This window comes from Lytechinus pictus, chromosome 14, assembly GCF_037042905.1.
Source record: "Lytechinus pictus isolate F3 Inbred chromosome 14, Lp3.0, whole genome shotgun sequence".
NCBI classification, from domain to species: Eukaryota; Metazoa; Echinodermata; class Echinoidea; order Temnopleuroida; family Toxopneustidae; genus Lytechinus; species Lytechinus pictus.
In genome coordinates, this window is record NC_087258.1 from 26,294,291 (window position 1) to 26,438,469 (window position 144,179).

General features: G+C 36.8%; 4 protein-coding genes and 2 non-coding genes across 6 annotated transcripts; 3 read left to right on the top strand and 3 right to left on the bottom strand.

Annotated features, from left to right (window-relative positions):
* Positions 1 to 11,170: 11,170 nt before the first annotated feature.
* Positions 11,171 to 32,092, top strand: LOC135156609 (eukaryotic translation initiation factor 5A-like). Its single transcript, XM_064109228.1, has 3 exons — positions 11,171 to 11,276; positions 20,023 to 20,154; positions 29,429 to 32,092. Exons 1-3 carry the CDS (start codon positions 11,241 to 11,243, stop codon positions 29,495 to 29,497), a joined length of 237 nt encoding a protein of 78 aa, XP_063965298.1. The 5' UTR covers positions 11,171 to 11,240; the 3' UTR covers positions 29,498 to 32,092.
* A 3,706-nt stretch (positions 32,093 to 35,798) lies between these two features.
* TRNAP-AGG (transfer RNA proline (anticodon AGG)) lies at positions 35,799 to 35,870 on the bottom strand. Its single transcript has one exon. It is a non-coding gene; the product is annotated as a tRNA-Pro (tRNA).
* A 7,528-nt stretch (positions 35,871 to 43,398) lies between these two features.
* Positions 43,399 to 43,470, bottom strand: TRNAP-CGG (transfer RNA proline (anticodon CGG)). Its single transcript has one exon. It is a non-coding gene; the product is annotated as a tRNA-Pro (tRNA).
* A 1,790-nt stretch (positions 43,471 to 45,260) lies between these two features.
* LOC129276399 (polyhomeotic-like protein 2) lies at positions 45,261 to 59,584 on the top strand. The gene is made up of 5 exons (XM_054912774.2): positions 45,261 to 45,357; positions 51,855 to 53,681; positions 54,858 to 54,936; positions 56,697 to 56,974; positions 57,704 to 59,584. Exons 2-5 carry the CDS (start codon positions 51,870 to 51,872, stop codon positions 58,112 to 58,114), a joined length of 2,580 nt encoding a protein of 859 aa, XP_054768749.2. The 5' UTR covers positions 45,261 to 45,357; positions 51,855 to 51,869; the 3' UTR covers positions 58,115 to 59,584.
* An 8,515-nt stretch (positions 59,585 to 68,099) lies between these two features.
* On the top strand, positions 68,100 to 75,275 carry LOC129275636 (D-beta-hydroxybutyrate dehydrogenase-like). Its single transcript, XM_054912147.2, has 8 exons — positions 68,100 to 68,583; positions 69,095 to 69,241; positions 69,792 to 69,916; positions 70,612 to 70,734; positions 71,296 to 71,399; positions 72,301 to 72,373; positions 72,609 to 72,670; positions 73,551 to 75,275. The coding sequence occupies exons 2-8, from the start codon at positions 69,096 to 69,098 to the stop codon at positions 73,692 to 73,694; spliced, it is 777 nt and encodes a 258-aa protein (XP_054768122.2). The 5' UTR covers positions 68,100 to 68,583; position 69,095; the 3' UTR covers positions 73,695 to 75,275.
* A 4,525-nt stretch (positions 75,276 to 79,800) lies between these two features.
* LOC129276853 (uncharacterized) lies at positions 79,801 to 107,820 on the bottom strand. Its single transcript, XM_064109643.1, has 21 exons — positions 105,374 to 107,820; positions 104,609 to 104,815; positions 103,851 to 104,008; positions 103,033 to 103,067; positions 100,212 to 100,541; positions 99,543 to 99,790; positions 98,862 to 98,990; positions 97,878 to 98,043; positions 97,156 to 97,186; positions 95,263 to 95,540; positions 94,879 to 94,900; positions 93,967 to 94,226; positions 93,143 to 93,448; positions 90,337 to 90,693; positions 89,728 to 89,939; positions 88,953 to 89,087; positions 88,171 to 88,318; positions 87,492 to 87,528; positions 86,072 to 86,219; positions 85,391 to 85,427; positions 79,801 to 84,203 (listed from the first exon to the last, which is right to left on the bottom strand). Exons 1-19 carry the CDS (start codon positions 107,738 to 107,740, stop codon positions 86,198 to 86,200), a joined length of 5,448 nt encoding a protein of 1,815 aa, XP_063965713.1. The 5' UTR covers positions 107,741 to 107,820; the 3' UTR covers positions 79,801 to 84,203; positions 85,391 to 85,427; positions 86,072 to 86,197.
* Between the last annotated feature and the right edge of the window lie 36,359 nt (positions 107,821 to 144,179).

Consider the following 144,179-nt stretch of genomic DNA (forward strand, 5'->3'; position numbering starts at 1 on the left):
TTTTAGACTTGTGTTGTGTTCAGTCATATTGACTTTAAAGACCTAGATCCTTAAATGATATTGCTTGTTTGAATATTAGATTTATCGCATTGTTTTGGCAGTTGTGGTTAACTAGGATGGGGGGGGGGGAACAAGCCCTCCAAAGCTTTCTGAAAATACAGAAATTCTCATTTTACATATGGACACACGAAAGACTACTAGGGTGATGCGTCATTAAAAAAAAGGTTAAGTCAGAAGACCTATTGTTGACTGAGAAATGCGGGTAGAAAATCTTGGTACAATCGACTAAGTTGGAAACCCTATGCCGCTGCTGCTTTGCCAGCACTAAGCTGAAACAAGTGCTATTGTTGCGAAAACAGAATTTCTTTGATTGCTTCACACAATCATGTTTTACTAGAAATAATATAAAGGTGAAGAAAATACTACATGTAGCCTACCTGGTTCCTACTCAACATGAAACTTGGACATAAGAGTAATCAAGTACCAGTGATCTCCTGCACATTACACAAGTGGTACATCTCACCTGCATTACTTGATTCAATATACCATGTGAGTAAAAACAAACTTGACACCTCGCAAATCCCAACTGTAAAGGAAAAATGACCTGAGCGCGTAATCATATATGGCTTTATAAAGTGTATCCCCTCCCAAATAATTTGATATCAATATCATATTCATGTGTCATGCTTGGGTAATTAGTAGGTATTCTTCGCAGTGATGTAAAAATTTGACTTGCGCCAAAAGTAAGGCATGACTCCAATAAATGAATCCAGATGTTAATTATTTGATAATTCTACAAGATTGCACTAAAATCTGTTGCAAAACACCTTTTTAATGATTAACATTAAAATTGTTTCATGAACACCTTTTATAGTTCTCAAGTTAATTTCATTGAAAAGGGGGTTTGCAAAAATGTTTACTAACTCATATCGGATTAATACATCATTGTAGCCATGCCTTACTTTGGCGTAAATCGAACTTTACATCACAGTAAAAATACCTCCTAATTATCCAAGTGTTAAACACATACCGCATAAATATGGTATCAAATTATTTGGGAGAAGATGCTCTTTCAGGCCATAGTGATGATGTGTTCATGAAATATTTTTACCTTTAATTGGGGCTTGTGAGGTGTCAAGTTTTTTTTTATTCACATGGTACATGTACATGTATGCTATAATGAATCGTTCAATGCGTGCGAGACTGCCAGAGGCATTCGACTCGTCTAAATGCTGAATTTTGAAAAAAGCTGTTCAATAATTATTCATAAAAAACACTATTTATATGATAATAAAATACTATGTTCATTTTTCCCTAAATGACCTTGTACTGTGATCCTGTGACCGAAGACTCGTGCAAAATGATCAAGGATACCTGATTTCACTTATGTCCACATTTCATGAACGAGATCCATAAACTTTCAGAGCTATGGTGGCAATTCATCAAACAATTCCAACATGGCCAAATTTCATTGAACTTAAATCAACGTTGACCTGGTCATGTGATGTGAAACCCATGCAGGATGATCACTGATACTTGATTACTCTTATGTCCAAGTTCAAACTACCGTAAGTAACGGACTATAAACCGCACCCGTGGATTAACCGCACCCCCAACTTTGGACTTTAAAAAAAAAAATTTAAAAAAATCCTCACATTATATTTGAGGTACGAAGAAACAAAAACTAAGTTAAAGATTTCAAAGTATCCAAAGAGATTACCGGTATGCGGAAATCTGCTGTTCTTGATCAATTCATCTACAAATGTTTGCAAGAAAGAAAGGTCCCGACAATATTGGCCACTTACACACTCACTCACCTCACAGTCACAGTGCTAGTGTACACACACACAGCACTGCCGTTCTTGTACATTGCAAACTACGATGCGGTACCAGTACATCTTATCAAATAATGATCTGTGTCTTTCCCGCCGTAGGAGGAAGAAACATTCACATTTCTTGCATCACAAACTCACAAACACTTTCAGAATTTGTCTAGCATTCGATGTCTTAGCATGAATTTTGGATACGGGATTACAGGAAGGTTCAAGAAACAAAGAAATTTGCATTTTTTACAGTTTTTACGGATTCGTGCCGTCTCTCTCGTTGCGTGGTGTACATGGTATCTTATGAAAAGCAAATGGGAAAGAAAAAATAAGCTGGCGCGAAACGGGACTTTGGAGGGGATCGAGGGTTAAAATGAATAGCGCCAGCTTAAGTCGCACTATAACCACAATATAAACAACGCAAACTAGCTCAGCTAACTCAACTCTCGTGCTCGCTCAGCTGTGACAAAATATTACCGAGTATGCTTGGCTTCTCTTTGAACTTAGCCAGGGAACTTTGCTGCTTTGAACCAAGAATAAAGTCGAAATTAGTGTCATGAAGGTGGGTGCGTTATAATCGCTTCTCATTACCCGCGGCTCATACCCCTCTAAACGACATTGCCCTGGGCGGCTACGCCCGGCCACTCGATGTGTTGTGAACTGGCAGAGGGGTTCCGACGGGCTGGCTCAGACCCGTCACCGTGGATAAACCGCACCCCCGACTTTTGCTTCTATCCGCCGAGAAAAAGGTGCGGTTAATACTAGACCGTTACTTACGGTAATGACATTTCAAAAACTTAACCTTGGTTAAGATTTCGATGTTCATTGACATTTGATGGTGGTCAAGTGACCTGAAACTTGGACATAAGGTTATTCAAGTATTACTGAACATCCTGATGTTCCAGGTCACATGACCAAGGCCTAGGTCATTTAGGGTCAATGAATTTAGACCATATTGGGGGAATCCACATCAAAATCTTAACCAAAGGCAGGGCGCGACAAACCCGCTTGCCTGGGGCAAGTGAAAATGACGTGCGGGCAAGCATTTCTCTAAGTCAATTGCCCGATCGGGCAAGTGGTTGTTTTGGAAAAAATATCAGTAGACCCTCTAAATTTCAATACATTTTGGATAATTTCTCATATTTTGTCAAACCAGTATAAAAAAAACAGGGGAAACTGATGTAAAATCAGCGCCAATTACCAATAATTTATCGCCAGGTACCTCGTTCGAAAAACCGTGCCATCGCATCTTACGTTCTATGTGTGCAATGACTGCGCATGCGCTACTATCTTGCGCTATCTTGCGCAAAAAAAACCACCACAAGTGGCTAAAATTTCACATTTTTCATATTACCTTGAAATTGTTTTGATTTAGTTGGAAACTACCGAAAAAATGAAGAATATTCAGCTCTTTCTTGACTCAGATTTATAATGATGTTACACTCGATAAATGTTCTTTATTATTGTGGTCCCACATGTAGACTTTCATGGTGTTGACCAAAAACGCCATGTAAGTCTACATGCGGGACTACAATAAAAAAAAACATTGACCGAGTGTAACATCATTAAATGATGAAGTAAAGACAAGAGAGAGGTGTATATTCTTAATTGTCTTGATAGTTTCCAACTAATTTTTTAAAAAATTCAAGGAAATATGGAAAATAAATGACCATTTCATGGATTTAAAGATGCAAAATGTGAAATTTTAGCCACTCCACTTTTGATGATTTTTGTTGTTGTCTCACCTGCATAGCAGTGTGAGACTATATAGGCGCCGCTTTTCCGACGGCGGCGGCAGCGTCAACATCAAATCTTAACCTAAGGTTAAGTTTTTGAAATGACAGCATAACTTAGAAAGTATATGGACCTAGTTCATGAAACTTGGCCATAAGGTTAATCAAGTATTACTGAACATCCTGCCTGAGATTCATGTCACATGACCAAGATCAAAGGTCATTTGGGGTCAATGAACTTAGACCATGTTGGGGGAATCAACATCAAAATCTTAACCTAAGGTTAAGTTTTTGAAATGTCATCATAACTTAGAAAATGTATGGACCTAGTTCATGAAACTTAAACATAAGGTTAATCAAGTATCACTGAACATCCTGCATGAGTTTCACGTCACATGACCAAGGTCAAAGGTCATTTAGGGTCAATGAACTTTGGCCGAATTGGGGGTATCTGTTGAATTACCATCATAACTTTGAAAGTTTATGAATCTGATTCATGAAACTTGGACATAATAGTAATCAAGTATCACTGAACATCCTGTGCAAGTTTCAGGTCACATGATTAAGGTCAAAGGTCATTTAGGGTCAATGAACTTTGGCCAAATTGGGGGTATTTGTTGAATTACCATCATAACTTTGAAAGTATATTGGTCTAGTTCATTAAACTTGGACATAAGAGCAATCAAGTATCACTGAACATCCTGTGTGCATTTCAGGTCACATGACCAAGGTCAAAGGTCAATGAACTTTGGCCGAATGGGGGTATCTGTTGAATTACCATCATAACTTTGAAAGTTTATGGATCTGATTCATGAAACTTGGGAGATAAGAGTAATCAAGTATCACTGCACATCCTGTGCGAGTTTCAGGTCACATGATCAAGGTCAAAGGTCATATAAGGTCAATGAACTTTGGCCAAATTGGGGGTATTTGTTGAATTACCATCATATCTCTAAGTGTATTGGTCTAGTTCATAAAACGTGGACATAAGAGTAACCAAGTATCACTGAACATCTTGTGCGAGTTATAGTAGGTTTCAAAGTCAGCACTGCTGCTATATTGAATCGCGTGGTGCAGGTGAGACCGCCAGAGGCATTCCACTTGTTTTTTTTTACATCATAAAACAATCTTTTTCAGAGTCAATAAAGAGCTGAATATTTTTCACTGGCTTTCTTTATAGTTTCCATCTAAATAAAACAATTCTAAGGAAATATGGTAAACAGATAACCATTTCGTGGATTTAAAATGCAAAATATAAAATTATAGCAACTTTTGGTGAAGGTTTTTTTTTTAACCTTAAACGCCCATTTATAAATAGCGAAAAGTTTTTTTCAAAATAAACATAATGACTCAGGCCTACGTTGCTGAAAATGAACTTTTAAATGTGTGTTCTTTTATACTGTGCATGATTCTCAATCATTATTTTGTATGACCTTTAAAAATCAGAGTAGTGCCGTCATAATACAAAAATTATAAAACAAATTGGGCAAGCAGTTTTTTCTATCGGGCAAGCAAATTTTTTCATCACTTGCCCTGTCGGGCAAGTGACCAAATTTTTTTGTAGAGGCCTGCCAAAGGTTAAGTTTTTGAAATGTCATTTTATGAACCTAGTTCATGAAACTTGGACATAAGGGTAATGCAGAGCTTCCAAGTCTCCCGGGTCCTGCGGGAGAATACTGGATTGCGATCCAATCTCCCGTTCTCCCGACCCCATGCCAAAATCTCCCGGATAATCAGGATTTTTAGCTGTTAAATTGTAAAATTCATACAAACGACTGTTTTACGAGTCTAGCATGTTCAACTCCCTAACACCCACGTGGAACCTCCTTATCACACTTTCATTTTACCCAGTAACTGTTACCAGTTTTTGTATAATCGTACGTTGATTTCCAATGTAAATGAATATAATTTTACTGAACGACTGGTAAAATTAGTCTAACAAGCCATTTTATTTCCGGGTTCTGCAATGTGTGTGATGGAAACACTTCAGCGGCACTTCATGTACATGCCCCGTAGCGCGGCCGTGCCTGGTCTCCGGTCGGCCGCGTTGCGCCAGGGGGCTACAAGAAGGGAATTCCGCGAGCACTGCGAGGCTTTTTATCGTAAGCTTGTGTGCGCTTTATTCAAACTGAAACTGGATCAATGATGGGATTAACAAGTGGATTACTATTACACCCCGACTTTCAGGAATAATTTTATTGACAATCCAGAAGAACAGAAGCAAAGTGGAGATTTTTTCGCCTACTTTCACTTGGGTTGATCGGATTCGAACATTTTTGTTTCGTGAGTGAGCTAGTGTGGCCTGGCGCTGGCTGGCTGAGCTGTGCGAAGCACTCCCCGTCCCGATTCATCCACACTACAATCGCGTCGTCAGTGACCATGGAGATCATGGAGATGGAGTCATCCAAGACCAAGACGACAAAATACTTTTCAAAGTATAAAGATAATTTTCAAGCGGAATGGGACTGTGTGACAATTTTCACAGTGAATCCCTCAGAGACTTTAACCCTAACTAGGCCGGGCTTTTTTGGCTGTTCTGTGGCCGGGGGGGGGGGGGGGGGGGTTGATTCAACCCCCCCCCCCCTGAGATCTCGGCCGCCGATCGTGCGAGCGCCACAAAAATTTGCACGCTGGTAGTGTGCGATGTAATCTACAAGGCTGTATGGTAAAATTTTCCAAAATAATGAGATTTTATTTTATATGAATTAATTATGCTAATTTATGCATAAATCATACTTTTTGCTCTAATTCACTAAATAAAGCTCCTAGAATGCTAATTTTTGGTAAAAATATTCTTTGTAGCATTCTTAACAATGGCAATGGAAAAAAACTTCGGTTTGTATTTCTTTGTTTTTCAACCTTTTGTTTTTCTTTGTTTTTTTCACCAGATTTATTGCACAACCTTTTTGAAGCATAATTATGCTAACATCAATTGCTTTCAGCTGTTTAAAGTAAAAATAATCATATCTTTATGAATAAGATGAGAAAACTCAATTTGCATTGACTTTGTACACAAAAACACGTTTTGGAACAATTTTTGGTCTGACATGCACTTACCAAATGTTGCGTAATTTCGGAACCGCGTACCCGGGCGTCGTAAATTTGGTCTCAAAAGATGCGCGAGACTTAAAAGTATAAACTCTGCGAGTGGCGAGGTCAAAAAATTTCGGGCGTCGTAAATTTGGTCTCAAAAGATGCGCGAGACTTAAAAGTATAAACTCTGCGAGTGGCGAGGTCAAAAAATTTCGCGCGTCAGAATGATCGCAGAAAATGTTGAGGGGGGGTTGATTCAACCCCCCCCCCCCGGCCATTTTAGGGCTAAACAGTCCACATATAAAGCTCATTTACCATGTTTACCACTACTGCAGCCCCTTCCCCCTCTGGCCAATAAAAGGTATTTTCATTAAGTAATTTTCATGTTGAATGCATTCTTTTATGAATTATCTAAAAAATCTACTGTATTGCCTGAAGTGTATATTTAGTCAATGACAATTCATGAATTCTCTCTAATGTGCATTTAATCTATCAGAATTTTTTTTGATGGTTTAGACAGCTGTCAGTTACTATCAAATGTTGTTTCTTAATGTGTTTTGCTACCCAAAACTCCCATCCGTGGGACAACGCTCCGCCGCTCCCTCACAAAATCATACCTCCGCGAAATCTACTGGATTCTATCTTTCCAATGTTGGCAGCTCTGGTAATGAAGTTTTACTGAATTTCATGTAGTTTCTTTTGATATAAAAATCATGGAGAAGGAGGAAAAACGGCCTACTTTCATTTATGATAAACATGTGACTTTGATGGAGATTTCTTCATTCGGGAGGTCACCAAAAAGTAGGTCAACTATTGTGACTTAAAAGACGTGATTCCCGACGAACAATCGAATCATTCGATTGTTTTTTCAGGAAATAATCGAATGGTAAAAATGACATTCGTCCCAGTCCTACTGCTGACCCATCTAAAATACATCTTCTTATAAAAATTGTATCATATTAAAGCTTAGATCTTCAGCTTTATCATGATCTAAAAATCATTTGTGCTCAAACAGAAATTAAGTGTGAGAACAACAACTTTTGTTGCATGAAAAAAAAATATTTTGTTTCATGTGTTAGATCAAAAGTTTTTCCTACATTACAACATTCTTTTAAAAATCCAAACACATGACCTGAAAGAATGATTCTTCTTCTTTACAAAGATACCAAAAACATGAAATTTGGTCAATATTTAGAGCAGCAATGACCGAATAAAAAGAGGTGTTTTGGTTCGCACCAAGCTCATTAACAACAGTCATGAATATCACTGGGATAAAAGAAGCTACTTTTTCAGGGCTTGCCGACTGACTGTGTAAATGTGGGGATCATTTAAAAAGGTCAAAAGTCATTTAAGGTCAATGAACTTTGGCCATGTTTGGGGTATATGTTGAGTTACCATCATAACTCTAAAAGTTTATGGCCCATATGGTGAAGTCGGGTTTAACTTAAACTCAGGTTTAAAGTTGTGGTTTAAGTATGGGAAGCCAAAGATATCAATTTTTTTATTAAGTTGTACGTTTCTTATGTTTACTCTGCTCTTTCCTGATTCATTGATGGTGAAGACAATCATTGATTTATACTTCCTAGATAATTATGAATGATTTAAGAGCCAAATTAGCTGAAATATGATATCTCTACTGTTATTGATTTATGTAACAAGTGGCCATCCATACTTAAAGAAAGGTCACGTCCACCTCAGAAAAATGTTGATTTGAATCAATACAGAAAGATCAGACAAGCACAATGCTAAAAATTTCATCAAATCGGATGTAAAATAAGAAAGTTATGACATTTCAAAGTTTCATTGTTTGAATTATACAATATTTCAATTTTTACGAATTTGACGATTAGGACCTCCTTGCCTGAAGCACAAAATGTTAAAATAATGGAATTCCACGTGTTCAGGGAGGAATGAAACTTCATTTCACATAACAATGGCGAGAAAATAAAAACATTTCATATTTCTTATAATAAAATACAAAAGAAATAGTGAGTGAGTGATGTCATCAGTTCCTCATTTGCATACCGACCAATATGTGCATATAACTGTTTTGTGAAATGAAGTGAAACTTTAAAATGCCATAACTTTCTTATTTTACATCCGATTTTGATGAAATTTTCAGTGTTATGCTTGATGAATTTTTCTCTTTTTATTCAAATCAAGTTTTTGTTGGGGTGGACTTTTCCTTTAGAGCACAACTTTAAACCTGAGTTTAACTTAAACCCGACTTCAGAAAATGGGCCTATGGATCTAGTTCACAATACTTGAACATAAGAGTAATCAAGTATCACTTAAAGGAGAATGAAACCTTTGGAACAAGATAGCTTGTGTGAAAACAGAAAAATCAAAGAAACAGATCAACAAAAGTTTGAGAAAAATCGGACAAATAATGAGAAAGTTATGAGCATTTGAATATTGCGATCACTAATGCTATGGAGATCCTCAAATTGGCAATGTGACAAAGATGTGTGATGTCACTTGTGAACAACTGTCCCCAATACTTAAGTATTCCGCCGCGCGAATTTTTTTGACTGCGCCACTCACAGAATTTATAATTTCAAGTCTCGCGCATCTTTTGAGACCAAATTTATGACGCCCGGGTACGCGGTTCCAAAATTACGCAACATTTCGTAAGTGCATGTAAGACCAAAAATTGTTCCTAAACGTGATTTTGTGTACAAAGTCAATGCAAATTGAGTTTTCTCATCTTATTCTTAAAGATATGATTATTTTTACTTTAAACAGCTGAAATCAATTGATGTTAGCATAATTATGCTTCAAAAAGGTTGTGCAATAAATCTGGTGAAAAGAACTAAGAAAAACAAAAGGTTGAAAAACAAAGAAATACGTAAAACAATAAAATACATAAGAAATTGGTTTCCAAACCGAAGTTTTTGTCTCGCTTGTTGATCAATTATTAGTGAACATCCTTCTCGAGTTTCAGGTCACATGACCAAGGTCAAATGTCATTAAGGGTCAATGAACTTTGGTCAAGTTGGGGGTATTTGTTGAATTACTATCATAACTTTGAAAATTTATGGATCTAGTTCATGAAACTTGGACATAAGGTTAATCAAGTATTAGTGAACATCCTGCCTGAGTTTCAGGTCACATGACCAAGGTCAAAGGTCATTTATGGTCAATGAACTTTGGCCAAGTTGGGGGTATTTGTTGAATTACCATCATAACTTTGAAAATTTATGGATCTAGTTCATGAAACTTGGACATTACATGTAGGTTAATCAAGTACCACCGAATATCCTGTGCGAGTTTCAGGTCACATGACCATGGTCAATGGTCATTTTAAGGTCAATGAACTTTGGCCGTGTTGGGGGTATTTGTTAAATTACCATCCTAACTCTGAATGTTTATGGATCTAGTTCATGAAACTTTGACATTAGGTTAATCAAGTATCACTGAACATCCTGTATGAGTTTCAGGTCACATGACCATGGTCAAAGGTCATTAAAGGTCAATGAACTTTGGCCATGTTGGGGGTATTTGTTGAATTACCATCCTAACTGAAAGTTTATGGATCTAGTTCATAAAACGTGGGATACAAGAGTAATCAAATATCACTGAACATCCCCTGTGAGTTTCAGGTCACAAAACCAAGGTCAAAGGTCAGTTAAGGTCAATAAACTTAGGCCATGTTGGGGTAATTGTTGAATTGCCATCAAAGTTTATGGATAGAGTGAATGAAATGTGGACATGGGTGTAGTTGACAAGTCTTAAGTCACCGTTCAAATGTCATTTATGGTCAATGAACGTGGTATTATGTCATTATATGAATGGTGTTTTTGTGAATGATTATTTTATTGTAGTTTTCAAAGTTAGCACTGCTGCTATATTAAATCGCGTAATGCAGGCAAGACTGCCAGAGGCGTTCCACTTGTTTTCAATTGCGATTGTTAAGAATGCTACAAAAAATATTTTTAACCTAAAATTAGCATTCTAGGAGCTTTATTTAGTGATTTATGCATAAATTAGCATAATTAATTCATATAAAATAAAATCTCATTATTTTAGAAAATTTTACCATACAGCCTTGTAGATTACATCGCACACTACCAGCATGCAAATTTTTGCGGCGCTCGCGCGATCTGCGGTTGAGATCTCAGGGGGGGGGTGAATCAACCCGAGTAAAGTAATTTTTCATTCTTGTTTTTCTTTGTATCGTTTTGCTTACTATTAATGTCATAATTATTTCTATTATATATTGTCTATGTTATTATGTCTTTATATATGTATGTTTTTAATGAAAGTATTAAATAAATGAATTGAATTGAACCCCCCCCCCCCCCCCCCGGCCACAAAACAGCCAAAAAAGCCCGGCCTAGTTAGGGTTAAGGCCAAGACCGAGCATCAAGGCACTACCACACTGCTCAGAAATAGCATTAGGTGTAAAGATATAGTGGTACATTGAGCTGAACATGAATAAATATATTTCCTTACCTCATTTTTGTGATTATAATTTTTGTAGTTATGTCCAAAATAAAGGTTGTGTCCTCTTGATTTATTGGAAATAGACTTTTTCAAACTTTGCTAATGATTTTTTCTTTTACTTTCTCATACCATGCAGGTTCATCTTGTTGCATTAGATATATTCACCAATAAAAAATATGAAGATATTTGCCCATCCACCCATAACATGAATGTTCCACACGTTAACCGTAAAGATTATCAGGTAAGTCATTATCGTCTAACCAGACTGGGTTGGCCATATACTGTAGCAGTAAATATCAGTAATTATTACTCGTTTCAGACATCTGAGCTGGTCATTTGAAAACCATTTTGCCCTTGATTTCATGAATATCGGGAAAGAATAGGTATATGTATTATGCTTGGTCTTTCTACGCATACTGACTTTGCATGCAGAGATGACACACAAAATATACCTTTTCCACTGTCTCGCATGTAGACATCTGATGATGTGTAGAAAGAGATATATATTGATCCGCGCAACAACAATATGAAATTAAATACATTGTTGTGGCTGATATTGATGTTGATGAAACATCAACACTATTAAAATGCCACATTTAAAATCATCTTTTAATTCACTCATATTCCATTCAACCCTAATTTAAATGGGCTATTTCAGATCAGGAATACGGGGGGGGGGGGTCAAATTGACCCCCCCCCCCCTTCAGATCTCGGCCGCTGATTGCAACAAAAGTGAAAATATCCATTAATGATTTTGGGTTAAAAAACACAATTTGCATTGACTTTGTACATGGAATCAAGTCTTAAAGCAAATTTGTGTTTGACATCCGCTGGTAAGGTCAAGGTCATTTTCAGGTCAAGGTTAAAGTTTACATGCAAGGCTCTCTTATGGACACCTAACTCCGCAACCGTAAGTCACTTTTCAACCAAACTGGATGGTAGATGGACTTGGGGGACCTGCATGTTATGCTGCAGTCGGAGGTCACATGGTAAGGTCAAAGGTCATTTTCAGGTCAACGTTAAAGTTTACATGCAAGACTCTCTTACGACACCTAACTCCGCAACTTGTAAGTCACTTTTCAACCAAACTTGGGGGACCTGCGTGTTATGCTGCAGTCGGAGGTCACATGGTAAGGTCAAAGGTTATTTTAGGTTCAACATTAAAGTTTACTTGCAAGACTTAAATGACAGGTTTTATTCGATCCCAGTCATTTCACAATGAAGTTTTGATACAATTCTGTTGCGTGCCCTCACAAATCACGATATTTCTGGTTATTTTCATAAGTGGGCGAGACACAAAATCGCTTTTGCCTTGTTTTTTCTTCCATCTCAGTCAGTCCGCAAGCCCTGAAAAAGTAGCTTCTTTTATCCAAGTGATATTCATGACTAGAGGGTTTTTGCATAGTTAATGAGCTTGGTGCAAACCAAAACACCTCTTTTTATTCGGCCATTGCTGCTCTAGATATTGACCAAATTTCATGTTTTTGGTATCTTTGTAAAGAAGAAGAATCATTCTTTCAGGTCATGTGTTTGGATTTTTAAAAGAATGTTGTAATATAGGAAAAACTTTTGATCTAAAACATGAAACTAAATATTTTTTTTTCATGCAACAAAAGTTGTTGTTTTCACACTTAATTTCTGTTTGGGCACAAATGATTTTTAAATCATGATAAAGCTGAATATCTAAGCTTTAATATGATATAATTCTTATAAGATGTATTTTAGATGGGTCAGCAGCCAGCTTTTCATAGGCCAAGTACATTTTGCAGCTCAAAAACAAGAATACTGTGCTCTGATTGGTCATAGAGACCACACACCCACGCAAATTCCAATGTTCCCCACACTGGGCCTCTGCAAGGTCACACTCACCATGTGGTAATCTCTTCAAATTACCCGCGCCTGTTTGTTTTGAAAACAGTATTCAGCCAATCAGAACTCTGGATTTTATGTTACTCAGAAATTTCAGAAATCTCGTCTTGCATCTTGATGAAAAAATGCTGGCTGCTGACCCATCTAAAAGATGCCACATATCAAGAGTGACATTGTAAGAAAGTATAGAGTTTGAGCTTTCTGATGATATAAATAATGTTGGTGCCTAAAACACAAAATGTTGCACAATTTGCAAGTGAAAACAGAGGAAGAAAATTCTGTTTAATGCATCTTTTCAGGTAAAAATATCACTTATTTATCAAAATATTTCATTCAAGAGAAATGACCAATATAAAAGAGTAACATTTACTCTTGCCCATGGTACAAAAATAATCAATATTACTCAAGGAGAAAGTGGTTAAATTCTTTGAGAAAGAAAGTCTCACAATTCACGAGATTTTGCAGGGACATGAATTCAGCCACGAGAGGACTTGGATAAATCTTGCTCATTTGCTCATTAACACAGGGGCTTGCGGACTGACTGATCTGGTAGAGCTGCATGAGGTTTACCAAACATGTACACAGAACTTTGAACTTTTGACTAGAAAATTATTTATGTGAAATTTATTCATAATAAAAAAAAAATGTTTCTTCTGTATTTGTTGACCAATTTTGATTTTTTTTTCATCCATTTGGTAGAGCTACATGAGGGTCACCAAATTTCCACACAGAATTTTGAGATCTAGACTCGAAAATTATGCTAATTTATGCAAAATTTATTCATAAATCACAAAAAAATGCTTTTTCTCCTTCATTTGTTGATCAATTTCAATTTTGTTTGCTTTATACAAGGCTCCACATTAACTTTTTTAGGTGGTGGCCTGTTCTGATAAAAATTAAAAAAAAAAAAAATTATTTGAAGGTTTTGGTGGCCCGTTCAGGCCACCAAAACCTTCAAATATTTTTTTTTGGTGGCCCGATATTAAAGTTTGGTGGCCCGATAAATATAACGAAAAACATTAATTAAAAATGAATGAAACAAACTTTTGAAATGTTAATTCTGCAGCCACTACCACTAAGTTACTTTCACTTTGTACATCTTGTATGTAAATCTTGTTTGCTGTTATTTTACTTTGCTAATTGATTTGTGGTAATATATAAATTGTTCTATCATTGTAAATATGAAATGATTGAAAGAGAATAAAAGAATTGTATTGTTCCCAGGTTGTGTGGACTTTTTAAAAAAATTCTGTATAGACACGCACTCATAATGGTAAAGTAAATAAATAGTGCATAGCAAACTCAGATAGATGTACAAAACAATGATTTTTCCTTTCTTCCTTTTTGAATCCTAAGACCGAGATTATGCAGGCCCCAAATCCAGTTTATTTTCTCTTTTCCAGCATATTATAGCAGGAGAAAATCACAGAAAAATATGCTGCAAAATTAGAACAATGCATAAAAGGGGGAAACAAACAAAAATGATTTTTTAGAATAGTATATTAAAAAAAGAAAACAAAAATAATAAAATAAATAAGTGAAATAAAACAAAAAGAAAATAAAGAAAGAAAAAACAAAGTCAAAGAACAGGAAAAAAAGAAAAAAAAAGGAAAGAAAAAATTTAGAGAAAAAAAAATGAATAAAACAAAATTAATAAAAAATAGGGAAAATTATTATTATTTTTCAGTAGAAACATATTCTTTAATCAGGCATATTCAATGGGAAGGGGTATAAATGGTTTAACCACTATAAAAAAAATGAAAGAAAAAAAAAGAAAATGGCAAAAGTTATATCTGGAAAAAACAGTGTGAGAAAAGTCCTTCCCCATATTTGCCAAAATGCTAGAAAAATTCACATTTCATATCAATGAAATGCCTTCCAAAACAGTCAGACTGCAGGTCCCAAGAAAGTGGCTTCTTTCATCCAAGTGATATTCATGACTTGAGATGTTTTGCATATTTAATGAGCTTGATGCGGACCAAAACACCTCTTTTCATTCGGTCATTGCTGCTCTAATTGTGCATCGAATTTCATGAATTTGGTACCATTGTAAAGAAGAAGAATCATTCTTTCAGGTCATGTGTTCGGATTTATTCAAAAATTTTGTAATATAGGTTAAAATTTTGATCTAAAATATGCTACAAAATAAATATTTTCACCTGACAAAAGCTGCTATTTTCACACTTTATTTTTGTTTGAGCCCAAATGATTTTTATATCATGATAAAGCTGAATATATATGCTTTGAAATGATATAGGTTTCAAAATAAGAATTGGTTTAATCGGGTCAAGATCACACTTTTCATTTGCCAAGTACATAAAACAGTTTGAAAACAAGAATACTGCACTCTGATTGGTCAAAGAGACCACACAATGGCAAATTCCAACGGTCCCAGTGCCTGGGTTCGTGGGAAGATCACACTTCCCATGTGGTAATCTCCTCAAATACCCCGCGCCTGTTGTTCTGTGAACCTTATCCAGCCAATCAGAACTCTGGATTTCTTGCAAGTACAAAATTTCAGAAATCTCGTCTTGTACCTTGGTGGGAAAAGTGTGATCTTGACCCGATTAAAAGGTGCCGCATATCAAGAGTGGCATTGTGAGAAAGTACAGAAGTTCAGCTTTATGATGATATAGATATCATTGAGGCTCAAAATAAAAAGTTTTGCACAATTTGCAAAAGAAAACAGAGGAAGAAAATTCAGTTTTGAGGCACATTTTCAGGCCAGAAATTTACTTATTTAACAAAACGTTGTATACAAAATAAATGACCAATATGAAAGAGTAACTTTTACTCTACCTGATGGTGCAATAATATTTCATTTAACTTGAGGTTAAAACAGGTAAATTCTTAGAGAAAGAAAATCTCACGAATCATGAGATTTTGCAAGGAGGAGGATTCAGCCGCGAGATGATTTGGATGAATCTGGCCTTTTTGCTCATTAGCATAGGGACCTGCGGTCTGACTGAAAAGTATTTACTTCCCCAAGATTGGTTTAAGAAGTCATTTATAAACAAGAAATAAAGAAACTGTCTGTTTATTTTTGGCTAGAAAAGACACAGCTTCGAAAGAAACCAAGTATCAACATACATACAAATGCACACGTGGGACTGTGATGTACTCACCTATGTGTTTTATGTGTATTAATTATTTGGAAATCGTTCTTTTTTAGTCAAAAGAGAGGTCATAATTCCTCTTTTTAATGCTTGCAAATAATCAGGTTACACCAGATTTTAGTAATATGGACTGTAGAAGGGCATTTCATTGGTGTAAAATGTGACTTTGACGTAGATTTTCAAAGTTCTGTGGAAGATTTCTTAGCAGCAACATTTCGTATCGCAGCTCCCCGAGTCTGAATAGTCTGCTAGCGCACAGCTAGCTGCAGTGGTTTCATGCATGCAAAGCTAACGCCAGACGGCCATCGCGGCCGGCTGGATATTCTCCACTGCTTTGTCATGTTCCTTTCCTCCATGACTATGCAATCTTTGTGTGTATTTGTGTGTAGATTAACAAAAAGGGCGCATGACGAATTGGCTTGCAATTTGAACTGTAGAAAGTTGATAAATGCATGCAAAATCGGGAGAAAAATTGCGCTACTTTGAAAATTATTGGTTGCCCGATTTGGGCCACCAAAACCTAACATTTTTTCAATAATGGTTGCCCGACGTGAATTTCTGGTGGCCCCGGGCCACCGCTAATGTCGAGCCTTGCTTTATATGATAGCACTAGGTGGGGATTCAAAATTTCAACACAGAATTTTGAAACTCATTAAATATGCTAATTTATGCATATTTAATGAGTTTCAAAATTTACAAAAAATATTTATTTGTTGACTGATTTTGAGTTTTTTTGTTCCATCTGAGAGAGAGCTACATGATGTTCACCAAGATTCTAATCGTTCTCAGAAAAAACGTTTAAATCACAATCAGGCTTTACGTTTATATAGTGATCACTGTACGTGATGTTTATGGCTGCTCTCTTTACTTCAGACGTTATGATTTTAAAAGACAATGTCTTCCGTAACGTCGCACGACTTTTACACCATAATTTGTTGCTGGTGATTCTTTAGATTTAGGTGTTTTATTCACATGAATTCATGAAATAGTGCTTTCAAGCAACTTTGATTTTCTGTTCTAGAATTAAAAAAAAACAATCAAAAGATATAAAAACTACAAATTAGACGTTACGACTTTGACGATGGACATTGCCAAAAATGTGTCGCATATATAATTTTAATAATGCTTGAAATTGTCTTTATTTTCATTTGTTTTACCTCGCAATAAACTAGTATTCAAGAATTGAAAAAAATGTTAATTTAGGCATACAGTATCAAGCGATGCACGATGTGACAAGTGTCCTTTTAAGACGTTATTTATTCTTTTTAATATTCCACAATGTCTCATATAAAATCCAGGATTTTTGGAAAGTGGCGGCTAAATTTTTTGACATCGAGGGCTGCGAAACGGGATGAAAGTCGGGGGGGGGGGGGTCGACCATTCAAACAAAAATCAAAATCAGATGTTTTTTTCTGATGGGATAAAGCCATCCCAGCGCCCCCCCCCCCCCCCCCCCCGTTCTGGGACCCCTGGTATCAGCGGCGGTTTGGATTTAGGTGCCCAAATTATGTCAATGTTGTGTGGCCAATGTTGTAATTCGAATTGTGACAGAATTCCATTTTCTTCTCTTTTGACAATAAAATTATAATCTTGCTTTAATCAAATGTATTTTATTTTATTTTATTTTGGATTCTGAAACAAACGTATTGAATAAACATATTTTAATGGTTCGCTACCTAAAAAGATATTTTATACGGTTTCATTTGTTCCTGAATGTACCATGCGGCGGATCCGGATATGACAAGGGGCTCAAACTGATGACTTCCCAACAAAATTTATATTTTTTAATGTTCTAAAACTATTCAAGTTGGTTTTTGGACGTTTTGTGTAAACATTTTATGGACGTCAAAATGTGGTAGGTTTTAGACGTTTTAACACCTTTTTTTTAACGTCAAAATAACTCCCTCCCCCCAAAAAAAACATTTAAAAAACTTTCGGAAGTTCGATGAGATGATGATGGTGATGATAATGATGATTGATGGTGATGATGATGATAATGACAATGAAGGTAACAATTTTGCACAATGGAGATCCGATTAATGGTCGTAATGACAAGAATGATGTGAAATCATTTTAACAAGCTTTCTGCCTTTTTATTGCATCCCCGATTTCCTATCAATTATCTTTCAATTTGTATAAAATATGTGCCAACAAATAATATCACTTTTGTTTAAATTTATTAGATTTTTATTCTCATTGTTATATTCTCGATCTTTGTCTGATGATTATTTTATCACTCAGTACTTTAAATGAATTTGAAATAAATGCTGAATTGATATTGACAACTCATTGTAGCATGAATAATCAGCATTATAGGCCTACGCAATAAAAAAGATGGTTCATTGAGGGCAGAAATTCTGTCAAAGGATGCATTTATAAACGATACAAGACACAAAATTATTTTTTTAAGACACATCACGCGAGACTTTTTACCTTTTATTATTTTCTTCTCCAATTTCATTCAAGGATTTCATCACGAAATTGTTATTTAAAAAAAAGACACATCACGCGAGACTTTTTTCCTTTTATTATTCTCTTTTCCATAATTTCATCACAGCATCAATCAATCAAAACATTCACAACCTAATAATGATAAAAAAATAAAAATAAAAATAATTCTTATCAGGCGCTTTTCCAAAAGTTGAAAAGCGCTATACATCAGCCATTAAAAACAAATTGATTGCATGGATGTAACCACGTTATTTTGATATTGTTCCTATTTTCAATCAAATTTATTTGTTTATTCTATACATTATATTTCATTAGTTACTTTTAGTTCTTTCGTTAGAATTTATCTATTTCAATTTTATGATTATCAATTCTCCCCCCCCCCGTAATGTTACCGTGTCATTAATTTGCGTTGAAACAGTCACATCGTTTGTAAAGCCGAGAAAATTTCCTTTTCTTTTTTTTTGAACATTTGTTCCTTCATTAGCACCGTAACGTCTCAACTGGGGACACGCGAATTGTCTTCGCCACAGCGAAGAATTGCTGCACAAAACTCGATGTTTCTGTCTTTTATTTACTGGTATTTCATCAAATATCAGAGATGTTTGTCATTTAAAGGCACTTTCAAGTCATATTTTGGAATTATGCAATTTATTTCGATATCGCTTAGAGTAACGTCCCAACATACCGGCGTATCGAAGATTGCGCTTGCTACTGAGCTTGGCAGCGCAAACTAGTGCTTCGATCACCTCCAAGTTTCTTCTATGATCGACTTTATGCGTAAAAACAACGAAAATTTTCCTTATTTATTCATTTTTATGCATGTCCACTCGGGGAGAGTAACGTCCCAACATTTTTAGAAATCAGGTGATATTGTGAAATAGACATGCCAGCTTATCTTTTCCTTATCTGAACCAGTTTACCGATGTGTTGGCCTATCTAAAACACATGAAAAACCAAGCCTAGCGAGTACTTTATTTTTCGACCCCTTTGTCCAAGTCTTAACCGGAATGGCCCATATATGTAGTCAAAGTGAGTTCGAGTAGGATTGAGTGTAGATTGAAATCTCATTTACCCACGTACTAGATTGAATTTGAAAAAAGAAAAAATATCGGCAAGTGTGCATCCGGATAATAGAGAGATCCAGATAAGGGGAGGCCGGATAAGAGAGGTCGGACTGTAATTAAAGTGAGTTTGCGTATGAATTTTAGATTTTAGATTGAAATCTCATATCCCTACGTACTAGAGTGAAAAGAAAAAAAAATCTTTGCAAGTGTGTGTCCGGATAAAAGAGATATGGATAAGGGGAGGCCGGAAAAGAGAGGTCGGACTGTATTTTAAAATGATATAAATCTCTTGCCAAAATATGGATTATTGATACATCTATCTCTCTCTTCACCACTTTTGCCGTGCTTTACCATATTTGGTCGACGTACATGTAGTTCAACTGATTTGACTTGCACTGTAGGCAAGGGGAAATTTTTTTATGAAATCTCTTACCAAAACTTGTATAATCAATACATGTACTTTATCTCTCTTCTTGCTTCACTACAGTTTGTTGATATAGAAGATGACTTCTTGGCTCTGATGGACGACAGTGCTGAAATGCGCAATGATATTAAAATTCCTGATAATGAAATAGGCACTGAAATTAGAAAGAAGCACCAGAATGAGGAGATCTTTTTGGTGAGTATATGGGCCATTCTGGTTAACCCTGTAAAATAGCCCAGGCTATTTTGAAATTGCATAGCCCGAGAGGAGAGGGGGGGGGGGGGCTGTTTTTGCCCCCCTCCTGATCTCAGTAAATTGGCACACACGTCACCCATAAAGTTATCCCCACAATTTGATTGTCAATTTCACCAAAATTATTTCAATTGATTTTAATTGATTATGCTAATTAATGCACAAAATCATTATTTGGTTCTAAGTCTTTGAAATATATACTCTTCTTCAGATTACTCTTAGGATTATTATCACATTAAATAATTGCAATATCATATTTTTGCGCCGCTAGAAATCATTGGTAACACAATTTCAGTCATTAATCACATGAAATCTATTGCTTTTAATCGATAAAAAGTATTATAATTAAACATTTATGAATATTGGCTACATAGAGAATTTGCATTTGATTTGTAATGAAATCAACATATTCACTTCAATAATTGTGATCCATCTGCTTTGCTAGTTCATGTTTCATGGACTGCCCTCGAATATTATTCTTTTTTTTTTTTTTTGAATAATATTTTATTTTCTTCCTCTTTCAAATCAATAAGTTTACAATCACAATTCATATAAATAAAGATTCTTTGTATGTATACAATCAATAAACAATCAAACAAATAAATATATCAATATCAATGAGATTACGAATATTTTTTAAATGATTACAAATTAAATTAAACTGCCAAATTTCTCTTCTATAACAATGTGAAAGCAGAGGGGAAAAACCCGTATCAATCGACAAAATAAAAAAAAAACGTACTTTGTAAAAAATGACTTTTTCCCTGAATAGAATAGAAATAATCTCTTTTGCACATATTAATTGTACGAAAAATAAAAAAAAAAGGATAAAATATTATTTTAAAGGTTAATTAGAGGAAGGTTATCCTAAAACGTCCCTACACACTCACTTTACCCCCATACCCCCTCCCCCCTCATCTCTCTCCCCAGACACTCACAAGCTCACTTCAAACCACCACTACTCACAGCTCCCCCTCCCCCCTCTTCCCCGTCACAAAACTCACACATCCATCTACACACGTACACCCACACACAATGCATCCTGCTCTGGTACAATTATCTGTATTTGAACAAATAAACAAAACAGAAACAAAATGAAGCAACCAATACATCCATAGTATTAAGAAAGGTATGCATTGATTTGTTCCCATTTCCTTAAGTGCACCCCCAGCTTCCCCTTTTTAAACGCTATTTGATATTCCGTATCTCTATACTCTTCAACCAAATGTGTCACTTTCTGTACGGTTGGCAATATTCCCTGTTTTCTTGAACTGAAAATGATATACTTAATTAAGAATATAATACAGTTTATTAAAGCTACTCTTGTAGTATTTCCAGATATCCCCATGAAAATTGTTTTCCAAACGTCACTGCCAAGTTCATTCAGTTGAAATATTTTACTCATCTCTTCCCATAATCGCTTAACTTCAGGACAATAAAAAAATAAATGTTGGTAAGACTCAACTTCTTTTTTACAAAAGGAACATAAATTATCTGTCTCAAAACCGAATTTAAAAAGTTCCCTTTTTGTGTACACAGCCCCTTGTAATTGTTTGTATTGAAATTCTCTGTGTTTATTGCATAGCATTGCACATTTCAGTCTCAAAAATACTTCTTTCAGTTCTCCCATTCCCAAATCATATTCGGATTGCCCATCTGTAACATGAAATACATAATCAATTTGAAAATTTTCAATGAAGTGGTCATATATTCGTCTAGATTTTATATCACATAGTTTCTGAACATGCCCACATATCATCAATTGAATTTCAAAGTTGTCTGTATCCATTTCCATAAAATCATTTTGTATCCACTCTTCTGTAATTACTGAAAATATCTTTTGAATTTTGAGCAAGTTTTCAGATGAAAATTTCAGATTATACCAGTATGAAACTGGTCTTAATTTACCTCCAACTATTATATCCGAGACCTTAACTATACCTTTCTGAAATAATTCAATTTCAAAAAAGGTCTTATTATTAAGGCATAGACACTTGTTATTAAAAATAATGGGATTACTTTTCCCTCCAAAATGTCTACACTTATCCAATTCGTGCCATGCCTTCAGCATATCTATGTAAAATAATGGTATACCTTTTAAATTCATTATGCACACAGATTTTTGCGCGATAGCGCCATCTCCCGGCGAACCCAATGTCACTTCCGCTCACACATACAGTTGAGGCCTAAAGTTTACATACACCCATGAATTCAGTGAAATTTGTTTGATTGCCAAACATCATTAAAATTTGTGTACACGGTGCCTATGCGAGATCTTCTTCTTCCCATAGCTTCCCCGCACTCTCTCTTGCGTGATGCTAGTAGCTCTTTGTTCAACAACTGGTCTTTATTATTCTTGTCCTTTGTTACGCGAATAGTTCTCCTTGCTTCACAGCCGGAGTTTTGGGCATCGCCCCTTCTCTTAGGTTTGGAACGTGAATTCCTTCTGCTTTCTTTTCAGATTGCAGCCAGACTTCTTTTTATTCAATCTTTCCTTTTAAAGGTTTTTATACGCCCTTCCTAGACGGGGCGTATTATGGTATCACGCTCGGTGTCCGTCCGAAAAAAAAATATATATATATATGGGCAGGTCCAAGCTATTTAACTTGTGACGTACGGGACATTTATAGACTTTAAAGTTGTGTAACATAAAATATAAATGCACAACAGAGATTCTTTGATGGATTTTGGAAGGCCAGTTGTGCCCTCTTTATTCAGTAAAAAAGTAGTGATCTACAATTCCATTAATGATGTAATATTTTAATATGCGCTGTGACGTACCGGACCAGACAAAAGCTGATTCTTATGAGTGATATATATTTCTATTATAGTATATGATTAAACAAAAAATAAAGAAAACTTTATGACCTTTTAATTATGAAAGATTTAATTAATAACATGTACAAGTATGCTAATATATGCACCCTTGTTATTTATTGCAAATTATAACTTTATTATCAGCCTTTTGCCAATATTCAACCACTGATATAATATTATTTATCTCAATTTACTTTATCTTTGCTCCTTATTGAAAAATGACCCTATAAATTAGAATTACATAGAAATCTTATGGTGTGTCCCGTACATCACACATTTGTCCCGTACGTCACAAAGCTTACTTAGCTGATATAATTAATCATGATATTACTTCAGTAAATTCACTTTAATTTTTTAATGTATAGTAATATAAATTAGAACTCTCCAAAGTGTGAAGAAAACTGTTCAACTTTTTCTTGATTAGAATTTTAAAAAAACATATGCTAAATTGTGACGTACGGGACACTGCCTGTTGGACACCAGATAATTAACTTAATTAATTTTCAAAATAATTTTTTTCTCAAATGTTTGCATTAACTTAGTACTACAAGTCCCCACAGAAATATTTTCAAATATATAATTTGCATTATCTGCAGATCAAAAAATGTGATGTCCCGTACGTCACGCTGAATTAATGATTTCTTGGAATCGTGACCTTGGCATTCATTAACTTAACGTTTTCAGAAGAAAAAAAATATAGGGCAAAAAACTTCAGAGTACAAGCTTTAAAATGACATACAATATGTTAGATTTAGACAAAGATTTAATTTTGGCTTCACAGGGGACAATAGCTTGGACCTGCCCAAATATATATATGGCAAAAAGAAGCTGCTGAAAACTGCTTATCTAATAAAAGAGAGCCAATGGAGTAAATTAGAAAGTCAAAAGGGGCCTAAGCTTTCGATCCTAGCAGAATCTTCGTCGGAGGCAAATATATATACGAGCATCTTGGTTTTCCACCTATTGGCAATAATAAGACATCAGAAATGCGAAACAAATTCACGAGTAATGCAATTTTTGCAATGCCACTAAGTTCTTTTATTATATATATATATATTTTAGTATATATATATATATATATATATATATATATACACACATATATACTTGCCCTTTTGTTTTGCATCTAGATATAAAGAGGCTTATGCTTATTGATATACCCCTTAGGCTCACAGGTCGTTGTGGCCAGGGGCGAGCCTAATTTCACGGCTTTACCGTTCCATTTTTTTTGCTGCATCGGCTGATTTCCTTTTGGCTCGTTTATTCAAACTCCAGTCTAGAATATATCCTAGATTGTTGAAGTACTTGTCCCAAGCACCCTCCAAGGAGGAAACTTGCACGTTTTTGGAGTCACTCTAATGCTCTTTTCGCCTTAGCATTTTCTTTGTTGAGCCTAGGTCAGGCCTTTTTAATCGCGTCAGGTAACATGCTTATTTTGACAAGACATAGTATGTTTGCAGATCTGAACAACTCTGTATTCTCGCACGAATCCTGCCTTTCCCGCTTCTTAAGTGGTGGGCGCAGGCGTGTGGCTATTGATGTAAGGCCAGAGGCGCTCGATACTAAGAAGTATCCACTCGTCTTTGGCACTCTTCTTCAAGGTGTTCTCCTCAACGACTTAAGACGCTCCTTGCGCCCTCAGCCTTGAAAGCAGCGGCCTCCGCATCTACATCTCTGTGGATCTAGTTACTTTCCTTTTTGACATGCCCCCCACGGTTATCCGTGTCAGTCTAGCAAAGTAGTTGGATACATCACAATTTTTAAAGTAAATCATGAAAATGCTTACCTCATTTTTAGCTCATCCGTCCGAAGGGCCAGATGAGCTTATGCCGTGGCGTCCGTCGTCCGTCCACAATTTCAAAATGCTTCTCCTTCGCCATTTCAAGTCCGATTTCAATTCTGTTTGCTTTATATGATAGCACTAGGTTGGGGATTCAAAACTTCTACACAGAATTTTGAAACTTATTAAATATGCTAATTTATGCACATTTTTCAAAATTCACAAAAAATGCTTCTTTATTTGTCGACCGATTTTGAATATTTTGCTTCCATCTGGTAGAGCTTCATGAGGTTCACCAAACTTCTACACAGAATTTTTGAATTTTGACTAGAACACGTTTAATGCTAATTTGTGCGAAATTAATTTATGCATATTTTCAAAAATTCACATAAAATGCTTCTTTATTTGTTGACCGATTTTGATATTTTTTCTTCCCTCTGAGTCTGGTAGAGCTTCATGAGGTTCACCAAACTTCTACACAGAATTTTTAAATCTGGAGTAGCTGCTAGTTTATGCAAAATTCATAAATCATAGAAAATGCCTCTTTATTTGTTGACTGAATTTCAAAATGCTTCTTCTTCGTCATTTCAAGTTTGATTTCAATTCTGTTTGCTTCTACACAGAATTTTGAAACTCATTAAATATACTAATTTATGCGTATTTTTAAAAATTCACTTAAATTGCTTTGTTGACCGATTTGATTTTTTTTCTTCCATCTTGTAGAACTTCATGAGGTTCACCAAATTTTTACACAGAATTTCAAAATTTTGTCTAGAAAATTATTTATGCTAATTTATGCAAAATTTATTCATAAATGACAAGAAATGTTTTTCTTAATTTGTTGATCAATTTCAATTTTGTTTGCTTTATATGATAGCTCCAGGTGGTGATACAAAATTTCAACACAAAATTTTGAAACTCATATGCTAATTTATTTATATATTTTCAAAACTACAAAAAATGTTTGTTGATTGATTTTGATTATTTTTGTTCCATCTGAGAGCTACATGAGGTTCACCAAGGTTCTACACAGAGTTGAGACATTTGGACTAGAAAATTATTTATGCTTAATTGATATAAAATTTATTCATAGATCACAAAAAATGCTTCTACGTCATTTCTTCATCAATTTCAATTCTGTATCAATTTCTGTCACCAATATAATTCACTACAGTTTCGACAGGGCTGAAATGAAAATTGTGTTGAATTTCGTTGCGAGATGCCGGAATAGCTCCACATCAGTCTTATTTACGACTGAGATAATCGGATATATCCATCTACTATCCCACCCTCCGTCCCCTGGCCTTGTGTGGCAACATGTCATATGGCGAGTGCTCAAAGAGGAGGTTTAACGCGTGTGCAAGCATGATATAGGTGTGAGCGGAAGTGACATGGGTTCGCCATTACATAACTTTGGTTCGGGGTTCCCCTGCGTCGCGAATTTGGTCTTCCCTTAATAGACTTTGCTATTATGACACCCAAGAAGAGGGGGGGGGGCTGATTCAGCCTCCCTTATGATCTCGGCTGTCAATCACGTGATCGCGACGAAAATTGGCACGTACGTTACCCATGGCATAATCTACCAAACTATAAGATCGAATTTTGCGAAGTCTCCTTGCTAATTGATTATGCTAATTTATGCATAAAATCAAAAGTTTGTTCTAATTAACTAAATAATACCCCTAAAATGCTAATTTTTGGTACACAGACTCTTTACAGGGAGCTGATCAAATGTACTTTAAAAAGATTTCAACGTCATATTTATTTTCTTATGTATTTCTTGTTTTTCATATTTTTTTCAATGGAAATTGTTTGGGACTTTATTTTGGCCATAAACAAGAAGGAATTGATTGATTTTAGTTAGTGAAAGGAAAAATAATGATACATAAATTAAATTTGAATAAAACACTATTTGCATTGGAATTATACACAAATTCATGTTTTTGAGCAATTTTGGGTCTGCATGCACTTTCAAAATGTTGCTTAATTTCGGAACCGCATACGGGGGGTTGCGCAAGACTTGAAAGTAAACAGTCAGTGAGTGATGTGGTCAAAAAAATTTGCATAGCAGATTTATCACAACAAATGTAGAGGGAGGGGCTGATTCAGCCCTAGGGTTAAAGTTGCACAAGACTTGAAGGAAAAAAGGTCATCAAACGTCACGGCATGATCTTTTCGCGTTACAGATTTATCATGAAAAATGTCGAAAGAGGGCAAAAACACCCCCCCCCCCCCCCCTGCTGGATAGGGTTAAGGGGGAAAAAATCACGAAGGTCAAAACAAGTCTCTCCTGGTCTCCCACCAAAATACATATCAACACAGGATATGTTGAGACGCAGTGTTTTCATTGTTGAGTATTATAACATTGAAGTATTAATTGCTCACAAAAACTATTGAGGATATTTGGACAAACAGAATATATTACTTAATAAAAACCTGATTTTCTGTGAGGGCTGCTGCCATTGATATTACCTAGGTTTCAACCTGGCAGGTCACTTGCAGTGGGCATGCAGGTACCTCTTACCGCCCATATGGAGCCGATGGCTAAAACAGATCAGTTGTGAAGCTCTCATGCAGCGCCCAAGCACCTCAAACCTAGGTCACATGGAATAAAACATTAACCCAAAAACTGCCGGGGGGTGAATCAACCCTCGCCTCAACATTTTCCGCGACCAATCCGCTGCGCGAATTGTTCAACCGCGCCGCTCGCTGACTTTTTACTTTGAAGTCTTATGCATCTTTTGAGACCAAATTTACGAAGCCCAGGTATGTGTTTCGAAAATTACGCAACATTACGTATGTGCATGTCAGACCAAAAATTGCTTGAAAACATAATTTTGTGTATAAAGTAAATATAAATATAAATTTCTTATCTTATTCATAAAGAAATGATTATTTTTACTTTCATAAGCTGAAATTAATGATTTTTAATAGCATTATTATGCTTCAAAAAGGTTCTGTTTTAAATTTGGTGGAAAAAATAAAGAAAAGCAATAGGTAAAAAAAAAAAAAAATACACAAATTCATAAAACAATCAAATACCTAAGAAATTCATTTTCAAAAACCAGGATTTTTTTTTGTTTGTAATTGTTAGCAAATGGTATAAAGAATATTTACAACAAAATTAGCATTCTATGAGCTTTTTATAGTGAATTAGAGCAAAAAGTATGATTTACTCATAGATTTTAGAAAAAATAACCATACAGCCTTGTAGATTACAACCCACACTATCATCATGCCAGTTTTCATGGCGTTCGCGCGATCAGCGGTCAAGATTAGCGGTCAATTATCTTTGAACACACAAAAAACTCACTACATATATTTTAAACATCACTCTGATATTTCTAACACTCAATTTCACCTACAGATTGACGGCAAATCATTAGAACGGAAAACTCACTCTAAATTTTTAGGGGTTATCATAGATGAAGCTTTATCTTGGAATGAGCATCTGCACCATATTACAATGTGTATTTCGAGAAGCATTGGAATTATTTCTAAGTTAAAATTTATTTTGCCTCTTAAAACTTTATTCCTATTGTACAATTCCTTAGTACTCCCGTATATTACTTATTGTAACGTTGTTTGGGCTAATTGTGGCTCAACAAAGCTGACTTCTATTTTCAAATTACAAAAGAGAGTTGTTCGCATTTGTACAGGATCTCATTACTTGGCTCACACTGATCCATTATTTTTCAAACAGAAAACACTAAAAGTTGCCGACTTGTATACTCTTCAAGTAGCTATCATTATGTTTAAGTATATTAATAACCTACTCCCTTCGTCTTTTGATGATATGTTTAAGTTCAATAGTTCTGTCCATACCTACCCAACTCGTACATCTGGAAACTTTCATCTCACAAACCCCAGACTGTTAATTACCTCTAAATCAATTCGACATCATGGTCCAGACATTTGGAATAATCTTGCAGAAAATATTAAATCTTGTTCCACTTTATACTCTTTAAAATCAACTGTTAAAAGAAATATCATTCGATCTTATTCATCCCAACCTTCAAATTAATCCTCATTTACCACTATAAATTAAATAGAAAATATAAATTTGACAGCTATCTTCTGCACCCGCACCTGCACCTGCATTGCACCCACTTGTTCAGTAATTATACCAATCATAGTCACGAACCCTTTTTATGAGGCCGCCATCAATTACAAGCTTAACCGCTCACGATGGCGGTCTCCTGCGTTCATTTAAATTTTGTTAATGTTCCTTTTTTATTATCAAAATTTGAAGTATATGCCCACACCATTTTTTCCTTCAAATTATGTATTATGTTTATATTGTATGCATTATGAATTATTTTGTATATTACAAACAATGTAAATATTTATGATAATGTATTGTGAACGCAGAAATAAAAATAAAACAAACAAAACAAACAAGACCTCATGGGGGGGGGGGGGTTGATTCACCCCCCCCCCCCTGGTCATATAAACACCCAAAAAAGCCAGGTCTGATTAAGGTCTTGATTGCAGGCATCAAGGGGTAAGAAACATGCAAAACTTGCCGGAATCATTCCATTTTCCTTAATACATGTATCCTACTTTAAATTGCTTTTGTTAAGGGGTCATCCTTTCATTTTTTTAATGATTTGTTCTCAGTGCACTGTCCTCAAGGCCATGGGTGAGGAGGCCGTTGTGGGAGTGAAGCAGTCTTCTGAAAATAAATAGCTGGTGGATGGACATCATGTGATCACAGAGTGGCCAGTCGGAGGCTAAGAAGGAGCACCGCCAAGCTTTGTGCACAGGCTCATCCAAGCTTCAATCAACTTTTTCTCTCTCTCTCTTTTTTTTTTGCTTCAAAAATAGAATCCCACATTTCTCTCCATTGTCTGAAAACTTTCCAGTATCATGCTATCTCTGATGATACAAAAACAAAAGAAGAAAAAGCTTATTGTTGGAATCGAGTTCGAGGTCAAACTTTTTTTTTTTAACCTCCCCCCCCCAAAAAAAAAAAAAAAATTAATACAAAAAATATCAAAAAATAAAAATAATAATTTCTCACAACAATACTGTAATTTGTCGTCTAATTCACTCCAACTAATAATGATCAATGATCATGATCATGGTTTATACATATATATGCATATATGTTATTTTGTAAATGATTGAATGTCTTTTAATTCGTGACGATCCTCCCAGCTTTACAAGACATTGTCAGAGCAAGCCGACAGATCATAATTATATTGACCACAAACCTTGTATGTATGCCGCTGTGTTTAATTTAATGCAGTGAAATAGAAATGAAAAAAAATATAGTATAAAAGATGACAATCTAATGCTGGCCTGGAACACCCTTTTATATTTGCATGCCACTTATATATCTCAAACTAGAAGAGGGTTACCCCTAAATGGTTGAGGGTAATCCCCTTCCAGCTTTCGGAAAGCATGGTCTATATCCATTCCTTGATGAGGAAACTTCAAATGAAATTTGAATTAAGAATGTAGTTTTAGAGATAAACTTCAACGAAGACCAATAATGAATACTTATACCTCGGTCACGTTTGCTCTACGGCGAGTCGAAAACAGCCGTTATAACATTTTTTGTACCAGCTAAATATAGCTGGTTTAAATAAAAATGAATAAACGGCTGTTTTGGACTCACCACACGGCCGCCGTAGAGCAAATGTGACCGAGGTATAAATGAAACGTGGTTACTGCATGATGTTTTGTAATTCTCAATGCTGTACAATCAAAATATTTAGATTATGTGGAACCTCTTTAGGGAAACAGTAATACATGAAATTTCACGAACTGTGATTTTTACCAGGCCAACTTCTTGGCACTCTATTTCTGATTATGTCTTTTTAGTTTTTACCGTGATTTTACTAGATGTCAGAATAGCAAAGCGTTTTTCTTGATCCCAAGGAATTTGCAAGGATGGAGGTTCCATTAGAATTTAGGATTTATTTATTTTATTTCTATTTTATTCCTCGGGTATTTCTATCTAAATAATATGTGGAAAGAAAAAAAAATCTATTGTACATTCTTTCTTCCTTTGCCATCGCCTTTTTCTCTCTTTCCCAATTTTTTTTTTTCTGTTTGGGATGGTATGTATGGTATAGTTGTGTGTTACAAATCATTCTTATATCTCACTTCATGTATTGTCCAACATGGAAAAGTAAATTGATGAGCAATTCCAAATGGACTGTGTGAGATGTATTCTTCAGTGATTATTTCTGTCAGAAATTTGAATTGTTTTGATTGAATGTTATTGAGAATTTAATGCAAACAAGCAGATATGAGCCAAAATTAGAAGACTTCACCATGTAACACCCCCCCCCCATATGTGTAAACATATACTACATAACTTGTTTTTCTTTTATTATATTAGAGGACATCCGTTCCAGCCCCCCCCCCCCCCCCCAACAATAAAAGAATCCACTGCTTCAACAATTACAGCTTGCTTTGTAGCATAAGTATGAGTTGGGGAAAGTATTTCCGATATAATTTTTTTTTTTTTTTGGGGGGGGATGGGCAACACAAAAACTTTCCTTTGCATAAAACATCTTCCAATGTAGTTTTGATGTCAATGTGACGTGTTGATGTGTTTAGAAGCAAATGACTCCTCAGGTGTGTATTAAAAGTTGGAATAAATTGAAGAAAAACAATTGTTTCTGTTCAAGACAGATTTATGCGACACATTTTCCATGGTCCCTTCCAGTTTCACTTGGCAGTTCAGCCATGCATTGGCACATGATGCTTATACATGTGTTGTATGATACATATTATTGCCTTTATAGAGCAGAAAGATTATTATTGGTATAAGATATATATGTAAAAGATACTTCTTCAATATTGATGATACTCCAGGAAGTCTTCATTTCCAGTCGAGTTTGACGCTGCTGCCAGTGCCCATTCTTCATAGTCTTAGGAATGTATATCCAAGTAGATTCAGTGTACATATATATATATCAAACATAGACTGCATGTGAAACATACAAAGTTTTTTCGCTGGAAAATAATTGATATTTAGCATGATCAAAAAAGAGCAAAATCTAAGGCAGCAGTATAATAAAAGAGGGTATGTCTTTTTTAAATTTTCATTGTACACCCTTTCTTGTAATCATGTTGAGGGCTTCAAATGTGGAATGGTTTCATGTTCCAAATTTAACACGTTTATTTATGTCACATTGAAAAAAAACATGTTTGCCTATCATGGTTAGATATATACAACTTGTATGTTTTGAAAAATTATCATTCTATGTAATTCAATACTACTTGTATTTGATACACCGCTTTTAGATTAAATTTGTTCAAATTCAACGTAAGAAATTGTACCTTTCTGTATTTTTTGTGTGATTTTCATTGCGAGCATTATAAGCAAATTGCCTTTGTCATCATTTGAACTTGATCTTTATTGTTTGAACCCGAAAGAGTTTCAATGATAATTATGTAGATATTTTGGGGCCCCTATAGAACCAAGGGTTTGTAATTGATTACAAATTCGAAAGATTTTTTTACCGAAAATGTAACAAAAATTCCCCTAGAAATTTGATAAAAATCCAATGTAGAATACAAGATAAATATTTGCTTAAGTTCTCTAAAGACCGGTAGTGATTTGCCTGTTATGGTTGTATGCAAATAAAGGAACTGGTGAGGTCACACACTATTTCCTTTGTATTCTTAATACGAAATATGACTTATTTTAATGATTTCCTCCATCAATGTCAAGTTTGTACTGGTTGATTTGGCATAGAATATAAAGATTATCATGACTTGCTGTGATTTGGTGGAGATCTTTAAAAAGAAATCTGTAAGAATTTAATTTCTAGATGAATATTACATATGGCATATAATACAAAAATAGTCTGTGACATTACCGGCGATGTCGTTTGCATAGTGCATACTAGCCTCTTGTCGAGGCCCTGGCGGCTGCTTCCCGATCGAAGCGAGGGCTTTCCTAATTCGCGAAGCGAATTAGGCCTGGCGCGAGCCAGGGCCTCTTGACATCTGAACTGAATTATATATTCATGAGGAACGTCTTCCTAATGAATATACATGAGTCATGACATTACCCGTCACCGAGTAAACCAATGAAATGTCAGAGCTGTTTCGTCTTGGGTTAAGGTTCGGAATACTATATCATGGTAGTCCACTATTCTGCAGGGGATTCATTTAATTGCGGGACACTAAAGGGGATATAACCAGCAAAATGCTACAAGTAGTGGTACTACTACTACTACTACTATTACTACTGGCCGTAACAGACCCATCACCGCCCCGAAACTTCCCGGGAGATACTGCTCAGCCGCCGCTGGTCAGACTCGAGTCAACTCCCAGCAACTCCACCCCAGCTTCCCTCACTGCACTGCACAGCGGAGATCGATAATCGACGCCCCGGATCGACCGGTGGAATCGCATGAAATATTACATTTTTTCCATATCCTGTGGGTAGATTTACAAAGACATCTCGTCCTTTCAGTGCAGAGTTAATTTCATCGACTTGCAAATCCTTAAATCGGTCAATATTCAGCGTTTTAGAGGCATATTCAGTGCTCTTTGATATTTCGTCGTCACTCTTCGCCAAGAATCCAAGGGTCGCCATTCAAGATGAGCTCATGAATATTTAATATGACGTCATAGCAGCTCGCGTTCTCATTGGATGATTTTCACCGACCAGTTTTTGGTCGGTGAATTGGTAAAAACAATAAAAAACAAAAGAAAGTCGGTGAAATTCGGGTCAGATGTCCAGAGGCCCTGTCTCGCGGCGCTCTAGCTGCTTCGCTCTCTCCCGTGCTTTGCCATGTTCGCTCGGAAAGCAGCTGACAGGGCCTCGACAAGAGGCTAAGTGCATACCGACCAGGGCCACGTTTCCGTTGCATAAAAGATACCATAATTGCAATCTCGCCATGAAATGGTAACTTGCATGGAATCCTTGATTTTGATTGGCTGTTAGGCCATGTTACCATCGGATGGCAAAGTTACCATAAAAGTAACTTCTGCAGTGGGACCCAGGACTTGCATATATTTAGCGAGACTTTCTTATTTTGTATTTGATTGTCATATAATTTTCAATGGTGTGATACGATTTTCTCTTGTTCAAATTTACTTCCATGTTCTGGTGAAATGCTCTTCAAATGCAAATAGAGTATTCAAATAACATGCTTGGTTTTACACGGAAAGTAGTGTACCAGAGAATGAAGGATATGTCTAAAATAAACGGGATGAACTTGCTGCAAGGCCGTACGTACGCAGAATCATTTCTGGGGAGTGGGCAGGAAGCGTAAACAATTTCTAAGGAACTCATAAGCGAGGGACCGAAGCGGCCGAGCTTGTCATTTGGGCATTTTTTAAAGGTGAAAATGGAGGCTCTTGTGCACACGGTGAAATTTGTGAAAATTTTCAGTAAAACAATATAGGTTCTCAAAATTTCGGGGGGAGCAACTGCCTGCCCCCCCCCCCCCCGTTGCATACGGCCATGGTGAGATGGAGAGTGAGTGGAAGATAAGGAGGGAACGGGAAATGAGGAAGGGTAAATATTGGGGGGGGGGTGGGGGGGGGGACAAAGAGGAGAGAGGATGAAAATGCCTTAAAAGGGTAGACAGTGGAAGCCGATAGAGCGAGAAAGGCCGAAAAGACATTGTATGAATTAGGGTGGTAAGAAGAGGGGAGAGGGTGAAATAGAATGGCAGAAGAAAGTTTATAGAGTATTGATGGAGAGAGAGGGTACGAGAAGAGGGAGAGAGATAATGAAGAGAAGAGGGGAAAGAATAAGAGAGAAGGGCAGAAAAAGGGTGGAGAGAGGGTGAAATAGCAGGGCAGAAGAAGACTGACAGAGAGAGTAACTGGTGGAAAGAAAGCGTACGAGAAGAAGGGTGACCGAGGGAGGGGAGGGGGCATTAATAGCGAAGAGAAGGGGGCTAGCAGAGAAAGTGATGGAGATCGAGAGAGAGATCCCGCGGAAAGAGAGACGAGCAGAAAAAAAAAACAAATGAAAAAACTAAACATGCACTGGGGAGCGAATAGCTTGAGGTTATTATTCAAAGGGGAAGTTCACCCTGACAGTTTATTGTAAAAATATAGTGACGAAGGTATGAGGAAAATCCATCAAAAAATAGAAAATTTATTAGAAGTTTAATTGATTTGTCATATGCGAGCAGCTTTCCTACATATCGCATGGTAAAAAAACAATGAAATATCATTTTCACAGAAAATTTAAAATGGTTTTTATTGTACCTATATACACTAATGATTTCACACCCTCGTCATCACGAACCATTAAAAAAAAAAAAAAAAAATTATGCTATTACGTAACATATATGACAGCTGCTCGTTTATGACGTCACAAAAAAAAAATGGAAATTCTAATAACTTTTAATCTTTAATGGATTTTCCTCAAACCTTAACCATGTTTTTGTCATTAATTTTTCTCAAGATAGTTTTCGTCGGGGCGAATTTCCCGTTTAATGACTTAAAGCCTATTTTTGGTATTCAGGTAATTCACTATGAAAACCTAACCAGTTGTAGATATCAAACTCAAACTAGACAAAAGGGAACTCTCAAATACAACGTTATAAGATTAATAAAGACTGCTACCGACACTCTGTATCCCAAGACCATCCCGGCCAGAATGGAACCTTCTTGGTGAGGATGTTGGAAATTCCAAAGACATCGGAGTATTCAAACTGACCAAAATTGACTGTGTTTAGCGCTTGACCCCTAAACCCATTGAACGTACGCGACAACCAGATGCTGGTGTACGTCAACGGACAGATACAGATGGCATAAACTGACCCCACTCCCCTGTTGTTAATGCATAAAGAGAAAAAGAAGCAAAACTTGAAAGACATGAAAGAGGGAAGGAGAGGAGAAAAAAGACTGACTTAATTGGTTGTGATTCAATACTCGACTCTGAACATGCTGTTTGATAATACGAATATCCAAATTGATAAAATTAAATCTGCCTAAAGTCAGACAAATAAAGTTAAAAATGGAATAAATAATATTAATTAAAAAAATATTTGTAAGTGGGCTTGTCCGGGAGTCGAACCCGGGACCTCTCGCACCCTAAGCGAGAATCATGCCACTAGACCAACAAGCCACCGTTCAACACCGATGATCGTTTATTGTAATTAAACGACACACGCGGTAAATGTACGCGATTTCGCGGAAGTGTGTGCGTGGTAGTGCAGTGCATGATGTGTGTGTGTGTGTGTACCGAAATGTATTGGTGTACGGTGTAGAGATCTCCAGTTTTGCTGCGTTATGTATTCGTATTAACTCCATAGTCTGCAGGCAAAGACCCTTTATTTTCGCAATTCGCCTAGCGCACATAATGCAGTCTGACGAGATTCACTATGCACTGTGGCTGCATATACTGTATTTGGCACAGACTGGCGTCTCGTCTTTCCCTTTTGGTTTAAAGTGTCAAAATATATTAGTCCGTGTTTTTAGACTATTATTAACTGGATCCATGCGTGCAAAGGCGAATACTACAATATTTTATGGGCCAGAAGCCCGGAGGGGCCACTTCCATTGACGAGTGGATACCATGCGCGACCACGGGGTCTTGAAAAGCACCCTAAACACGTATTTTCCATATTCTGAAAATGCACCCCTTAACAAGTATTGGCGTGTGAAACCCTACCCTTAAAGGGGAATCCAACCCAAATAAAAACTTGTTTTTATAAGGAAAAGAAAATTCAGACAAGTTGATAGGTGAAAGTTTGAACAATATTGGACAAACAACAAGAAAGTTATGAATTTTTAAAAGTTGTATATATTGGTAATCACTATACCTATGGAGACTTCAAATTGGCCGCATATGGGATGTCATAGTGATGTAAGGCAAGGACTACTCTTCCATGTACTCCAATTCATATTATGGCTAAAATGTCATTTTCCTCAAAAGTTTTGATTCAAATTATATTTTTCTTTCATGAGGACATAAAACAATATACTACCTGGGTTATATTTAGATTACTGCCCCAGGGGATTGGGTACTTACGAGAAAACCACAAATCCCTGATAATAAAGTACATGGCCTATGGGAAAGTTGTCCTTGCCCCTTGTCATAATATACTTACCCAGTTGCCAATTTGAAATCTACATAGTATTAGTGATCTCAATTTTAAAGCAGCTATAACTTTCTTATTGCTTGTCCGATTTTTTTCAAACTTTCACCATTCTGTATAATTTATTTTTCTCCTTCCCAACACATTTTATGGCCAAGGCTGGATTCCCCTTTAACAAGTATTGAAAACTAATACTATTGGCAAGTATGCAGAATTGAGCCCCTTAACAATTAAGTACAGCGATGTATTTTCCATATTCTGAAAATGCACCCCTTAACAAGTATTGGAAACAAAACGGTACTCTTGGCAAGTATTCCCTGAAATGAACCCCTAAACAAGTACAGCGATATTTTATTTTGTCACGGGTCCGTCGGTCGTCGGTTTTACCTTTACACACCATTATTTCTACACCTCGCGCAAATCGGACTCTAAACACGTAGTGTTGGGGCAAAAAAGATATCCTTTATAAAACATTTTGATTTTGTTTTATCATCTCCGCATATTTGACCCTAAACACGTATATTTTTCCGAGCGAAATAGATACCCTTTTTTTCAATATTTTTGTGTTTTTGACACCCTTATCACGTTACGTACGTAACGTGCCTTATCTTGAAAAAGACATCCTTTTTACGTGTTTTTTTGGTCGCGCATGGTATCCACTCGTCAATGTAAGTGCCCCCCCCCCCCCCCCGGGGGGCCAGAAGCAGAAGGGCGGGGAAGCAGAGAACTTGTAGTCTGCAGACACAGACCCTGATTCAGACTAACAAGTTCACGGCAAGTTCATAAAACATGCAATTTCATTTTCAAAACGATAGAGGCGTTCGATCTGTACCAGGCGCGGTTTTTTTTTTGGGGGGGGGGTGGGTTGAGTATTGTTTGCAAGTAATTATAGAAGAAACACCAGTTTGCTAAAATAGAATAAAAATATTGGGAAATATTTGTCCAGGAATGGTCATACCGAATTTTTATATTCATGTTTATGCAAATTTGTCCGTCCGTGACAGAAAGAAAATTCAAAGTTTTATGTTCTATTGCTGGAGCAATAAACTTACACCAAAACATGCTGAGCTATCTCACTAGCAAAAGACCTCAAACGTGTATATGACTTTGTCTAAAACCCAGATCTATAAATATTTAATATGCGAAAGTTGAATTGGAAAATTGTCAGGAACGGACAAAATTTTATCCCGCCGGACGGACATTTGCATTATATGTTGCAATGGTATAATAGCTATATAGGGGATTTCTTATTCAATTATTTTGTAATTGTGTTTTATCATTTTGGGGAGATAATTTATTACATAAATCCAATAAATAGTATTGTAATTCATAAATATACCCCCAATAACCCCTCCCCCAACACACACTCACACACAAGTTTTTTTCATGCCCCACTGACGAAGTCTCGAGTGAGCATTAAATGTTGCACCGTCCGTCCGTCCCCATAATTTGTTTCGGCATGATAATTTTTGAAAAGATTTGACAGATCGGTAGATCACACTAAAGTTCGGATAATTTTCAAACTTGGAGTCCTCAAGTCCAATGTCAAAAGTCACAGCTCATTATATATGTGGATTTGTTTCTGGCTGATGAGTTGATTTAAAGGTCAAGTCCACCTCATAAAAATGTTGATTTGAATCAATAGAGAAAAATCAGACAAGCATAATGCTAAAAATTTCATCAAAATCGGATTTAAAATAAGAAAGTTATGACATTTTAAAGTTTCGCTTATTTTTCACAAAATAGTTATAACAAAATTATGCACAATTTAGTCACGTGCGAACGAGAGAATCGATGATGTCCCTCACTCACTAATTCTTTTGTTTTTTATTGTTCGAATTAAACATTATTCCACTTTTAAGATTCGACAATAAGGACCAACTTGACTGAACCATAAAATGTTAAGCAATGGTAATTCATCATGTTCAGGGAGAAATAAAACTTTGTTTCACAGGACAATGGGGGAGAAAATTAGAATATTTCATATTTCATATAATAAAATACAAAAGAAATAGTGAGTGAGTGTGATGATGTCATCAGTTCCCTCATTTGCATACCGATCAGGATGTGCATATAACTGTTTTGTGAAATTAAGCGAAACTTTAAAATTTCATAACTTTCTTATTTTACATCTGATTTTGATGAAATTTTCAGTGTAATGCTTGTTGGATTTTTCTCTTTTTATTCAAATTTTTGTTGGGGTGGACTTGTCCTTTAGTATTCGACGGAATTAAAAAAAATGTTAGTATGTCTACCCGGGATGTCCACTATAGATGACACTGAAATACAATTAAGCTATATAGCTTCAAGCTCGAACTTGGAGTCTATCGGTAAAAGGTTGCAAAGGTCACAGCTCATTAAATATGCAAAATGGTTTTGGGGTGATAACTTGATGAATATTTAACATAATTTTAAAGAATTCGGTATGTAGGTAGATGACACTAAAGTACAAATCAAGTTCAAGTAGGAGTCTGCAGGTCAAAGGTCACAGCTCCTGCAAAATGATTTCCACACACTCAAGACAATGCTTACTGACTGTATTATAGCTGGGACATCTGTCCTGTGGACACAAAAAAAATCTATTTATTTTTTTATTTTTTCCAAGTTTATTAGTGACATGAGTACTGGGTACTTGGCTGAAATATCCATTTAAATTGGGTTTAATGCCTTTCTGTGACGCCAAATGTCCATCCGTGACACTTGAAATGTCCATCTGTGAGAAAACCTTTTGTCTTTCTAGTAAAAGTTACAGCTTGCTTCAAAATTACATACATAAATATTATTATGTCAGGGAAGTCAACTTATTAGATTAACATCTGCAATGAAAATAAATTGTCAGCATTGTTTCGTTTAGATAGACACAGCAAAAGACCACTGACAAGACAGTGTAGAAACCCATTTCTATCCTGTCCGTCCGTGACATTGAATGGCACTGTCACTATTATACTCCCTGATTAAGGCTAAACTTAAAAATAAAATAGTTTAGAGTCAGGTCTGGAGTAGCCCATAACAGTGGCGTAACTACGGGGGGCATGGGGGGCACGTGCCCCCCCCCCCCAATCGGCTGACCAAAAAAAAAAAAAAAAAAAAAAAAACGGGGAAAAGGAGAAAAAGAGGGAGAAAGGCAGAGAAACGAAGTGGGGAAGAAGACATTATTGTTCATTATAATGTTATATTATATCATAATTATGTTATGTTATATTACATAAGAAACATTTTTTTTCATAACTTTATGAAACATAATTTGCTCAGGGCCTATGTCCTCATTGTTCCTGGTGCTCGCATTGTCTGTTTACCGAGATATATAATCCTGTTATACTAAAACCTCCCGTTTTCAAGTCAATATACACCAAACTGCCAAATATATTTCCTCGCACTTCGAGTTATTGTTTTATGTACAATAGTATGCTTCTTTTTCATGACTACTTAAAGTGATTGCCCCATTTTAAGGTCTTGATATAAAACATTTCCTGTCCGTGCTTACGTTCGCAGTAGTGGATTGGTGAAATATGTCTGCTCTAGAATCAGTCCTTAAATGTCCCTCTGTCTAATCTGAATATCAAAAATTTTCAGCTCGCGCTTCGCGCTCGCATCATTTGGTTAGTGAACTACGTATGGTCTTCGTGAATTTCTACAAACAAGCCTTAAAATGCACCTCTTCAGGTCTGAATTTCCTAAATTTTCAGCTCGCGCTTCGCGCTCGCAAGATTTGATTAGTGAGATGGGTATGTTAATCATGATTACAAGTGCTTTATGTGCATGTTTAGATGTAATTCTAACAAAACCTTAGACCGCAGCTGGACTGCATATTCAGACCTCTTTACTCGAGTGAAATATTTGCATATACCACTCCCTGTCTTTTCACATGGTCTGCAGAGGGGGGGGGGGGCGTGAGCACTTTTTTTTCAATAAACGCGTACAAAAATGTAAACAAATAATATCTATAGTGATTGCGATTTTTTGCTTGGTATAAGTAAGGACCCCCTCCCGCCCCAATGCACTTTCATACTTCATCCGTGGTATACCCCGTTTCATCCCGCTTTTCCCGAATTTAGTAAGGCATCACTTTATTTGACATTCAAATCATTAAGATTAAAATAAAATATAGTAAAAAAGAATGCCCAGGTCATTATCAGAGTAAACAGAACAAACAGGTCATTATGCGAATAAACTAGTAGTTTATAACAACAAAACGGCTTATACAATACCTAATTTTCAAGAATCTGAAATATTCAAACAAGCATCAAAATATTATAAGAGTTCTAGTGCAAAAACAATAATGATAATAATAAACAATAAAAAAATAGGGGGTTGAGAAAGAAGGAGGAAATAATACAAAGAAGCGATGGTATATTATTATTATACAAGAAAGGGGGAGAGAGAGAAAGAGAGAAAAAAAAACATCATTGTGATTCTCAAGGCATGATTGCATTGAAAACAGTGGTGTAATGGGAAAAAATAAAGGGGCCAGATAGGGTGGATGGAGCAAAAGTTCTGAAAAACAAAACATACAAGGGAGCGAAGCGAGCGAGCAAAATTTTTGACCTTTTTCGAATATATTTTTTAAAGATCGATTCTTACATAATATGCAGTAGAAAGAAATTAATATTTCATTTTACTATTTCCCATTCATTTTCTTTTTTTTTCTTCCCCAACCCCCCCCCCCCTTGTCGTTAAATTTAGGGAGCATGCTCCCCCCCCCCCCCCATCTGTACACCAGTGGATAATAATGATAGTAGTGAACATTGATGAAAATACTTATGTTTCCGGATCCACCAACAGCTATACGTGACGATTCGGCATCATTTATTTTACACGTGTGGTTGATTTCAGTTTTTTAATGTTTTTTTGCCCAATTGCTTTAGAAGGGCTGCGGAACCGGGGGTATTACCCCCCCCCCCCCCTACACACACACCCGGACACACACACACATTTTTTAATGGATGACAAAAACGTAAAAAGTAATATTTGTCTGTGATTGAATGCATGGTCGTCCCCACCCCCTTTCCCCCCAAAAAAAAAAAAAAAAAAAAAAAGTTTCGCGGCCCATTTCAAAATGTTTACATTCATGTCACACTCTCTCGTAATAATTATAAGAATCTACTAATGACTGGCACATCCGCTGCCGACTGTTGGTAGGGGAAGGCGGGGTAAGTTGAGCATAATAATGGGCAAGTTGAGCCACCACCCCCAGGCTATAATGAACGAGTCAGACATTACGCCATATCTTGATGACCTATTACATAGCCCTTAACCCCACCACATTGTTCTCAACTCTGAAACAAAAAAATATTTTTCAGAGGGAAAAATACGAATTTCAGTCAAAAAAGTTTTTAAATAAGATTTTAAATAAAAAGTGTCATGCTGGTTCTTGTCCCATATACCTTTTGTACAAATTTTTTTGTGGCTCAACTTACCCCATGGGTGGGGCAAGTTGAGGCATTTGACATCTTTTTTTTTTTTCAAAGGTGACAGTGACTTTCAGTTTGGGGGTAGAATGTTATAAATAGGTAAAAATGTTTCCGAAGAATTAGATTAAAAGGCAAAGTACTCATTTCTACAAGATTATGAATCATGTAAATTCTAAGTTCCACATGAAAAAAATTAGCTCAACTTAACCCCGCCTTCCCCTACCATTTCCTAATAAAAATAACTTTGACTCTCTATGGCTCGTTGGCCATGTTGGTCTATGCATGATTCTCGCTTTGGGAGCGAGAGGCTCCGGGTTCGAATCAAGCCCTATAGATTACTTTTCTGATGATTTTTGTTTTGTAATGATGTATGTCAGTATCAGCTTCAGATATAATATGGATGATAATGGCCTGTAATGAAAACAAATATTTTTGCTTACCCATTGGCGGCGGATTGATCTCTCTTATTTGAATATTTTATGGTTATGAAGGTTGATGAAAATCGACGGAAGTGGGTTTTCTCTATATACACACATTGGTGCAATAAGATTTATCCTTTTCAAAAGAGCGTATTTTGACTTTGAAAGCAAAGTGTAATAATATACAAGAAACTCTGGAGTTGTATAGACATAGGACTATCTATTCTAAACCCCTTGAACACAGCGACAATCAAAATGTGATAGATTCCTCGTCATAAGGGCATATGGTGATATGATTTTTTATCAAAAGAAATTATATTTCTTACAGGATTATAGCCATTTTTAGATATAAATATATCACATGTTGCATAATTATAAATGGATCCAGAATGTCCCTCAAATAGCCTGAATGGGAATCATATATCAGCATATTCCACAGGTCAATGCCCCTCTGAAAATGAATACTTTCAAATTTGAGATCTTGATATATTCAAAATATATCGGTGAACATTCTTCCATCTTATTATTATCAATTTTTATTTGAGTTTGAGTCGTTTATTTGACTATCTCGGAGCAGAACAATATCCAAAATAAACTCGAAAATAAAGATTTTAATAATATCATGATGGATATTATCATGAATCATTGAAAAACTTTGAAAAAAAACTAAACCTCCACAACAGATATCTGATTCCCGCTGAGTGCTGGTCACGCGCGCAAAACAAGGGCTTGTCCGGGAGTCGAACCCGGGACCTCTCGCACCCGAAGCGAGAATCATACCACTAGACCAACAAGCCAACGGATACCAAACAGTTGCCGTGTTATATCGAACTTCGGTCCCTCGACCCCAATACTGAGATTTTATGTTTCGTATGCGCGTTTCCGACTTTTTTTTTGGGGGGGGGGGTTGAATAGGTCTATATCTAAATCTCCCCAAACCTTTGAAATAGGGTCACTTAATTTTGTAACCTGAAAATATCTTTAATTAGGCGTATAGTTTACAAACGAACAATCCTGAAATTGAGGGGCAAATATTGCTTGACAGTTCCTCCCATATAATGACAGGGGTGAATCTGACATTGACGAAAGGGGGTCATGCATGGGGCTGGCTGGAAAATATGCATTTTCTCCAATGGCTGTTTGAAGAGCTTGAAGCTTGGTATTTTATATCATTTTTAAAGGGATTAAAGTCCCAAAGACTGAAGTTTAATCCCCTTTATTTTTTTTAAACACACTAGGTATCTCGATCATTAGGGCATGGAGCTATTAATAACTCTATGATTAGGGGTATGCCTATTGAGTGAAGTAAGAGTTACAGACCTACCTGATAACGGGATGTAGGACCTTATCACGGAGAGGATTCGAGTGCAGCAAGGCGAGTGCTGAAAAGATATACCGAACTCAAACTGTTTGTAGGAATTCGAATATGAGGATACGTATAGGCTACCTCACGTACTAACAAAAAATGCAAGCGCGAAGCGCGAGTTGCTTTTTTGAAAAAGGAATTCCTCAATTCAGATTTACTTTAACAACGAAATACCTTAAAATGAAAAAAAAAATACACCTAACCTTTATTGCCTAAGTTTGCCATACGTTTTATTGTCTATTGCATCGTACGTATTGAAATAGAACCGTTTGTTTGCATCGTCATATTTTAGGTCCTATGTACTGTGTAATAATTTGCTTTACTTTTATTGCCATGGCAGGTCCATGCTTCTGTGGGAACTGGGTCCCCTCTTACAAAGAGTTACGATTGATCTGATCAATCGCAACTATGGATGGCCAGCAACATCAAAATCTATTATGCACGTTTGTTCAAAAATATTTTCTAGCTATGATGTATATTCATGCATTCATTGTTTTCTTGAAAATTCACTGAGCTTCTTTTTGCATACAAAGGACACTGTGAAAATTTTCCGTAGAAAAAATTATGACACTGATGGATTTCCATAGAGTTACAATTGATCGGATCAATCGTAAACTCTTTGTAAGACTGGGCCCTAACCTCTTCGTGGGGTGCAGGTCTGCCAATAAAATCCCATCATTCCTGTCGCCCCTGCCCTGAAAAGGGGCATCGGGAACGGGATCATGGGAGGTACACTTTTCTTTAAGTATTTCGTATACAAAGTGTGAATGGGCCTACCTACAGTAACTATCAATTTTGTTCAGCAGCTGCTCCCCCACCCCCGCTTCAATTTTATTCCATGGTCCTTGGCCCTGCTGGAAATGAGAGCATGAGGTTTTGAAGTTCATTCATAGACCCAAAAATAGAAAGAAAAAATAATAATTATGATAAAAAAGATAAGATAGGATGAAAGGAGAATAAGAAACTAATTTGGTCCAACTTGGACCAAAGTTGAACTAAGCCACGATTGAGGACCTATTCAGAGCGACTGCATGTATTATTTGAAACTGACATCTCTTTTTCACAGATGATGTTTTTGTCTGCTTTTTGATGATCAGTGGAGCATGATGAAGTTTATTTCCTTTGACCGATATTTTGATGATGGAAGAAAAACTCAAGATTCTGTTTAGTCGAAAGCCATGAGCTGGCGCTCTTGCTGCAAAAAGCATGATCAGTGTTTTTATGTTGTGGGCCTGGGGTGAAAGGTTACAGCTTCATTAATAGACGTGAATTCGCTGTTCATAATGCCGTCATAATTCCAGTTCTTGCTATTACTTTGGTAAGTTTGATAAATTTTCTTATGTTATACTATGTACCATATAACGTAAGGGTGTGAGATTCGTTGGGATAGCGTGATTTAGAAATCTATTTGGTTGTAACGGTGGTGTTTTTGTCGCGGCTTCGCGTCTTTCATTTTTTTATCAAGATCAAGGAATATCGCATGCTACATAGCCTACTGGTTCCACCCGGCAACTTTCCCGATGACATGGCTCTGCCGTTATTGATTGGCCTACCCTACCCCGCATCGCGGCAAAATGTGTGGTAGGCTTTTTATGGCTACGCGATATATGGTATGGTAGGCCTAGTCAGCTAGTGGATTGTATTAACTATTATCGAACACTTTTCATGAATTCAATCATATCAAATACATTATTCTCATATTGTCATTTTTGTCATAAAATTTAATGTTGTAACCCGCAAGTGAAAACCCGAACCGTACCGTCCCGTATAATCCAATAATTTGCAAGCGGGACCCGCTGACCCGTCGGGTTTTAACCCGCAAGTAAATTTATCTTTGAAAAATGAAAATTATTTCTGCAATCCCCACACTATACAGGCTCAAATCACGAAAATATATGCCAACTACTAACCTAGCCTAGACTCTAGAGTGAATTTACTTACAATTTGCAAATTCGCCTTTTATTCCGGAGAGAAAATGTTTTTGGGGGTTACTTTGTACCCGAAATGGGTCGGCTCTGATCTCGTAATCGAAAGCATTGCGCAATTAACTCCTCGGATCGGAGCCGCAGCTCAGCGCGCGCTAGCTACGTACATGTAGCCCAGGCTGCCCAGCAAATTTGATGTTCAGTTTCCCGTCGCCCGCCCGCGTTATGAAATTTGGACCGCGTTTAAAAATCAAATTCTGAAAATAATTCATTATTTTACTATTTTGACATAGATCTAGATTCAGAACTGATATAAAACATTAATATAAGCTTTTCAGTCACAATTACTTGTATATCATGTAAATACCTGTAATCCTTTTCTTGTTTTTTTCTTGTGAATGGAATGACACTGCATGCTCAACCACACCTCGAGCGATGTTCGTGCAGGCTCCAGTCAACTTCACTTCTGCTACACTACGCTCTACCTACCCGATGTAGCGGTAGTGAAGTGGAGTGGAGCCTGCACGAACATCGCTCGAGGTTTATGGTCGAGCTACCTCAATAAACCCCATAGTCTAGTAACCTCGCATTGGTGAGTTGTCATACGGCATATCAGACAAAAAAATCATCAAACAAAACTCAATCTGTTTTACAAGGCCGACGGGAGGCTCACGCACGTACGCATTGGCGCTAATGTACTAGCTAGCCAGTCTGAGCTCTGTCTCTCTGCCAGAGCTCTGGGGGACAATTCGCTCTGTAAAGGCCTCAATGATGGTGATTTTCTGTTTCAGACAGAGTTTATATTTCGGGAATATTATTCAAAACTGCCAATAAAGTTAGATGATTTCTTCATTGTCATGTATATTTAAGTTATTAATGAGTTCATTCTCACCAAATTTAGACTCCCCCATAGAGAAATGCAATTTTCGTGGAGATCTGCGTTTTCAAAGAACATCAGGAAAAGTTAGGGTATGTGGGCCTTTATTACATGGCCAAGTACTGGAATTAGATGGAGTAGAAATTAGATATTGAATTCATTTATATCCAAGTTCAACTCACAAACAAACACACCCACATCCAAGATTCTAAGCATGAAAAAAATAACTTTAAAATCATGCAATATTAAACAATAAGTAATAATTAATTTAATAAGTGAACAGGGATTCCTCAAAATACAAAAACGTAGCATTTGAAAAGAGCCCCCGAAATGAAAAAAGTAGCCTCCAAATGGTAGAAATGGAGACCCTGAAATATTACAAAAAAATGAAAATGGAACCCCCGAAAAAAAATGATTGATTTGCTCCCTGGCTTCAAGACAGTTCCACAGAATAAAAGTGCGTTCAAAGGTTACAAAAGGTCAAACTTTCATCTTCTGGAAAATAATGAATAATGAAATCCTCATTATGAGCTGGAAAAAATGGGACGGGAAACTCGACATCGAGTTTCATTGGCCTATGCGATTGCTTTTGACTAGACTCGACTCGACTGTGCTGCGCTGCACTGGCGCGCGCTCCTTCTTCGAAAGAGCAACTCGATGTATTTATGTCGAACTGTCTCAGTCCTGTTCACTGTTCACAAGACAAAAATACGCCAGCATTTTTTAAAAAGGAAATATCTACGTCTCTAAAAGAATCCGCCACGTAAGAAGCACATGATCCTAACTCAATTTTCATTGTTAATGTTTTTATTATGCGTCGTTACTTCTCCCTTTTTTTTCGCATGACGGTCTGCGGGTTTGAGAATGAACTCGGCCTGGCCCGCAACGCGCGATCGGGGGCATACCGGCAGGTTAACCCGTACCGCAACGGGTGCGGGTTACAACATTAATAAAATTCACCAAATGTTCACACGAAATAGAAAGTCTACACAAATGAAATACTACCTACAAAATATGGATCATACAAATTTTGCCTAAATCGTTTTTCTTTTTTAATTTGATGATATCACTCAGCTTCCAGTCGGACCCTCTACTAGCCAGGAGGCTCCTAACATTTCTTCTTCTGCCATTAGACTTAGAGTACATCCCTCTTATAGAGTATTATCTAGACTGAAGTATTGTTGGCCCGTATGTAAAGACAATTAGTAACGTTAGATCTAACATTCGGCGGAAACACAATTTTTTTATCGTTTTGTTACCGGTAATAAAATTTCACATTAAAAAAAATTACATCCAACTAGACAAGAAAATATATAAAATTAAGAAATTTTGTACCTTCTACCGCATTTACCGTTAATTCCATTCAAATGATGATCAAAACGTAGTCATCCTCGATCCTTTTGTTGGTCATGGTAACTAAATTGCCATCTAGAGTGACGTCATCATACTTACAAACGTCCTTACAAGTCGCCATATATCGCGATTCGTGCCGCTGCTTTGCGCTTGTCTATATACCACTAATTGTTTTGTGCATGCATTTGGAAGAAAAATAAAGTAAGAAAAAAAGAAGGATGACAAAAAAATGAAGGAAAGAAAAATGTAAATTCTAAGAAAGAAAGAAAAACAGGGAGGAAGGAAGGGAATAGCAATGAATGAAAGAAAGAATAAGGGGAAATAAAGAAGGGAAAAATAAAATAAAGAATGAAAGAGAGGGAGGAAAGAATGATGGGAGGAGAGAATAAAAAAATGGAAGGAGGGAAAGAATGAAAAGAAAGAGGAGAAGAAGGGGGAATTAAAGGGAAGGAAGCAAAGAACAATTTAAGGAAAGAAAGAATGAAGGAAATAAAGGGAAAAAAGAGAAAGTAGGAAAGAAAGAAAAAAACAATGAGGGACATAAAGAAGGAAAGAATTAAGATGATAAATGAACACAGAAAAGAAGCTCTAGGAAATTATAAGAAACGATAGATGGAATGCAAAAAAGGAATTCAGAAAGGACAGAAAGATGAAGAAAGAAAGAGAAAAAGAAAAAATCAGGAAGGAAGGAAAGAATTAGGAATTAACAATGAAGGAAAGAAAGAATAAGGGAAAAGAAAGAATTAAGTGAAGAGAGAATGAAAGCAAGAAATGAATGGAAGGAAAGAAGAAAGAAGGTATGACAGTAAGAATGAAAAGAAAAGGAGCCTGAGGAAGGTAGAAGGGAGCAAAGAAAATATTAAGGAAAGAAAGAAGGAAGGAAATAAAGAAAAAAGAAGGAAAGATAGAAAGAAAAATGAACAGAGAGAGAGAAAGGATCAGGAAAGAAAGCTAGGAAAGACAGGAAATAAAGATAGATGGAACAAAAAAGGCAAGCTGGAAGAATAGAAGAAAGGATGAAGAAAGAAGGACAGAAAAAAAAAGTTCAGACTTCAAGCAAACAAAATAAAATCCAGTCATCTAACAAAATTTACCTATAAATGTATTGCAAAAAATTATTAGAAAACTTAAAATGTTCTAGAATTGAATAAAATTTCAAAGTGAAACATTGTCAAACTTATTAGATGAAACATTGCGGCATCACACGCACACAGGCATCTCTCTTTAGTCTTCCCATTACAAGTTCGCACAGATCACAAGACTCAAAACAAAAGCTGAAACAAAACAACTAGATCTAGTTATGAAAACTCAATAACTTGCTCCTCCGATCACATCACCAAATCAGTAATCTGAGAATCCGTATAATAATAAAAATTTATGTTTATGATGTGAGATTGAATTGTTCACTCTGATTCAGAGTTTGCATAGTACCATTGAGAATCTGCCCGATCCTGCATATGCCTGCCACACACAGTAAGTAGGCCAGACCACGTGCAGCAGCTACTACATACATGTATGCTGAATCTGCATGTGTGTGTGTGTTTGTGTATAGATCAAAGAATCAAGCGCAAACTGGCTTGCAATTTGAATTGAAGGAAGTTGTTATTTATTAACTTTGTTTTTTCTCTCTCCTGTATTTTTGCTTCTGAAATATGGAAGAACTTTTTAAATTTTAATTTCACAGCGAGAAAGGGAACGACCGGTTTTGAAAAAGGGCATGTCCGCCAGTTTGAAAAATAGGGCACAGCCCTTTTGGCCGTGAATTGTTCATTTTTTACAGGGCATTACGGCCAGTTATAGGGGCATCGACGGCTTGGTCGTCGATGGCTGTAGATTTACTTAAGCCACGCACCGTACTAAAAATAAAATTGTAGAAACATGGTTGCGTGCAAAAAATTTTTAATGGCTGTTTGAAATTGATTGTCAGGACTTGATACACGACCTGTCTCGACACACAACAACTTGGCATAATAGTGTACAAATATGAAATATAAAATGTCTTTCGAGGATCTAGCAAAAACTAGTGGGTAATGAAGAGATGGTAAATTGATAGAAAGTTGCTCTTAGGGAAAAGGTTACTATTTTATCTCTCTTCATTGCCCATTTGCTGGATCCAAGAAAGGCATTGTGTACAGTAATTGTTTTATATCCCTTCTATAACTTAAACTGTAGATCAATTTCATCTAAATGTAGATATGTTATTTAATCTGGACAAATTCCCATTAGGCCTACATGTAGCTAGGTGTAGCCTAATGCTAGCCGGTGCCAGTTCCTGTGTAAACTGCGCGCGGGGTCTACCCGTCTCCAGTTACTGAGAAGTCAAGATGTAGCATTCAGGATTACTGGCCTGATCTTGACTCGTCTTGTTTTTCTTCTTGACAACTCAATTATCCTGTGTTAAGTAGCTGAATAAAGATGATAAAGTGTCTCAAAACTAAATCATAGAAATTGAATGCTTAAGAAAACCCCACTACAATTAGTTGACATTTTATAATCTTATTCCTCATACATATGCATATTTATCAAGCATTTTCACTCATAACTATGTATAAGTAGGGACAGTGATTTTCCGTTTCAAAAAATTGCCTTTTCCGTTTCAGAAAATCTCAAATTCCGTTTCAGCATGTCAGAAAACGGAAATTCCGTTTCCCCATAGACTTTGTACACACGGAAAAGTGACAATTCCGTTTACACATTTACATGCACACTCGCACTGGTAAAAATTTGTATCTGCTACTGTACCAACAACACAATAAAATCCGTTCTAATCGGATCTATGCGGGTGAATAAAATATTTTGACACACCCATTTTGCATGCATACATCCTCACCTTTCATATTATTAGCATTATTTCACGGTGAAATGATATTTCATCGATAATTTTGGGGGTTTTTGGACATCGTTATCATCAGTCAACGTCTTTTCCCAATCCGCATCTTGGATTTTAAGACCAAGATATCGTGCTGTTACATCTTCAAACGTAGAGGGCAGCAAAACACAACTGTGTACATGTAGTTGAACGATACATGTGTGCATGTGAAGCCCAACCCGGCCGGCCGGGTACGGGTACGGTGCGGGGTACAATCGAGTGTGCTGATGTCGAGTGCAGTCACGATGTGTGAATTGTCATGATAGTAGCGAAGTGAGATCGTGTTTTCTGGGTTTTTTTTGGCCATTTAATATTCTCATTTTGTTGTGATTTTGGAGTAATTTCTGTTGCTATTCTGTGTATTTTGAGGGAAAATACGTTTTCCGTGATTTTCCGTTTGAAATGCCATTTTCCGTTTCAAAAGGCCCTTTCCGTGAATTCCGTCCGTTTTCCGCGATCGCGGAAAATCACTGTCCCTATATAAGCAGTTCACCCTACCTCATTTTTAATGCCATTTTTTAATCCTCATAAAATTTCCTTTCACAAAACGTATACTTTTGTATGAATAGGGTAATATAATTTTAAAGTTACAACCATTTTAGATTTGGGTGACGTAACACAAATGGAGCGAGTTCAATACGCATGGCTGGATGCAAAGTGCTGGCCCTGGGAATGCAGCTTACGATATTAAAGAGACACGTGCAATGGCACTTAGACATCTACTCACCCAGATGATCAACACCTTCCATACTACATGTGTGAAAAATAATTTTTTTTTTTTTTCTTTCCAGATTAATTTATCAAGTATGGCTAATCCTCAAGCAAATCCACAAGATCTTTCCTCAGGAAGGTCAACACCCAGTCCAGTGAACCTGCTCTTTCCAATTCCCATGACAACAACAGCAGACATTCCATTTGCTGTGGCATCACCACTCAACACCACGCCTCAGGTTCCAGCTACAACGGTTCTAGCTACAACGGTTGCACCTACAATGATTGCACCATCCCCTACAATGAACGCTGGTATTGTAGAAGGTCCTCTGTCTGCTCCTAATCACAAAGCTCTACCCCCTCCTCCATCTTCTCCTGCTGGGATCCATGTGCCTCAGAGGATGACGCCTTCCCCACAGACTTCTGTCGCAATTGCTCGAAGCTCACCAGGGGGTGCTCCTCCAAAAGAGGGTCCAAAAGATGCAGAAGGTCAAAGGGTTATTGTGACAACCAGGACTCCTATATTTGTGAGGTCATATAGCCATGCTCAGACCACTCAGTCAAGCCCTAATACACCAACTGCTCCAAGGATGACTGCGGCCGCAATCAGACCTACACCGACTGGCCATGTCATGCCAACTACTGCTGGAATGGTCCAGCAGGTTCGACCAATAAGCAGTCAGGTGAAACCAATGAGGGGACATCCAAGACCAGGGCCAGGAGGCACAGGACGTGGGAACCATGGGAATAAAGTAAGAGTGTTGTCTAATGGACCAACTAGAATGTCCAATCCTCAGGTCCTGGCTCAGAACAGGGCACAGATCCTTGCCCGTGCTAGATCACCAGGTGGCTTGGTCATTAGGGAGCACACTCCACCTTCCAGAAGTCCACCTCATGCTATCAGAGGGCAGCAACCGCGAATCAGGATACCCATGTCCGGAGCAGGCAGGGGCGTCTCGGGATCGCACTCTCCGGTTTTGATCACTGGTACACAAATCAGAGCTCCTTTCTTTCAACGTGGAGGAACTTTATTGGCATATCAGCCAGGAAATCCTAGATTACAAGCTGCCCTTGGTGGAAATCATTTAGCGGGGCAATGTGTTGCGATGACAAGCTCCGGACAATTTGTTGTGCAGCAACAAACCAAAATGTCTCCAGGAAATGGGCAAATGAGTCCGAGGCTTGTTACCAACCAAGTAAGACATGGATTGGTTTCTCCTAACAGAGCAAGGATGCCTTCAACGATGCCCAACCCTTCCTCACACTCTCATCACAAGCCAATTCTCCCGTCTCCTGCTCGGACTGCAGGCAGTCACCAGCTCTTGACAGTAGCAAACCCTCAGCAGCATCCCCACCAGGCCCATCGTCCTACTGCTCAGATTAGAGCACATCTCCCTCGTATCTCACCCCGCCCCGTGCAAGGACCTGTCCAAGCACATTCTCACCACTCAGTGAGCGACTCCTCCCTTCACTCAACTCCAGATGTTACTCCTATGAACCTGGTGACGTCTCCCAAAGGCTCACCTCAAATCCACCCAGTCGACATGTCCGCAAAGTCCAGTCAAAGTCCCAGCTCCACAACCATTCCAACACAGTCCCACCTTCCTGTACCTTCACACCACCTTATGAAGTCTGAAGGCAGCGACAGTGACACCTCCTCCAAGAATGGGCGCTTCAGGGTCACTTCCTCAGCAACGGCACTTTCCTCTACCAATCCATCTACAGATCCAGGATTGTTAAGTGGCCAACAGGTACCAGTAGAGGGCCAACAGCCTGTACCTGACATCATAGAGCACAGGCCAGAAGTTCATGTACCAAGAGAAATCCCTAGAGCCATTGTCAAGCCTCAAATTCTGACCCATGTCATCGATGGTTTCATCATTGAAGAATCCAAGGAACCATTTCCGGTAGGTATATACATGTACAATCAAAGCTGTGTTAGTGGCCACCTGTCTATAGCAGCCTCCTGTCTATAGTGACCACTAAAACCAATTCCCATGGAGGCAGATTACATGTATGTGTGTATATAGCAGCAATCTCTCTATTAAGGCCACATTTTGGGTTTCCCTTCGGTGGTCACTATAAACGGGTTTCACTGTATATCCATTACATAGGATCTGGATGGTGTTTCATAATGCATTAGAAGAAACTCCATTTGTTAGGAGTGTACAGTTAGTGCTACCAGCAATACAGCTAGTATTAGCCTACATGTTGATAATCCAGCAATCATTTTTCCCAGACTGCAAGCAAATGCAATTAAAACTTTTACAAAGCTAACTACGAATATTTAATTGGAGTGACACTAAAAAAGTACAATATCATCAAAGATACATCAGTCAAATATCGTTGATGGTGTTTTGGCAAATTGTGTTCAAGTCTACCCAAAATCATGCACGTTACATGATGGTGTATTTTACTTCAAGATATTTTTAGATTCCATAGTTTTGACATTTTAATCCTTATTTGTTTGTGTTTTTTCATGGAGGGGGTGGTTGTACAAAGTCTTCTAGTGTTGTCACCCTGTAGCTTTGTGGAAGATGGACTCAGAGGCCCGTATTCTGAAGTCAGGTTTAACTTAGACCACGGTCTAACTCTGTGCTAAAATTATGGGAAGCCAAAAGTGTCAACATTTTTATTACATTGTATGTTTCTTATGTTTACTGTGCTCTTTCCTGATTCATCGATGGTGAAGACAATCATCTATTTATACTTCCTAGACAATTATGAATGATTTGAGAGCCAAATCAGGTTTTCGTGCTTAGACCCAAATCACAAATGAGCTGAAATATGATATCTCTATTGTTAGTGATATATGTAACAACTGGCTATCCATACTTAAACCACAACTTTAAACCCGAGTTTAAGTTAAACCCGACTTAAGAATACGGGCCAGAAAATTTTAAAGAAACGGGTGCCAATTTTTATGTGACTTTTTGTCACTAGGCAGTAATTGGATGTAACTTCTGAAGGCTTCCATGGTGAAGAAATAATCAGTGTAGAAGTTTCATGTTACACTATGTATTTTTGTAAGCATGTGTTAGTCCTGAAAAGTAATTGCATCTTCCTTTTTTTACAAATTCTAGGTAACCTCTGGCATTCCTGCAGAAATTAATACAACATATAAGACAAACGCACCAGAACAGCAGAAACTTAAGAGACCTGGTAAGTAGTACCCCTCCTGTTGTGATATCTTTGACTGGCTAGCAGAAAAGCGGGAGGTTGAGCGTGACTTGCATACATTGTAAGGGCGATATCTCAAGCATGCGCTATGCAAAGTGTACAGTGCGCTCCCTATTGCATGATCAATATGAATGGCTTGTGTGTAACTTATAAAGCTGTTCTGCTCGCTCTGCAAGGATGTACAGTGGTGCTCAAAAGTTAGTGAACCCCACCATAAAATGAACATATTTAGAGTGTTTAAAGTTCGGCCATACTGTAGATATTTAATTGTGAAGTCCAGTGATAACGTATCACACTCAATAAAGTTGGTTTCTCTGGGTTTGCCGAACATTGTAGCGTTGTTGCTTACATTCAACACTTGGCATGAAGGAGTGCATTTTGCGGTGGGGTTCACAAACTTTTGAGCACAACTGTATATCTCATTCCCATGTTTTCATGCATAGACCCAAAGGGGCGTGTTTGTACTATACGATGATGTTACCGATGATGCGTGGCTATTGTATCTTGCTGTTGCCCTGATGTCTCCTCCACTTCTATACATAAATTGTATATTATCATACAGAGATGTACAATTTTTGTGCCGGGGCTATGCAGAGATCGCACAGTTGTCGTGCAGTGATCCTCCCTTGCAGTCGGTAATAAATGCGGTGAGCTTTGGATTTTGAAATTTTAACCAATTTCACTCTTTAAAAGACATTATTGCTGCGATGACAATGGGGAGCCTGTAGCATCATGTGATAATCGTACAGTCAGAGCTCTGGACACGATACTTTAAGCCAAGCGCACACAATGGGATCCGATGTGACATGATTTTTTATCAAATAGCATTTTGCATTAAATGTAAAGGTTCCAAGAGGTAAAATTGTTTATTTGAAGTTCGGCATTATGTTATGGAAAATAAAATCATAATTTCGCTTTGCGGTAAGCCCCGTGGTAGGAGTAAGGTCCAAATCACAGCCATGATGACGTCATTACGATTTGAAATTAAATTTTATTCCTTCTGGGAGGCTCGAACTAGACTGAATTTCCATTTCAGTAGTTCTTACCCTAATTCCGAACTCTGATCGCTAAGATTTTATTTGCCGGAAAGCTCATCTCAAATGTTATTACAGTTTCTTTGAAATTTGTATCACAACGAATCACAAAGTGTGAGCCGGGCTTCATGGAAGTTAGGATGAGTTAGGATGAGGTTTGACAGCTTGGTTGAGTTATTGTAGGCAAAATATGATCTACACATAAAGAGTGATTCTAGTTAATCTTTATTTTGAAGGAGCATATCATTGAGAGTTTTTCTTGTGATTTTCACATCTGGGGGCCGTTTCATGAAGCTGTTAGTAAGTTAAGAGCAACTTAAAGAATGACTGATGAACCTTATGCGCTAAACCATTGCCAATTCAGTATACCATTTACCACAAGAAAGGATCACCAGTCATTCTTAATAGTCGCTCTTAACTTACGAACAGCTTTATGAAACACCCACCTGTTGGTGAAAATCACTGACAAAACTCATCATGAAATGTGCCGTTATTGTGAGTCTTAAAGCCACTGCATACCTTACGACCCGAGTGGTCTGCGAATGAGTGAGTGGAGATGAATTGCAAGGTAGTCATAAGCCTCGACACCGCACACCTTGTTATTATGAGTTTTACACTAACCCTAGTCAATTTATCATTCAAATGGTAATTTGTATTTTCAAGTGATATAATTTTTTATTATCACATTATGTATTTTCTCATGAAAAGCTCCTGAACCATTGGAGGCAGGTGGCATGCTGCGATGCGAGTTCTGCGGCAAGGTGGACTCTCCTCGCAAGTTCAAGCGCTCCAAACGGTTCTGCTCGATGGCCTGTGCCAAGCGCTACAACGTGGGCTGCTCCAAGAGACTTGGGCTGTTTTCACCGAGACAACCGGAGAAACCTGAGAAGACGAAGCACAGACTGAAGCTACAACTCAAAGCCAAGCCGCTGAAGGGACAGAGAGGAAAACATGGCAGACTCACGTATAATGTAGCACAACCTTGGGTAAGAATAGCATGGATGTATTAGACCTTTTGCATATGACGTCATAATCTCATGGCGCCCTCCCTCAGAGGATATAGGAATATGTGTAAATGGAGTTGTCAGAGATGTGACAGCTGCAGAGCACCTTTGCATGTAAGGCATTGTCTTCTGCCTTTAAGATGGCAGTGAAATGATGTCAATGCATGAAGGATATTGTCATAAGATATATACATGTATATACAAATCATGTCAATGTTGTGGTCAACAATTGTGGAACGTTGTGGCCCAGTGGATTAGTCTTCTGACTTTGAAACAGAGGGTTGTGGGTTCGGGCATTACAGCATAATAATATGCTGTAAAGCGCTTTGGGCCATTATGGGGAAAGCGCTATATAAAAAATAGCTGTTATTATTATTCGAATCCCAGCAATGGCTTAATATATCCACATTGTGCTGCACTCAACCCAGGTGAGGTAAATGGGTATCTGGCAGGAATTTATTCCTTGAAATGCCACCACGCTGTAAAGGCTGCAGGGCTAAAGCCAGGGTAATAATATCCAATTGAATGCATAGGGACACATTTGGCAGTGATATGCGCTATGTAAGCATGTTGGTATTATTAACAATTGTCCAATATAATGCATAATGGGAAATCCCAAGCATTGTGGTCTTGAGGTTCCGACTCTCACCGAGCACCAAAATTGGGAGCCTTTATATACCTTAAATCATTATTTTTATTATTATCTTTCAGAGCAAAGGAGGCCAGCATGAGAATGAATCGCAGCTACCTCAAGAGACGAGCAGCAGTAGCAGCTCCAGCTCTGCCCCATCGGAAGACATGGAACACCCGTCCTCCCCATCTCCCAACGTTGTCCTCTCATCCCCAAGCCGCAGCGAGCAGAGCTTCCAGTACTCGGACGAGAGTGACGACCTGCCTCCGGGGGTCGGGCGCAACCCGAGCTCATGGTCGGTGGAGAACGTCGCAATGTTTATCCGGTCGCTGCCGGGGTGCGCGGGCTACGCCGACGAGTTCCAGTCGCAGGAGATTGACGGGCAAGCCCTGATGCTGTTGAAGGAAGATCATTTGATGACGGCTCTGAATATGAAGCTTGGCCCTGCACTCAAGATCATCAACAAGATTAATACTTTGAAAGAGAAATGATAACATCCTTATATTGGCAATGGAATTATTGATTATGCTCATTATTGTTTGTTAGGTGATTCCGGGAGAAAAGTTACAAAAGTTATCAAAGACAATGGAGAAGTTGATATGAAGGACGATCATTTGATGACCAAACTACAAAGCTTGGTAGGTTGCCACTGCCCTTCCCTACCCTTAAGATCATCGACAAGATCAACGCTTTGAAAAAGGAGTAATATATCCTAATAAAGAAATTGGTATGGTTGATTATGATTATAATGTAATATTAATATAAATACAACTTTGCACTTCACACAATGGAAAATTTACCTCAAAATTTCTGCCATCCATTTAAGCCTTTATCAATGATGGTACCAGATCTGACATTAGTGATCTAATTATGAATGATTGCTGCATTCAACAAGGGAATTTCTCCCAACCATGAAGGGGAGGACTTGATGAATGGATACAAGCTTCCAAATAATTATGACCTGGGGGTGTTTTCACAAAGATTTAAGTACTGTATGACTTAAGAGTTGCACTTGAATGCCGATGCGTATATGATATGTAACATGCAATCTTATCTTATCTTATGATTAGCACGATGTAGTGCACGTCTTCTTAGCGTGATCTAACCAATGGGGTCATGCCTTTTATAACACATGCAACTAGGCATTTAAGTGAGACTCTAAAGGCCACCGCACACGTTACGACCCGACTGGTCTTTGACGGGCTTGCGACTGAGTGAGCAGAGATGAATTGCAAGGTAGTCATAAGCCTCAACACCGCACACCTTGCGATCCGACTACCATGCTGTCTGCGACTCACACATGCGCTTTTTGCTTTTTGCTTTTTGCCATAGCAACTGAGAAAATGGCGCTTTCTACAGCGTATGCGCATTGTATATCATATACGCGTTGTGCAACTCTGCTGTCTGATTGGTTGGAAGTTGGATTGAGCTTGGGATTCAGTCATAAGGATTCGACATGTCAAATCTTTACGATTTTCCTTGCGACTTGTCTCTGAGCGGTCTGCGACTCTCTAGCTGACAAGAGCTGTGACGTCACATCTCCCCTCACTCAGCCGCAAGCCAGTCGTAGACCAGTCGGGTCTTAAGGTGTGCGGTGGCCTTAACCCTAATTCTCCCGGGGGGGGGCCATTATGGCCCCCCCCCTCGACAATTTTCGCGATATATCTGCTGCGCAAAATTTTTTGACCTCGCCGCTCACTGACTTTTTACTTTCATGTCTCGCGCAAATTTTGAGACCAAATTTGTGACGCCCGGGTACGCGGTTACGACATTACGCAACATTATGTAAGTGCATGTCAGACCCAAAATTGCTCATAAACGTGATTTTATGTACAAATCCAATGCAAATTGTGTATTTGGCCAAAATTCATAAATGTATCATTATTTCTACTTTTAATGATTAAACTTTATTAATTTTGCCTTGTTTATGATTAGAATTAAGTCTGGAACGATTTCCATCGAAAAAACAATAAAAAACAAAAAGTAAAAAAACAAAGAAATACATAAGAAATTTAAAAAACAATAAAATACATAAGAAATCGGTCTTGGTACCAGAATTTTTTTCATTCACAATTGTTAGGAATGCTATAAAGAATATTTTCACCAAAAAATAGCATTCTAGGAGCTTTATTTAGTGAATCAGAGCAAAAAGTATGATTTCATGAATAAATTAGCATAATTAATTCATATAAAATAAAAATATATGAATTCAGTTAAATTCACCAATGCAACTGCGTAGATTACGTCATTCTCTACCATCATGCAAATTTTCGTTGTGATCGCGCAATCCACGGCTGAGATCTTAAGGGGGGGCCATAATGGCCCCCCCCCCCCCCCCCCCCCCCCCGGGAATGACAAGAATCAAAATACCCCGGGAGATTGAGGGTTAAGTCATTCTTAAATGTTTGTGAAACACCCCTCTGATAGTTTTTCATTACATCAGTAAGGTCAGGGTCCCATAACATGCAGGTAAGCGATTGATTGTGTGCTTGATTTTCATGATTGATTGCACAACATAGTCAATGCAATCAATCGTAGAGATATGTTCTTCGATGAGGATCGCTAGTCTTTGTGTTATAAGCCCGAGATTGGGTGTGGTTGCAGTGGATAGTTGAACAATGTTGGGGTAAATTGCTTGAGTGTTCGAACAAAAGTTGAATTTGCGGAAATCTAACAATGCTGATGAAATTTCATGATATTACAGTGGTGCTAAAAAGTTAGTGAGCCCCACCAGAAAATGCACTCCTTCATGCCGAGTGTTGTGTGTAGACAACAACACTACAATGTTCAGCGAGCCCAGAGAAATTAACTTTATTGAAGGCAATATTTTACTGCCTGACTTCACAAGTAAATATCTAAAACATGGCAGAACTTGAACACTTGAAATATGTTCATATTATGGTGGGGTTCACTAACTTTTTAACACCACTGCATATGTTGGGTAGGTAAATGATTCTATTACTGTAGCCATGGCAGGGAGGATAGGGAATAAACATGACTTTTTAGAGCTGCCCTCATGAACTGTCTATTCATTGGAAAGGAGAAGATTTGTGTCTTACACATGAAGATTTGGGGATAGGATTTTACCTAGACTCATGTGTTCTACCAAGTAGACAACAACACTACAATGTTCAGTGAGCCCAGAGAAATTAACTTCATTGAAGGCAATATCTTATCACCTGACTTCACAAGTAAATATCTAAAACATGGCGGAACTTGAACACCTGAAATATGTTCATTTCATGGTGGGGTTCGCTAACTTTTCAACACCACTGCATATGTTGGGTAGGTAAATGATTCTATTACTGTAGCCATGGCAGGGAGGATAGGGAATAAACATGACTTTTTAGTGCTGCCCTCATGAACTGTCTATTCATTGAAAAGGAGAAGATTCATGTCTTTCACATGAAGATCTGGGGATAGGATTTTACCTAGACTCTTGTGGTCTACCAAGTGAGTTGTATGGATTGATGCTGGATCAATTTGTCGACTGTAGAATCTATTCAAGCATTTCCTTTTCATACATTTTGGTTCATTCATTATTTCTATTGATTGTTTATTATTCATTTAGTCTAATCAATGATTAGATTTTTTGAAATCCATAAGATCTTGATACCATATAATTTTTAGGATCATCTTATTGATAAAGAGTTAAGTTTAGTATAAAGTTGTACTTTTAGCACCAATGACAATGCGCTCCTAATATTTATCATGTACTGTTGTTGATCCATGTTGTAATTACATCTCCTAGGGGGTGTTTCGCAAAGATTGAAGTATGACTTAGAGTCGCACTGGAATGCAGACGCGTACATGATTGCAACGCGCAATCTTATTTATCAAAACGCAGTAGGGCACGTCCACTTAGTTGATTTTACCAATATGGTCATGCCTTTTATACCTGTATACAACTAGGAATTTAAGTGCGACTCTAAATCATTCTTCAATCTTTGTGAAAAAAAACCCAGGGCATGATCTCACCGATGAAAACATGTTGACATGTACGTTATAATTATAGCAGCACATGCTCCTTACAATTTTATTGTGGTTTTTGTCACTTTAAAAAGTATTTAGGAAGGCAGGGAACTAGAGACAGGCTTACAAATTCTAGAAATGCTGTTAATATGATCACATCTGAACATTTTGCTATGGAATGACTTGTTAAATTTAAACCATGCACCAAAAACATCAAGAAAATGAACTTTAAACCTTTTTTGTAATATATATTTATGATACATCATCTGTGGAATATGTATATCTTTATACATAAGCCCTTTTTGTTCTTTGTATTTCCATATGTGTATCCCTTTCATGTTACTCATTGTGTGTTCTGTTCATGTGTTTTAATGTAATATCATGTTATTTTCATTAAGGTATCAAATACCAAAGCATATATGTATCTTAGATATCTATGTTCTTTATTTTCAAGACTGTTGCTGCAGTAGAGATATTAGAGTAGTACTACTTGTCCTTTGTGTTTATTATTGTTGGCTTAGTGAATGTCTTTTTATTCTCTTCAAACTTTGTATTCATTTTACACTTGTCATTTTACTTTCATGTGATATGAAAAGCAATGTTTTATTCTTTTCCTTTTCACTGGTAAAACATAATTCATTTGAAAAGAAAATACCCCAATGTTAAGAATGAATTATCCAGTTGAAAGTCTTTATATTCATCATTTAATTGAGCACTGATATTTATTCCCGGACATGGAAAAGCTCACTCATGCACAAGAGACTTTATTATTAATGGTTAAAACCACCCAACTAAAAAGGGATATGAATGATTTTGGTTAAAAAGATAAAGTAAAACATGCATAACTCTTTAAAAAAAATTAAAATGGGATGTAAGATGAGAGAGTTATGACATTTTAAAAATTTCACTATTTTCGAAAAAAGATTCATATTCACAAACATGAATGGTATGTCAGTCCTTATTATTTCTTTGTATATCATCAAACAGGGGGGGGGGGGGGCTGGGTCGGCTTTAGCCCCCGACTTTTTTTCCAAAACCATGTACAAAAAACATAAAAATTACCATCTGATTGTGATTTTTTGCATGGTTAGCCCCGCCCACTTTCAAAACCATTCAGCGGCCCTTGTTAGGAAAGACATTAGATATTTCATGAAATTAAACACAAAAGAAATAGCTAGGGACATCATTGGTTCTTTCATTTCCATGCTGCCTGTGTTGTGCATATAGGAATTTTTAGTGATAAAAAAAACTTCTTTTTTTTCAAATTTGCCTTAGCTTTCATATTCAAATTCTGCTTTGGAATACAATCAAAATATTGGTGGTTTGCTCGTTTTATTTTTCTCCTTTTATATACTAAAATCAAAGGGGTTTATTGCCGTTGACAGATTTGATTGAATAATTCATTCAAATCAGCTCATTATTGTAACGTGGACAAGAACTTGTATTTACACCAGTATTTCATAGGTGATGAAAGATACAGAGAAGGTTGTGAGAAACCCAGGTCCATGACACAATAGCAGAACAAAATGGTACAGTGCAACTTGGTCTACACCTATTTCGTCTAACTTTCCATTTGGTCTCAATGCCCTTGGTTTAATCCTAGTCTACATCCAGTACGTCAGCTAATGATTTAGTGTAATTGACACTTGGCAGATTTACCGTTTTGTCTAATTTCCAGAAAGGCTATACCAATTTCTTCTATCATCTACTAGGTCTAACACCACTAAATTTGTATGATTAAACAAACTGTTTGTGAATCAAATTTTCATTTGAATTTTTTTAAAAATAACTTAAGTAAACTAGGTGGAAATTAGACCGTCTGGACATTAAACTAAATGACAGTTTAATAGAACAAGTGAGAGTAAGACCAACTGATGGTTGACCACATGGCAATTAGACCAACATTTATAGTAAACTAAGTGGTGTTAGATGATTTGAGAGTAGACAATCTGCTAGTGTAGACCAAGTATACAAACTAATTAAAAAGAAAATATATTATTGGCAGGGTAAATCAGATTTGGGAATAACCAGAATGAAAAGCTCAGTCGGTAGAGCGGGGGTTCCGGTGACCCGGGTTCGATTCCCAATTGGTGCGCTAGTGCCCTTTGGTAAGGCATTTATCCTCATTACCAGGTCCCTCGGAGAGGACCTTAAGCCGTTGGTCCCCTGGTTGCTTGCTCACAGGCATTCGTGCTTTCTTAGCAGTCAGGTAAAAAACCTCGGTATAAATAAAAAAGTAAATCCTCAAATTCTTATGAACTTGCACTGCACTCAGAAATTAATGTATGGGACTATGCACAAAATCAATGTTTGGCATTGAATATTTCTGCTTTTTGTTTTCAGGGGATAGGTTCATCTGAAGAACTACTCTCCTTTTTCTTTCTTTCATGTTTGAAATCGAATGAATTGTATCATTTTAACACATGGAATCATTTATCATTCTCCATTACTATATTTTCAATTATCACCAAAATTTGGACTTAGTAATATACGTGCACTGTCCATTAGTTATTGCTGTACAAATATTTAATGCTGAATGTAGTCGACCTTTGATCCGTTTCTGTGTACTTGTCATGAATTATGTAGATTATCATCGTCCTTTAATAATACAATGTCCCGTTCCTTGTAAAGGAGCACATGTATCATTTTTGTGGCCAAAAATAAAAGGAAACCATTTGTACAAGCCGTGCTTATGAGATGTTATGATTATGTAAAATGTGCGTGCATGTGTGTATAGATTATGAAAATAAACTAAGTATGTAGGGCGCCCTCACGGCCCACCCCATCCCGACCACCAATAACAATTATTTTCTCAAGCATTTGTAAGCGTAACTTTATTTCTCTCATCTTCTTGAAGGGCAAGTCCACCCCAAGAAGAACAAAACATGCAGAACAATGAAACTGTCATCAAAAGGAGATTCAAATTAAAACATTTCTGACACTGTGGCCCGTATTCTCAAAAGAGGTTTCAGTTTATTGTACCATGGTACAAAGCCATGGACTATGCAGATTTGTTTCATTAACACGCTTCATTTTAAAGGACAAGTGCACCCCAACAAATAGGTTGATTTGAATAAAAAGAGAAAAATCCAACAAGCATAACACTGAAAATTTCATTAAAATCGGATGTAAAACAAGAAAGTTATGACATTTTAAAGTTTCGCTTAATTTCACAAAACAGTTATATGCACATCCTGGTCGGTTCGCAAATGAGGAGACTGATGACGTCATCCACTCACTATTTCTGTTGTATTTTATTATATGAAATATGAAATATTCTGATTTTCTCCTCACTGTCAACTGATACAATGATTAATTCCTCCCTGAACATGTGGGATTAGCATTGTTTAATACTATATGGTTCAGTCAAGTTGGTCCTTATTGTCAAATATGAAAAAAATGAAATATTGTATAATTCAAACAATCAAAAACAAAAGAAATAGTGAGTGATGGACATCATCGACTGACTCACCTAGTTGTGCATATCACTGTTTTGTGAAAAATAAGCGAAACTTTAAAATGTCATAACTTTCTTACTTTACATCCGATTTTGATGAAATTTTCAGCACTATCCTAGTTTGATTTTTCTCTATTTTTTCAAGTCAGCATATTCCTGGGGTGGACTTGACCTTTAAGCACACTTTGCCGAAAGCGCGCATTTAATTGGATTTAACTTTGTATACGCAATGAAATAAGCGTAATTATGTTTCAAAATCTGCATAGTCCATAGTTTTGTACCATGGTACGATTGAAACCTCTTTTGAGAATACCGGCCTTTTAGTTACGCTTATTTTCTCCGAAACAGTTATGTGTACCTCCAGGCTGTTATGTATATTAATTGGAAAATTATGTCAGTCACTCTTATGTATTTTCTTTAATATTTGTGATGTCAAATATTTAGATTATCATAGCTTCGGTTATGAGGAGGTCTTCATTGATATCTAGTATATTGAATAACTAGGATTTTACAAGATCCATGAGGAATTTAAACCAGGTTTTATCTTATTAGAGCAAAAATGGAAACATACCTAATAAAGTGCATATAAGCTCCCTCATTTGCATCAATGGACTATTTAAAGGGTTATTTGGTTTTATTCTATTTAGTTATTTAATTATGTATTTGGTGGTACATGCCATTTAAGGACGTTCCACAGTTATGTTTGTGCGCATTATGATCTGCGCATAGTTTACACTCTGCGCGCTGACGTCACAATGGATGAACAGGTGATTAATTAGCTGCGGGTATGAGCTGATTTTTCTCATCTTCTGCACTTTAACTGCAGATCCGATGTGTTATTTCATGAAGCTATAAAGTGGAATTATTCCATGGACATTCAAAAAAACATTCTCTACAATTTCAAAATACTTTACTCTGCAGTGCTGCCAAGAATCACGAATATTACCCCGAGTTTGAATAAATGGTAGAGTGGTTTTGATTTTTTCTTCACATAGATACAAAGCATTCGGCGCATTTTTGGTGTTTTAAAAAGCACATTTGCTCTAATAAAAATGCTGATAGTTTAAAAACAAGCACATGAACCCATATTTTTTAATGTTTGTACCGCTTAGGTATACCTTCTTCTACAACTCTGCAAATTTTGGTGAAAATGACATGGATTTTGAATAAAGTGCAGCATTTATTGTACGTTTGTAGTTTGTAACTGAAATTTCACATTTTTTAGATTGGGATTTTGTTATCTTTTATGCAATTTTTAAGAAATGGCAGTGCTGTTAAACTTAAAATTGCAAACAAATAGCACTATAAATAGATTCTCCATTCTAACGATACAATTATTAACTCTCTTGCGAAATTTGATGATTTTTTCATGTATTTTGACTGAGTAATAGAGGTTTAAACTCATTGTAGTAATCTTGGGTGGTCTAAAAATGCCAAATTCTTTTGAATGCGCAATTTTTAAGAACATCAATTTGGGTGAACTTTGAAGCTTTATAGCAAAAAATCAAGCACATGGACCTATGTTAATTTTTGCATATTTCGAATATTAAGGTTCTAAAGTATCTATGTGCAAAGTTTGGTGAAAATGACATGGATTTCACTTTAACTGTGGAACGTCCTTAAATGGGTACTCCAGGCTGAAAAAAGGGGATTTGAAAGGTAAAAAAGGACAAAGAAATCGCTGAAAATTTCATCAAAATCAGACATGTTAAAGTCATGCATTATTTGGATGAAACAGTGTTATGCTTGTCTTCATGGATATGCAACGAGCATGTTGATGATGTCATCCCCACTTATTTCTTTGTATCATGTTATATGAAACCATACTTATTCAGATTTTGTCCTCCAAGAAAAAAAAAATGGATCGACTACCAATTTAATGTATAAAACCATTACTGCATATTGTTTTGCAGATATCTTACACACTTGTATAGAAATATGAAATAATTATTATTTATTGTAATAACATAAGAAAAAAGAAAGTGGGGCCCATAGTCAGCATATTCAGGACGGAATGCATTTAACTGTTGAAAAAAATATTGCTGAACTTTAAAACTCAATAGCTTTAATAATGATGATGATGGTGGTGATGATGATGATGATGATAATGATAATAATAATGATAATAGTAATAATAATATTATGATAATAATAATGATAATAATGTTATATAGCCACTTCAGTTCCGAAAACTGTTCTCCCAGCGGGCCCTTATTACCCCGGCTTTAGCAGGCTCATCCCGATTCGAGGAATTTCTTTTTACCGGTTACCGATTCACCTCACATGGGTCGAGTGCAGCACAATGGGGGTAAATCTCTTGCTGAAGGAGAATACGCCATGGCTTGGAATCGAACCCACGTCCCTCAGATTGAAAGACGAGTCAACCACTAGACCACGACGGCCCCTTTGTTATTTTTCATCAGATGTCGATGAAATTTTCAGCGTTTTGCCTGGTGATTTTATTTAATCATTTTCTGCCCTGAGTACCCGTTTAATCTCAATTTTGTTTTCCCTTCCATCTCGCGTTCTTTCTCATTTTTTTACTCTACAAGTTATTATGCAAGTCAATATAACCTTATCAGTCAGGTCAGGGAGGGCCCCGCCGGGAGCGCCCCTTCTAGAATTTTCATGTCGTGGGGGGGGGGGTGGGCAAGGAAAAAGTTTGTTAAAAGATAAAAACAAAGAGGGCTGGGTCATGTGATTACCCCCTTTAGTTGAGGGGGAAAAATGACATGCCTTCTTTAGATCGTCTACCCCACCCCCCGCCCCCGGCCGGCCACTATCATAATATCCTATAAAGCCGCCAATAGTCGGGACGTTTGGTTCTAATGATGACAAACTCTTATAAGGGCGCCTTAAAAATGGAATAATCCAAAATAGGAGCCAACTGTATTAAGGCCCGGCTGCAAGGGGATATACGCGTTCTCTCCCCCCCCCAACACCCTGGGCCCAACACCAACTTTGCTAGACCTTGCTTGAACCCATCTATTCTATATATTTCATAAAGACATATATGTCCTTCCCCTTTGATATAATGTGAAAAATCAATGCCGATCCTATACGCGCGAGTTGGACTTCGGATGCCTTGCTCTACTCGATGCTCTATTTGAAAGCGGGCTAGATGCAAAGGTCAAGTTTATGATCAATTGAAACCAGCAAAGTATATAGGTCACATAAACATATCGTCTGACACAGCGAGGACTCCATTTGCTTCATGCTATACAAACTCTATATGCGGGCCTATACGATACAATATTTACATGGATTGGTCAACTGTATAATAGACTCTATCCCATTTTTTTTCTAGCTAGAGTTTCCCCAACAGTGCTATAATGATATCCTGTTAATTCAAAGCTAATCGTCTGTATCAGTATATAATTCATATATTTGAATTGACGGACCCACACGTCGTAATCTTCTCAGTACCATCGCCAAGTTATCATTGGATCTGAGTTGCTATCTACCTTCAGGAGGTAATAATTCGGAATATATCTCGCAAAATGAGATATTTACATATGCAATTCATTGAATGTAAGTACATCTCCTTAATTTTTACTTAGATCTCTCTCGCTAACGATAGGCCTGTAGTAGTAGTAAAGTAGTAGTAGTAGTATATAGTAGTAGTCGTAGTAGTAGAAGAAGTAGTAGTAGTAGTAGTAGTAGTAGTAGTAGTAGTAGTAGTAGTAGTAGTAGTAGTAGTAGTAGTAGTAGTAGTAGTAGTAGTAGTAGTAGTAGTAGTAGTAGAAGTAGAAGTAGTAGCAAGTAGTAGTAAATGGTGGTGATGGTGGTCGCGGTGGAGGTGCTGGTGGTGGTAGTGGTGGTGCAGTGGTGATGGTGATGGTGGTGGTGGTGATGATGCTGCTGCTGCTGATGATGATGATGTTGGTGGTGGTGTTGTTGATCATGATGCAGATCTTTCCATACATGCACATTTAACAACGTAGGTTTCCACGCAATCAATCTGAAATATTGCGAAGCTAATAATGCAATATTGTAAATAAAATAAAATACAAATTTTTTTAGTTTGATTCTCCCCATCCAGAATGGCCAAGGTTGCACTTATTACCGGTTCTACGAGTGGAATAGGCCTTGGTATTGCACGGGCACTGGCAAGCAAGGGTCGTTCCATTCTCCTTACAGGGTTCGGCAGTGAAGAGCTTATTGAAAAACACAGGACTGAAATAGAAAGGTAAGAGCAGTCACACCAACGAAACCGATTACAAAACGACCGATGATTAGAGTGCACATTTAAATCAACGTAATTGCTTTGTTTGGAGTCGATTCCGTTTGTGTGACAAGAGTGTCACGAACCATGTAATGCCTATATTCATTTTCTTTCGTCTTTTAAAAGGAAATACTAAAATGTAAATCCCTACATTTCAGAATTGCCTTAAAGAGCTAGGCTCTTTCACTCTCAGGACACTGTGAAAGCTGTTCATTCCTTTCCTCGGATTGAAGCTTCGATCGTCTCTTGAAATAAAACTAAAACAAAATCATTCATTTCACTTGTATCCCTCAAATTAAAATGCAACCATCACCACGGTGTATAAACTGTTAGATGAATTTCGAAGCAACATTAAACCTTTGTTATCATTCCTTTTTTAAATAAATTTATAAAATTTTCAGAACACCATTCACATTTTAAATCAACGATTTGCTTGAATATAACACAGATAATCATTATAACATCGACGTACTGTTACCATGGGTTATTTTTTTAAATCATTTTCTCTTGATAGTACCTACAATGTTCCCGCCACTTACCTATCTGGAGACCTATCACGTGATGATGACGTCATAGGTATATGCAACAAGATACACTCTCAGTATCCAGGAGGAGTTGATATATTAGTCAATAATGCAGGTGATATATTACGTTTGTAAGTAAGTTTTGTTGAAGAGGAACCCACCCAGCTAGGGCCACGGAACCTGCCGGGGGGGGGGGGGGCATATCCCCTTCTTCTTCTTCTTCTCTATAAGTACAGGCCACCGTCTGGCGTATTGTCGTATTGTCGTACTGTTGTTACTGTCCCCTATGTTATTTAAAGGAATTTTCGCCTCAAAACTTCTTTTGTCCTTTTATTCCTATCAAATATTTTATCTATAGACGTAACATCAGGGCCCTAGGAATTTTTTTTTTTGATGAAGGCTTTACCAAAATTTGACAGGGAAAAAAAAGGGGGAAAGTTTTCAATACAAAAGGAAGGGGATTTGGGTCAGAAAAAAATTGACAAGCAAAAAAATATTTCCAGGTGATGCTGCTTATGGAGAATAATATACGCAGCACCCCCCCCCCCCCCGATAAATCTTGGGGGTGATTCAACACCCCAGCACCCCCACTTCCTAGGGCTATGAATATTATTAAAAAAGGTGAAATAAACATAAAAAATGAAACTAAGAAGGGAACAGCAAACACTCTAGCTGTGCCTGATCTCAGAGTACGGATGGGCTGATGTAGAGAAAACAATTCAGTCATGAAAGCGTGTAAAAGCGGTTAATTCATATCTATCACCAATTAGTAATCTTTTCTTATTAAAATTCTCTTTTCGCGATATCAAGGTTTTCAATTCGTAAGTCGGGTAGAAGAATTCCCGCTCGATAAATGGACCAACATGATGTCTGTGATGCTCACTGCTCCATTCCTTCTCACTCAAAACCTCCTACCGGGCATGAGAACGAAAAGTAAAAAAAACCATTGAATCCTCTCAAATTTTTAACTTCCTTATAATCACCCACAATCTCCCTCTATCTCCCTCTCTCTTCCTCTCTCTCTCCCTCTCTCTCTCTTGAAATTCATACACAATCTTTCATTAAGAATATCGTAAATTACGAGATATTATTGATATTTTTGTTCTGCTATTAATTAGCCCTGAAGAAATAAAAAGGCACCATCAGGAAGAATAAAATTTCTAAACCCCCACAAGCATGACATGTGTATTTGATATGATTGGATACACAGCAAAAACTGTGGTGTTAACCGGTGTACATAGAGGACCACACCAGTTATTTTACACCGATGTTAAATTGACAGTGTTATTTGAACACCTATAGGTGTTATTGCAACACCATTGGTTGTTACATTTACACTATTTGGTGTTATGGTAAATCTCGAGGGTGTAATTTTAACACCTCAGGGTGTGGTCCTCTATTAACACCAACTGGTGTCAGTTTTAACACCGAAGTTTTTACAGCGATATATTAATTAATCTTTTAAGCTCTTTCAAATTATTTTTTTATTCATAGGATGGGGTCGTATTATCAATATTTCTTCAGTGCATGGTCACGTGGCTTCTCTCAACAAAGCAGCTTACGTCACAGCTAAACATGGCATTCAGGGATTTACAAAGGTAATGACCCCCCCCCCCTCTATTTTCTTGAATTTTCATAACTCCTCAACAAAAACAAAGAAGAACAGATTTTATCTATTTGTGATTGGGCCAAAAATAACGGACATGATACATTATCAATACTCATACAAAGTAATAAAAATCGTTTGAAAGAAATCAGCTTCTAGGTAAGATACCCTATTTAGGTTTATCCAACATTGTGTTTGGCAAAGAACGTTGGCCGTTGGTTTATGGACGCAACCGGCGGTATAAATGGAGGATGGGGGGGGGGGGGTTGATGGGTGGATCTGTTGGCCCATTACGCCCAGTCCATAAACCAACGGCCAACGTTCTTTGCCAAACACAATGTTGGATAAACCTAGATAGGAAACATGCCCGGGTGATTCGTCGGTGTAGACCATTACAGTTAGGTAGATCTACTCAGTATAATTCCAATTAAAATATCAAGAAAGTAAATTATCCTTATTTACTTTCGGTCATATGTTAATACATTAAAATGTCATATTTTTGGGGTTGCGCTATACCCCGGCGATGCCGCCAGGACGACAGTGGACCGACGGGTATTACCGTACCCCTTTTCTTTTTCGGTTAATGGATCGTCCTGTCGGCAGGACTAGGGTACAAGTTGCTATTCTGAGTACACAATTTATTAAGGATATGTTTTATGTACTTATACACAGTTTGTATCAATGTTCTGTTTGATTGAAGTGCAACGATATGTTTTGTATACTTTGATTGTTTTTGTGACGAATAAAAACAGCAAAGATAAAAAAGAAATTATCCTTATTTTCTTCTTGTTTATAATTCTTTTCAGGTATATGGACATCACTGTGTGTGAGTACAACGCTCATCATTTCTGAGCTTATATGGTAAACAATTCCATGTTTTCTTTTATTTTCAGGTGGTTGCCTTGGAAACGGCAAGGTCAGGGGTCACGTGCAATGCCTTATGTCCCGGATGGGTCCAAACAGAACGTAAGATATTTCAAATGTTATTGATAAAAGTCTAAATCTGAAAAGACCGTGAATGAGATAGATTTTTTTTTAATTCAATGTGCTTGCTAGACGACAAGTGCCAGTAAAAAAAAGAATCACATATTAAAGTGATTAGTTAGACTGACAGAAGAAAGAATATTTATCTTGAGAATAGACATGTTCTTACGCAAAATTAAATTATTGACCTTTTTTCTTCTTTTGTTTTATACTACAGTTTTTGAAAAGCAAGTAGATGAAATATCGGGACAGGGAGGGATATCCTGGCAAGATGCGAAGGTAATAATTCATTACACATTATTCAGGCGATGATGATATTAATTAAAAAAACACACTGCCTAATCAACATTCTAGTATAGAAAAGTCCAACTTCAGAGCCTAGTAACACTGATAGTGGCTTCCAGAGAAAAATAAAATCACTCATGAACCAGATTAAATTGATCATATTGTTACATCACCAGCTACGTTCACAACAGTACCCATTTTGATGGTTTGATAGACTCAATCCTGATTTTATTGACTTTACTGAATTATATATATCAGGAAATTAAAAGTTAATATCAAAGAAATAATAAATTTTCTTAAAAACATTCTTCAAGGTTTGTTAATCATGTTAATTCCCAAGAAAGTTTATCATATGATCATGCATGCCCTAAAAACCATGGAGATGATATAAAAAAAATTACTTCACTGAGTAGATGCATTTTGCGATTTTACAAAAAAAAAACAGTTATCCTTTTTGCTGTGAAACCATTTTCATGCAAGGAATTGACTGAATATATAATAATTTTGTATGTAACTCTCTGATATACGCAATCACAAAATTTTTCAAATAAATTTCAAGGATTTATAAAAAAAAAAATCCAGATAGACTGTGAATGTAGTGGCAAACCGAATATTAGATTTAGATTTAAACCTACTGGATTTAATTTAAAAGCTAAAGGATTTGAATTTAAATGTTTTGAGATTTGAAAATTAATCCCTATAAAATTAAAATCAATCCAATAGTCGGCTAGTCACTGTTCACAGCCGATCTGGATTTATCTTTAAATCCTTGAGTGTGGTCAAGGGGCTTATAAGAAATTATTGCATTTCAATTCAAATGTTTCTTGTTTTTATGTTTGTTATTGTCATTGGTTATTTTTTTTTAATGTTTTAGGAGGTTCTGTTGGAGAAGCATCCGTCTAAAGAATGTACCACTATGGAGCAAGTGGGGGAAGCGGTCAATTTCATCTGTTCATCGGCTTGTGACAACATGACTGGGTCATCAATGGTTCTAGATGGTGGATGGACTGCGGTCTAAATTAGCAGGAGGTCGTGCTAATGGAGCTTGAAATAGACTCTTGATAACTACACTGAAATATATATATTTAATAGCAATCTCTTAAGTTGCCTGCGATAACGTGACTGGATCATTGTTCTTGATGGAAGATGGGCCGCTGCCTAAACTATAGCTACGGGACCCATGGATCACTAGGTCTTGATCATTGAGTTTTATCTAGAGACTCTTAAAGGAGAATGAAACCCTTGAAACCAACTGAATCCATATCAAAGAGAAAAATCAAAGAAACATATTGTTGAAAGTTTGAGGAAGATTGAATAAATAATAAGAAATTTATGAGCATTTGAATATTGAGATCACTAATGCCATCTAGATCCTCCAATTGGCAATGCGACCAAGATCTGTGATGTCACACACGTACAACTCCCTCATTACTTTAGTACTTATTTCACTTGTATTCTCACTTTTATAGAGTCTATCACAAGGTGAGGTGTTCTCTTTATGAGAGGACAAGTATAGAGGTTTCACAACATTATATCATTGATGAATCGTTTGTCATATATGATTAGAATGAGCAAAAAGAGATGTTTTGGGGTATATTTTCAGTGTCCAAAAGGGGAGAGTTGTTCATCTGTGACATCATAGATCTTGGTCGCATTGCCAATGGGAGGATCTCCATAGCATAAGTGATCTCGACATTCAAATGCTCATAACTCTTCTATTGCTAGTCCTATTTTACTCAAACTTTTGTTGATCTTATTCTTTGATTTTTTTGCTTTCACAAAAGCTAACTTGCTCCAAGAGTTTCATTCTCCTTTAATGACTGAACTAAAATGTGTTTAATCGAAAATCTATATGCTCATAATGCTTGTGATAAGTTGAGTAGAGTTTGTAATTGGTTCGTGATAGAGGACTAACCTTTTTAATATATTTTCTGTAATAATTATAATATTTAGAAAATAATATCATACTTCACCCCTTTCGGGGGCAGCGGAACCGGAGGGGCTGGGGGCTTCAGCCCCCACTTTTTTTTTCCAAAATCGTGTACAAAAAGGTAAAAAAATGACCACCTTATTGTGAATTTTTGCACGGTCACCCTACCCCCACTTTCAAAATCGTTCCGCGGCCCCTGCTTTTTCGTTCTTTTGTTTTTATTCCTGCTCGTCTTGGTGTTGAAAATTTTAGGGGTCTATGCGGCTCCTCAAGCCCCTCCCCCTCCATCTATACACCAGTGAGTGGAAGGGGGGGGGGGCAAATTTGCTAAGTACTGCTCGTAAAGCTCGTGTCATAATTATAGGTCTAGTTTTTTTTATACCCACCCCCCCCCCCCCCAATATGGTGTTGAAGACCTTTTTTGCTTGTCAATTTTTTTTGGGGTAGGAAACGACCTAAAATTTTTGCTAAAGACCTTTTTTTGGGGGGGGGGGTTGTCAAAATTTTATTCAGCTTGAACCCCCCCCCCTTCAAAAATCCTGCGTACGGTACGCTACTGATCAAAGCCAGAACGTTAAGAGTATATCATGAAATAAATGAAATATGCGATAAAAACTATATATTTGAGGAGTACAACTTAAAGTTGATATGTAAAGAAATAGAAAATAAACCCAAACACAAATTATTTCTTTGCTTTATGTTTTTCTTTTTTTGTGCATAAACTTATCATTGAAAGACGAGATTAAACACAATATAATCTGTAGCTTTCTGACAACCTTTTATTTCATGTCAATTATTTTGAAGTCTGGTAACATATAGAAAAGAAAATGTGTAAAAACAATACAAAGAATACAAAAAACAATGGAGCAGCCCTGCAGCTACATAGGGCATTGACAATTTTTGAAGGACAAGTCCACCCCAACAAAAAGTTGATTTGAATAAAAAGAGAAAAATCCAACGAGCATAACACTGAAAATTTCATCAAAATCGGATGTATAATAAGAAAGTTATAGGACATTTTAAAGTTTTGCTTAATTTCCCAAAACAGTTATATGCACATCCTGGTGGGTATGCAAAAGAGGAGACTGATGACGTCATCCACTCACTATTTCTTTTGTATTGCATTATATGAAATAGGGAATATTCTATTATTCTCCTCATTGTCAAGTCAAACAATGATTAATTCCTGCCTGAACATGTAGAATGAGCATTGTTTAATACTATATGATTCAGTCAAGTTGGCCCTTATTGTCAAATCTATAAAGAATTAGACGACATACCAACAACAATGATGTATCCCCCCATTTGGTTGTTAATCTCTCATCCTCCCCTCTCTCCCAAGCAGAAACCTCTCTTCTCTCAAAAGGTCTCAAGTTTTGCCCCACGCCACCAGAAGTTGAACAGATAGCTCTCAGCCAAGACCTCTCTACATTCTATCGCAGGATACGTCTCAAAGAGTTCTTTTTAGATGCACCCCCCTCTGATCCCGAGCCCTTCTACAAGAAAAGCACATGGATTCCACCTAAGAATAGAGTTCCTTCCCTTGAAACTTACATCCAAGCTGTCTCATCCCAAGTTCGCTCCACAGATACCCTCGACACCAGAGCACATGACAACCTTCCTCGAGAAGAACGCCAGGCTCTCTCATCACTCAAAAACAGGTCCGACATCATCATCAAGCCTGCAGACAAAGGATCAGCCGTCGTTGTTATGGACCGCCAGCAGTACATCGATGAAGCCATGAAACATCTCAATAATCGATCTCACTATGCACTCCTCGATTCTGACCCTACTTGTAATTTCTCCCTACAGATCCAATCGACACTGAATGACATGAAAGAACGCGAGTATCTCTCTGAGAAGGCCCACAAATTTCTCTCCCCTACTAATGCTAAACCTGCCCGCTTCTATCTCCTCCCGAAGATCCACAAACCTGGCAACCCCGGTCGACCCATCCTCTCAGGAAATGGTTCCTCAACAGAGAACATCTCCCTTTTTGTTGATTACCACATTAAGCCCCTTGTCTCACGTGCACCCTCTTACATCCACGACACTCCAGACTTTCTCAGGAAACTAAATGACATCAAGGACCAGATACCCGAGACTGCGATCATCGGCACTTTCGATGTTTCTTCACTGTACACCAGCATTCCCCACGACGAAGGTATCCAAGCATCATGTGAAGCCTTGGCGGCCAGTGGCCATTCCAGTCCCCCCATATCCGATATCAAATCTCTGATGTCTCATGTACTAACAAAAAACAACTTCACATTCATGGGCAAGCACTACCTACAGATATTCGGTACAGCAATGGGCACCCGGATGGCTCCTTCATTCGCCTGTCTCTTCATGACGAAGCTGGAACAGCAGATGTTAGATTCAGCCCCCTGTCGCCCATTGATTTGGTGGCGTTACATAGACGACATTTACTTCATCTGGACCAGGGATGAAGACAGCCTCCATACATTCATTGACCACATCAATTCCTTCCACAGGACCATCCAATTCACTTCTGATTTCTCCCAACAGGAAACCCACTTCCTTGATGTTACAGTCCAGAAAAAGTATAATGGTATCACCACTACCCTATACTCTAAACCCACAGATACCCACCAGTACCTCCACTCATCCAGCTGCCACCCCCGTCACTGCAAAACCGGCATCGCTTACAGTCAAGCCCTCAGACTTCGCCGTATCTGCTCCGAGGACCCTGATTTTTCCTTCCATGCCAGGAATCTGCAGAAACATCTCTGTGCTAGGGGCCACGGGGCCAGGGCAGTCCAACTGGCAATTAACAAAGTTCGTTCTCTCCCCAGATCTGAAGTTCTCAAACCAAAAAGTGACAAGGAGACCACCGACAGAATACCGCTTGTGACCACCTTCCATCCCAATCTACCCCCTCTCCGCAAAATCCTGTTTGATAACCACCACATTTTACACACTTCTGATCGTCTCCAACAGGCCGTTCCCGATACTCCCCTTCTAGCATACCGACGCCCACCGAATCTCAGGGACCTCATTGTTCGTGCTGAAGTGCCCTCCCTCACTAACCATTCTTCTCACATACAGCATGGCACCTTCAAATGCACCAGCAACAGGTGCATCATATGTGAAATACACCTTCACGAGGGCGATACTTTCACCAGCAACTCTACCAGCCTGTCTCACCAAATCAAGGGCAACATCACATGCACTACCACTAATGTTGTATATCTCATCACTTGCAGAGTTTGTAGGGTACAATACATAGGGGAAACCAAGACCACACTCAAGAAACGATTCTACGGGCACAGATCCACCGTCAACACAGCAAAGCTGGACACTCCAGTTGGCCGCCATTTTAACCTCCCCAACCACTCCATCACTGACATGATGCTACAGGGCATCGAATCTTTAGGTACCCGTCCTGACTCAGTCCGTACTAGCAGGGAGAAGCTCTGGATGAGACGACTTCGCACCACCCAACCTCATGGCCTGAACATCCAAGAGGGGAACGACTGATTTTTCTTTCCTATCCACTTTCAATTTATATATACATATAATTTTTCCCCTCAGCTCTTTTGAATAGTTACATTATAGTTTCTTACTCTACTTTCCTCCCATATCTCACACAAGCTCAGCTCCAATTTTTCCTTCCTTATTCAGGCGATATAATAATTATTATATATATATATATATATATATATTTGTTTTTTCTCCACTCACCTCTTTTTAGATTTACCACATTTGCTTATTTACATGTATACTATGGTTTCTTCATAATACACCCCCTCTCTTCTATATTTGCTTTTACCTTTTTAGGCAATTTGCTTCCTCTTTTTCACATATACAGGTTTTTTTTCTTTCCTACTATATAGTCTTATGTTTTTTTCCCGTCACACCTACCGGATTACCATATCAGTTACACCATATGTGTATATATTTATATATTTTTTCATATACATTTCTTTTTTGGATATATTTATATACATATCACTTATAGATACATATTTACACTTACCTTCTTCTCTTAGTTTGTTTAATGCTTTATCATATATACTTATATGTCTTTTGCACATTATCAGTTGTTCCCCATTCTTTTTCTTCTTTTTTTCCCCCACTCTTATGCACCAGTTTATTAAGCCTTTCTTTGTAACCTGTTTGACCCACCTCTCACTAATTCTCTAGTTATTCATCCCTCTATCACTGTTTTGTTCCAGATCCTGTTTGATGTTGCCTGCCTCATTATCTTAATCCCTCTTGGCCTTACTTACACTAACTTTCCTTTGTGTCTGCCTACTCCTTTTCTTTCATCCCCTTCACTAACCTGATTGGTCTTCTCTACTCACTAATGCCCCTTTTGTCTCCTTGTTTCTAGTGTTGCTGTAGCTTGTTTGTGGTCTATATTATGGTTGTTCCACTTTATATGTTTGTCATTTTGCCTCCGACGAAGATTCTGCTAGGATCGAAAGCTTAGGCCCCTTTTTGACTTTATAAGAATTAATATTGTATAATTCAAACAATAAAAAAACAATACTGAGAAATAGTGAGTGAGGGACATCATCGACTGTCTCATTTGAGTTGTGCATATCACTGTTATGTGAAAAATAAGCAAAAGTTTAAAATGTAATAACTTTCTTATTTTATATCCGATTTTGATGAAATTTTCAGCGTTTTACTAGTTTGATTTTTCTCTATTTATTCAAATCAACATTTTTCTGGGGTGGACTTGACCTTTAACTTTTAAAATATGCTGGGTTCCAATCACCGCAATTAATTATTCTAAGTGAAGTATATTCTTGATCTGGCCTTCACAAACATATTCGTATTAAAAAAAAACAATTGGAGAGAGCGAGAGAAAAAAGGGGGGCTCTAACACGGATCAACCGTCCAATTCATATTCATATGGTCAATCGGAAATGGCATAACGATCGCTAATAATTTTGAGGGTTGCAATAATTCACTTTTTTAAACCTTCACTCACTTATATATATCCATGTTTCATCTTCACAAAAGAAGGCTTATCAATATGGGGTATGTGAGTTAATGGTGCGAGTATTTTATGAGGGCATGTCACCAAGGTGAGGGGGATCAAGGGGGCAAGCAACCCCTGCTATATTTACATATTTCTTATTTGTTTATTTATTTATTAATTCATTCGTTTGTTTAGTCATTCTTTAATATATATATTTCTTTTATTCTTTTTTTTATGGGGGGGGGGGGCTGTTTCTATAACCTCTTTAAGGAAGGAAAGAATTGTTTCGTACATCCCACAAGGTCCATACTGGATGTTCCACCGTGAGTCACTGCATAATATGTGCACTTGATGTTTGAGACTGCAAAATCATTTTGTAAAAAACTTTCGGTTGTTGACGATTCTCTCCGGCACATTGAAACGGGTAACGTTCTATAGTTCCTCTCTTAAAACGTGCCTTTTGGTGGCTTCGATACTTTTCTTTTTTTGTTCTAAAGTATTCTTTTACTGATTTTCCCGTTTCCAGTGACAAGATTAACAAACAGCAATCATGGATTACTTATACAAAACATAAACTTACAAATAACTTCATATACTGCACTATCAAAGGTACCAGCAAAACATGTAATTCGTAAACATAAAAGTTATAAATCAACACAACTCATAATACTACACCCCATAACAATTTTACCCTTGGAAATGTAAAAGAAATTCACAGTGCGTGGACAGAATAGATTTTTATCACCAAGAATAAACCATATTGTTAAAATTATGGAACTTGGTTATGTTTACTCTTTACCTCTTCGCATCTGTTGAACAAAACCTTTCATAAATTAAGCTACCCGCGTGAACTTTTTTCCGCACAACTTATCCAATATTCTATTTTAGCTCCAAAATCAAATCAGTTGTTTTTGTACACAGCCTTGGCGCCTTTGTGCTCATGTAAACCATGGACTATGTGTAAACCGATAGCGATAGTTAAAGCATCCACGGTTATATATAACCATGGTACGTACTATAGTACGTTCAAATATGTACGGATTGGGATGACACGGTTATGTCTTCTCGGGTGCATAACGTAATGTGTGTGTGCGTGTGTGTGAAGGTGAGTGGGTGGGGTGAATGTGCGAGAGTGAGGGCAAGTTTGTGCGTGTGTGTCATAGCTTGATATGTTTGGACGTAATATCAAGCATATCCCTGAAGGCTTCACAGCAAAATGCATGAGACAGTTTATACGGAAAAAAATGTGGTTAAATAGCATGGCAATAACGAATACATCATGTCATCGAATCGATGTATTAATGTTATATTTACACATGATATATATATTTACATGACTTGTACATATAACTCGAAATTTTGTGCAGGAAAGTAATGCAGTGTTCAAAATAAATTTGACGAGATGAGGTACATTTTCATTCACTTTACAATAACCCTGCAAGTGCAATGGGAATGAACATATTCTAAAAGTTCGTCTGCTGCAATCGAAAGGCAAGTTGATTCGTGTTTATATTTGTTCGAGTGTACCATACACATCGTATTCATAATTTCAAGTGTCTGTTTCTGTTGTTAAAACCTGCTAAGTTTCAATCAAAATCATCTCTAACAATGGCAACGGAGAGTTAAGATTTCACAAGCAAATCAAGACGTGGTATGTTGATGTTAGCCTACAAATCAAACAGCCTTATCATTTAATCGAAGTCTGATTCGTGAATTATTTTGGAGCGGAACAAAGCAAGTTCGATAGCGATGTATGAAACTTTCAGTTCTCCACATGAATAGTTACAATTATGAAGAGAAGTAAATTGGATTTAGATTGCATATATCATAATGAACGGAAGGCGATGGTATTCCGATTGTATTCGCGTCCTGAGGTTGCAATCGCACATCACTGGCAGTGTATAAACAACATGTCAACAATTCAGAACAAGGTCTTTGGTATGAGTATATATAGATATTGCACAAGAGAGAAAGTTTAATACCATCAAGAACCCGTAGTTAACATAGTTTATAATGTAATATTACTCACATATTTAAAACATAATGAATATGTACAGTTAAGGAATGTAAGAGATTTAAACCGCGGGAAAGTTTATCTAAACTAATACTTGCATTTGAAAAAAAGGGAAAGGTAAAACTACCTCTATGTTGGTATAGAGCTCCCTTTGAGCTTATCTCCTCGACTCAGAAGAAGATGACGTGAATGGAGATTCGCAATTGCATATACCCAGTAATTTTAGAGTACGATATAGGCTTTCTATCATTCATAATCAACATTTTATTCTGCCTTTGTCCAGTTTATGGGTAACATGTAGAACATACGTTTTCGTTGAATGATAACACCTGATTTGATATGAGTTTAATCACTATATGAAAACTTTCATTTTGGGTATATACTCAACCCTCCTCCCCCATCATAGGGACATGATCAATATTCGACCTTTTCTTCAACAGTTCAATAGAATAAAACAGACTATTACTTGTAGCGCGATATTATGAAAGTAAATAATGCACAATATCCACAACGCATATTTTGGCCTAAAATGTAAAAAAAAAAGTAGTAGCATGATATGGACCGTATCCTCAACACCTTTTCAAAATCACTTCTATACAGTGCGCGTATAAAAAAAAAACGGGACAGATTTGAAAAGTCTATAAAATTTTAGTTTCAAATTATTATGTCTATATTTTGGTGTTAATCGGTGCTCTAAGGTCTTGTCTTTCAAATGCTATTTAAAAAATTTAGTTTTGTTCATGCTTGAGCGAACACGGGACGTTTTTGTTGGGGGTTCAAAAAGAGGCTTGCGCCAGAATTGCAGAATATGAGTAATATGATGATCGGACTTCTTGCTAATTAGCAGACTTCCTCTTAACCTTTTCATTATCTTTGCCATAATTTTCAAATCATGCGGTCAAAATTCATTTTCAGATCTATTTATTTGATTGAATTATTCTGTTATTTCTTTTTAATATGCTCTCTGTTAGCTTTGAATATTCCTTCTTCAAGCTAAAATTATTTTTTCAACCGAATTATGGGAGAGCATGGATTTTTTATTCAAATCCTTTCATTATGTGCTACAAAGGTTATGGTGCCTTTTGAACAAAGCCACACAGATGGGCGGGCGCTCGGGGGTTGCTCCCCCCCCCCCCTCAATTAAAAAAAATCATGACCAAGAAAAAAAGTGGACAGGAAATAAAAGGAAAGATAGAAAGTAAAATATGATATTATTTGCTGAATATTATGTCAAAATCTATCACAAAATTTGATATTGTAATTAAAAAAAGTGGGAATATTGCGTGCTCACTTCGCTCGCTCACAACTTTTTAATACATTTTACCCGATCTGCCATATCTAGCTCCTTCAAAATTGACTCAATACACCATTGTCATTGAAAGACATGAATCCCTTCCTGTGTTTCCTGTCAAGCAATTAAACTTGGTCAACGAATTAATGACCCATTGAAAAATAGATTCATGTCTTTTAAAGGTACATAACATAATTTGTTTCACATAATAAAACGGTTTGAATAATCACAAGTTTTCCCAATTAATAATTCAAATCTTCTTGCTTGGGTTAACAAAAAAAATCTTCTTTTCTCAGTTACTTATGAAGGAAAATTAAAAGGTAAGAGAAGTTTAAATGAAAAAACAAAATAATTCAATTAAATAAATAACTTTGTAAATGAAATTTGACAACATAATTCGAAAATTGTGGCACAGATAATGAAAAGGTCAAGAGGAAGTCTCCTGATTAGCAAGAAGTCTGATCATTGTATTACACATATTCTGCAATTCTGGCGCAAGCCTCTTTTTGAACCCCCAACAAAAACGTCCCGTGTTCGGTCAAGCATGAATAAAATTTATTTTTTTAAATTGCATTTCAAAGATAAGACCTTAGAGCATCTATTAACACCAAAATATAGACATTATTATTTGAAACTAAAATTTTATAGACTTTTCAAATCTGTCCCGTTTTTTTTATACGCACTGTATATACACTATAAATTTACAGGGATTTAAAATAAATCCAAGTATACTGTAGTTAGAGACCAATCAAATTCTGGATTTGAAAATTCATTCTTAAATCTCAAAGGATCCCTCGAAATTGAATAATAATAATGATGATAATAATTAAAACAATAATAATTATAATGATAATAATAATAATACTTGTGACTTATAAAGCGCCAAATCCATTCTGTAGAGTGCTCACGGCGCATAAAAAAGGGAATTTCTAGGATTCAATCTAAATCTAGAATTTTGATACCCTAACCACAGTCCATGTGGGTTTACTATAAATCCCTGCAGTTTATAGAATGTAGTATTTGTTACAATTATTCTTGAAGACTATTCACTCAATTTCATCCGCGATAGCATGTTCTAGTCCAGCATCCGCCACGGCTTGGTAAAGCATGTCTATCTGTTCCGATGGGCGTGTCCTTCTCCTCCAATCATAAAGCATCTCGCTGAATCCTGACTTGGAATCAGAGGTGTCTGATGAGCCGTCTTTGCTGATGTACTTCTCCACGGCTGGATACGAGAAGCCAAGTTTATAGCCGAGAGACCTGGCCTCCTGTGGGCTGCTCAGGTTAGCGACCAATCTATCTAATGTAGCATTCGTAGCAAATGGGACATCCCTTTGTCTATAACATAAAGTAAATCTGTATAAGTTATTGCATACATGCATTCATCTTGAACTATGATAATGTCAGCAAGATACACTGTTAAAAAACCCCGGATTTTACACAAAAAACCCAAGATTTTGCAGAAAACAAAAATAGAATCATTCTGTTAATTCTTACAACATGAATTTTTTACGATTCAACAGAACAGGTCTGTTTATAAAAGGTGTTATATTTCAGGAAATTTGTAAGGTTCTATACACCAAATACCAATTTCCTGTAATATTACACGATCATTACATCTTATTCAGGTGTGAAAAGCATGATAAATTGCTATTGCTCAGAAGCATGTAACACTATTCTCCTCCAAAATAATCATGACAATAATGATAATAATAATGATAATAACGTTGGTAAATACATAAATAACTCGATAACAAGAAAAATATATTACTAAGAATTAATGAATAAATGAACGAATAAGATGAAATGAAATAAAAATGAAATACAAAAATCATGTATACACAAAAATGTACACAATTTTATATATTTTTGATACTTAACATCTATGTTAAGAAACAAACCTGAATGGTAGTATACTGCAGTTTTCTTTTACAAGAGGACAAATAGGAACCTTAAACGATATTTTCAAAAAGACACAAGAGCAAAGATGAAGATGTTTGCAATCCTGGAAAAAAGTCTTTCTTTGCCCCCTTGGTGAATTATTGATTTAGGAGCGTCATTTATTCTTTATATAGTTTTTATATCTGAATATATATGTCTGACAACTGTAAGCGCTGTGATAATTTTGTGTATAGAGCATATATAAATAGCCATTATTATCATTATTAAAAATATATGTAAATATCCTAATCAGGGTTGAAATAGAAGACCTTTTTGAGCTATAGCGATGTATTATATATCCTCGCTGGCCACATGAGGGGGGGGGGGGTGGTTGAATGGTATGTCTCTCTCCTAGTAAACAGTATAGTTATTAGAATGTTTATTTTTTTTACCCATTTTGGAGTCTCATATTTTGCTCCTATAGTAGGCATATTGGCCCTATTTTCAGTTTTGTATCAATTCGTTTACCAGTCAGTGCATATATGGATCACCCCCCGTAAATTAAACTCTTGCATTTAATGTCATGATTCATGAATGATTAAAAAAACTATTAAAAATACCACTTATAGTGTTAGTCTACTTACACAATGTGTGTGTCGCTATCATAGTCTGGTTCAAAAGCTGCATTGGTATATAGAAATAGACATGTGAAAAAAGTGAAAACGCTGTTTCTTTTTGTAACCACAATCATGACAATGGAAATTTGATGGGGCTTGTGTAGTAGAGCAGGCGAAATATTACCAAAGGCAGGTTGATTAATTTCCCACATTTTGAAAAACACTCACTACAAAATATATATCAAATATAAAGATAAACAAGTAAACAATTGAACAGAATGATTAATTTAAAAAATCAGATACGGTCTCCAGTGAATTGTAATTGATTTGGTATGATGCCTCATTTGAATCAACACTATTTTGTCTAATAAATGACATGAAAACGCACATGATGTGGAAGTGGGAGGGCAATCAATTTGGTTGATCTGTTTTGTTTTTATTATTGAATCATACAGTGGTATCCAGCGTTCTTAGGGCCCTTCCCGCGAAGACGCTCAATCTCCCTTGAACAACTTCAAACAAATCTGCATTCTTTTCAGCTTGGCTCTTCGAGAAAAGACTGTTCTAGAAATAAATAGAAAGTCTAATCGACATGATTTACTTGTTGGCTTTTAGGCTGACGAAATAATTCAATTCGTCATTATTATAATGTACGATCTGATGAAAACAGGAATATTGCATTCAAAGCAGTGAAATGACAACACATACCTTCAATTGTGGTGGTGAACACATGCCGGACAAGTGTCGAGGTTCCCTGCTCTATGCAGAGGCAGAGTGTCTTTTGTTCTTCCCCTTCCAAGAAACAGAGCTGAATGACTATACTGCAGTTTTCTTTTACAAGACGACGAATAGAGACCTTCAAACGACGATTTCAAAAAAACACAAACTGTCAACTTATTTGACATGATAAAGATGCATAATATGCAATCCTGGAGGAAAGTCTCTCTTTCTCCCCTTGGTGAATCATTGATTTAGGACCGTCATTTATGCTTTACATAGTTTTTATTTCAAGATTAGTTTGGCTAAATCAATTTTCAACATGACCATATTAAATTATATCAACAATAAACTTGTATATACAACCTGCAGAGTGTGATGTAGATAAACTTATTCAATTTACAATTGATATGCATCTTGTTTTATTGGAACAACTTTTGGCTTTCAATGAAAGACGAATATCCTTCATACGTTATGTAGCCTATTGCACTTAAAAATGAAATGTTAAATCAACATTATTTTGAAAGGTTGGAGGAGTGACAACCTTTTCCAAATGTTACATCCAAACTCCAAAATAATCATGACAATAATGATAATAATAATGATAATAACGTTGGTAAATACATAAATAACTCGATAACAAGAAAAATATATTACTAAGAATTAATGAATAAATGAACGAATAAGATGAAATGAAATAAAAATGAAATACAAAAATCATGTATACACAAAAATGTACACAATTTTATATATTTTTGATACTTAACATCTATGTTAAGAAACAAACCTGAATGGTAGTATACTGCAGTTTTCTTTTACAAGAGGACAAATAGGAACCTTAAACGATATTTTCAAAAAGACACAAGAGCAAAGATGAAGATGTTTGCAATCCTGGAAAAAAGTCTTTCTTTGCCCCCTTGGTGAATTATTGATTTAGGAGCGTCATTTATTCTTTATATAGTTTTTATATCTGAATATATATGTCTGACAACTGTAAGCGCTGTGATAATTTTGTGTATAGAGCATATATAAATAGCCATTATTATCATTATTAAAAATATATGTAAATATCCTAATCAGGGTTGAAATAGAAGACCTTTTTGAGCTATAGCGATGTATTATATATCCTCGCTGGCCACATGAGGGGGGGGGGGGTGGTTGAATGGTATGTCTCTCTCCTAGTAAACAGTATAGTTATTAGAATGTTTATTTTTTTTACCCATTTTGGAGTCTCATATTTTGCTCCTATAGTAGGCATATTGGCCCTATTTTCAGTTTTGTATCAATTCGTTTACCAGTCAGTGGATATATGGATCACCCCCCTTAAATTAAACTCTTGCATTTAATGTCATGATTCATGAATGATTAAAAAAACTATTAAAAATACCACTTATAGTGTTAGTCTACTTACACAATGTGTGTGTCGCTATCATAGTCTGGTTCAAAAGCTGCATTGGTATATAGAAATAGACATGTGAAAAAAGTGAAAACGCTGTTTCTTTTTGTAACCACAATCATGACAATGGAAATTTGATGGGGCTTGTGTAGTAGAGCAGGCGAAATATTACCAAAGGCAGGTTGATTAATTTCCCACATTTTGAAAAACACTCACTACAAAATATATATCAAATATAAAGATAAACAAGTAAACAATTGAACAGAATGATTAATTTAAAAAATCAGATACGGTCTCCAGTGAATTGTAATTGATTTGGTATGATGCCTCATTTGAATCAACACTATTTTGTCTAATAAATGACATGAAAACGCACATGATGTGGAAGTGGGAGGGCAATCAATTTGGTTGATCTGTTTTGTTTTTATTATTGAATCATACAGTGGTATCCAGCGTTCTTAGGGCCCTTCCCGCGAAGACGCTCAATCTCCCTTGAACAACTTCAAACAAATCTGCATTCTTTTCAGCTTGGCTCTTCGAGAAAAGACTGTTCTAGAAATAAATAGAAAGTCTAATCGACATGATTTACTTGTTGGCTTTTAGGCTGACGAAATAATTCAATTCGTCATTATTATAATGTACGATCTGATGAAAACAGGAATATTGCATTCAAAGCAGTGAAATGACAACATACCTTCAATTGTGGTGGTGAACACATGCCGGACAAGTGTCGAGGTTCCCTGCTCTATGCAGAGGCAGAGTGTCTTTTGTTCTTCCCCTTCCAGGAAACAGAGCTGAATGACTATACTGCAGTTTTCTTTTACAAGACGACGAATAGAGACCTTCAAACGACGATTTCAAAAAGACACAAACTGTCAACATATTTGACATGATGAAGATGCATGCAATCCTGGAGGAAAGTCTCTCTTTATCCCCTTGGTGAATCATTGATTTAGGACCGTCACTTATGCTTTACATAGTTTTTATTTCAAGATTAGTTTGGCTAAATCGATTTTCAACATGACCATATTAATAATAAACTTGTATATACAACCTTCAGAGTGTGATGTAGATAAACTTATTCAATTTACAATTGATATGCATCTTGTTTCATTGGAACAACTTTTGGCTTTCAATGAAAGACGAATATCCTTCATACGTTATGTAGCCTATTGCACTTAAAAATGAAATGTTAAATCAACATTATTTTGAAAGGTTGGAGGAGTGACAACCTTTTCCAAATGTTACATCCAAACTTGCATACATGCAGCTGAATCCAACATTTTAAATGATGGGTCGAACCATTTGAAGTGGTATTTTTAGAGTATGGCACTTAAATTCCTTCACCTATGTTAGCCAAAATAGTTTTCAAATGTGACAGTAACAGCTAAATCTAGAATGTCCGCATGCTTAAAGATATATATTGTCCTTCAATAATAATCATGTTTAGCATACAGTCGAACGGAACGAACTCACCAGTTGTCGAGTACTTTCTGACCCATCGTTGCACCTGATCGTAAGGTCGGTATCCCCTGAATGCACGTTGAATGGAACCATGTCCATCATCCTGCAATACGGCATTGGTGGTCTTCCTTCCTCTCGCACAATGTCCTGTTAAGTAAAATAATTATAACAAAAAATACTAATATATATATATATATATATGTATATGAATATATATATATATATATATATATATATATATATATATATATATAGAACAGACGTGTTTTTCACAACGTGTTTTTCACGACTGTTTCAGAAACGGATTTTGAATTCTCTTTTTTTGTCACATCATGGGCACTGACGAAGAGTGTGACTTTACCTTTCAATTTTGAGAGATATGCTCCTTTTAAAATCTATGATTTTATTTCCACGGCATTTACTAAAACTTTTTGTGATTACTTTATATATATATATATATATATATATATATATATAATGACTATACGAAACTACAGTTACTGAAAAGTGTTCAACTACATGTACATATAGGAGCTTCATGTAGTATAGTAATAGGGTGGAGCGAGTTGCTTAGATTTTAGTTGTACAGACTGTTTCCCCCTGAGGGTTCATCAGCAACTGATAAACAGTATATATATATATATATATATACTGTATATGCTGTATACTGTATACTGTATATATACTGTATACTATATATATATAAACAGTATATATATATATATATATATATATATATAATGCAAAATCTCAGCATAGCAAGTACAACAAAATCGTGTTTTCTTACCTTGAGGTATCTCCGACATGGGAGGAATATGTGAAAATGTAGGACTGGGTTGCGTGATGAAGGCATGTAGAGCGGTTGGAATGCTACACAGTGGAACTTCACTGCTTGGAGATTGGTCAACGATGTCGCCAACATCTGACTATCACAGCAAGGAATCTCAACAGTGTCATCTGATATCTGAGTACCTTCCAAGGCTATGCGCTCAAAATACCCTAGTTTTAGAGAACAATATAACACTGCATCAATGTGATTTTAAAGATCTTGTGTACACCTGCAGAACTCTAGATTTAATTATCAGAATAGCAGTACAGAATGGTGTGTGTGTGTGTGTGGGGGGGGGGGGGTCATCAACTGCACTGACCCTATTTCGAAAGGGGGTCGAATTTTAAGAATCGACTAGAACATAAGTTTGTACAGATCTCCTTGATAAGATGGGTTATACATTTGAAGCAAATATTTTTGACAGGTTCTGATGAAATTTTCACACTGGCCTGAATTTTTCAAAGAAAGAACTAAGTCATGGACGCACTTTTCTAAAATAAAACCGAATAAACTGTAATTTGAGGCAGAAAAAAAATCTAGAAATAGAAGAAAATTAAACTTTGTTACCTAATTCTTTCTTGCGGTACAGAATAAGGCAGGGTAAATGATCCCTTTGACGAAGATCATGAAGATCATAAAGATTGAGATTATGCCGCAGATTAAGTCTCGTAAGGTTGGATGTTTCCTCTACTTTCAAAGAACATTCGACAACGGGAGAAATAAGAATCTCGTCATCACGAACAGGCAAAGAAAAAGCACTATGGCTAAACACGTGAAGCGTTGCTAAGGAGGTCCTGCCTGTCTTCACACATCCTGGAGGAATAGAGAGTCGTATGCCAAGTTCCTCTATATTCAGATCCCTGCCCCAATGGTCGATGGCATCACAAGAAAAGAATCCTGTACATCCCTCTTGGTTACGTCCAGCTATAAATGTGAATGATGTGCAAGAGAAGCGATGATAGCATGGGCTGGCTTGCAAAGCATTAATTAGTACCATTCTGATATGTAGGACCCAAAGCATTTGCCTGCATCTTCCAAGAGGATACTATTTATTCTGCCCTATAGAATGGTACTCTTAACTTTTATTAATTTTGGGGGATCCTTCGTATTTCCGGTGACGTAATGAAAGATCCTTACCAAAGGTGTTCTCTAAACATGCTCAAAGAACCCAACTACTTTTTCTAGGGAAATAATAACCTACATGACTGCCGTGATTAAATCTTTGTGGCAGTTGGCGAGTCTCTCGCCCAGTGGCGTAACAGGCGGGGGGAGCAGGGGGGGCAAGTTGCCCCCCCTGGCGGATTTCACCGGGAAAATAAAAATAAAACGGGGAAAAAAAGAAAAAGGGAGGGGGGAGAAAGGAAAGGGGGAAGGAAAAGGGAAAAGGAAAGGAGGAAAGGGAAAGGGAAAATCAAAAGAAAACGAAGAACTCATTATTTTTTTTCAAAGGAAAGGGAAGGAAAGCGGGAAAAGGAACGAAAGAAGAACATTTGAGAAAGAACAAATCATTCCGAAATAGGCCTAAGTAAAGCCATAAAGCATGATGGGAAATAAATTTAAAGATGGCAAAGTGGCAAATAATAGCGGGAAATGAAGGTAGAATTAGTAAAAAGCTAAATTGGAAAACAAAGAAGAACAAGAAAAAACAACTTAATATCACGACCGGGCTGCCGAGGATTGAAAATAAAGAGCGGGAAGAAAGATGGACTGCGTGCATACATTTTGCTATAAGCTTGCTAAATTTTATTAAAAAAAAGCTTTGCCCCAGACCCCACGCAGTAGGGGTCTCATCTATAGGCCTAACATTCAAATGGTTCTATATAACGCCCCCTGTAGCTACCCTTCCTACATTAAGCTTTTCGTTCAATCACTGGCGTACAGGCGTGGGGGTCTTGGTTCCACACCCAAGGGGAAATAAAAGAAATATAGGAGACAAAGTAATGAAACGAATGGAAACAATGAAATGTGTTATTTGCTGAATATAATGGAAAAATATATCACATAATTAGAATTTAATTTCAATAGGCAATTTTTTTTCCAGCTCGCTTTGCTTGCTGGCGACTTTTTACAAATTTTCCCACATTGTTATGTTTTGCCCCCTCAAAATATTTGGTTCATTACGTAACTGGGTTGAATGAATGTGTTGTGTAAAAGCTATATCCTGTGTATACCCGCGATATAGCGGCAATCTGCGGGGTTTAAATGGCTTTGATATCAAGAAGTTCCGGTGGCTCTGCCCAGGACCCCAACCACATAGCACTTCCATATGGGAGTATGGAAGGGTTGGGCCATAGCCCCTAAAAGTTCTGCAACAAAAAAAAAGAGGAAAGAAAAGCCCAGAAAAAGTGTAGGACTATGATTTTATTTACTGAATATAATGTCAAAAAATATAGCAAAGTTAGATTATCATGAAAAGGTGATTTTTTTTCTCGCTCGCTCGGAATTTATATCAAGCAGCTTTTTAGTACATGCGCCATACTGCCCCCCTGGGCTTTTGTTGGGTTTTTTTACTCTTCACGCTACTGCCGCAAAAATTCCTGTTCACAGTAGCGTACAGACCACAAAAAAGGGAATGGAAAGAGAGAAGATTGAAATATATTCTCTGGATATCATGTCAAAATCTATCAAAAAATTGATTTGTTTTGTATCTAAAAATGTCAAAATTTTTGCTCGCTCGCTTCGCTCGCTCGCAACATTTTTTAAATGATAAATTCTGTCCGATACACAATACGTTACTGGCCCTCTCAAAATAGTCGCCTTATTACACCATTACGCCTGTTCATACCATTATGACCCACTCACACTAGTACGAGGTTACGGTATGCTAGGCCTTTATGACCGGGAAATTTTTGGCTCTTGCCCCCCCCCCCCCCTGGCCACCGACCCCTGTTACGCCGCTGCTCTCGCCCAGGACCTGTTCAAAATTTGACCAAGTTTGCCGAAGTGAAGTACGGGCTCCTTAATGTTTCCTAAACTAAGCATGCATTATTTTATTAACCAAGAACAATGCGCATCTGGAACTAACCAATACACAGTTACTGCTCAATTAGGTGCTATTATTACAGGAGACTATAGGCCTACATCTCTCCCTGAGGTCAGAAGAGTAGCGCCTCCAGGCCCGTAAAACTTTTAAAAACTATAAACGACAATCACTACCTATCTCGTACAAAAAATGAAACAGGGCTCAGAAATGCCTGTATCATTTTCCATCTCCAAGCTTTAAAAATCGGTGTCAGGGGTAATCACTTTAAGTTAAAAAACTACAAAATTCTTAGAAATACTAGGGTAGACCAGCGGGTGAATTATAACAAGTGACACGGACACAGCTATATGTTTCATTTTGTCTATTTCCTGAATGTTACATGATAATTACCTTTTGCTATGGTCAGAGCGGCATCGTTGAAGTGCAACGCTTGGGCTATTTCAAGGAGTCTTGCTCTGGTCCCTCCTAGCTTAACCCAATCCTGAAGCATGCTGACAACTCTCAAGACTTTGGGCTTGGTCGTGCCTATTGACTGGAGACATTTGGAGATGATGTCATCGTCCACTCCAAGAGCTTTTCCAAGTGTCTCTACGTTTTGAGCTTCTCGAGCGACACTCAGAAGCTCCTTTTTAGTTGGTCCCACTTCTAGTAGATCGATGTCCTCATCAGGAAATGCTGTTGTTTGCAAATCCGAAGCTTCATTTTTTTTGGGAAAAATATAATATGAAAATAAATAAAAGGAATATGCATAACTACCACGCATACGGCACAGTTTCCAGTCATGTACTGGCGTAATTAATGGAAAGAGAATCGCGCGGGAGGCAAAAGTTGTAAATGCCTAAACTTGCTTAAATGCTGGTTCTGGTGAATAGCAAATTAAATGGTTACAGGGAAAGGGGGCGATATCCGGCAAAAAATACATTCATGTAAGTCTCACTAAATGACAGAGCTAGATTATTTCTTGACAATCATAGAAACGGCTAGTATCTCGGAGGTGAATTAGAAGAACAAGGAATATATGCCAACATTTAGCATTAATATCGAGAGATGTTAATAAATTCATAATTAGCTGTTCAATTGGAGAATCGAGTTTTGATCCGAAACCAGAATTGGTAATTATGAAGCATTATAAAGTACTTGGTCAATAATCACAATTATATATTTTTTTTGGCAAATGTCACAAGAATATTGGAAAAGGAGCAATATATGTGTACCATCTCTCTTTGTTGCAGACTGTAATGACTTCCAAACGCTTTTTAACATCCGAAGCGCTTCGCGTTTATTTCGTTGAGAGGTTTTCCATTTGGAGAGCATCTGGACAGTAGCGTCTTTCATTCTTGACAATGTCCGATATAATATATGCTGCAGAACGGTTAGCTTTAGCCCTAACTTCTTTCCGACCTTGAAGAACTGATCTTCTTTCATCTTGTTCATCTCCCTGGCTAGCGCCACCAACGTCTCGTCGGGAATCTCACTGGTTGATTAAAATCAAACAGCACAACATTAAGTAGGAATGCAAAGTTTGGGCCGATCGCCTTTTCTTTTTTCTTCACAGGTGATTGATTTGTTTCTCCTAACGCTTTAAATGTATAAATTAACATCAATTATATCTGATGATGAGAGTTCAGAGTTGATTCACGTATACTATAGGCCTATGAACAGTTTTGTTTTGGATCTCTACCCTTCAAAGCTATAATGATCTCGTTTTAACATAACAGGTTAATGATGAAGAGTCAAAGAATTTTTGAATAGCACCATATTTTTGCTTCCATATATTAAGAAGCCCCAAAACATCCGATAAGTAAGCACCTATTTTATTTATTTATTTTTTTTTTTTTTTTTGGGGGGGGACGAGTTAACAAAAGTAATATCTCTGATAGCTCTTTAACATAAGTTTTATGATGGAATGGACTATGAAGGGCATTGGTGAAAGCACGGTCTCCCCATAAAATTTAGGTGTGAAATGGTCATCGATAGTAAAGCAGGGTCGGCGAAGGCCGCTAAGAAGATGAAGCATATTTACATACAGATATTAATTGCGTTCAACGCTTGAAATAAAATGACACCGAGTTACAATCTGAATGACCACTGAAAATTCTAATAACTATTATTGCCATGATACGTACCGTTTTGTGTCAAGATTCAATGCTGTTGAAACGACAAGGAAGAAAGAAATACAAATAATGTAATTATTAACATTTATAACTATTATTTGATTTGACTGGTCTGAGTTTAACAGTTCCTGGAACTTTCCGTTTAAGAGGCCGGCGCTTGATCTACCGAGCCACTGACACTATCGTTAACAAAACGAGGCCATAAGTATGGAGCACGATCAGGGGTAAGAATAAGCTGTAGTGTGTTTAGTGTGTTTCTTACTTATTAAAAAATCTTAAACTGCCCAAGCACAGTTCATACAAAAATGATACGACCTTCATTCCTAGTTCATTCAGAAAGACTTCATAAACCATGTACTTACAAGAGATTACACGTAACTATATAACATGATGTACCTTGAATATCGATCTGCTCTCTTGGAGTGCCGACCGATTTGATGACGGAAAGAAGTTCCTTCTTCGCTTCATGGCCCTGTCCTTTTCTCCACTGGACCAACATATCATACGTGGCTTGCTCCCTGTTTCGAAGTCTGCTGTACTCAAGATTATCCAGCTGTGGTATGTTGAACCCCAAAGCTACACCCAAGTCGTAGTATTGGTCAACTGTAATCTCTTCGGCGATGTTGTTAAGTTCAATATCTGACAGGTCATGGCGGAGCATTTCCTCCTTTGGTCTATGAAACATTTCATGAATAAATATAAAGTTTCGCAGACAGTCTTTGATAAAATACAAAAATTGCACCATAGGCAACTATTAGGTCCCCTGATACATACTGAAGCTTAAATATGCCATCTAAAACGGGATGGCAAGATTGCGTTATCTTGCTAACTCTACTAAATACATGGCGACAGATGTTATCTTGCCAAGTTGACTTATAAAACAATTGCATGTCGACATGGTTCTCTCGCCAAGTCGACTAAAACTATATCGTCATGACGCGATACCTATTAGATAACGTATCTCGCCGTGACGACATAAAACATTTAACATGGCAACACAACGTACCATATCGACATGACAAGAATAGTCTATTCTTATCATGTCGATATGGCTCTCTAAGAGAGTTTTCGCAAATCACCACGCGGCCGCTCTTTACAACACACTAATTCCTTTGAAAATGTGAAGTCAAATCGTAAAGAGGGGCTAGGAGGGTTTTGTCGAAACAGCAGCGTCGTCTCTCCATTGTGATTTTGGCTTGCATCTTCAAATGAATTGGTGTGTTGTAGACAGTGGCCGCGTAGTCATGGAAGTGATTGCGAAAACTCTCTGATAAGTCGACATGGTAAGATGAAATATCCTGCTATCTTGACAAGTGGATGGCGTCATAATGCTTTCGTAAATAATCGTAGTTGAAAGTATGTGAAAAGTACAGGCCTATCACCTTATCATGCACTAATTATTATGTACGAATTAAAAAAAGATATACCCCAAAACTGATCTACCAATACTGAGAATCATACACGTCATATTTCAGCATTTTGGATATTTTCATCATTTTATATATTCTGTTATTGAATGGACTCTGCATTTTAAACATTTCTTTTTATTCCTATACTATTTATCCTTATTTGCAAATGAAACACCGTTTTTGTCAATGTGAATACTATTCAGCATGGTGAACAATAACATAATAATAATAATGATAATTATATAGAGCATTTCTGAAGCACCAAATCCACAATGATGCTCAAGGCACGAAAACAGACAAAAAATAAATTTCTGTGCATGCCAATAGAGTGAATTTATTAGAATTTCAAGAAAATGTTATGAAATAAACAAATTTTCATCGAATATTCATAATATAATTTGGAAAAGAAGATGAATTAAACCCGGGGGGTCAAATATATTGCTGTACACACGCGTGACCCAAAAAACGCGTTTAAAGGGGGGGGGGGTCAGTTTTGGACGCGGTCCGCGCGTGGACTCGTTAAGTGTATCAAAAACACACATTTTCAAGAAAAAGGGTGGTTTTGAAAGACTGGTCAATGGGCAGTAAAATGGAGTAAAATGTACTTAGGGTATGTTTTTTTTCCCAAAAGCTTTTTTTAAAGACTAGCCAAACGTGCTTAGGGTATGTTTTTTCCCAAGCTTTTTCCCCGAGGTCATATATTGGCGACAACTTGATTAGGGGCCAAAATGTGTAAATAAAGCCCGCGAAAAACTTGTTTAGGGGGTTATTTAGCACACATAGAAAAACTCGTTTAGGGGATGGAAATTACTTGGTCACGCGTGTGTACAGCAATATATTTGACTGCCCCCCCCGGAATTAAACAAGCAAAATCACTCACCGATATATCGAAATAGGGCTTGGCGGTTCGTCTGTTAATAAAGGCATAAAACAGAAACAATAATGACAGCTATAGAAATAGACAAATAGCAAACAATAATGAGATAATGCCTACTGTTTGAGGCATCGCGTTTTCCTATTTCTAAACATATTGAACAAGATGAAAATTTCAAATGAAAATTTAAGTACGATTTAAGGATCGTGACATGATTTTCTATTTTGCTAGGTATATAGTGTTATACCTCGGTCACATTTGCTCTAAGGCGGCCGTCCGGCGAGTCGAAAACAGCCGTCTTATTTATTTTTATTCAAACCACATATATTTAGCTGGTGCAAAAAATGTAAAAACGGCTGTTTTCGACTCGCCGTACGGCCGCCGTAGAGCAAATGTGACCGAGGTATAAGACGACCTAAAAGTGGCATCTTTTTCTAATTTGCGTACAGGGAGACTTACTCGAATGTCCCAAAACTCTCTTTTCAACATACTATTCTTACTTCCTTCTTCCCTGCTGACCCCCTCTTCATCTCCCCCCCCCCTTCCCTCCCTTCCTCGACTACTTAACAATTCATACGGGGCAGTCGCCCCTGACCCTCCCACTCGTAGCACCGCTCCTCACGACATCGTTGCGCCAAATTGAATCAAAATTTTCATTATGAAGTGATACAATTTCTACTTCAACGATAGGGATATCCAGAAAGAAAAATATAAACTTGACACATTACCTCGACATCGGATGACAAATGAGAGAGATCGAGATAGCTCACGACTGCCAACCTGTGATAATACGATGGTCATCAGGTGGAATTCTGACGTTTCCCTGACGTTCTGGCGCACTTCAAGGTCCACACATTGTCTAATTTGGTTGCGAATATCCGCCAAACAGATCAACTGTACATTTGAGAGAAATATACCATCCACCCACCGGAGACAATTGACACTTGATAACAATTAACTCTGGAAGATTTTTTAACGATAAACTTGAATTTTTGAATTCTTTTTATTTTTATTTTGAAGCAGCTACACAGCAAAAACTGTGGTGTTAACCGGTGTACATAGAGGACCACACCAGTTATTTTACACCGGTGTTAAATTGGTGGTGTTAGCTTTACACCTGTAGGTGTTATTTCAACACCTATGGTTGTTACATTTACACTCTTTGGTGTTATGTTCAATCTCTAGGGTGTTATTTTAACACCTCATGGTGTGGTCCTCTATTAACACCAATTGGTGTCAGTTTTAACACCACAGTTTTTACAGTGTAGTGTCAACAAATCGGTGTCACTTTGTTATCAACATTCAGAAAATATGCAGCCAAACCTTTCTCGATGTGAGTGTTTGAAGTGACAAACTTATCTCTTTCGGATTACAATATGATATACCTTACTCTCCAATGATCGTCAAGCCGTAGAAATTTAAAGCCTACTTCTGTTAAAATAAAACATTCCCCGTGCGCAAGTTTCGACGAATTTATTTTTGGTGCACAAAATCCAACACTGACCATGATGGATCAGGCACTATTGTCATGAATATTTTATAACAAGTGGAATACTGAATTATGTAATTACAATAGATTTCATTCACCAATCATTCGGTTCCAGAAATTAAGTTCAAAAGAACATTCTTTCTGAGTCAACCATTACTTGAAACATTTCGTTTTTTCTTCCTCAATGAACTGCCTCAATCGTAGAAATATAAAGGTGGCGTACCTTCTTTCCAACTTCTCTATCATCACGTTCACACAACAGATTGATGTCACCGGATTGTAGAACGACTTCGAATGGCACCGATCGATGAGTTTTGCGATATCCCTTTTCTCTTTCCTCCTCGTGTATTTGCTTAATGTAGAAATCAAGAATGGAGAGAGAATTAAACGAGAGAAGGGGGGGGGGGGGACACCAATCACAGATTCACATAACTCACCTAATACAATGTATGATAAGTAAACCCTGCGCCTGGGGCGGATACGGGATTTTCCAAGGGGATGGAAGTTTGTTCAAAATAATTTTTACAAGCAAACAAACAAACTAAAAAGGTTTTCACTCCCGAGTGATGATGATATATGACACGATACAAGCAAACAAGGGACCTCACTTGTGTATACACATGTCCCACTAAAACCATGCCTCACAAGGGGGAGGGTGGCACGGGCCAGATTTGCTCCCAACTTGGTTGCCCACAGGGTCAGAAAGGTATGACCATAATCGTTCTGGAACTAAGAATGAACCCCTCTAGGTGTGCTGGTCAGAGTTTCAAGTACATTAATCCTTAGCAATTTTCATTCTCATTCAGAAATGACAATTCAGCTATGCTTTTTTCTAGCTTAAATAACCACAGAAGGACCAGGAAAAGGGTATGGAGCAATAGAAATGAGATTACATTTTATTTACCTCTTCAATAAAGGGACTGTCTGTATGTATGTGTAGTCGAATAAGAAGTTCTTGGCCTAGACCAATGATGTCTGGTACGTATGGAGTAAAGACTACCCTCTGTCGACCTGACCGTTGCTTGAGGGGAATAAGAATCCACCACTCTGCACATTGGTTTATGTAGAGATCGATGTAGCCCTTGTGTACCTTGCAAAAAGGTGGCTCTTTAGACGAAGGCATGTAACTCCTCCGAGACACTTGCGTCCAACCTATAAGAGAAGCAAACAGAAACAGTTTTCATAGGGAAGTTGAAAGATATAACTTCTGCTCAGTAATGCTCAGCATTCCATGATTCGTCAACGCAAGACTTTAAACTTCATTTTATGGTTTTCTAATAGGGTGCATCGGCATCAGAGATAGTAGTATTATAGAAAGGAATTCCTTACTTTGGTATATGAAACCGAGGCAGTTTCATCTGATGCCATCAGGTATTTATCAAGACTATATTCATAAATTATGTCTCCATGGGGGCTGAAACGTTATTTCTGGTATTACATTTTGCAAAACCTTTCACTATAATCCTATAACCTTTTAGCGAGGAATAAATATATATATATATCTTATAAACGATAATACTGATAATTTTTAGCTGAGTGTATTCAAGATTAAAAATATTAACATGAATTCTACCTGTGTGCTGGAGTAGTGAGACAATGTCTGGTGTTACTCGATCAGGATCACAGCAGCTGATTGAATGTGGCATGGTGATCTTCACTGGCTTCTGTATGGCAACATCAGCAGGGTCTAATCGTATTCCGCAACACGCCACTGATTCGTCATCCGCTATGTCTATGCCGACGCTTGGACGATGAAGAATCGATACCATGATCTTGTACGGTTCCGGCTCCTGGAAGCTCCCCGCTGGAAAATTGATCGATATACCGTGGTCCTCCAGCTCCACTTGCTTCGGTCCTTTGCCGACTTCAACGTATAGCTTGTTGCATGAAGACCTTTTCTCCTCTGTGTATGTATCAAGACAAATAAGTGATTAAGAATTGTAATATTATTAGAAAAACATCAAATACTTTAGTCAATATCAAAAGCCCGGATAAGTTTCTTCGTTGTGTCGTGCACCGCTGACTGATGTTTACTTTTTCTGTTTTTGAAAAATGGAAGAAAGAAATATTGAGATAAATATATTATTAGAGTAATCAAATAACTTATTAAATGCCTAAAAGAATAGTCATGAATAATTGAATAATTGAGGGACGAATAAATATCTGGGATGGGACGTCACTGGAAAAACTCAAGTGCTGAACATTGAACGCATTTGCTGAATTCTGATGCTATTCAATGGTTCTACATTAATATCTGCAAGTGCCACAGAACAAGTAGTTTTATATAGTTCATCCCTGTTCTGGTTGATATTTGAATTCTACAATGAAATATATTATCACTCATCTTTACCCTTTTCATCTGTGACATAATGAAAATATCAGATCTCCCATTATCATCCACTCTACAACCATTGACCATAAGAGACCAACCCCTCTCTACAACTCGACCAACTTCAAGGAACAAGATTTCGAAGAACTATGAAACATGTTAACAGTCCCAGCTACAGGCACTTAAATGTTCATTATTGACTACTTTGAGCATGTTAAATTAGACATACCGATAAATGTTCTACCCCGAACTTTATTATATAAATGAGATTTCTTGGTCTTGAGTAGGAGACTATATAGCTACTGAAAGACATAGGTCTACGTTGACTGACTTTAAGACTTAGACAGAAACTTTAATATTCGGCTATTAGACTGATTATTAGACTAACCAACTTCGAGAAAGAATCTCAATTATTCGGATTATTGTATCATGGTGGGTATTTGTTCGTTACGAACGATTTCAGGATCGACTTATTTGGAACCAAATCAACACCAATGCAAAGTTGGTACTTAATCTACCTCAAGAAAGGACCACCAGTCATTCGTAAAGTTGCTCTGAACTTAAACCTGGTGGTGTTTAACAAAGATTTAAGTATGACTTAGAGTTGCACTTATTGAATACCGAGTTACGAGTTGCGTATGGTATAAAAGGCCTGACCGCATTGGTCAGATCGTGTTATGAGGACGGTCACTACTTCGTATCTATCAATAAGATCACGCGTCGCATATGCGTCGGCATTTAAGTTTAAACTTATGTCATACTTAAATCTTTGTGAAACACCCCCTCCCGATCTTACAAAAAGTTGCGATTTATCCGCTCAACCACATGGGAAGTCAGCAACGTCGACATCTAAAATGTATATTTGTTCAAAATGTTTTCTAGATATGATGTATATTCATACATTTATCGGTTTTTTTAAGATTCGGTATGCTTCCCTTTGATTACAAAGGACAGTGGGCAAATGTACTATAGAAACAATTATGATATTGATAGATATCCGTATAGTTGAGATTAAATGGATCAATCGTAACTCTTTGTAACACGGTGCCAATGTCGCCTAAAATATTATTTACGACTTCATTATCATTTACTGCAATCTACTAAAACTGTAATGAGTATTGACCTTTATTCATGCTAGTAAAAATGGCCCAAGATTGCAGATAATATTCTGTTAAGTCAACATTGTCATGGTTATGCCTTTCATCCAAGTAAACCAGTCCCGCTCATAACACAGTAAAGAGAAAATGGGCATTGATCCCGGTAACATGAATATGCAAGTCATTCCATTAAAGGACAAGTCCACCCCAACGAAGAGTTGATTTAAATAAAAAGAGAAAAATCTAAGAAAATCATGACATTTCGCTTACAGTTATATGCACATCATATTAGTTAAATGAACATCATGGGAGTTATGCAAATGGGGGGACTGATGACATCACTCACACTATTTGTTTTGTATTTCATTATATAAAATATGAAATATTCAAATTTTCTCATTGTCCTGTGAAACAAACTTCATCTCTCTCTGAACACGTGGAATTACCATTGTTTTATCAATTTATGGTTCAGTCAAGTAGGTCCTTTTTGTCAAATCTCTTGTTGTTTATTTCAAGCAATAAACAAGATAAGAAATAGTGAATGAGGGACATCATCGACTCTCTGATTTGCATGTCGCTGAGTTGTGCATGTAACTGTTTTGTGAAAAATAAGCGAAATTTTTAAATGGCATAACTTTCTTATTTTACATCCGATTTTGATGAAATTTTCAGCGTTCTGCTTGTTTGATTTTTCTCTATTGATTTAAATCAACAATCTTCTGTTATGAACTTGACCTTAAGCACTGGGTTTATGCTCGATTGACCACCCTCAGTTTAAAATCAGAAAATAATTTGGCCGTGAAACGTGCGCATCAATGCAAAGTCTAAATTTTGGTGAATAAACTTACTCCTTCTTACAATAAAATTGTCAGACCCGTGATGTTATTTTTATTGTATTTGCGATTATTTTGTCATTTACACATTAAGCCAAGTTAAAATTAGAGCAAGATCTGAATCCAATCTCTTACCGCGATAACTAGTTATCCTCTCCATCGATGGTAATCTGTAGATAAAGTAGAATAAACGAAAAAGAGGGGAAGGTAATTTACAGTCATGACATAAGATCATCGGGAAAGTGACGAGGTAAATTAAACGCAAATATCTGACAGTAAACACGATGACCTGCAAAAGAAATTTGAAATAAGAAAGTTATGGATTTCTAAAAGTTGTACAATTTGGTAGGCCTGATCACTGTATATAATGAGACTTCAAATTGGCCGTATTGGTGATTTCGTAAGGCAATGGCTACTCTTTAAATTACTCCAATACATAAATGGGATACATGCCATTTTGTATTTTCTTACTTCAAATCATATTTTTCTTTCATAACGCAAGATTATGATACATGGAATAAGTTTTGATTACAGCCCGGAGGAATAGATACTTAGGGAAAAAACACAAATCCTTGATAAGTAAGTTCATGGCAAATGGGAAAATTATTCTTTCAATTTATCATAATTTATTCACCCAGTTGCAATTTGAAATTTATAGTGTCAGGGATCTCGCCTTTAAAATAGCCATAACTTTGTTATTGCTTGTCAGATTTCTTTCAAACTTTCACCATTTTCCTTATTAATCTCTGCTCTCACACAACATTTATGAATAAGGTTGAATTCCTCTTTGGATTCCCTAGCATTCGGCATGGTGTATCAATAAGGATTTCAGGTAACTTTTTCAGTTTACATCCGAGGGGAGTCTAACTCTGGCTCTGCATTATTAGACCTTTTCTCAGCCAAACAATCTTGACAAGATTATTCAACGTGAAAGGATCAGAGTTATATCAAACCTTGAAAATATCATCTGACGAATCTGTTCATCTCTAGCAAACTGAATAGGAAGGTTGCCATAAGTGTCCCTCATATCTGTGTTGGCACCATTTTCTAAGAGGTATATCACAAGGGCTCTCTTCGGTGATAAATCTCCATGGTAGAAGTCAGTAGATATCTGTAAGAAGAATATGAATTCAAGCATATGAATTATTCAATTGTTGGAACAGTCAACAGTTGTAAAAACGTATTACAGTACTTTTTGGGGCGTCTTTTTATTCTTTATCCGAAGAAAGTTACCAGATTGACTTAACATCATTTTAAGGCACAGCAGGGTTAGAATCTAATCACTTATTGAGCCTATAGTGTCGATCCAGCCCCAGATCATTTTGTAGGTCTAATCATGGAAAGTAAAAGAAGGAACACGCATTCACCCTCGCACGCACCCTCACACACGCACGTACACCCTCTCACCCACACACACACTCATCACACATCTCCTAAACTCTCAATCTCCCCCTTGGACAACCACATAGACACCCTCACACCCACACACATACCCACTCCCCTGCATCCACTCACCCTCACACACACGCACCCACCCACACACACCTTTACATCCTCCCAATCCCACAATATTTTGTGGTCTTAGAGGATTTTTCACATTGTGAAAAAAAATGCAAATCATTTTTTGAATATGTGTGGCCCATGTTGTCATGAAGTTGTCATTGGTTTTAATCCTGTACGTAAAAAATAAGAAGACAGTGAATAGTGGTACCTTTTTTAGTGTTTCTGTTGGTTCTACCTCTCTATCCGTCCTGTAGCACAGCTTTATGGCATGATGCAGACACGTCTGACCATCTCCTGACTGGATATTGATATCTGCTCCCTGTGATAGCAGTGTCTCAATAACAGAGGTGTAGCCATGGTGCATTGCGTGGTGGATAGCAGCAAACCCGTGAGAGTCAAGTTGATTGACTTTGCCCTGGTTTAGAATAAAAGCAGGGAATTCAATCACCTTTTGTTATACATTGCATGGTTTAGTTTAGGTCTTGGTCATTATTCACGTATGCTTAATACATATGGATACCTACAAAAAGCGGAGGCGCATATAGATGAATATTTTTTGTCCATTGCAAAATAATAACGCTAAATGTAAAGAACAAAAATGCATATCCAAATGTGTCTCCTTATAAACTCTTTGACACGGTACCAAATAATGATATAAGCTAATAGTATCAAGTACTGTGGAAACAACTAACATTATTTGCTAACACTCTTACACGTGTACACCCCAATATACACACGCACCCCCACACATATATATACCTCTATATATTGTTTTGAATTCTGATATTTATTTACGCTACAGAAATAAAACTATTATAAAATGACTTAATATCATATTAACACGTATTGTATCGAACATAATTATCAAGGATTTGTGTTGTTTTTCGGCCTTCTCACCTGTAACATGGTACAGCACTGGTGATTGAAACCATTGTTCAGACTGAACACAATTATTTGAATTTTCTGTACGTACCTCTGAGTCAATTAGTGGAGATTCACTTTGGGGGTCATCTGGTTGTGGATCCCGGGGTGCATTTCCATCCACATTGAAATCATTCATGGAGCTTCCGTGTGACATGAGAAATACGTAGACATCTAGGCAGCCATTCTGGAAGGCACGATGCATGGCAGTATTGTCATTGCTATCACCTTTATTCAAGTCCACCCCTTGTCTGACAAGATATTGTACAACTCCTAGATGACCATTTGCGGCAGCAGCGTGCAATGCGGTAAACCCATTTTTATCACTAACGTTAACGTTAGCTCCTTGAGTAAGGAGATATTCGACCATGTCCTTATGGCCATTCTCTGCAGCACCAATGAAGGCGGTCCATCCATCGTTGCTGCTTGTATTTACCGAGGCCCCTTTATTGATCAAGCATGATGCGACATGACGATGTCCATTCCGTGCAGACTTATGTAGGGCATTCGATCCATTGTCGTCGCATTTCGTGATATCAATTCCTTCATTGATCAGGTACGTCGTTATATCGCTGTGACCATTCTCTGCTGCATAGTGCAATGCATTTAAACCATTCTTGGTGCAAGCTTTCACATCAGCTCCTTGATTGAGAAGCTCTTTGGCTACCTCGAGATGGCCCCTCCTCGCAGCATAATGAAGAGCAGTACGTCCTGCAACATCCTCCCGACTGATATCGGCTCCATATTTGATGAGATATGATGCAACTTCAGAACGGCCATTTCCTGAAGCAATGTGCAAAGCATCTGCACCCTCCTTGTTGGACCTGTTGACTTCTGCTTGTTGACTGATAAGGTATTCAGTGATTTCAAGATGACCATTCTTTGATGCGCTGTGCAGAGGGGTCCAACCATCGATATCGGCGGAATTCACGTCCAACCCTTTACTAATGAGATACTTTGTCATATCAAGCTGGCAATTTTTGCTTGCATTGTGCAGAACGGTCATGCCATAGTCATTTCTCAGGTTGATATCCCCTCCCTCTTTTATGAGATATTCCAGAATTTTAACATGGCCATTTCCTGCTGCATTGTGCATAGCAGTTCTGCCTTCGTTATTTCCCTGGTTAACCAATGCCCCGTTTTGGATCAAACATTTGGTGACTTCCATGTGACCATTCTGTGCCGCTTTATGTAATGCAGTCCACCCATCCTTGTTGCCTATATTTATTTCAGCTCCTTGACTAACCAAATGGCAAGTGACTTTCAATTTGCCGTTACCTGCTGCATTATGTAATGCGGTCCAACCATCTTGATTTCGACTATTAACTAGTGCTCCTTCACTAATCAGGTATTCGGTAAAATCAAGATTGTCGCTGAGCGCCGCAATATGTAAGGGGGTCCATCCACCATTATCATCTTTATTTACCAGAGCTCCGTTATCGATGAGATATTTTGCAACAGGTAGATGTGTGTTTCTGGCCGCGCTGTGTAACGGACTCTTTCCGTCTTTACTACTCTTGTCCACTTCAGCACGATTCGCTATCAGACATTTGGTAACTTCAAGATGACCATTCTGTGAAGCAAGATGTAAAGGTGTCCAACCCTTATTGTTTCGTCTATTTACCTTTGCACCCTTACTGATTAAGTAGTTAGTGGCTTCAGTGTGGCCATTCCATGTGGTATTGTGCAAAGGAGTCCGGCCATTGCTATCAAATGTATCTACATTTACATTGAGTTCGCTGGCTAAATATTTGATGATACTGGTATGTCCATTTAATGCAGCAACGTGTAATGCAGTTCTGCCATCTTTGTCACCTTCGGTTATGCGGGCCCCTTGGTTAACCAAATATTTTGTCACGTCAAGCTTATTGTTTTCGGCGGATCTGTGCAACGACGTCAGTCCACTACTATCGCCTTTATTAATGTCATCTGTGATACTAGCCAGAAGTCTTGTACATTCCAAATGACCATAAAGTGATGCAAACTGCAGTGGAGTCAATCCATTTTTATCTCCTGTATTAACAACATTCTTCCCCTCATGAACGAGGAATTTCATCACATTTGCATGACCCTCTTTGGCTGCAATATGTAAGGCTGTACATCCTCCATCGTCAAATTTATGAATATCAGATCCGCCGCAAACCAGACGTTTCGTACAATCGAGATGACCTTTACCCGATGCAATATGTAACGGTGTCATTCCTTTCTGGTCTGCAATGTTTGCATCGATTCCCCTGCTGATTAGAAAGTCTATTATATCGGTGTGACCCTCTTTTGATGCACTGTGTAAGGCAGTCCATCCCTCATCATTGCACTTTTTTATGTCGGCACCCTGTTCTACTAAGTGTTCGGTGATAGCTGTGTGGCCTCTTTTGGCAGCATTGTGTAAAGCAGTATTTCCGCCTTTGTCCCCTCTCATTCTGTTTAATGCAGCTCCACAACTTAGCAAAAACTCAATCACTTCATAATGGTTATTACAGGTTATTCTCCTCAGCTACATGTAATGGGGTCCAACCATGAACCATAATTTTATTGGCCGTGCGCCTCTACTGATAATACTTACACCTTCAAACACAGTCAAATTATTCAAAGCACCTCCCTGTTCAAACTTCAAAGTAACAACTCCAAGACAAGTTCAAAGGCAACAGTCACTTGTAATATAGCCTAGCCTAGGCCTAGGGCCTAAGGCTATGTATAAACAATGATTTTAAATTTAACGTAATGTGATGCATGCACACGTAGTATAGTACGTACGTACCAACGAACGTAGAGGGCAGCATCACACAAGCGTGTTGCATGCTATAAGGAAGGTCAACTCGATACGCGCATGCAGCTGAGCTGCGCGCGTATTTTATTGTTCATGCCAACGAAGTCAAATGCCGATCAAATACAACAACAAATTAGTAGCGATCAAAAAACGAATATGAAAGAATATGACTACAACAATATCAAAGATAACTTAAAAAATATGTTGAGGAATATACATACATATAAAAACATACTTTGATATTTAAAACTTTACAAATATAAGTTTCAGGAAACTAAAATCATTACCAAATCGGTGATTGTTGTTATCAGCGATTTCACCAGACGGCTGTATTACTATTAGGCAGTCAGTCCGCAAGCCATGAAAAAGTAGCTTCTTTTATCCAAGTGATATTCATGACAAGAGGGTTTTTGCATAGTTAATGAGCTTGGTGCGAACCAAAACACCTCTTTTTATTCGGCCATTGCTTCTCTAAATATTGACCAAATTTCATGTTTTTGGTATCTTTGTAAAGAAGAAGAATCATTCTTTTAGGTCATGTGTTTGGATTTTTAAAAGAATGTTGTAATATAGGAAAAACTTTTGATCTAAAACATGAAACAAAATTTTTTTTTTCATGCAACAAAAGTTGTTGTTTTCACACTTAATTTCTGTTTGGGCACAAATGATTTTTAAATCATGATAAAGCTGAAGATCTAAGCTTTAATGTGATATAATTTTTATAAGAAGATGTATTTTAGATGGGTCAGCAGCCAGCTTTTCATAGGCCAAGTACATTTTGCAGCTCAAAAACAAGAATACTGCGCTCTGATTGGTCATACAGACCACACACCCACGCAAATTCCAATGTTCCCCACACTGGGCCTCTGCAAGGTCACACTCACCATGTGGTAATCTCTTCAAATTACCCGCGCCTGTTTGTTTTGAAAACAGTATTCAGCCAATCAGAACTCTGGATTTTATGTTACTCAGAAATTTCAGAAATCTCGTCTTGCATCTTGATGGAAATAACTGGCTGCTGACCCATCTAAAAGATGCCACATATCAAGAGTGACATTGTAAGAAAGTATAGAGGTTGAGCTTTCTGATGATATAAATAATGTTGGTGCCTAAAACACAAAATGTTGCACAATTTGCAAGTGAAAACAGAGGAAGAAAATTCTGTTTGATACATCTTTTCAGGTAAAAAATTCACTTATTTATCAAAATATTTCATTCAAAAGAAATGACCAATATAAAAGGGTAACATTTACTCTTGCCCATGGTACAAAAATAATCAATATTACTCAAGGAGAAAGTGGTTAAACTCTTTGAGAAAGAAAGTCTCACAATTCACGAGATTTTGCAGGGACATGAATTCAGCCACGAGAGGACTTGGATAAATCTTGCTCATTTGCTCATTAACACAGGGGCTTGCGGACTGACTGTAGGTGATTTGCGTCGAGACGATTTTGTGACCACTCGCAAAGCATTTCGGGATTGAATATAACCACCTTATTTTCTCTGAGCTCTTCGCTGAACCCATCATCACAGTGCAGCTGCAGCGCAGCGCGCAGCCAATGCAATGCATCCGATGCATGGGTTGTTTTTTCGCCGTCCATGCCATGGTCTCGGACTCAGAGTTGAAATTTAGACCCGGATTTCGGGGATACAGCGCCTTTAATATTTCAGATTTATAGACTTAAAAGTCAAATGACATTTAAAATTTGAAATCTAACCTTGAACAATCATCGTTGATAAACATCAGCCCTGAAGCCATTACACTTCAAATCAGGCCAGGCAAATTAGACGTCATTGTCTAAGTTGCTAGATCTATGACGAGTCGAGTCGCCTGAAGCCCCAGCGCATCATCAACGTCACTAGCTAGCTGCGCGACCGGCCCACACTCGGCGCACCCAGGCCAGAAAAATGACCTCGATTATTACGGTGGTTGTCTATGCATTTATTAGTGGTGCAGCGAAATTCAGCAGAAGAAAATAAGAGATATGAGGTATCCTCGTTACAGGCTTAATATTCCAAAATGAGAAAAAATGTCAAAATCATGATTATTTAAGCTAAATATTTTCTTTAAAAAAGAAAGTAATATTTTCAATATTTATACCCAAAATAACCGATCTAATAATTGTTCATTAAAAAATATTTGAAATTAACAAATTAAATAAAATCAACTCGACAAATTTCCCAAAACCCCACCTTATTTTTTAAAGTGGTCACAAAATTCGAGCGGAGTTGACCTTCCTTAGAGCAACACGCTTGTGTGTTGCTGCCCTCTACGTTCGTTGGTACGTACGTACGTACATGTACAAATCTAAAGGTTCCACGAGCCTAATTACAGCAGGAGGGCTAAAGATATTCGTTCGACCCAACCCATTCGAATTTTTGTCAATTTGATATTGCTGATTGACAAAAATGTATGAATGTGATTCAAAATCTAACACTGATTCTAGAAATGGTAACTACTGAACTTACTTCGCCCAAATTGGGAAGATAAATAAGTGATTTGGAACTATTTTTTGACTGGCGGAATAATTAGGGCTATTTTACTGTTTCAGTTGATGAATTCGATCGATTCATAGTTATCTTCATAAATGGCGATTTATTTTTAAAATGAGCTGGCTACGGTACCCTTTCCTGGTCAGATTTGGAATGTCAGATATATATCCTATCCATTGATAGTAAACATTCCACGCTCTAATTTCACATTTATTTTTTATGAATTTTTCAAAAGTGCCATTATAACACACAAGTCTATGGGGAATGTTTTACGCGCGTGACACCTGTAAGTAATATGGGAAAACCCTAGTAGTGGATGGAATACTTGGCCAAACTCTTCAGTAGCAAACAATTTCTCACTGATATCAATATGTTTAGTCATCAAGTGGTGCAAACAAAAATGGATTTAATGGCTAGCAGGGCTACATCAGGTAAAGTTAGTAGGTCTGTGTAGCCTAGGAATGTATGTATATTGGTCAATGTATAGAGTCAAGGCCTCTTTATGTTCTGATTTATCATTGTTTTGTGTTAGTGTACATCACCTACTTAGCATTAGAAAGACCTTTAGAAATTCCTCATGTTAAAATTGTTCTTAGGAAGGGGGTAGGTAGAGAGGAGATAGAACTTTGAGAACTTTACTAAAGAGAACTAGAGTGGTGCCTTCAAGAAGGTATTTAGAAAGGGGCACAGAGTAAGGTAAGGTATCTAATAGTGCTCAACTAAAAAAAAAACCATGGTTTGATGTTAAGGTAAAACCATGGTTTTGCATTGGATCCATCGTACAGTAATTTCATAGTTTAACCATAGAAAGATATGGTTTAATTATGGTGAAATCATGGTGCACTAGTGTTTAACCATAGTTAAACTATAGCTTTAGCATGGGTAAACCATGGTAACCATGGTTAAATGGTGTTAAATTGGAACGCACTTACCATGACATTACTATGGCATAACCATGGTCACAACTGTGTTTTTACCATATTTTAACAATGGTTAAGAAAGTATAAAACCATGGTAAAGAGAAGGTGAAACCATGGTTAGAAAAAGGTGAAACCATTGTTTTACAGCTGCCAAACCACATAATTACAACCCGAATCACGGTAAAACCATAATCAATTGTATGGTAGACCCACCTTTTGACCATAGTGCAATATTGTATATGATGGTTAAACCATGTCAAAGTACTGTCTAGCCATGGTTTAACCATGGTTTACCACGGTTAAACTATAGGTTTAGCATGGGTAAACCATGGTAACCATGGTTAAAAGGTGTTAAATTGGAACGCACTTACCATGACATTACTATGGCATAACCATGGTCACAATTATGTTTTTACCATAGTTAAACCATGGTTAAGAAAGTATAAAACCATGGTAAAGAGAAGGTGAAACCATGGTTAGAAAAAGGTGAAACCATTGTTTTACAGCTGCCAAACCACATAATTACAACCCAAATCACGGTAAAACCATAATCAATTGTATGGTAAACCCACCTTTTAACCATAGTGCAATATTGTATGATGATGGTTGAACCATGTCAAAGTACTGTCTAGCCATGGTTTAACTATGGTGTACCACGGTTAAACTATATGTTTAGCATGGGTAAACCATGGTAACCATGGTTAAAAGGTGTTAAATTGGAACGCACTTACCATGACATTACCATGGCATAACCATGGTCACAACTGTGTTTTTACCGTACTATAACCACGGTTAAGAAAAGGTGAAACTATGGTTAAGAAAGTATAAAACCATGGTAAAGGGTAGGTAAAACCATGGTAAAGCGAAGGTGAAACCATGGTTAGAAAACGGTGAAACCATTGTTTTACAGCAGCCAATTAAACCACATAATTACAACCCAAATCACGGTAAAACCATGATCAATCATATGGTAAAACCACCTTTTAACCATTAGTGCAATATTGTATGATGATGGTTAAACCATGTCAAAGTACTGTCTAACCATGGTTTAACCATTGTATACCACGGTTTAACCATAATGTGCCACAGTTAATCGATGGTTTCATTGTAGATAAACCATGGCTACCATGGTTTAACCGTGGTTACAACCTTGTTTTTATTGTGGTAAATCCATCGTTTCAAAGTGTCTTTACTATGGTTAAGAAAAGGTGAAACAATGATTTTAAAACAGAAACAGCGATAATAACATGGTTATGCAATGAAATCCAAAGTATAACCATGGTTTCACTACAAACCAATCATAGAATTACCATGGTCTTGCATCCTCAAAATCATGGTAAAAGCATGGTTAATATTGGATCCATTGTGCGACATACCCATGGTTTAACCATGGTGCATGATGGTCTGATGATGGTTAAACCATGGTGCACCTTGGTCTGCCCATGGTTTGGACATCCTTCAACCGTGATCGTACTACAGTTACTGTGATTTAACTATGGTAAATTTGAAAGGATTTACAACAGTATTACCATTTCCATTCATGAATTCATCGTGCATAAATTATCTCGGCACGAGCAGACGACTTAGACTCGAACTATGATCGAAATAAACTTCAAATTAGTGGTGAATAGGCATCATAATTACACAATAGGTGTTATTTGGGGGGCAATGTAGATCAAGTAAGTAGTAGTCAAGTTGGACATTACTGTTTATTTTGATGATTGTGTTAACCAAGCAAATCGGCCGGTCGACGTATTTTTTATTTTTTTTCGATGCACCGATTTCGCAAAATCTGCACCGGCGCTCGATGACATCGATCAAACACCGATCAAAGTTATGATATTTCAAAATCTTTGAGTTTTTTATATTGACACCTAAACATGGCCTAAGTTCAGTAACCCCAGATGACCTTTGACCTTGATCATGTGACCTGAAATGTATAGCAGATCGATCAGTGATACTTGGTTACCCTTATACCCAAGTTTCATGAAATAGGACCAAATTCTTCCAAAGTTATTATACCATTTCGAAAACTTAACCAAGGTTAAGATTTGGTGTTGACGCCGCCGCCAGAAAAGCGGCGCCTATGTCTCACTTCTGCTATGCAAGTGAGACAATAAAACCGTGGTTCTCAAGCTCAAACCAAAGTTTAACTGTAGTTTCACAGCCAGAAACGATGATAAATCCCTGGTTCTACAAACCAAACCACAGTAGAGCCATGGTTTTACAACCGACCTCTGGTATAACCATCAACTGCTATACCACCCAAACCAGAGTATAACCATGGTCGTATGGTAATACACAGCATACACGTCATCCAACCTGTCTGCTTTTTACCTCTATCATATTATCTGCTGAAATGAGATAAAGTGGAAACTCAGTATAAGGAGGACCTTGGGATCATGAACCTTGTTATTATACCTGGAATCTAACTTCACCAGGGCACAAAAACAAAAGGACCTTGGACCAGCAAATTTGACTGTTATATTGGGAATCTCTGTATATTGAGTTTCTAGTGTATCAGCGAAAGAAAAGAGTCAATTAAAATACAGTTACAATGTACACATTCGGCTACATCATCAAAGAGCCACATTGGTGATGGTATAATAAGAAATTACATTTAAAATTGTAGGTCAGTCAGACAGATAATATGACAGAGGTCATATTCCACACTACACATCGCCACTTATTGTATCAATCAGTGAGTGATCACACAATGACCTAAAAAGGGACAAAATGCAAATCAGTGTTAAGAACAATGCAATGAAAACTTTTAATAAAAATAAAGTCAAACACATCTAATACAGTACTACATGTACAGCTCTGGAAACATTACCCAAGTTAGCTGACAAAAGAGGCAAGTCTTTATACATGGCAGGTTTGAATACATTCTTTATCAATTTTGTACTTTTCACACAAACAGTTAGCACAGATATGGCAAGCTAAATTAAGTAAGGAATGTATACATGTACTCCTGAAAACTGTTTTATTACTGCTGATTTCATATAACTGATTTGGCCAAGAAGACATGTTAGAAAGACTTTATACGAAAAACAAAAGAAAATAACTAGATGGATTCTCGACTGCACACAGTCGAAATTTATGCCTCCGCCATTGCCACTAGATCAGAAATATGTTGCACAGGTAATTTCCCATAAATCTTGACTTCAAATTTGTTCTATTCTTTTTATATTAAATAATTTATGCCTTATCCCAACATAAATAAACACTGAATGTTCAGTGCATGTTTGAGCTGCTAAGAAAAATTTTACAGGCCGGCTCGGGTAGGAATCGAACCCACGACCATCTGGTTATCAGACAGGCGTCATACCACTTGACCACCGAGAAGCCCGATGGCTGGTAGCTGGTTTGATTCACATAATAGCAGCAGGTACAGTACTGTGTTGATATATCACTGTAATAGCAGCCAATAGCCATCGGGCTTAATTCCTGGTGGTCTAGTTGTATGACGCCTGTCTAGTAACCAGGAGATCGTGAGTTCGATTCCTACCATAGCTGGCCTGAACATTTGGTGTTCACTTATATTTGGATAAGGCAAAAATTATTCAATAAAATTAAATCTACCCAACGGAAAACCTTGATTGATATTTTCTATTATCATATTGATCACTCTCATATATGCATCCAAGAACCATTAATATTGAATCTACAAGCAATTGTGACAAGAGACATGAACTCTTAGACCTTTGAACTTCTCAAGTCAATGTCATAATGTATGCATTGTCCATATTTGAAATTGATCTATCGAAGTCTTTGGTTTATCACAAGAACAATTTCATGCATACACTGACCTACAATCAAACTTGATATATGAAAATAATTTTTAGTATTCATAAAACACAAGAAAATTACTAAATGGATAAAAAAGTTGGAAGTATATGACCTTTATGACCTTTGAACTTGGCCCTGCAACCCCCCCAAATTACCCCCCCCCCTATATCAAGCATATATGTACCAAGTTTGGAGTTACTTCCTCTAACATTCCTTTAGTTACACAAGAACAAGATATTTTCAGGCATACTGACCTCTGTGACCTTTGACCATGTGACCCCAAAATCCAATCAGATCATTCTCCCTCTATTATGTATATAAAGAATGTACCAAGTTTGAAGTTATTAGCTCCAATGGTTAAGTTATCACAAGAACAGGACATTTTAAGGTATATAACGACCTCTGTGACCTTTCACCCGTGACCATAAAATCAAAACAAAGTATTATCCCCCCAGGATATACCCTCATACCAAGTTTGATGTAAAACCACTCCACGGTTCTTGAGATTTCGACAAAACAAAACGGGACGGACGTACGGACGACCCGAAAACGTAATGCCTCCGGCCACTTCGTTGGCGGAGGCATTAAAAAATCATAAATATTCTAAATAAATTAAGAGTTAGCACAGATATGTCAAGCTTAATTAAGTATGGAATGCAGAATGATGTCATATACTCCTGAAAACTGTTTTTTTTTTTGCTGTTGATCTTATAAGATTTGGTTTGACTGAGAAGACAAGGTAGAAAGACTATACATATACATCCCTGAATAAACTAAATAAATTAATGTACTTTTCACACACAGAGGTAACACAGATATGGCAAGATTAAAGGACAAGTCCACCCCCCCCCAAAAAAAAAAAAAAAAAAAACCTTGATTTGAATAAAAAGAGAAAAATTCAACAAGCATAACATTTTGCTTCATTTCACAAAACGCTTATATGCACACCTCAATCGGTATGCAAATGAGGGAACTGATGACATCACTCACCCACTATTTCTTTTGTATTTTATTATATGAAGTATGAAATATTTTGATTTTCTCGTCATTGTCATGTGAAATGAAGTTTCATTCGTCCCTGAACACGTGGAATTCAATTATTTTAACATTTTGTGCTTCAGGCAAGGAGGTCCTAATCATCAAATTCGTAAAAATTGAAATATTGTATAATTCAAACAATAAAAAACAAAAGAAATAGTGAGTGACATCATTGGCTCACCTAGTTGTGCATATCACTGTTTTGTTGAAAATAAGCGAAACTTTAAAATTTCATGCTAGTTTGATTTTTCTCTATTTATTCAAATCAGCATTTTCCTGGGGTGGACTAGACCTTTAATTTGAAGATTAGAGACATTGAGTCAAATTTTCAAAAACAGTCAATGAAACATACACTACTCAATGCATCCTCTTCCCAGTGATACATGCTAGCAGGTTTTACATCCATATTTCATACTGTTAAGGTGACATTGCATTAACAAAGATATTACCTGAATTTCACAAATTTACTTTCGAGCTACATATTCCAAAATATATCCAGATCATCTCCTATAGTGGTACATGTTAGCACCAAGTTTCACATTTATATTTCAAATTGTTAAGGTGACAATGGCCCGTATTCTGATCGCGTGGTTTAACTTAACCCTGGTCTAAGTGTGGTAATAAACTGCCATATTTAAACCTAGGTTTAAGTTTCGTATTCCGATAGCAAGGTTTAAGTTAACCCTGGTCTAAGTGTGGTAATAAATCTTCAAAAAGTTAAACTCGCGCTGGGGGTAGTTTAAGCCTGGTTTAAATCCAACAAATCATGGCCAACAATTTTTTTAGAATGTATGCCTATATTGCATTGCAAGCTACTTCCTCAGTTTTTAACCGATTTTCATGGAATTTGGAACACACATTGTTCTTAAGGTAAGGAGGTGTAAGAATTTTTTTTTTCTTTTTTGGAAATTGTGTTGCCATGGAAACAGTATATTATGGCAAAAATTTTGCCGTTTAAAATACTTTTATCAGTTTTCTACCAATTCTCAAGAAAGTTGGCTCACACATTGGTTTTGAGGTAAAGATGTGCAAGACACATATTTCCATGTGTCGGAAATTGTGTTGCCATGGTAACGGTATATTATGGCAAAAACTATGTATAAATCTTGCTGTTCCGACTACTTCCTCAGTTTTTAACCAATTCTCATGAAATTTGGCACATACATTAATGTTGAGGTGAAGATGTCCAAGATATATTTTTGTCTGTATCAGAAATCGTGTTGCCATGGTAACAACATATCAAATAAAGAAAATAAGGTGAGAATTTGGTAGTTCGAACTCCCATCTTTTTTCAGCCAATGCTCATAAAATTTGGCACACACATTAGTCTTAAGTTGAAGATGTGCAAGACATATTTTTGTATGTATGAGAAATCATGTTGCCATGGTAACAACATATTACATAATGAAATTAGGTGAAAATCTGAACTCCTTCATTAGTTTTCAACTAATTCTTATAAAAGTTGGCTCACACATTGGTTTTGAGGTATAGATCTGCAAGACATATATTTGTGTGTGTTGGAAACTGTGTTGCCATGGTGACAGCATATTAAATCAATAAATGTGTAAACACATCTAATGGATTGAACTGCTTCTTCATTTTATGACATAGGCCTACATGTATGCTCATGAAATTTAGAACACGAGGTTTTGACTTGAGGTAAAATAATCTGCAAGGCACATTTTCTCATTCATCAAAATATGTGTTTGTACGGTAACTACACAAACCAAAATAAGATTAAGACAATGCTAACTGTTGTTTGGCTACACAGAGAACAACATGTAGCTGTAGGCTTAGTACTAGTTTTAAGGGGGTTGCTAGACCTCTAACTTTGGATCTCGAACTACAGTCCCACTACAGTCCCTAGCTTTAGATCTAGGTCTAGATCCTTTAGATCTAGTAATAGAAATAATCCAACGTTAGATCTCCAGCCTACTTTATTTTAAGGCCTAACGTTAGATGATTAGATCTACTGTAGACTAGCCTCGAGACTAGCCAACATTTACTTTTTTATTTATTTAGAATCTACATTGAGCATGTTGAGAGTCTACAAATCTCTAGATCTAGACCTATTACATGTATTACATTGATATAGATCTAGTTCTAGGTCTAGATAGGGTTTAACTTTTAGTCTAAGTTATTTAGTCTAGATCTAGGCCAGCGTTAGAGATTCTAGATCATACAGTAGACTAGATCAGCCAGTTAGGGCTAGGCTAGAAATCTAGAATGAATATATAGCACAGACTAACGTTAGGCCTAGGCCTAGATCTAAATTCTTACATAAATCTAGGCCAGGCCTAGTCTAGTCAAGACTTAACCCAGGGAGCTCCCTGGGTTAGTCAAGACTGAGCTGTTGGTCTAGGTTTGGGCCTGTTTTCTAGTCCTGGATCTGGAAACCTAAACGAGTCCCCAAAAATGTTTGAATAAAAAACTCTTCAAAGAAACAGATATGGACCTAAAACAGGAGTAGAGAGATGTCTTGGACTAATTCTAAATTTAGCCAGGCCCAGTTACTTGGCAAGCAATGCAGCGATAATCAGATCTAACACTGTACTGTCTGTAGACAGGAATAACCGTTGTTTCTGGGGATTTATTTTAAAAATTCTGACATTTTACTGTCATATAACATTGCCTTGGTGAGAGAGGCCAACGTAGAGTGTCATAATTCAGCGGAACAACCAATACAGAGACTGTTCAAAGCTTTTTGTCTAAGACAAATCAGATCCATTCCACTAGATCTAGCCTATGCCTAAGGTTACTTTAGAATAGTACTATAATCTATCCCTGTCCCTAAGCTAAGCCAGCCTAAGTCATGAATGCTGTTCTAGGCCTAGACCAATATTTATCTTCAGTCTTGGTTGCTCCACTAACTCACTAGACTATGTTTTGCTTCAGGAAAGTAAAAAAAAAATCAAATAGGCCTAGGCCTAACTTAGTTAGTAAAAACTATGTTCAATTCTCCTCCAAACAATTGGGCCTAGGCCAGATCTAACTATAGGCCTATTTAGACCCAAGACTACTCTCAAAAGTTATAAAAAATTCCCTTACTTAAAGTTAGAATAAAGACATCGACCTCTTAGCTTATTGTTTTAGATCCAGGACTAGGGTCTAGACTCTAGTCTAGGGTGATGAATGCTTTTCTTTCACTACAATAGTTGTTATTAGTTTCCATAATATCAATTTTTTTAAGAAAAAACGACTTTAGTGCCATTTTTTCAACTTTGTTGCAATCACCCCTGCAGCAGTAATTTACCAAAAAGGTGCTAGTCTTGGTTAAAAGAGGGTTATTATTTTCAAAAAGAATTTTAAACCCGGGTTTAACCCAGGTTTAGTTAAACCCGGCTATCAGAATACCAAAATAATTAAACTACACTTGGACCAGAGGTGAGGTTTAGAGGAGGTTTAATTAAACTAGGGTTAACTTTAGACTAGGGTTAAATTAAACCTGCTATCAGAATACGGGCCCATGTGTTTAAACAAATAAATTTCACAAATTGACCTTTGACCTACATATTCCAAAATCCATTCAAATCGTCTTCCTAATGATGGTACATGTTAAACACCAAGTTTTTACATCCATACCTCAAGCTGTTTAGGTGATATTGCTTTGACAAGAAAATAACCTGAATTTTACATACAAGGACCACATATGAAGTTCACACCTTACGCAGTCTTGAATAAATTAAGTTTATGAGCAAGTTTGGATAATCCATGTGGAGTTAGAAGTTTCCAATACATTCTGTAAATCACTGTAATAGGGAAACATTGAGTAAGCAACTCTATCAACGTCCGTCAGCATTCAATCAATCTCGGGATATTCAGTATATTTCAAAATCTGGTGAGAAAACTCTGCATAGATTACCTGATCCTCATCAAAGAGCCAAGGATACTTCAGTCGGTCATCAGTGATCCTTGGCCGAGGGACAGAATTTATGATCCATGCCCTTCTGTCTGCCAGTGTCTTCTGCATGCAGAACTCAACTCTCTTGAAGTCTGGCTGCCTTTTTTTCAGTGCTCATCCACTCTATGTGCCTTGCAACAGTGTCAGATTTGGAAAGAATAAAAAATTATACTTAAAAAAAGAAAAAACAAAGAATAAAAAATTATACTTAAAAAAGAAAAAACAAATAGATTTAGAATCCTCATTCATTTAGTTTCTGTCAAATCACTTTTCATCCGAGTCCTTAATAGATATTTACAGCAAATTTTACTATAATAGCAAGTTTTATGCAACGACACGCCAGTCTTGTTGCCAAAGACAAGAACAGAAAAGCTCCACTTGGTCACACTTTGCGACTATCTGTCACAAACACACTGTACCAGTTAACATTTGGTGAAAGACCATAGCAGAACCATATACATGCGAATTAGACTAAAAAATTAACTTTAGGTAAAATCTAACAGAGAAATGCATTACAAAATGTCACAACAATGTAGCCACTGTAAGATTCCTGCATCAATAGTGATACTCAAACATTAGTAAGTTATAATGCAAGAAATATTTTCATATTTTATGCATTTACTCACATTTACTTCATCAACTCTTAAGGTGCCCCATACACGTTTAAAGCGTTTTTACTGGCCAAGTTCTAATCCTCTTTAATAATCCTTCTGGTTGAGTCTCATATATAACTATGTCATGTGAAAAAGAGAAATGCCTTTAAGTTTGGCCATTATCAAGTAAAATATTTATCTAGAAGGATGAATCAATTGCCAAAGAAATTAAATGGCATGCACTTGGGCAAGACTTTGGCACATTGAGAGTTAATTGGGGTTTCTGTTTGGTACCAGATACTTACTCTCCACCATTCACCAGTTGCTGTGCACCGAGGACCACAGGTAGTTTGTAATTTTTACTCTCAATGGCCCTGTCACAAGTTCGTCCTCTTCCATGTCTGCAAAATCGTAGAATTTGTCTTGCCATGTCTGCAGGAAAAATATCTTCTTCTTTCACTCCAAATGTTGTGCACACCACCCTAAGCAGCTCCTGTTTTGAGGTCTCCTCTGACTTGTTGGTTACCAACACCCTTCTTTGATTTTGGCCATATATCAATAAAAATTTGTACCTGGAATGAAAAGTAATTGATTTTTTTTTAAACCTGAATTTTGAATAAATAATGTATGCAAAGAGCTTTCAGGATAAATGTGTGTAATCAAAAGATATTGCATGTACATGGACACAAATATTCAGTTTTTGCCTCGATGCAAGAGGCAAACAAGACATATTCCAATGTTTGTCTGGGTTTGGTGATACATATTCCATTCATTTATCTTTTTTTCTAGTATTAGTTTCCTGTCTTCGAATATTAGTAAAATTGAAGGGATGGTCCAGGCTGGAAATATTTATATCTCAATAAATAGAAGAAAATTTACAGAGCAAAATGCTAAAAATTTAATCAAAATCGAATAACAAATAAAGTTTTTGAATTTCAAATGATATTTATCCGGTGAAACAGTTCTAGGCATGTCTTTATGAATATTCATTAGGTTGGCTGGTGATGTCATATCCCCACTTGTTCTTTTGTGTTTTATTATGTGAAATTTGGTTCAATAAAAAAAATTGCTACCAAGAACTAAAACAATTGGATTGACAACTGATTAAGTGGACTAGTTATTTATTGCCTCAACTTATTTCATCATAATGGAGACACATCATTTACACATGTATGAAAAAATGAAACATTTACGATGTCATGTAATGACATAAGAAAAAATTGAAATGTGACATCATCAGCCAACCTATTGAATATTCATGATGATGTGCATATTCCAAAAAATAGTTCTTTGTTATTTGATATCCAAGTTTGATGAAATTTTCAGCATTTTACTCTGTGAATTTTACTCCATTTATATACTTTTAGATATAAATATTTTCAGCCTGGACCATCCCTTTAACTTCCCGCTACCAGGAAAGAAAATTGTATTGTAGTCTATTAAAAATTTTGATTTGAAATTAAGATACAGTACTATTACGACACAACGGTCCAGCGATGGTATTTCCATTTTTCATCACATGAAAATTCATTCATTTCATAATAACCAACCATACTTAAAATTCATACAAATTTCAGACAATTCCACTATTAGTGACACATATGGAACAACACTTCCTAAATTAATAACTTAACCCATTTGTGACGAAATTCCACATTACGTGGTTTGGCCTCGGATTTTTCATGAATAGTTGTAGGGCCTATATATGAAAATACCAAGGAGACTCGAAAGTAAACACTAGAACTATTGGCATTACTTTTCTTTTGGTAACAATCATCGCCGCTATGGCTAGGAAAATGCGCATATCTTTCAGTTGTGTACAACTGTGTAGATCTACTATCGTAATGTGCATGCATGCTGTAGAAATCGTCGAAACAAGGAGCCAGCCACGTTCCCACAACTACACTCTGAACTTACCCAAAAAAAAAACAGATTTTCACATGGAAAAACATATACAGACATATGATTCTTATGAATTGTACTCCCGCTTAAAAATAAAGGATTTATTAAAACATACTAGGCCTACTTTGCAGCTAGCTGATCCATTGATCAAGTATTACTAATTAAATGAGGACTAATTAACCCGCAGTAGCAGAGTCTGTAGCCTAGGCCTAGAGACTAGACCCATCAAAAAAAAAGAATACAGATCAGTGGACTGAATGCTGTTGCCGTTCAAAAGTATAACATTAATTAGGACCACCGACACCGTACTCTAACCGTTAACGTAAACTTTAAAAAGTTAAAGTATAGATCTAGATCTAGACCCTAGTCGATAGTCTAACGTTAATTAAGCCAGTAGTAGACAGGAATAACCGTCGTTTCTGGGGATTTATTCAACAATTTCTGACATTTTACTTTAATCTTCAGTCTCTGTAATAGTATTTTGGTTGTTCCGCTGAACTGCGTTGGCTCCACTCACCATACATAGACTGAAGAGGAGGGGGGCCCCTACCTACAGCCAACGTATAGTGAACTAGCGTTTTATAGATCGCGATTTAAAACTGTTTTTTAGGCAAAATTGACATTTTCATGGTTTCCATTATCAGGGTAATATAAATAACTTAAGTAATTGCATACCTTGGGCCGGAGTTATTGAAAAAAATCCTCTGGATGATTGAGAAATCTGTCATCTAAGACATTTTCACCTGACCTGACGGTTTTTCTAGCAAGTTGCCATCTTGAATGACGTCATTATCGTTATTAACTTTTTCATGTCTCGATTTATCGCGATTATAACTAGTATCGTTTATCTTCGTGTAGTGTATCGTATCGTATTAGATCAATTAGATTTAGGAGGTGCCGTGGCCGAGTGGTCTAAGGCGCCTGGCTATACATGAAAAAGTCCGGGGTACGATCCCCGGCCGCGGCACCTATGCCCGTCAGCAAAGCATTTAATCTTCAATGCTCTTTTATCCTGCTTTCAAATAAATGTAAATGCTATATGCATTATTGGTAACGAGGTGTGCACTTGTTTAAAAAAAAAAAAAAAAAAAAAAAAAAAAAAAAAAAAAATTGATTGACGATATGATTTACTACACACAACAAAATAATGCACCTGGTTTCTTAATGGCAATAGATTTTGAAAAAGCGTTTGATTCGGTCTCGCACATCTTTTTGCAAAACGTTTTACGTTCTTTTGGCTTCGGGTCCTCATTTTGCAGCTGGATCAAAACATTATACAAAAATGCCCTGAGTTGCGTATTTAATGGGGGTATATCGACAGGATACTTTAGTGTTGAAAGAGGTGTGAGACATGGGGATCCCCTCTCTCCTTATTTGTTTATACTTTGTATCGAGGTCCTTTCTAATACCATTCGTAAAGATAAATCCATCCACGGAATCAGCTTTGGTAATGTAGAAGTCAAACAAGCGCTCGATCTATGCGGATGATATGACACTTTTTGTGAGGGACTCCCAATCTATTGATAGAATCGGAAAAATATTTGGAGATTTTGCTAAGATTTCAGGCTTAAAAATGAATAAAGAAAAAACATTTATATTAGCGTTGGGTCCTCTTTCTACAAAAGATATTAAAGTTCCATTTGGTAAATTAGTTGAAACTATCAAAATATTAGGAATAACTTTATCATTAGATGTAGAAATTCAGGAAAATGTTAATTACAAATAGATTCTAAGTAAAATAAAAAAAATTATTTATATGGTGGAAGCAAAGAGACTTTCTGAAAATGGGTTTAGATGGAAATGAAATAGATAAAGTTTATAAAGTTTTTGAAAATATTCCAGCATCATGGAAACACCTATTGAAGAAAAAAGACAATTGTGAAGACACTGGTCTAAATCTAGAATTTATATTTAATGGTAAGATTAACAGTTTACCAAACGTGACATCTAATAAAATATACAAGGCACTTTTAAGTATTAAATTGGAAAAATCGTATGCGTTTGATAATATAAGACATATAATTTCTTCGAAAAAGATATATGTGCTATATTTTCAAGACCCAGAAAATGTACTCTAAGCAGTAGGCTTAGAGAGTTTCAATTTAAAATGCTTTATGAGTTAATATACACGAAGAAATATTTACATTTATTCAAAATTTTCTCAGATAGTGAATGTTCATTTTGTGGGAATACTGAAGAAACTTACGAGCATCTGTTTTTCTCATGTGAAAAGACGAGAGACTTATGGATAGATTGCGGTAACTTATTCAATATGTATGAAATAAAAAATGCCAGGTGGGTGGATATACACATTGGTGTTAAGCATGCTAATATAGGGAAGGAACAAATAATTAATCACATTATTCTTTTAATAAAATATCTGATTTTTGTTTACAGCAGGACTAAAAAGACCACCAAGTCCCAACGAAATTAGAGAGAAGATATTAGAAAATGAACGTGAAGAGAAAATTTTAGCAGTAACAAGGGGTAAATTATAAAACCATATAAGGAAATGGGGACATTTCCTTACAAGAGTATAGAGGCGACAGAGCTCACGAGATTATGTTCGTTCATTATGGTGTTTTCTTATTTCAGACGGAACGCGGCATCATATGCAAGGGTGTACGAAAAATGTTTGAGGGTGTGAAGTGTGGGGGTTTGTGGAGGGAAGGGGGGGGGGGCAAGGAGGGGGCAGGTGCAACGCATATACTTTTATAAGTTTTTTCTCTGATATTTGTTTGTTAAACTCATCTGGTAGTGGTACGATGCAGTCTTAGAATATTATTTCATGATGTGCATAATGTATACTAGTTTAAGAAATTTATTTGAATTATTATTTACAATTGTTACTTTGTTAACTGCATTGTATGAAATTTGATTTGAGAGAAAAACAATAAAACATCTTTAAAAAAAGTATATTGCCATGTAGGTGTGCTGATTGCTGGTGGTAATTTTATTTGATTCATTAATTCATTTTAGTAATTATGTCTGACTACTGGTTGTAATTGTGACCGTAATTTGACTAATCATCCTAATAAAAGAAGACCTTTGAATGCAAAAATGGATCACCGTGATTACACCACTGCTGACGCTGTCGAATCATTAGGAATTAAAGTGACACCCGATCAAAAATAAAAAAAATTCATTTGCGACAGATGTTGCAAAATAATTTTGAAATTATCTGAAAGTAATTCAAATGTAATTGAAAATAAATCCAAATTAAAGAAAATTAGTAGAATCAATGTTTACTTGGGGAGGAAGGTGAAGGTGACCAGCTATGCTTCGCCATTTCTTCGAAAGAAACGAAGACGACTGACAAGCCCACAAGCACAGACACCCCTTCAAAAAAAAGATGTGACGACACAAACACAGCCAGAAAAACGGCGGGTAAGTTTCTCTTTAAATCACACATTTCGAGACTTGATTGTCCATAGACACATTAAACTACATTTTACCGAGCCCAAAATGAAGAGATAAGACAATAATCTGTCAAATGATAAAAAAAGAAAATCAAATTAACCACAAGAAAAAAAAATCAACTTGACCAGTTGGACCAGTAACTCTGGAAATTGGAGTATTGGTTTATCGGTCTGGTAATACTGTTCTAGTTACAAATAATACTGCTCCAGTCATTGGTATTGAATAGGCCTATGGTCAATTCCAGCGTAACGGACATGACAGTCAGACAAATTTTTGTAATTCAAAGTTTCATACAGTAGAATTGGCAGTCTTTGAATCATTGTTAGTGAGCTTATCAGACACATTCAAGTATCAGTAACATACACATGAAATTTCAAATTGTTTTGTTGAACAGTTGCAGAGAAAATGCACTCTTTGTGAGCGTAACGGACATGGCACGAAATGGACGAAGCATTTTTAAATCCTATTGTTTATCAAAATTCCTGTGAATTTTTAGACTGCATGCACCTGATGATGGTGTTAATTTCTCCTTAAGATCATGTTCTATTCATAAAATGAAGTTCAACAACAGTTTTTTAGTGCATTCTGTATTCGTAGCTCAAAATGTAGCGTAACGGACATGACACAGGTAGTGTAACGGACATGACAGTTTTGTCCACTTTTTGTAAGCGAATATAATTATTTTATTACAAGATATGGTAGAAGTCTAATTGTTTACATATTAAGGTTAGAAGTTAGAGACACACATCATAAGTGGTATTCTGTAATATCTCTTATAATTTTGTAATTTTAGAGGGGGGCTTTTCTTACAATATTTATAAAACAAAAAAATATTAAGAAAAATTTATTCTACACTGGATAATAATAATTAATGAATATTTTCCAGTTACTACCACCGACCACATCTTATCAAACAAAAATAAGTTGATAATAAAGGTTATTTTTATTCATGGCTTTAGTATTTGACATTACACAAGGTAACGGACATGACACCCTTATGAAGTGAACGACATCGGCACTTCTTAGTTTCAAAATGAAAGAAATATGAGTAATGAAATGTAGCAGCAAAGTGCTAACATTCTTAAGAAAAACATGTAGATCTTATTGGCAGGTTTTATTAATCTAATAGCTACAGGGGAATGTGATATTTTATAGAGAATACAATGCTTATATCGTACCACTATGGCACACTGAGATTGAGAAAACCGAATCTCATTTTTGGTGAAGAAAAAAATGTACAAAACATACATGTATGTATCAATCCCTGTTGAACACATCGTAAAAATGCATTTTATGATAAAGAATACTAGTATGTCAGTTTAATTTTTTTTTTCAATAATGGTATTAAAATGCACTTTAAAGTTTAAAAGGCAGTACCTGGAAACCAGTCTTTCATTAGAGTTGAAAGGAATTCAGAATGTTTGTAAATCACTTCTGAGAATTTCTTTTAAGAAAGTTCTAATATCATCCTGAGTATAATCATCTTATCAAATCTTGGATGTTCTAAAATATCTACTACTTGATTATTTAAACAAATGTTTCTTTTTCTTGACAGAGAATGAGTTTCCTGTTTTTTCTGAAAATTTCACACCATGTCCATCTTCTTGTTAGGTGGTCACATGGGCAACAAAGTATTTTCATAGTAGAAAATTCAATTCACACAGAGGTATTCACTTGTACTTTGGAAGAGAGGATGAAGTTGATTGTGGTTCATCATCACTGGTTATGTAGTCTTGACTCCCCTGCACACATTCAAAGTGGTGTCAAAGTGGTGTATATGTTTGATTGTTTGAAACTGTTTCCTATTCTCACCAGCTTAGTTTTAATTGTGAGCCAGCGCCATCAATGATCTAATGAAGCACAAGTTGCAATTTTATAATGTTCCAAATTGTCCCTGCAAACACATAAGAGAATCAATTATCTATTGTCCAAACACAAATAATGCAAATTGAGATCTGAGTATGTTGCCAGAGCTAGTTGCATCTTATCCTGATATTCTGTGGCATACTGGTAATTTTCAGAAAAATCTACCAGAACAAGAGCTGAACTTTCATCATTCACCAACTTCAATATTAGCTTGAATGACATGCAGATTTCATGAATTAATGAGTTAATAGTATTTATATTTAACATCCAGCTACCCTCAATCACTTGAGAATAGCCATCAGTTTGTTACACTGAACCCAATATTTCATTTTTGTGAATGCTGCCTCTTGTTACATACAAGTTGTCATGTCCGTTACGCAAAGTGTCATGTCCGTTACGGATTTTTTATGAAAATGAGAATCGGTAAGGGAAAATGATTGTTACACATGGTAGGGGGTTTAATTCTAACATAGAATCTGAATTTGCAGTTACTTGAGACAAAATTCCTGTTGGCTATGAAAACTTTAAGTGAAAAATGTAACGGACATGACACTGATAATGATAAAGAAATCACACAAATCTGAAGATCGATTTCTCTAAAATTGATGAATGGCATAAAATTTAACAATGATTTTCTCTTGATGTAAACATTAATAAACTATTTAAAAAAGGAAAGAGACCTCTGGGACTTTATTTGCTTTTTGTAGAGACAGAAAGGATGAACTGTTTAAAAATAGCCACATTTTTTTATTTTTTGCAATACACTATTCTATTTTTTAAGTGAATTAAAAAATGCTAAATTTTATCAATATTGAGATTTGTCTATTGAAAAATCAAACTTTATAGATTACTTTTTAAGAAAATTTGACTGCTTAAGTGAAATATGAAACTTTATTTTTTCACTAAAGTGAACAATTTCCATGGAATTGCCCCTATAGTAACTGGGATTTTAAACTGGTCTTAATTATACTGGAGTCTGTTACTGATGTTTTGGCTTAGTGGTTGGTATCCAACTGAGTGAACTCAATTGGTCTTACTGGTAGTCCCTATTGGTCTTATCGGCTGTTCATTTGGTCTTCCTGGCGTAACAGGCGCCGGGGGGGGGGGAGCTGCCCCGGCCCTGGCGGATTTCACCGAGAAAAGGGCGAAAAGAGAAAAAGGTAAAATGAAGAAAAGAAAACGAGGAAAGAGGCCGGGGTGGGAGGAATGGGAAAGGTGAAAAAGCAAAGGAAAATGACAACAATAAAGAAAGAAAGAATTAGAACATGCGAGAAAGTATAGGCCTTAACATGTCTTTAGCAGGAGATTCAGTGGCATGGACAAGAATGGTGGACAATGAGAGAAATCGACAAAAAGAGATACGAAATGAAGGTATATAGAGACAAAGGTTGAATTTGAAAATCAGAATATGAAGAAAAGGAACAAGAAAAAAGTCAATAACACGACAAAGCTGCCGCGGATTGAAAAAAACGAAGGGAAAGAAAGTGTATGAAAGTGAGGTAAAACACGTGCTCAACAGTGGCGTAACTACGGGGGGGCATGGGGGCACGTGCCCCCCCCCCCCCATCGGCTGGCCAAAAAAAAAAGAAGGGGGAAAAGTAGAAAAAGAAGGAGAAAAAAAGGAGAGGCGTAGTAGAGGAAGAAGAAACTAGTGCATATTCTATTATATTAAGTTATATATATATATATATATATATATATATTATATTATAATATATTATATTACATAAATATTTTTTTCATAACTCTAATTATGAAACATATTTTGCTACGGGCCTATGACATTGTGTTCATCATTCCTGGTGCTCGTAATTTCTGTTTGATGAAATATATGTTGTACTAAAAAATTCCGTTTTCAAGTCAATATACACCATATACATGTATTTCCTTGCACTTCGAGTTATTGTTTTATGTAGTGACATGCTTCTCACTCATGACTACTTAAAAGAAACTGCCCCTTTTTTAAAGTCTGAATATAAAATATTCCCAGTTAGTGCTTACGTTCGCATCAATGGTGAGATATGTCTGCTCTTCATGAATTCCTGAAAACAGTTCTTAAAATTTTTCCTTTACTGGTCTGAAAACTCTATCAGAAATTTTCAGCTCGCGCTTCGCGCTCGCATAATTTAGTAAGTGAAATACGTATGGCCTTAGTGAATTTTTACAAACAAGCCTAAGAATGCCCCTCTTCAGGTCTGAATTTCAAAAATTTCAGCTCGCGCTTCGCGCTCGCATTATTTAATCAGTGAGATACATATCTGTTTAATGAAACAGTCCTTAAAATGCTTCTATTACGTCAGTACCTGGCAATTGAGCGCGCTTCGCCAGCCCAGTAAATGACTCAAAATTTTTGCTGGTGCCCCCCCCCCCCAATGCCGTGACCCACGGTACGCCACTGGTACTCAACATCATCAGAGAATGACTGGAACTGGTCATGACCAATTGGGAATTCAATTTCAAACAAGAAATTTTATCAACCCGACCAGTTTACTATAACATTTATCTGAAAAATATTATTCTTTTATCTCTTAACCATAGTGATAATATATATAATGAAAATAATGACAATGATGATGATGATGATAATAATGAAATAATAATTAATCATAATAACGATGATAATGAAATATTACTACTACAAATATTAATACTTACAACGATAATATTTAAAAACCACAATGATTTTAGCGATAATGATAATTATATAATAATAGTAAATAATAGTGATGATAATTTTATCTTTAAAAAACAGCAAGCGCTATATGATTACCGAGGTAGAGTGTACGTATCCTTTTCATGAATTCAAATAAGGAGCAGATCGTATAATATCGAAAGCAATATCGATATCACATTCGTGATTGTTGACGCCCTCTCCGTTCGTTTGTAAATATTTCATAGTTTGGCTGCCATATTGACCATTTTTATCGTGTTCAACCCAATTAAACATCGGTAAAGTATCATTTTTCATGCCTTTTCATCTATATCGTTTAAAGTATTTTGTTAACAAAATATCCAGTTTTAAAAGTTTGTTGGTTATACATCCTTAGATTGTAAATTCGATGTGTAAAATTACATCAAACTTTGGACTGTGAATTGACAAAGTCACAAAAGGGTGGGAATGAGAACACATGCGAGCCCACACGTATACCCTACCGTCGGTTAATGGGGATTAAAGTAAAATGTCAGAAATTGTTGAATAAATCCCCAGAAACGACGGTGAGTGGAGCCAACGCAGTTCAGCGGAACAACCAAAATACTATTACAGAGACTGAAGCTTTTGGTCTAAGGCTTAAGCCAGTAGGAGATCTAGTACAAAATTTTTCTTCATACTCGATGGCAGCCAACAAGTTTTTTTTTCAGGTAGGCCAAGCGCTAGCCTAAGTTAGGCCTAGGCTAGGGCCGGGACTAGGCTATGAGTACGACGTGTTCCACCATAATAATAAATCTAGTCCAAAGGCAAAGTCCAAGGCAAGCTCAAGCCTATAATATTATAGCCATAAATAACTTTTAGGCCCTACATGTAGCCAGCCCCAATGCCTGGCTTCAACTTCAAGTTGAAGTCAGAATACATTTCTAGACCCATGCAACACTCCTAATCAAAATAAATGCAGCAACATTACAGACTAAGGCAAACTCTTGAAATAATCCACTGCACTGACAGTGACACTGCCTGCTGCATGCAGAGTGCAGTACCGTATCGTACGGTTCTACTCGGGCTTGGTACGGTACGCGCACAATCCGCCGAGTGTTCAATTTCCGAGTCATGCAAGGCCAAGGAGGTGCCAGGAGTGGACTAATTCACGAGAATGCCCAACAGATTACTGATTAGATAAGCTTACTTACCGTTAACTATCTCCCGACAGTTCCATAATTTGTCTGTTCTCCTATAGTTTCAGTTAAAAAATTAGTTGAATGCAGTTAATTGCCTGAATTTCATGAACTTGAAGCTTAGCTAGCCCTTGGCCTTCGAATCGAAGCATTAAGCTGATTGTATCTGCTGCACGGCGTACGTGTGTGTGTGCATTTGTCTATGGTGTGTATAGCATACATGTGCGGGTTGTGCGTTACACATGTTGGTTGGTTGGTGTTGGAGTTTAGTTGGCGCTCTTCAATCTGGTAGATTATCTGCGCCAGGTCGTTTCCATGTTGCTTAATTCCCGCTTCAATGTCCTCGGCCGGCGTTAGACTAGTCTGACCTGTCATATAGCGAGGTGCAATATAATTAAGATTAGTTACCTCCACCATTAAATTGTGCATTTTTGTACTTCATAGTATGCAAACTTTTATAAGAAGCTATGTCGAAACACAATTTTAGTAGTCTATAAGAATTAACATCACTAAATATAATCCTCAGAACAAAAGGAAGCGAGAGGGAGAGATGGAGAGAGATCAGTGGAATATTCTTATTCGAATCTCTTTGTTTTTTTCACATAATTCAGGATTACTTTATAATCTGCATTTCTTCCCAATAATGTTGCTAGGTATGATATTGGCGTATTTAATTTCAGGCTTCTTTGCATAGTTCTTCTTTCTCTTTCATATTTATTACAATGTAGTAAAAAATGTTCTATTGTCTCAGGAACCTGACAATGTGAACATAGACCATTTTCATGTTGATTACATTTATACTGATAATAATTCAATTTACATTTTCCAAGTCTTAGCCGGTGAATCATAGTCTCTTCAAATCGAATGAGACCTTGATAACTAATTGTTTCTGCCACGTTGGGTTGGATGCTAAATAAATGTCTTCCTTTAGATGAGGATGCCCATTGAGCCTGCCAGATTTCTTTATAAATCAAAGACATGTGGTTTTTCCATTCCTCTTTGATATATGGAATGTGTAATTCAACTTCTTCTTTTGATGCTCCTTTTTTTGCTAATTGGTCTGCCACTTCGTTCCCGTGAATACCGCAATGGGATGGTATCCATTCAAAGTTGACATAAATATCTGATGATTGTAAAACTTTGATTTTATATAAGATATCAACAATAAGATTGTTTTGAATTCGATTGCTTTCGAGTGCTTGAAGAGCTGACAATGAATCTGTAAAAATTATGATGGACATTCCTTTGTTATCTCCTAGCCAATCAAGTGCCATTACAATTGCTGTTAATTCGGCTCTCATTATACTTACAGAATTTAATCTATAGTATTTTTTAATGTCCAGTTCTGGTATATAAAAAGCAGAGCCGGTTCTCTTGTCTTCTTGTTTTGATCCATCAGTGTAACCTTTCCATCTTGTATGTGTCCTTTCTAAGACACAGTTTTTCATATCTTGTACTAAGTTACGTTGTTTGTTGATAACATTATGGATATAGTAAGATATATTTGGTATTTCATTTGGTATTTCATTTTGTAACCACATGTGGTACTCGGTGGTACTACTAGTACATCGACGCGCATAAAAAAAGGCGCGAAAATGAGCGGGAGGGGTGGGGGGGGGGGGGCAGGCGGGGAATGCGCGAAATTCGTGTTGAACACAATTATAAAGTAGACAGGTTCAAAATGACAAATGATATATATATACGTATAGACAGACAATGTTTAGTGACTGGGCAGACATATTTTGAAATTATACAAAAAGATAATATAGTCCTATTAAAAAAAAAAAAAAAACACCAGCGGCCACCCCCGGCCCAACTATACCTTCAAGATCAACAACAATTAACGGCCCTGCTTAGTTAGTAATTCAGGTCGCAGGTCTTTATAATTTTAGTCATGCCTTTGGATGGCCGAAAGTTAGTTAGTCAGAAACCACAAATGGTGTTAGTCAAGCCTGTCTTTTTACGAAATACGAGTAATGAAAAACCTTCGTTAGTCCACAGCTGAGTTAGTCGTGACAAGCTTTATAGGCCCAGACTAACAAAGTTAGTACCTTGGTAAAACGGGAATTTAATCATGCTTTTTGTAACCAATGTTTTTACACTTTCATTAAACCACGGTTAAAACCATGGTTATATAACAATCATTTTCAAACTATCATAAAACCATGGTTAAAATCATGGTTTATAACCGTCGTTTTCAACCTTGCTAAGACGAATGTTTAACCATGGTTTTGTAACCACTGTTTTGACACTTTCATTAAACCACGGTTAAAACCATGGTTATATAACCATAATTTTCAAACTATCATAAAACCATGGCCTTAAAATCATGGTGTATAACCGTCGTTTTCAACCATGGTAAAACGGAAATTTAACCATGGTATTGTAACCACTGTTTTTACACTTTCATAAAACCACGGTTAAAACCATGGTTATATAACCATAATTTTCAAACTATTATAAAACCATGGTTAAAATCATGGTGTATAACCATCGTTTTCAAACATGGTAAAACGGAAATTTAACCATGGTATTGTAACCACTGTTTTTACACTTTCATTGAACCACGGATAAAACCATGGTTATATAACAATCATTTTCAAACTATCATAAAACAATGGTTAAAATCATGGTGTATCACCATCGTTTTCAACCATGGTAAAACGGAAATTTAACCATGGTATTGTAACCACTGTTTTTACACTTTCATTAAACCACGGTTAAAACCATGGCTATATAACAATCATTTTCAAACTATCATAAAACCATGGTTAAAATCATGGTGTATAACCGTCGTTTTCAACCTTGGTAAAACGGAAATTTAACCATGGTTTTGTAACCACTGTTTTTACACTTTCATTAAACCACGGTTAAAACCATGGTTATAACCATCGTTTTCAAACTATCTTAAAACCATTGTTAAAATTTTGGTTTATAACCGTTGTTTTCAACCTTGCTAAGACGAATGTTTAACCATGGTCTTGTAACCAATGTTTTTACACTTTCATTAAACCACGGTTAAAACCATGGTTATATATAACAATCATTTTCAAACTATCATAAAACCATGGTTAAAATCATGGTGTATAACCGTCGTTTTCAACCTTGGTAAAACGGAAATTTAACCATGATCTTGTAACCACTGTTTTTACACTTTCATTAAACCACGGTTAAAACCATGGTTATATAACCATCATTTTCAAACTATCAAAAAACCATGGTTAAAATCATGGTGTATAACCGTCGTTTTCAACCATGGTAAAACGGAAATTTAACCATGGTATTGTAACCACTGTTTTTACACTTTCATTAAACCACGGTTAAAACCATGGTTATATAACCATCATTTTCAAACTATCATAAAACCATGGTTAACTTCATGGTGTATAACCGTCGTTTTCAACCATGGTAAAACAGAAATTTAACCATGGTATTGTAACCACTGTTTTTACACTTTCTTTAAACCACGGTTAAAACCATGGTTATATAACCATCATTTTCAAACAATCTTAAAACCATGGTTAAAATCATGGTGTATAACCGTCGTTTTCAACCTTGGTGAAACGGAAATTTAACCATGGTTTTGTAACCACTGTTTTTACACTCTCATTAAACCACGGTTAAAACCATGGTTATATAACCATCATTTTCAAACTATCTTAAAACCATGGTTAAAATCATGGTGTATAACCGTCGTTTTCAACCTTGGTAAAACGGAATTTTAACCATGGTATTATAAATACTGTTTTTATGCTATCATAAAACCATGGTTTAAATCATGGTTTTATAACATTGATTTCCAACCTTAGTAGAACGGGAGTTAAACCAAGGTTTCCTAACCATTGTTTTTATACTACTGTGAAACCATGGTTACAACCATGGTTAAATTACTATGGTTTTTTTCACCAAAGTAGAACGATGATTTTGTCATGGTTTTATAACTATTGTTTTTTAACTTTCTTAAAACTGTGGTATAATGATGGTTTTTATAACCATGGTTTTAAAATCGTCATAAAATGACATTTTTATCATGTTATTATAACTATGGTATTTTAACAATGGTATTACCACACTTTCGCCACACATTTACCTTGGTTATGAATTTAAAACCATGGACTACCATCGATCCATTGTAAAACCGCCCCTAACCATGGTTATACCATGATTACGGTTGTAAAACCATGGGTTTTTTTTATAAGGGGAGGGGGGGGGGGTGGCAGGTGGCTGTGTGCTGCAATCTTAGTATAGCCCCCCCCCCTCTTTATTAAGCCATGCCATCTATAAAATTATTTTTCTTTCTCTCTCTCTCTCTCTCTCTCTCTCTCTATGTATCTCTTCCTTCTTACATCTGAGAGGTAATTAACAGCCCTAGGAAGATTTTGAATAGGTCAAATGCAAATATACTAAAGTAGTATCTCATTCTTTTATTGTTTCCTCATCCAATCTCATGTATATTTGGTAATTATGTTTGGGACAGTTCTGGTATCCTCATATCTACACAGAATTTACATACACTTTAATATTACAATTGATAGCTAGGACCTATATTGTCATTGCATTCACTGTTGGGCTATATGCAGGTAGGATTTGTATACATCCATATATATAGTGAAAATAACATGTATGGGTAACACATTAAAATGGGTCATTGCATAGAAAATAGGCATTTTCAATGCATTTCTTTGTGCTAGTGTGAGTGTACAGATATAAAAGAATAGAAAAGTAGCTATTCAAAAAAATAAAATACATAAGTCACATAATATAAGTAATATGGGAAATCCCTAGTAGTGGATGGAATACTTGGCCAAACTCTTCAGTAGCAAACAATTTCTCACTGATATCAATATGTTTAGTCATCAAGTGGTGCAAACAAAAATGGATTTAATCGCTAGCAGGGCTACATCAGGTAAAGTTAGTAGGTCTGTGTAGCCTAGGAATGTATGTATATTGGTCAATGTATAGAGTCAAGGCCTCTTTATGTTCTGATTTATCATTGTTTTGTGTTAGTGTACATCACCTACTTAGCATTAGAAAGACCTTTAGAAATTCCTCATGTTAAAATTGTTCTTAGGAAGGGGGTAGGTAGAGAGGAGATAGAACTTTGACAACTTTACTAAAGAGAACTAGAGTGGTGCCTTCAAGAAGGTATTTAGAAAGGGGCACAGAGTAAGGTAAGGTATCTAATAGTGCTCAACTAAGGAGGGAGGGGGGTGGCAGGTGGCTGTGTGCTGCAATCTTAGTATAGCCCCCCCCCCCCCCTCTTTATTAAGACATGCCATCTATAAAATTATTTTTCTTTCTCTCTCTCTCTCTCTCTCTCTCTCTATGTATCTCTTCCTTCTTACATCTGAGAGGTAATTAACAGCCCTAGGAAGATTTTGAATAGGTCAAATGCAAATATACTAAAGTAGTATCTCATTCTTTTATTGTTTCCTCATCCAATCTCATGTATATTTGGTAATTATGTTTGGGACAGTTCTGGTATCCTCATATCTACACAGAATTTACATACACTTTAATATTACAATTGATAGCTAGGACCTATATTGTCATTGCATTCACTGTTGGGCTATATGCAGGTAGGATTTGTATACATCCATATATATAGTGAAAATAACATGTATGGGTAACACATTAAAATGGGTCATTGCATAGAAAATAGGCATTTTCAATGCATTTCTTTGTGCTAGTGTGAGTGTACAGATATAAAAGAATAGAAAAGTAGCTATTCAAAAAAATAAAATACATAAGTCACATAATGTAAGTAATATGGGAAATCCCTAGTAGTGGATGGAATACTTGGCCAAACTCTTCAGTAGCAAACAATTTCTCACTGATATCAATATGTTTAGTCATCAAGTGGTGCAAACAAAAATGGATTTAATGGCTAGCAGGGCTACATCAGGTAAAGTTAGTAGGTCTGTGTAGCCTAGGAATGTATGTATATTGGTCAATGTATAGAGTCAAGGCCTCTTTATGTTCTGATTTATCATTGTTTTGTGTTAGTGTACATCACCTACTTAGCATTAGAAAGACCTTTAGAAATTCCTCATGTTAAAATTGTTCTTAGGAAGGGGGTAGGTAGAGAGGAGATAGAACTTTGAGAACTTTACTAAAGAGAACTAGAGTGGTGCCTTCAAGAAGGTATTTAGAAAGGGGCACAGAGTAAGGTAAGGTATCTAATAGTGCTCAACTAAGGAGGGAGGGGGGGGTGGCAGGTGGCTGTGTGCTGCAATCTTAGTATAGCCCCCCCCCCCTCTTTATTAAGCCATGCCATCTATAAAATTATTTTTCTTTCTCTCTCTCTCTCTCTCTCTCTATGTATCTCTTCCTTCTTACATCTGAGAGGTAACAGCCCTAGGAAGATTTTGAATAGGTCAAATGCAAATATACTAAAGTAGTATCTCATTCTTTTATTGTTTCCTCATCCAATCTCATGTATATTTGGTAATTATGTTTGGGACAGTTCTGGTATCCTCATATCTACACAGAATTTACATACACTTTAATATTACAATTGATAGCTAGGACCTATATTGTCATTGCATTCACTGTTGGGCTATATGCAGGTAGGATTTGTATACATCCATATATATAGTGAAAATAACATGTATGGGTAACACATTAAAATGGGTCATTGCATAGAGAATAGGCATTTTCAATGCATTTCTTTGTGCTAGTGTGAGTGTACAGATATAAAAGAATAGAAAAGTAGCTATTCAAAAAAATAAAATACATAAGTCACATAATGTAAGTAATATGGGAAATCCCTAGTAGTGGATGGAATACTTGGCCAAACTCTTCAGTAGCAAACAATTTCTCACTGATATCAATATGTTTAGTCATCAAGTGGTGCAAACAAAAATGGATTTAATGGCTAGCAGGGCTACATCAGGTAAAGTTAGTAGGTCTGTGTAGCCTAGGAATGTATGTATATTGGTCAATGTATAGAGTCAAGGCCTCTTTATGTTCTGATTTATCATTGTTTTGTGTTAGTGTACATCACCTACTTAGCATTAGAAAGACCTTTAGAAATTCCTCATGTTAAAATTGTTCTTAGGAAGGGGGTAGGTAGAGAGGAGATAGAACTTTGAGAACTTTACTAAAGAGAACTAGAGTGGTGCCTTCAAGAAGGTATTTAGAAAGGGGCACAGAGTAAGGTAAGGTATCTAATAGTGCTCAACTAAGGAGGGAGGGGGGGGGTGGCAGGTGGCTGTGTGCTGCAATCTTAGTATAGCCCCCCCCCCTCTTTATTAAGCCATGCCATCTATAAAATTATTTTTCTTTCTCTCTCTCTCTCTCTCTCTCTATGTATCTCTTCCTTCTTACATCTGAGAGGTAACAGCCCTAGGAAGATTTTGAATAGGTCAAATGCAAATATACTAAAGTAGTATCTCATTCTTTTATTGTTTCCTCATCCAATCTCATGTATATTTGGTAATTATGTTTGGGACAGTTCTGGTATCCTCATATCTACACAGAATTTACATACACTTTAATATTACAATTGATAGCTAGGACCTATATTGTCATTGCATTCACTGTTGGGCTATATGCAGGTAGGATTTGTATACATCCATATATATAGTGAAAATAACATGTATGGGTAACACATTAAAATGGGTCATTGCATAGAAAATAGGCATTTTCAATGCATTTCTTTGTGCTAGTGTGAGTGTACAGATATAAAAGAATAGAAAAGTAGCTATTCAAAAAAATAAAATACATAAGTCACATAATGTAAGTAATATGGGAAATCCCTAGTAGTGGATGGAATACTTGGCCAAACTCTTCAGTAGCAAACAATTTCTCACTGATATCAATATGTTTAGTCATCAAGTGGTGCAAACAAAAATGGATTTAATGGCTAGCAGGGCTACATCAGGTAAAGTTAGTAGGTCTGTGTAGCCGGCTTGTTATAATCACTCGGGTCGCGTTCGCGTTCGAAATCACTCGGGTCGCGTTCGAAATCACTCGGGTTTTGGATTTTTGGCGATTTTTTTTATTTCGATGCGATTTTTTTTTCTAATGGTGTCTTCAATGGGACAAACACGCTGGGAAAATAAAATGAAATTCAAATTCTAGTTTCGTTTTAAGCCGGCAAGTGCCTTAAAAAAAAGGCACTCGCCTACTGCTTAACATAACAAACAAGCAAATCAGCCATGTGGCTCAACTATAGAATACATCCAGACTTCTACTGTTTTTATACGAGGACTCCGAGTCGGAACTTGCCATATCTGCCACATCGATATTACATCGTCATTCCCATGTACAGACATGTATGCCTGCATGCAATGGCCCCAAGGCGGGACCCGGCCACGGTCGGACACGGCGTGCATCGGTAGCATGGAGCAAGGTAACGTGAGTCCAGCCGAGTTAGATCCCACGTTACAGTGCCAGTCAGTCTGCAGCTCGTCCGAAAGTATTTTATTCAGCGGTATATGCATAGCCAGCCATCCGTGGTTTAATGCATATATACGCAATTAGACCAAAAGCTTCGGTCTCCAGTCTGTAATGTTCGTTGTTCCGCTGAACTCCATTAGCTCCACTCACCAATACAGAGACCGAAGTTCTAGCTCGATCTGTACAGGGACTCAATGGCCATATGTTTATGCATTAAGTTCCAATAAAACGGGGAAGTGAAGTTGCGCGACAGCCGAAGCAATTAGTTACTGTTTTCCCCTTTTAAGTTTATTTTCTCTTTTTTTGGTGCATTTTAGGACAAAACGGAATAATAATATATTTGATACAGTTCTTTCCATATATTTTTATGAAATAAAGACAAAAATCGATGAGCGCTGTCTGGGGGATTTTGCATTGTTAACCCCGTAATGATGGTTGCACCATAGCGAGCCGTCTGTGTACGAGGAGAAATAAAAATGTTAAAAAACTCGAAACAGACGGCTGCCAGCTGTCTAATACGTAATGAGCTTTGAGGACGATATCTTTCCGATAGGCGTTTTAAAATTATGCTCTTAACTATTGTCCATTTCTCATAAAATTTGTCTTATTTTATAGATAAAATCGCCATTTCATGTTTTAAGTAACTGGAGACCTAAAAAATTCCCTACCTAAATTCTCGAAACATTGCATTAGGTGATGTGCTTAATTGATCTTCTTTGTGCTCGCGTGCCAAACGTATACGTTGAGCTGAACGGGGATCAGTCTCTCTCTCTATCTCTCCTACCTTTCCGAAATTAAAACGGTCCTTCGATCGGACATAGTTATTTAGACGCAGGACAAATAATGCTCTGACAACCAAACTAACTTTTCGTCAGCATCAGTAAAAATGTGAATGGGCTTTTAAAAACTAATACTAAAACTGATCTAAAATTGATCTTAGATCGATTTTAAAATTGATTTTGGAAATCGATTTTAAATTAATTTTAAAATCGTAATTGTACCTGTTCTAATTAACCGATTTTAAAATCGGCTCCCGATTTTACCACAATCGGCGCGATCACCTGCCAATCTTCGATCATGCCCCTTGAAGGAAAAATCGGATATAAAATATCGGCGTAGATCTAGTTACAGTGCGTGATCGTTCAGAACATATTTCAAGATTTTTTTGAGGTGCTAGCTATTTAGAGGTCGCATTAATCAGGGAGAAAGACGCAGTATTATCTCTGACGATGTTTACGAGGATAGATATCTTCTCTTCAACCTCGTGGTGATAGCGGACGCCGCCGTGAACTTTTAAAGGTCGTATTACCGACGGACATCACTGCACTACTCTCTTACCTCCTTTATGATGATAGACACTTCTCTTCAACCTCGTGGTGATAGCGGACCCCGCTTCTTTTATATTTGTTCTTGGTTATCAAAAGTTAATTTCTGAAGATAGTAATAAATTGATTTGAAAACGTTAGCTCCCCAAAGCATTTTAATAACATGTTCCGAATCATCGCGCGTGCTTGCGACTTCTATTACATTTTAATTGCACTTGCGCCTTCAACATGATGCATTTTATTTAAGGCATTTGCTGGCTTAAAACGAAACTAGAATTTCAATTTCATTTTATTTGCCCAGCGTGTTTGTCCCATTGAAGACACCGTTAGGAAAAAAATCGCATCGAAATAAAAAAAAATAGCCAAAAATCAAAAACCCGAGTGATTTCTAACGCGACCCGAGTGATTTCGAACGCGAACGCGACCCGAGTGATTATAATAAGCCGTGTAGCCTAGGAATGTATGTATATTGGTCAATGTATAGAGTCAAGGCCTCTTTATGTTCTGATTTATCATTGTTTTGTGTTAGTGTACATCACCTACTTAGCATTAGAAAGACCTTTAGAAATTCCTCATGTTAAAATTGTTCTTAGGAAGGGGGTAGGTATAGAGAGGAGATAGAACTTTGAGAACTTTACTAAAGAGAACTAGAGTGGTGCCTTCAAGAAGGTATTTAGAAAGGGGCACAGCTAGAGTAAGGTAAGGTATCTAATAGTGCTCAACTAAGGAGGGAGGGGGGGGGGGTGGCAGGTGGCTGTGTGCTGCAATCTTAGTATAGCCCCCCCCCCCTCTTTATTAAGCCATGCCATCTATAAAATTATTTTTCTTTCTCTCTCTCTCTCTCTCTCTCTCTCTCTATGTATCTCTTCCTTCTTACATCTGAGAGGTAACAGCCCTAGGAAGATTTTGAATAGGTCAAATGCAAATATACTAAAGTAGTATCTCATTCTTTTATTGTTTCCTCATCCAATCTCATGTATATTTGGTAATTATGTTTGGGACAGTTCTGGTATCCTCATATCTACACAGAATTTACATACACTTTAATATTACAATCGATAGCTAGGACCTATATTGTCATTGCATTCACTGTTGGGCTATATGCAGGTAGGATTTGTATACATCCATATATATAGTGAAAATAACATGTATGGGTAACACATTAAAATGGGTCATTGCATAGAAAATAGGCATTTTCAATGCATTTCTTTGTGCTAGTGTAGAGCCTTATTTCCATAGTTCAGAGAACTTTATATTTTCATGTACAGGTTAGATGCAGTTCAGTATTCTATAGGTCAGAGAACTTTCTTTATAAACAAGTTGGAATGTTAGATGCAATTCAATTCATCTGCTCAGTCTTTGTGAATTTCACTTCTTTGTTAAGACATGGAGTTGACCTGGATTACCGGTACATGCTTCAATTCATTGATTCTCTGTATGTTCTGTTACACACACATTGACTATACAGTATAGGGCCTACACACTGATTGCTGATTGGTTAATTATTATGTTAATTCGATGTCTATGATTTTGGAGAGGAGACAGAAATAAAGTGAGCCACGTGCTCTTGGGCAGTTCCACCCTAGCCTTGAATAGAGAGACTTCTCTGTGTTTGATATAACATTAACACCGTGTAGTGAACCCTAACTCTAACTCCAGTAGCCACCCTACATCTGGTAGCAGCGGTGTTCTACAGTGTTCTACAGTGTTTTCTTGCTGGTCATTTATAATTTTCTCCCTTCATCGTGATTATTTTGGATGTTTTAGTAGCTGTCTCCCTTCATCACTTTGGATACTTTGTGGAATCACTCTACTTCGTGCATCATTGGATACTCCGTGACTGTGCATATACTTAAGTGGATACTTTATACATTACAGTGATTAGTAGATTTACTCCATCATTGTGAAAACTTATTGGATCCCTCTAGGCCTACTCTGGAACATTGTATTTTCTGCAGAGATAGGAATAGGATTTATGTCTTCACACTAATTGTCATCTACTCTGGTGAGACTTTTACTTTTACTTATGCCTATAATCTCGCTGTTACTATTTCATGATGTTTCGCCTGGAGCTCCCTGAAGTTTTTACAGGAGAACATGAAGCTGATTTTCAACAGTGGGTAAAGAGATTTGAAGTCGCTTTAGATGCGTCGGGGTCGACTTCTGGCCTGAAGAAAGAAGTGTTTCTCCCAACCCGCTTAGGTGGCGCAGCATTCTCATTGTGGGATGGTATGCCCACAGATGTGAAAAATAACTATGATGCAGCAAAATCAAGACTATCTCAAGTCTTCTCCAGAAAAGGTTTTCTAGACATTTTTAGGACAAATGCAGCAGCTAGACCCAGAGCAACTGAGGAGCCCTTAGAAGTTTATGCTGCAATTGTTCAGAAACTTGTATTACCCACTGGGCAATTTGTTACCGATTACCAATTTTACCGGTTATTACCGGTAATATCACCCGGAAATTTGAGTAACACCAAATATTACCGTTATTACCATGTTATTACCGAAATTATAATTCCTGTTGATACCTGTTACTGTTATCACCCTGATGAAACCTACATTTACCTAGTTACAACAGGGTGATGAGGGGTAATAAGGGTAATGTTGA

Bases quoted from the DNA above. Each gene is read 5' to 3' on its own strand.
- LOC129276399 (XM_054912774.2), top strand. From the start codon at position 51,870: ATGGCTAATCCTCAAGCAAATCCACAAGATCTTTCCTCAGGAAGGTCA. The intron at 53,682-54,857 runs GTAGGTATATAC...TACAAATTCTAG, and splicing joins AATCCAAGGAACCATTTCCG to GTAACCTCTGGCATTCCTGC. The intron at 56,975-57,703 runs GTAAGAATAGCA...ATTATCTTTCAG, and splicing joins ATAATGTAGCACAACCTTGG to AGCAAAGGAGGCCAGCATGA.
- LOC129275636 (XM_054912147.2), top strand. From the start codon at position 69,096: ATGGCCAAGGTTGCACTTATTACCGGTTCTACGAGTGGAATAGGCCTT. The intron at 72,374-72,608 runs GTAAGATATTTC...TTTATACTACAG, and splicing joins CGGATGGGTCCAAACAGAAC to TTTTTGAAAAGCAAGTAGAT. The intron at 72,671-73,550 runs GTAATAATTCAT...TTAATGTTTTAG, and splicing joins TATCCTGGCAAGATGCGAAG to GAGGTTCTGTTGGAGAAGCA.
- LOC135156609 (XM_064109228.1), top strand. From the start codon at position 11,241: ATGAATGTTCCACACGTTAACCGTAAAGATTATCAG. The intron at 11,277-20,022 runs GTAAGTCATTAT...GCTTCACTACAG, and splicing joins TTAACCGTAAAGATTATCAG to TTTGTTGATATAGAAGATGA. The intron at 20,155-29,428 runs GTGAGTATATGG...ATTTGTTCTCAG, and splicing joins AGAATGAGGAGATCTTTTTG to TGCACTGTCCTCAAGGCCAT.
- LOC129276853 (XM_064109643.1), bottom strand. From the start codon at position 107,740: ATGAGAGGGGACAAAGGCGGAAATACTGCTTTACACAATGCTGCCAAA. The intron at 104,009-104,608 runs GTACCACTATTC...TTCTTCTTACAG, and splicing joins CAACAGAAACACTAAAAAAG to ATATCTACTGACTTCTACCA. The intron at 89,940-90,336 runs GTAACAAAGTTT...CTCTAAAACTAG, and splicing joins GTACCGCAAGAAAGAATTAG to GGTATTTTGAGCGCATAGCC.